This window comes from Hyla sarda, unplaced genomic scaffold (assembly GCF_029499605.1).
Source record: "Hyla sarda isolate aHylSar1 unplaced genomic scaffold, aHylSar1.hap1 scaffold_1202, whole genome shotgun sequence".
Lineage (NCBI taxonomy): Eukaryota > Metazoa > Chordata > Amphibia > Anura > Hylidae > Hyla > Hyla sarda.
The window spans coordinates 1-112,264 of NW_026607825.1; the positions used below are offsets into that span (position 1 = coordinate 1).

General features: G+C 47.0%; 2 protein-coding genes across 3 annotated transcripts; one reads left to right on the forward strand and one right to left on the reverse strand.

Moving 5' to 3' along the window:
* Positions 1–28,014: 28,014 nt before the first annotated feature.
* LOC130303245 (oocyte zinc finger protein XlCOF7.1-like) lies at positions 28,015–93,706 on the reverse strand (the record flags this gene model as incomplete). Its single annotated transcript, XM_056551768.1, has 7 exons — positions 28,015–28,875; positions 37,821–38,106; positions 38,273–38,337; positions 38,421–38,547; positions 47,294–47,395; positions 89,474–89,682; positions 92,548–93,706. Coding segments are annotated over 7 exons (2,760 nt in total), but the record flags the coding sequence as incomplete, so codon positions are not given.
* Positions 50,622–57,258, forward strand: LOC130303244 (oocyte zinc finger protein XlCOF22-like). Of its 2 annotated transcripts, XM_056551767.1 has the most exons (4): positions 50,622–50,780; positions 52,458–52,583; positions 52,667–53,224; positions 55,813–57,258. In XM_056551767.1, exons 2-4 carry the CDS (start codon positions 52,553–52,555, stop codon positions 56,967–56,969), a joined length of 1,746 nt encoding a protein of 581 aa, XP_056407742.1. In that variant the 5' UTR covers positions 50,622–50,780; positions 52,458–52,552; the 3' UTR covers positions 56,970–57,258. The 2 variants fall into 2 exon arrangements, with proteins under 2 accessions (XP_056407742.1, XP_056407741.1); XM_056551766.1 differs by lacking the exon at positions 50,622–50,780 and having other exon boundaries at positions 52,106–52,583.
* Positions 93,707–112,264: the final 18,558 nt, after the last annotated feature.

Sequence of the window (112,264 nt, forward strand, 5' to 3'; positions counted from 1 at the left end):
GTGCCCACTACTATTTCCTCTGCTCCCCAAGACCAATACCTGTATGATTGTCTAGCCTTATAGGTTATGCTACCTATCGTTACTCAGCTAGAAAGCTTAAGTTACTCAACATTTATCTTGTTTTAAATGTAATATTCTTTAGTATATGCATTAAACCATGTGTTTAAATTACTTTAAATTGACACTAAGGCTAAGCAGTTAGGCAACAAAACAAATGTAGCTTAAAGGGGTACTCCGGTGTAAAACTTTTTTTTACATCAACTGGTGGCAGAAGGTTAAACAGATTTGTAAATTACTTCTGTTAAAAAATCTTAATCCTTCCAGTACTTATTAGCTGCTGAATACTACAGAGGAAATTCTTTTTTTATTGGAACACAGAGCTCTCTGCTGACATCATGAGCACAGTGCTCTCTGCTGACACCTCTGTCCATTTTAGGAACTGTCCAGAGCAGCATATGTTTGCTATGGGAATTTTCTTCTACTCTGGACAGTTCTTAAAATGGACAGGGATGTCAGCAGAGCACTGTGCTCATGATGTCAGCAGAGAGCTCTGTGTTCCAAAAAGAAAATTATTTCCTCTAGTATTCAGCAGCTAATAAGTGCTAGAAGGATTAAGATTTTTTAATAGAAGTAAATTTGCAAATCTGTTTAACTTTCCGGGACCAGTTGATTTAAAAAAAGTTTTCCACTGGAGTACCCCTTTAATGAAGCTGTCTTGGTGCCTTGCTCATATACACTGTAGTATCCCTTTGATATAATTGCCTATGTCATTGCTGCTCATTTTACTAAGATTTAATCTAAGTATGGACTATGTGCCATTGAACATTGTTGTTCTTGTTACCTTATGACTGATATTTATTTAAAAAACACAAGTGGTCCAATTTGTTGTATTTGACCATATCACCATTGTTTTGCTGCAATCTGACTGGTATGTTTCTGTATTATTTATGTTTATTTACCTATGAAAAAAACTTTACAAAAAAAGTTAAACGTAAACAATAAACATGTTCATTTAACAGCAGATGTGTAGAATTTTTTTTTTTCCAAAAAAATTTAAATGCACGGAATATCGGTATAAGTTATCGGCTATCGGCCTGAAGGTTTACAGGTTATCGTTATCGGCCCAAAAAAAAAATCAATATCGGTCGATCCCTAATAGTCACATAAACAAGTGATTCCTGTCAATATACCTCTTCAGCATCAGCATATCAGCTTGGTGGGAGTCTCTTCGAGTAGTAGGCATAACAAGAAAAAAGGAAAAGGAGGAAAAAAGAAAGGGCATCAGCCGAACTAAGCCCTTCGTAACAACAGAATGTAAAATCACAGTTTAATGCACACACTCCTCCAGGGGTAAAAAAAAGAGAAGAAAAGTGAAGGAGGTAGAACAGAGGAAGAAGACAATAGAATAGACACCCTTATTGTTTAGTTTAACCCCTTAAGGACATAGGGCGTATCAATACGCCCCCGTTTCCAAGTCCTTAAGGACCGAGGGCGTATGGATACGCCCTGAGCATTTCCGGCCCCCGCCGCTAGCCGGAGGGGAGCCGGGGCCGGATGCCTGCTGAAATCGTTCAGCAGGCATCCCGGCATATCGCCCAGGGTGGTCATTATGTCCCCCCATGTCGGCGATTGCCGCAGATCGCTGGACAATTCAGTCCAGCAATCTGCGACGGATTCCAGGTCAATCGGGTCTCCAGTGACCCGATGACCCGGAATTACTGGCTAATCAGGGCCGTCAGAGACGGCCCCGAACAGCCAGAGGCAGCAGGGGTGAGGTGGCACTGGTGCCACCTCACGATCGCCCTGATTCGGCGGCCGGATTACCGGCCGACCAATCGGGGCGCCTGCTGCGGGTGTCACTCCCGCAACCCGCTCCGCCCCTCTTCCGGAGGACGTGAGCGGGTGCGGGACGTGCACCCCGGGTGCTGCAGACCCCGATCCCCGGCGTCCCTGTTGGGATCGGGGCCCCAGGAGCGACGGTGAGGGACTGACCTGTGCGGCGGCATCGTGGAGCAGCAGCAGGAGGTGAGTGACAGCCTCCTGCTGTTGCTTAGCAACAGCTCCCAGCATGCAAAAAGGGCATGCTTGGAGCTGTAGTTATGCAACAGCAGGAGGCAGACCACCACAACTCCCAGCATGCCCTTATGGGCATGCTGGGACTTGTAGTTTTGCAACAGCTGGAGGCACATTTTTCTATGGAAAAGTGTACCTTCAGCTGTTGTATAACTACAACTCCCAGCTTGCACAATCAGCTAAAGTGCATGCTGGGAGTTGTAGTGGTGCATCTGGTGGTTGGCTGTCGGTGACTGCTGAGAGTCGTAGTTTTGCAACAGCTGAAGGCACACTGAGTTAAGTAGCAAACCAGTGTGTCTCCAGCTGTTGCATAACTACAATCCCCAGCATCCCCAGCCAAAGTAGTATGCCTCCGGCTGTTGCATAACTACAAGACCCAGCATGCCCTTCCCCTGTCCGTACATGCTGGGGGTTGTAGCTTTTGCAACAGCTGAAGGCACACTGGTTGCAAAACACTGGGTTTGTTACCAAACTCGGTGTTTCACAACCTGTGTGTCTCCAGCTGTTGCAAAACTACAACTCCCAGCATGCACTGATAGACCGTACATGCTGGGAGTTGTAGTTTTGCAACAGCTGAATGTTTCTCCCCCCCTCCCCCCCAATGTGAACGTACAGGGTACACTCACATGGGCGGAGGATTACAGTAAGTATCCGGCTGCAAGTTTGAGCTGCGGCAAATTTTCTGCCGCAGCTCAAACTGCCAGCGAGAAACTAATGTGAACCCCCGCCCGTGCGACTGTACCCTAAAAACACTACACTACACTAACAAAAAATAAAATAAAAAACACTACATATATACATACCCCTACACAGCCCCCCTCCCCTCCCCAATAAAAATGAAAAACGTCTGGTACGTCACTGTTTCCAAAACGGAGCCTCCAGCGGTTGCAAAACTACAACTCCCAGCATGCACTGATAGACCGTACATGCTGGGAGTTGTAGTTTTGCAACAGCTGGATGTCCCCCCCCCCCAATGTGAACATACAGGGTACACTCACATGGGCGGAGGATTACAGTAAGTATCCGGCTGCAAGTTTGAGCTGCGGCAAATTTTCTGCCGCAGCTCAAGCTGCCAGCGAGAAACTACTGTGAACCCCCGCCCATGTGACTGTACCCTAAAAACACTACACTACACACAATATAATAAAAAGTAAAAAACACTACATATACACATACCCCTACACAGCCCCCCTCCCCTCCCCAATAAAAATGAAAAACGTTTGGTACGCCACTGTTTCCAGAACGGAGCCTCCAGCTGTTGCAAAACAACCACTCCCAGTATTGCCAGATAGCCACTGACTGTCTAGGCATGCTGGGAGTTTTACAACAGCTGGAGGCACCCTGTTTGGGAATCACTGGCGTAGAATACCCCTATGTCCACCCCTATGCAAGTCCCTAATTTAGGCCTCAAATGCGCATGGCACTCTCACTTTGGAGCCCTGTCGTATTTCAAGGCAACAGTTTAGGGCCACATATGGGGTATCGCCGTACTCGGAAGAAATTGTGTTACAAATTTTGGGGGGTATTTTCTGCTATTACCCTTTTTAAAAATGTAAAATTTTTGGGAAAACAAGCATTTTAGGTAAAAATTTTTTTATTTTTTTTACATATACAAAAGTCATGAAACACCTGTGGGGTATAACTGTTCACTTAACCCCTTGTTACATTCGCCGAGGGGTCTAGTTTCCAAAATCGTATGCCATGTGTTTTTTTTTTTTTTTTGCTGTCCTGGCACCATAGGGGCTTCCTAAATGCGGCATGCCCACAGAGCAAAATTTGCTTTCAAAAAGCCAAATGTGACTCCTTCTCTCCTGAGACCTGTAGTGCGCCAGCAGAACACTTTTCACCCCCATATGGGGTGTTTTCTGAATCGGGAGAAATTGGGCTTCAAATTTTGGGGGGTGTTTTCTGCTATTACCCTTTTCAAAAATGTAAAAATTTTGGGAAACCAAACATTTTAGGTAAATTTTTTTTTTTTTTCACATATGCCAAAGTCGTGAAACACCTGTAGGGTATTAAGGTTCACATTACCCCTTGTTACGTTCCCCGAGGGGTGTAGTTTCCAAAATGGTATGCCACGTGTTTTTTTTTTGCTGTCCTGGCACCATAGGGGCTTCCTAAAGGTGACATGCCCCCCAAAAACCATTTGTCGCTCCTTCCCTTCTGAGCCCTCTACTGCGCCCACTGAACAATTAACATAGACATATGAGGTATGTGCTTACTCGAGAGAAATTGGGTTTCAAATACAAGTAAAAATTTTCTCCTTTTCACCCCTTGCAAAAATTCAAAAATTGGGTCTACAAGAACATGCGAGTGTAAAAAATGAAGATTGTGAATTTTCTCCTTCACTTTGCTGCTATTCCTGTGAAACACCTAAAGGGTTAAAACACTGACTGTCATTTTGAATACGTTGGGGGGTGCAGTTTTTTTAATGGGGTCATTTATGGGGTATTTCTAATATGAAGGCCCTTTAAATCCACTTCAAACCTGAACTGGTCCCTAAAAAATAGTGAGTTTGAAAATTTTTAAAAAAATTGGAAAATTGCTGCTGAACTTTGAAGCCCTCTGGTGTCTTCCAAAAGTAAAAACTCATAAATTTTATGATGCAAACATAAAGTAGACATATTGTATATGTGAACCCAAAAAAAATTATTTTGAATATCCATTTTCCTTACAAGCAGAGAGCTTCAAAGTTAGAAAAATGCAAAATTTCCATTTTTTTCATCAAATTTGGGGATTTTTCACCAAGAAAGGATGCAAGTTACCACAAAAATTTTACCACTAAGTTAAAGTAGAATATGTCACGAAAAAACAATCTCAGAATCAGAATGATAACTAAAAGCATTCCAGAGTTATTAATGTTTAAAGTGACAGTGGTCCGATGTTCAAAAAATGCTCTGGCCCTTAAGGTGAAAAAGGACTCGGTCCTTAAGGGGTTAAGGGTTCATGGAGACATAGTGAGGGCTGTGTAACCAGAGATCCCAGTGTTTTAGGAAGCTAAGATCACGATGGTTTGCCAGTGCATGGACACGCTCGTATTCACATATGAGGTTTACATAAGACAGGATTTCAGATAAGGTTGGGGTTAATGGGGATTTCCATTTCCTAGTTATAAACAGTTTAGTGGACATGAAGATATGAGCAATTACTGTCCTGGACATGGGGGGCTAAAGGTCAAGATCTAACATCAGTAGTGCAGATGCTGGGCTTATTTGTGTCTCTATGCCTAATAATCTGGAAACAACGAGATTAATACCCGACCAAATGGCTTGGAGGGTCGGGCATTCCCAAAGTATGTGCAACAATGTACTGATCTGACCACTATTCCTCCAGAAGGTATTAGTACATGTGGGCTCTATCTTGTACTACCTATGTGGCGTGAAGTACCACCTATGAATGGTTTTGAGTATAGCTTCCTGATGATTGGCACATCTAAAAATGCTAGGTATGTTGTGAAAAGCCAACTGCCATTGTTCGGAGGTGATGGAGCATCGGAGGTCTCTTTCCCATCTGTCCATGTAGGGAAAGGCAGCTGTGCCTGTTTTGTCTTCCAGCAAATCATAGAAAAAGGTAATACCTCTAAATGTGTTTCCTGAGGTGTTAAATGTGCCTAGCAATCTCGCTGGCATACGAAAGTTAGACAGCCACCCAGTGTTTAGCAAACTTCTGATTTGTAGACTTTTATAGAATTCCATGTGTGGTAGTGGGAAGGTTTCCCGTTAAGACAGGAAGTGGATATTTCCCGTTCTATCTAGTATGTCCCCAATAGAGGTTATGCCTGCAGTCTTCCAGGGAGATAGGTCTAAGTCTTTGATATGGAGCGTCAAAACTCACACAGGGGAGAAGCCATTTTCATGTTCAGAATGTGGAAAATGTTATACTATGAAATCAAGTCTTGTTCATCATCAAAAAACTCACTCGGGAGAAGCGATTTTAATGTTCAGAATGTGGAAAATGTTTTACTCAGAAATCAGATTTTGTTAAACATGAAAGAACTCACAGGAGAGAGGCCATTTTCATGTTCTGAATGTGGGAAATGTTTTACTGAGAAAGCAACACTTAAAAGACATAATAATTCACACAGGAGAGAAGCCAATTTGACGCAGATATCACATCTATATATTAACCATGTACATAAGATATCTGACATTTATATATATATCATATACTGCAGGGGTCTCAAACTGGTGGCCCTCCAGATGTTGCAAAACTTCAACTCCCAGCATGCCTGTGAGGGGAGTCAGCTTGTTATAGGTTTTTATATAACGTTCTATAATAATCCTTTATATAATTATACGCCATTTTGTATATCATCAGCCATGTTGTCTATAGTCCACCATCTTGTCTATGTTCCTTCATTATGAACTGAGTGTGAACTTTACCAGAATTATAACCAGGAAACTTGTAAACAAGAACCACAACTGCTGAGTGTACAGAAAACTCCAAGGCTACTGAGTCTGAAGACGTTCACACTTCCCGTCCTTCCTACTTAGAGATAAGACGCCTGTTTGTAACCAGGTATCATTGGGCAGTTTGCCGTCCTTTCATCTTTGCCTATAAGAATTCTGCTGTATGTAGTAAACGTCAGAAGACACTGTATACAGATCCCAGTCTGTGTCATTTCTTCCAATCTATCAGGCCTGATTGATAAAACATTTACAATTTGGCCTCGAACAGCAAATGTACCTGAAGGAATTGGTTAAATTCCTTAACATGGCCGACAACGGTTATCTGCAGCCAACGGCTGTCCGGGCATGTCCTGGCATGCTGGGAGTTATACAACATCTGGAGGGCCACCAGTTTGAGACCCCTGATATACTGCATCTCCAAACTTGTTACCAATTGTTAATAAACATTTTCTTTCTTATATGATTTATTATTCTTATATTCATCTCCGCACACTGGACTTATAATAAATGTAATATTGTCCCTGACGTTGTATATAGGGAATGTAACGCGTCAGTGTTGTCCCCGCCCCCTTCTCATTATGATTATAGAGACTTTAATTCAAGGCATCAGACAGGATCCGCGCGTCTCCCTTGAAGATCGTCTCTTCTGAACATAAGACGCTGCAGATACTTTTATTTATCACAAACCCTAGACCAGCGTTTCCCGTCTTGACGTCTATTTTCGGTCTCAGATCATAAAATCCATTTTTCTATATGAGAAGTCGTCGATATCTCAGCGTCCCCTGGGTTCAGTAAACATCGGTGTAATTCTTTTCCTTTTCTTTGTCCTCCCCGGGGTATAAAATCCCTAGAGATCTGATCACATCTGGTACAAGATCTCTTTACTTCACACTTTGCGCCATTATTACACGGATTGAAGACCCAGTTACACGCTCGTAAATTCCCATATATGTCGTGGATTGGAAGGAAAAAGGTTCTTAAATCTTAAATTTGGGGACCAGACCGAGATGCCTCCTGAAATCATTCAGCAGGCATCCCATGACAATGTCCAGGGTGGTTCTGAGACCCCCACACCCGCCCATGTCGCGCAATTGCCGCAGATCGCCGGTGAATTCAAACCCGCATCTGTGGCGATTCTGGCCATATGGGTCACGTGTGACCTGATGACCCGGAATTAGAACGTGATTGGCGGTGTACTATACACCGCCAATCACCTCCTGTAGCTGGGGGGAGGTGGCGATCCGGTCACCTCCCCAGGAGCGCTGCTATTGGTCGGACGATCAATAGCAGCCGGCAGAGGAGGTGATAATGTCCCCTTCTCTCAGCTCTGCTCGCCCACCGAGCTCACCGAGCGGGCAGAGCTGAGAGAATAAGCCAGGGACCCCCCCCCCCCCCCTCTGTGAAGATCTGTGCCCCTCAGGGCTGAAGAATTGATTTTAGTGCAGGGTGAGTTTCAGTGCAGGGACAGGTAGGTTAATAAAAATAAAAAAAATGAAAAAAAATTCACCCCGACCCCTAATAGGTCCTCAAGGGTCTGCCACAGGGTTTCAGGGCGGTACATTTGGCCCCCTTTGTAAAAAAATTTTTGGCCCACAGCATTTAATTTTTTTCTTATAACGGTGTGCGATTTATAATCACACACCGTTATATATATAGGTTACACCAAACACATACACTACACACTTCCCAAACACACGCACACCCTCCCTTTGCACCTCCTCCCGCCTCCACAGAAAAAAGGTGATGCCCCGCCGGGCATATTGGGCGGAGGAGGCATACGCTTTACTTGCCTCCGACTCCGAATCTGCCAGTGAGGACGAAGAAGATCCTACTTTTCTGTGTTCTTCCTCGTCATCTAGTACTGATGATGAGCCCCCCAGAAGGAGGCGGAGATGCCGCCAGGCGAGGCCACACCCCCATGATAGTGACCCAGTGGCCAACACTAGTACGAGGGTCCATGCCGCTTGTAATAGGAATCCGACCCCCCCAGACAAGCATACTGGAGCCCCCTACTGGTGAACCTGTCTGGAAACCCCCAGAGGGATATCGGCCATGGATTCCTGAGTTTGTTGGCGACTCAGGCATTCGGATTGACACGGCCGGATACACTGAAATAGACTATTTTAGTTTTTATTTCAGTGACGACTTTCTCAATCTAATGGTAGAGCAAACAAACTTGTACACCCAACAGTTCATTGCCCACCACCCTGATTTGCTTTTGGCTAGGCCCAATGAATGGTACGCCATTAATGCACCCGAAATGAGGACATTTTGGGGCCTCATGCTGCATATGGGTCTTGTCAAAAAACATGGACGTCCTCTACCAGACCCCACTCTACGCTATGGCCATGGCACGAGGACGGTTTGAGGCCATTCGGAAATGCCTGCATTATGAAGATAATGCGGCATGTCCCCCCTGAGGTGATCCTGACTATGACCGGCTTTACAAAGTGAGGCTGGTCATAGATCACTTTTGGGCCAAATATTGGGAGGCCTACGTGCCCCTCAGGGAGCTCTCGGTAGATGAGTCTCTTGTCAGTTTTAAGGGGAGACTCATCTTCCGCCAGTATATTCCCTTGAAGCGGGCACAGTATGGCATGAAGCTCTACAAACTTTGTGAGAGTACCTCCGGGTACACTTACAAGTTTAGAGTATATAAGGGACAGGATTCCCGTATTGAACCCCCAGAATGTCCCCCCCCCCCCACTCTGGGTGTTAGCGAGAAGCTTGTGTGCGACCTTGTGCACCCATTGCTGGATAAGGGTTATCACGTGTACGTGGACAACTTTTATACCAGCATCCCTCGCCGCCAGATCCACGTCCGCTTGTGGGACTGTGCGGAAGAACCAGAGAGGCCTCCCTCTAAATTTTGTACAGACACCTATGCCCAAGGGTGAGTCCCGTGCCCTTACCCATGAAAACCTGTCACTGGTCACGTATAAGGATAAGAGGAATGTCCTTATGCTGACCACTATTCATGGTAATGGCAGCTCACCTGTCCCTTTGCGAGGTACCACAACACCGGTCCTCAAGCCTGATTGTATTCTGGACTACAATTGTGATAGATGTATATGTGTGTATATATAAATTTTATATACTGTATATGTAAAATGCCCATTTAGGATGAGGCCATGCTTCTGTTACTTGTCCACCTCTCCCCCATCTGCTCTCTCCCATCTTGCGCCCACCATCGTGTAGAGGAAGCTGCTGGCCACGAGGACAATGCTACTTCCACATCTGCTCTCTCCTACTCCCACATCTGCTCTCTCCTGTCTCACCCCTCCCATCGTGTGGAGAATCAGAAGAAATAAGCCCGCCAAACTGTTCAGGAAAGGCATAGTAGGGGGGTGGGAACTTATGTTAATTACAAAGGTAATATAAGCTTGAACGATTTGAAATAAAGCTCAGTGACGAGCACACAGAACACAGAAGCATTTGAAACTGACAATGGCTCCGTTTGATTTACTTTGGTATATAGATTCTGTATAGGGATTTGGCCGGGAGTAAGATAGCTACAAGAACACTGATAAAATCCATGTCACAATCAGTATATGGGGGGGAGTTGATCTCTCTGATCAAGTCCTCAAGCCATAGAACTCCATGCAGAAACACGTGTATGGTACAAGAAAGTTGCGTTCTACATGGTACAGGTTGCCATGTATAACTCTTTTGTACTGTCCCAGTACGCTGGCAGCACAGGGACATTCCTGCAGTTCCAAGAAGAAGTCAGGCGACCGGGAAAGAGCAGGCCGGAGTTCCTGATGAACTGGAAATATAGGTGCCAGGATGGTCCCCGGCCAGCACTTTCCAGGTGATGTACCCCACACTGGAAATAAGGGACGATCCCAGAAAAAATGCAGAGTGTGTCACAAGAGGGGGATACGGAAGGACAAGAGGGGGTATACAGAAGGACAAGAGGGGGATATGGAAGGACAAGAGGGGGATATGGAAGGACAAGAGGGGGATACGGAAGGACAAGAGGGGGATATGGAAGGACAAGATGGGTATACGGAAGGACAAGAGGGGGATACGGAAGGACAAGAGGGGGATACGGAAGGACAAGAGGGGGATATGGAAGGACAAGAGGGGGGGATACGAAATGACAAGAGGGGGATATGGAAGGACAAGAGGGGGGATACGGAAGGACAAGAGGGGGATATGGAAGGATAAGAGGGGGATACGGAAGGACAAGAGGGGGATATGGAAGGATACCACCACTCAATGTGACACTTGCCCCGATCATCCGGGCCTCTGCATTAAAGGACATCTGCAGTGCTGGGCAAAAAAACTTTTTTTTACCTCATTTAATAGGTCTTTGAAAGACCTTTCCAACGATGTCTCCCCCATCAAAATTGGCCCAGCCGTTCTCCCGCTATCAGCACATGAATTCCTGAGGACAAGTGAAAGAAAAACTACATCTCCCATCATGCCTTGTGCTTACTTCCTGTAAGCTGCTGCCCTCCCCCTGTTCTATCCCCCGAGCAAATTATTATATTGTAACGCCCACATCTCCCTCCCCTGTGCATACACCCTCCCCTTCTGCTCATCTCCCCCTCCCCATGCTGCTCCTGTCCAGTGATGAAGCAGCTGCCTCCGTGCTCACTGTAGACAGACAGTCTGCATAGCTAGAATCAGCAGTGTGGGCACTGGAGAGTGGATAGTGAAAGGAAAAATGGTAAAAAAAAACACATAATTGTTTGTCTATAAAACTGTCCTGATAGGGGTCCCTCCATCTTTTTCACAACTCCAACTCCAAGCATGCCCAGTTATTTAACCCCTTAAGGACACATGACGTTCTCATACGTCTCCATTTCCGAGTCCTTAAGGACACATGACGTCATGTGTTTTACCGGTCCCCCGCAACCATCTGGAGCGGAGCCGGTCCCCGATGCCTGCTGAAATCGTTCAGCAGGCATCGGGGCATATCGCCCAGGGGGGTCATTATGACCCCCCATGTCGGCGATGGCCGCAGATCGCTGGACAATTCAGTCCATCGATCTGCGGCGGATTCCGGGTCAATCGGGTCTCCAGTGACCCGGTGACCCGGAATTATTGGCTGATCGGGGCCGTCAGAGACGGCCCCGAACAGCCAGACCCAGCAGGGGTGAGGTGGCACTGGTGCCACCTCACGATCGCCCTGATTCGTCGGCCGGATTACCGGCCGACCAATCAGGGCGCCTGCTGCGGGTGTCACTCCCGCAACCCGCTCCGCCCCTCTTCGGGAGGACGTGAGCGGGTGCGGGAAGAAGACCCCGGGTGCTGGGGACCCCGATCCCCAGCGTCAATGTTCGGATCGGGGCCCCAGGAGCAGCGGCGGCGGCGACGACGAGGGACTGACCTGTGCGGCGAGGATCGTTGGAGGTGAGTGACAGCCTCCTGCTGTTGCTTAGCAACAGCTCCCAGCATGCAAAAAGGGCATGCTGGGAGCTGTAGTTATGCAACAGCAGGAGGCAGACCACCACAACTCCCAGCATTCCCTTATGGGCATGCTGGGACTTGTAGTTTTGCAACAGCTGGAGGCATTCTTTCTATGGAAAAGTGTACCTTCAGCTGTTGTATAACTACAACTCCCAGCTTGCACAATCAGCTAAAGTGCATGCTGGGAGTTGTAGTGGTGCATCTGGTGGTTGCATAACTACAACTCCCAGCATGCCCGTTGGCTGTCGGTGACTGCTGAGAGTTGTAGTTTTGCAACAGCTGAAGGCACACTGAGTTAAGTAGCAAACCAGTGTGTCTCCAGCTGTTGCATAACTACAATCCCCAGCATCCCCAGCCAAAGTAGTATGCCTCCAGCTGTTGCATAACTACAACACCCAGCATGCCCTTCCGCTGTCCGTACATGCTGGGGGTTGTAGCTTTTGCAACAGCTGAAGGCACACTGGTTGCAAAACACTGAGTTTGTTACCAAACTCGGTGTTTCACAACCAGTGTGCCTCCAGCTGTTGCAAAACTACAACTCCCAGCATGCACTGATAGACCGTACATGCTGGGAGTTGTAGTTTTGCAACAGCTGGATGTCCCCCCCCCCCCCAATGTGAATGTACAGGGTACACTCACATGGGCGGAGGATTACAGCAAGTATCCGGCTGCAAGTTTGAGGTGCGGCAAAATTTCTGCCGCAGCTCAAACTGCCAGCGAGAAACTACTGTGAACCCCCGCCCATGTGACTGTACCCTAAAAACACTACACTACACTAGCACACAATAAAATAAAAAGTAAAAAACACTACATATACACATACCCCTACACAGCCCCCCTCCCCTCCCCAATAAAAATGAAAAACGTCTGGTACGCCACTGTTTCCAAAACGGAGCCTCCAGCTGTTGCAAAACAACTACTCCCAGTATTGCCAGATAGCCGTTGACTGTCTAGGCATGCTGGGAGTTTTACAACAGCTGGAGGCACCCTGTTTGGGAATCACTGGCGTAGAATACCCCTATGAAAGTCCCTAATTTAGGCTTCAAATGCGCATGGCGCTCTCACTTTGGAGCCCTGTCGTATTTCAGGGCAACAGTTTAGGGTCACATATGGGGTATCGCCGTACTCGGGAGAAATTGCCTAACAAATTTTGGGGGGTATTTTCTGCTATTACCCTTTTAAAAAATGTTAAATTTTTGGGAAAACAAGCATTTTAGGTAAAAAAAATATATATTTTTTTACATATGCAAAAGTCGTGAAACACCTGTGGGGTATTAAGGTTCAAATTACCCCTTGTTACGTTGTGACCTGTAGTGCGCCAGCAGAGCACTTTTCACCCCCATATTGGGTGTTTTCTGAATCGGGAGAAATTGGGCTTCAAATTTTGGGGGGTATTTTCCGCTATTACCCTTTTTAAAAATGTAAACATTTTGGGAAAACAAGCATTTTAGGTAAAAAAATATTTTTTTTTTTACATATGCAAAAGTCGTGAAACACCTATAGGGCATTAAGGTTCACGTTACCCCTTGTTACGTTCCCCGAGGGGTCTAGTTTCCAAAATGGTATGCCATGTGTTTTTTTTTTTGCTGTTCTGGCACCATAGGGGCTTCCTAAATGCGGCATGCCCCCATAGCAAAATTTGCTTTCAAAAAGCCAAATGTGACTCCTTCTCTTGTGAGACCTGTAGTGCGCCAGCAGAGCACTTTTCACCCCCCTATGGGGTGTTTTCTGTATCGGGAGAAATTGGGCTTCAAATTTTGGGGGGTATTTTCTGCTATTACCCTTTTTAAAAATGTAAAATTTTTGGGAAACCGAGCATTTTAGGTAAAAAATATATATTTATTTTTTACATATGCAAAAGTCGTGAATCACCTGTAGGGTATTAAGGTTCACTTTACCCCTTGTTACGTTCCCTGAGGGGTCTAGTTTCCAAAATGGTATGCCATGTGTTTTTTTTTGCTGTCCTGGCACCATAGGGGCTTCCTAAATGCGGCATGCCCCCCAAAAACCATTTGACGCTCCTTCCCTTCTGAGCCCTCTACTGCACCCGCCGAACAATTAACATAGACATATGAGGTATGTGCTTACTCGAGAGAAATTAGGTTTCAAATACAAGTAAAAATTTTCTCCTTTTACCCCTTGCAAAAATTCAAAAATTGGGTCTACAAGAACATGCGAGTGTAAAAAATGAAGATTTTGAATTTTCGCCTTCACTTTGCTGCTATTCCTGTGAAACACCTAAAGGGTTAATACACTTACTGAATGTCATTTTGAATACTTTGGGGGGTGTAGTTTTTATAATGGGGTAATTTGTGGGGTATTTCTAATATGAAGGCCCTTCAAATCCACTTCAAACCTGAACTGGTCCCTGAAAAATAGTGAGTTTGAAAATTTTGTGAAAAATTTCAAAATTGCTGCTGAACTTTGAAGCCCTCTGGTGTCTTCCAAAAGTAAAAACTCATAAATTTTATGATGCGAACATAAAGTAGACATATTGTATATGTGAACCCAAAAAAAAATATTTTGAATATCCATTTTCCTTACAAGCAGAGAGCTTCAAAGTTAGAAAAATGCAAAATTTTCATATTTTTCATCAAATTTTGGGATTTTTCACCAAGAAAGGATGCAAGTTACCATAAAATTTTACCACTTAGTTAAAGTAGAATATGTCACGAAAAAACAATCTCGGAATCAGAATGATAACTAAAAGCATTCCAGAGTTATTAATGTTTAAAGTGACAGTGGTCAGATGTTCAAAAAACGCTCCGGTCCTTAAGGTATAAAATGGCCTGGTCCTTAAGGGGTTAATATGCTGTTCGGGCATGCTGGGAATTCCAGTGGTGCCTCCAGCTGTTGCAAGACTACAAATCCCAGCATGCCCTGTCAGCTTTCTGCTGTATGTGCATGCTTGGAGTTGCAGAGGTGACTCCAGCTGTTGTAAGACTATACATCCAAGCATGCCGTGACAGCTTTCTGCTGTTCGAGTGTATAAAGTAGAGCCGAATGTGTGATCATATGTATACAGCAGAGCCGAGTGTGTGAATGTGTGTATACAGCAGGGCCGAGAGTGTGATCGTGTGTATACAGCAGAGCTGAGTGTGTGATCGAGTGTATATAGGAGAGCCGAGTGTGATTGTGTCTATACAGCAGAGCCGAGTGTGTGATCAGGTGCATACAGCAGAGCTGAGTGTGTGATCGTGTGTATACAGCAGAGCTGAGTGTGTGATCGAGTGTATATAGGAGAGCCGAGTGTGATTGTGTCTATACAGCAGAGCCGAGTGTGGGATCCTGTGCATACAGCAGAGCCGAGTGTGTGATCGTGTGTATACAGCAGAGCTGAGTGTGTGATCGAGTGTATACAGCAGAGCAGAGGCTCTGCTGTATACACACAATCACACACTCAGCTCTGCTGTATACACACAATCACACTCGGCTCTCCTGTATACACTCAATCACACAAGTAGTCTCCTGGGAGTTGTAGTTCACCAACACCTCTATTGTATCTCAGTAGTCTCCTGGGAGTTGTAGTTCACCAACACCTCTATTTTATCTCTGTAGTCTCCTGGGGGTTGTAGTTCACCAACACCTCTATTGTATCTCTGTAGTCTCCTGGGAGTTGTAGTTCACCAACACCTCTATTGTATCTCTGTAGTCTCCTGGGAGTTGTAGTTCACCAACACCTCTATTTTATCTCTGTAGTTTCCTGGGAGTTGTAGTTCACCAACACCTATATTGTATCTCTGTAGTCTCCTGGGAGTTGTAGTTCACCAACACCTATATTGTATCTCTGTAGTCTCCTGGGAGTTGTAGTTCACCAACACCTCTATTGTATCTCTGTAGTCTCCTGGGAGTTGTAGTTCACCAACACCTATATTGTATCTCTGTAGTCTCCTGGGAGTTGTAGTTCACCAACACCTCTATTTTATCTCTGTAGTTTCCTGGGGGTTGTAGTTCACCAACACCTCTATTGTATCTCTGTAGTCTCCTGGGAGTTGTAGTTCACCAACATCTCTATTGTATCTCTGTAGTCTCCTGGGTGTTGTAGTTCACCAACACCTATATTGTATCTCTGTAGTCTCCTGGGAGTTGTAGTTCACCAACACCTATATTGTATCTCTGTAGTCTCCTGGGAGTTGTAGTTCACCAACACCTCTATTTTATCTCTGTAGTTTCCTGGGGGTTGTAGTTCACCAACACCTATATTGTATCTCTGTAGTCTCCTGGGAGTTGTAGTTCACCAACACCTCTATTGTATCAGGAGTTTCCTGGGGGTTGTAGTTCACCAACACCTCTATTGTATCTCTGTAGTCTCCTGGGAGTTGTAGTTCACCAACACCTCTATTGTATCTCTGTAGTCTCCTGGGAGTTGTAGTTCACCAACACCTCTATTTTATCTCTGTAGTTTCCTGGGAGTTGTAGTTCACCAACACCTATATTGTATCTCTGTAGTCTCCTGGGAGTTGTAGTTCACCAACACCTATATTGTATCTCTGTAGTCTCCTGGGAGTTGTAGTTCACCAACACCTCTATTGTATCTCTGTAGTCTCCTGGGAGTTGTAGTTCACCAACACCTATATTGTATCTCTGTAGTCTCCTGGGAGTTGTAGTTCACCAACACCTCTATTTTATCTCTGTAGTTTCCTGGGGGTTGTAGTTCACCAACACCTCTATTGTATCTCTGTAGTCTCCTGGGAGTTGTAGTTCACCAACATCTCTATTGTATCTCTGTAGTCTCCTGGGTGTTGTAGTTCACCAACACCTATATTGTATCTCTGTAGTCTCCTGGGAGTTGTAGTTCACCAACACCTATATTGTATCTCTGTAGTCTCCTGGGAGTTGTAGTTCACCAACACCTCTATTTTATCTCTGTAGTTTCCTGGGGGTTGTAGTTCACCAACACCTATATTGTATCTCTGTAGTCTCCTGGGAGTTGTAGTTCACCAACACCTCTATTGTATCAGGAGTTTCCTGGGGGTTGTAGTTCACCAACACCTCTATTGTATCTCTGTAGTCTCCTGGGAGTTGTAGTTCACCAACACCTGTATTGTATCTCTGTAGTCTCCTGGGAGTTGTAGTTCACCAACACCACTATTGTATCTCTGTAGTTTCCTGGGGGTTGTAGTTCACCAACACCTATATTGTATCTCTGTAGTCTCCTGGGGGTTGTAGTTCACCAACACCACTATTGTATCTCTGTAGTCTCCTGGGAGTTGTAGTTCATACACCAGTGTTTCCCAACCAGGGTGCCTCCAGATGTTGCAAAACTACTACTCCCAGCATTCCCTGGTTGGGAAACACTGGCATACACACACACATAACAGGGACTACAACTCCCAGCATGTGTCATTCAGTAGTCCCCCCCCTCTCACACACAGAATCAGTATGATATTTATTCCCTGTATACACCACCAGCCCGTGCAGTGTAATATGTCTCCTTCACACACACGTCCTCCCCTCCCTGCTCTGTGGTTTGCTCTGTGTTTCCCCCATGATAACTTGAATCCTCCCGGTGATAAGTGAGGTCCTATGTAGACAGAGCAGGGGAGGGGGGAGGAGCTGTGGACGTCCTCATTCTCCCCCTGCTTGAATCTTATAGATAGGGGCGTTTCTGAGGATGAGCCTATGGCTGCCTCACAAAGCACCCGCTCATGCATATGCATAAGAGGGAGGAGCTGACAGAGGCTAGGGGGGAGCACAATCACTGCTGGGAGGAAGAGATCTCCGTCCCCAAGATGGCGGCTGCAATGTAATGAATAGGGGACGGACGCAGGACTACTGGGCTATGCTGGCAACTCTAATATCTCAGAAACGGCTGCATATAGGTAAATAGGACTAATTGACTGAATTGTATAACTTTTGTTTGGGGAACATTTGGGCAGGGATTTTTGACCACTACAGTTTTCCTTTAAGGAATGCTTCAGGGAGTATCACACTTCCATGGAGCACTACATTTTCCCTTTTCATTTTAATTTTCCATAATTTGACCCAAATGTACCAAGTCCAGAGTACATTCCAAATTTTAACCCCATAAACCACTAAATTGCCCATCAAAAAAAATCTCATAAAAACTGAAAAGACCTCTGGGGTATTTTTTCCAAAAATGGGTCATGGGTCACCGAGTCACTATCATCGGGGTCTTTTTTTTTTTTTTCTTTTGTTGCCTCAAATGTGCAGCGCTCTCTCCACCTGAGCGGGGTGCACAGTTGAGGTAACAGAATAGGGACGGCCACATACCCAGAATGATGATTAGAGATGAGCGAACTTACAGTAAATTTGATTCGTCACGAACTTCTCGGCTCGGCAGTTGATGACTTTTCCTTCATAAATTAGTTCAGCTTTCAGGTGCTCCGGTGGCTGGAAAAGGTGGATACAGTCCTAGGAAAGAGTCTCCCAGGACTGTATCCACCTTTTCCAGCCCACGGGAGCACCAGAAAGCTGAACTAATTTATGCAGGAAAAGTCATCAACTGCCGAGCCGAGAAATTCGTGACGAATCGAATTTACTGTAAGTTCGCTCATCTCTAATGATGATTCAGAGCATAGGGTTTGGGGCGGACATCATTTTTACTTTCGGCTATACTCTGGTTCATCATTCTGGGAATATAATTGGCACATCAGTAATAAAATTGTAATTTTCATTCCCCCCATAGTACTCTTCATCCATTCCTGGAAAATAAATTTGGGGAACACCCGTCCAGTTCCCACCTATACACAGTGGCGTTGCTAGGGTTGGTGTCACCCGATGCGGTAGAAAATGGTGTCACCCCCATACCTCCCCCCTCCCCCCAGTAAGTTTTTGGCCAGTTGTGACAGACACCACTGTTGTAGCGCACTGTGAGAAATTCTAGTATAATAATCAGATATACCAGTTGCCACAGAATGGGAAAGTGTTAAAGAAGTTTTCACCATTTAAATATACAGCTCCCAGAATTACTTAAAGGGGTACTCCACTGGAAAACATTTACTTTTATATCAACTGGTGCCAGAAAGTTACACAGATTTTTAAATTATTTCTATTTAAAATCTTAATCCTTACAGTACTTATAAGCTGGTGTATGCTCCACGGGAAGTTGTGTAGTTCTTTCCAGTCTTACCACAGTGCTATTTGCTGACACCTCTGTCCATGTCAGGAACTGTCCAGAGCAGGAGAGGTTTGCAATGGGGATTTGCTCCTACTATGGACAGTTCTTGACATGGACAGAGGTGTCAGCACAGAGCACTGTGGTCAGACAGAAAAGAAATGAAAAAAGAAAAGAACTTCCTGTGAATCACTAATACAGCAGCTAATAAGTACTGGAAGGATTAATATTTTTAAATAGAAGTAATTTACAAATCTGTTTAACTTTGTAGCACCAGTTGATTAAAAAAAATGTTTTCCAGTAGAGTACCCCTTTGAGCAGTGGTGAGGTTATGCTGGGAGTTGTAGTTTCACTGACCATAACTGTAGAACTTACAAGTGACTACAGCTCTGATAGGACATAGAGAGGAGAATACACAATGACATCAGTGACTACAGGTGACATCTCTATAGTGAGGAGAATACACAATGATATCAGTGACTATAGGTGACGTCTTCTCTATAGTGAGGAGAATACACAATGATATCAGTGATTACAGTTGACGTCTTCTCTATAGTGAGGAGAATACACAATGATATCAGTGACTACAGGTGACGTCTTCTCTATAGTGAGGAGAATATACAAAGATATCAGTGATTACAGGTGACGTCTTCTCTATAGTGAGGATACACAATGATATCAGTGACTACAGGTTACGTCTTCTCTATAGTGAGGAGTATACACAATGATATCATTGACTACAGGTGACATCTTCTCTATAGTGAGGAGAATACACAATGATATCAGTGATTACAGGTGACGTCTTCTCTATAGTGAGGAGAATACACAATGATATCAGTGATTACAGGTGACGTCTTCTCTATAGTGAGGAGAATACACAATGATATCAGTGATTACAGGTGACATCTTCTCTATAGTGAGGAGTATACACAATGATATCATTGACTACAGGTGACATCTTCTCTATAGTGAGGAGAATACACAATGATATCAGTGACTACAGGAGACATCTTCTCTATAGTGAGGAGAATATACAATAATATCAGTGACTACAGGTGACGTCTTCTCTATAGTGAGGAGAATACACAATGATATCAGTGACTACAGGTGACGTCTTCTCTATAGTGAGGAGAATACACAATGATATTAGTGACTACAGGTGACGTCTTCTCTATAGTGAGGAGAATACACAATGATATCAGTGACTACAGGTGATGTCTTCTCTATAGTGAGGAGAATACACAATGATATCAGCGACTACAGGTGACGTCTTCTCTATAGTGAGGAGAATGCACAATGATATCAGTGACTACAGGTGACGTCTTCTCTATAGTGAGGAGAATACACAATGATATCAGTGATTATAGATGACCTCTTCTCTATAGTGAGGAGAATACACAATGATAACAGTGATTATAGATGACCTCTTCTCTATAGTGAGGAGAATACACAATGATATCAGTGACTACAGGTGACATCTTCTCTATAGTGAGGAGAATATACAATGATATCAGTGACTACAGGTGACGTCTTCTCTATAGTGAGGAGAATGTACAATGATATCAGTGACTACAGGTGATGTCTTCTCTATAGTGAGGAGAATACACAATGATATCAGTGATTACAGGTGACGTCTTCTCTATAGTGAGGAGAATACACAATGATATCAGTGACTACAGGTGACGTCTTCTCTATAGTGAGGTGAATACACAATGATATCAGTGACTACAGGTGACGTCTTCTCTATAGTCTTCCCTTATCTAATTCAGATGGTACATACCGCCTGGTCCAGCTAAAACTTGTCTGTAGAATGTGACGCCCAGACGTCTCCTCACTATGTCAGCGGATTCTCATCCTCTATATGAAAACAAGTATTATTATAAACCTGCCAGACACTGTATCCTCTAAATATAATACTACTATACACTGCACTCTTTGATTATAAATAGAGATGAGCGAACTTACAGTAAATTCGATTCGTCACGAATTTCTCGGCTCGGCAGTTGATGTCTTTTCCTGGATAAATTAGTTCAGCTTTCCGGTGCTCCGGTGGGCTGGAAAAGGTGGATACAGTCCTAGGAGACTCTTTCCTAGGAATGTATCCACCTTTTCCAGCCCACCGGAGCACCTGAAAGCTGAACTAATTTACGCAGGAAAAGTCATCAACTGCCGAGCCGAGAAGTTCGTGACTAATCGAATTTACTGTAAGTTCGCTCATCTCTAATTATAAACCTTCCATGCACCATACCCACTGAATATAATAATACAACACACTGTACATTCTGAATATAATAGCAACACATACTGTACACGCTGAATATAAATCTGCCAGATACTGTACCCTCTGAATATAAATCTGCCACATACTGTACATTCTGAAAATAAATCTGCCACATACTGTACCCCTGAATATAAATCTGCCACATACTGTACATTCTGAATATAATACTAACACATACTGTACCCTCTGAATATAAATCTGCCACATACTGTACCCTCTGAATATAAATCTGCCACATACTGTACCCTCTGAATATAAATCTGCCACATACTGCGCCCTCTGAATATAATACTACCACAAACTGCGCCCTCTGAATATAATACTACTATACTCTTTGATTATAAACCTTCCATACACCATACCCACTGCATATAATACTACCACACATCTGTACATTCTGAATATAATACCAACACATACTGTACCCTCTGAATATAAATCTGCCACATACTGTACCCCTGAATATAATACCGCCACACACTGTACCCTCGGAATATAATCCTACCACCCACTGCGCCCTCTGAATATAATACTACCACAAACTGCGCCCTCTGAATATAACGTTGCCATACAGTGCACCCTCTGAATATAATACCACAACCGCAGTAACACCCCTCAACATCCGTTAGCTGATGCTATTACCACAGGAGGGGGGTATTGGTGGTGTTGCTAGTGGATGATGGGGGTGCTACTACTGGGGGGGGGGGTGTTGCTGGAGGATGATGAGGGTGCTACTGGCCATCCCCCCTGGCAGTATCACCCCCATCATCCATCAGCAGGATCATCCTCCTGGCAGGAGCACCCCCATCATCCACCATCAGGATCTGCTGATGGAGGTGCTACTGCTGGGGGGGGGGATGTTGCTGGTGAATGATGAAGGTGCTACTGTCAGGGGGGGAGCATTAGGTAGGCAGCAGTTTCCCCACATTAGGTAGGTAGCAGTTTCCCCACATTAGGTAGCATAGATTCCCCACATTCGGTAGCACAGATTGCCCACATTAGGTAGCATAGACTCCCCACATTTGGTAGCACAGATTCCCCACATTAGGTAGCAGTTTCCCCACATTAGGTAGCATAGACTCCCCACATTAGGTAGTATAGACTCTGCACATTTGGTAGTAGTTTCCCCACATTAGGCCGCAGGTTCCCTTGCAGGTTCCCCACAATGGGTCAAAGTCTCCCCACATTAGATCGCTGGTTGAACCCAGCCCCCCCCCCCCCCCCCCCCCCAAAAACAAAAAAAAAAAACACATACAACACAGAGAGACACACACACACTCACAGACAGACACACACACAGAGTCACACAGTCACACACACACAGTCACACACACACACACAGAGTCACACACACAGTCACACACACACAGAGTCACACACACACAGAGTCACACAAACACACACACAGAGTCGCACAAACACACACGCACACAGAGTCACACAGTCACACACACAGAGAGTCACACAAACAGACACACAGAGTCACACACACAGAGTCACATATACACACACACAGAGTCACATACACACACAGACAATCACACACAGACAGAGACACACAGATAGAGACAGACAGAGAGACAGACACACACACTCACCCATCCAGCGCAGCGATCCTTCTTTCTGGGCGCCCTGCGAGTGGTGATGTCCTCCTGCTTGGCCATGCGGTGGGACGCCAGGCCAGCGCAACCGAAGACGTCTTGGTGTCACCCCATTAGGTTCGCGTCACCCGATGCGGGCCGCACTCCCCGCACCCGGGTCACAACGCCACTGCCTATACACCTTTCCCGGGGGGGGGGGGGGGTGTACTGTGTGTAATAGGGTCACATGTGGGTGTTTCCTTTTTGTTATTTTCCTCTGAATATATGTAACCGTCAGCTACTGATATGCCATAGGTCTCTAATACAAACCTAGCTCTATCACTTTTGAGCCTCTATGACACCCACATATGGGGTATTTCCATACTCGGAAGCAATGGGGGTTACAACATTTGGGGGCATTTTCTCCTATTACCCCTTGTGCAAATGAAAAATTTGGGGTAACACCAGCATTTTTGTGAAAAAAAAACCTATTTTGTCATTTTACGGCCCACTGTTCAAAACACCAGTGAAGTGTAAATACTCACTGTACCCCTTGTTACGTTCCCTGAGGGGTGAAGTTTCCAAAATGATGGCGCTTGAGCGGAGATCCCGCTCCTCTGGCTCCGTGGTAGCTCTGTAAACGCTTAAGGCCTCTGACAACATTCTCCCAAAGCCAAATGGCGCTCCTGCTGTTCTGAGACCTGGTGTGCACCCGCAGAGCAGTTTATGCCCAGATATGAGGTATTTCCTTACTCCAAAGAAATGTATTTACCAATTGTGGGGGACATTTTTTCCTATTACCACTTGTGAAAAATTTGGGGTAACCCCAGCATTTTAGTGTAAAAAATCTAATTTTTCCTTTTCAAATCCCATTTTAATGAACATTTATCAAACACCTGTGGGGTGTTAAGGCTCACCGGACCCCTTGTTACGTGCCTTGAGGGGTGTAGTTTCCAAAATAGTATGCCATGTGTTGTTTTTTTTGCTGTTCTGGCACCATAGGGGCTTCCTAAATGTGACATGCCCCCAAAAATCATTTCAGCAAAACTGGCTCTTCAAAATCCCCTTGTGGCTCCTTCCCTTCTGAGCCCTTTACTGCGCTCGTCGAACACTTGACATCCACATATGAGGTATTTCCTTACACATTACACATTTTAGGAAGATTTCTCTCCTTTTACCCCTTGTAAAAATTGAACAATTGGGTCTACAAGAACATTCCAGTGTAAAAAATGAAGATTTAGAATTTTCTCCTTCACTTTGCTGCTATTCCTGTGAAACACCTAAAGGGTTAACACACTTACTGAATGTCATCTTAAATACTTTGGGGGGTGCAGTTTTTATAATGGGATCATTTATGGGGTATTTCTAATATGAAGACCCTTCAAATCCACTTCAAACCTGAACTGGTGTCTGAAGAATTCAAATTTTGAAAATTTTGTGAAAATTTGCTGCTGAACTTTGAAGCCTCTGATGTCGTCCAAAAGTAAAAACATCTCAATTTTATGATGGAAATATAAACTATACATAGGGGGAGATTTATCAAGAAATGTCTGTGTTAGATCACATTTCCACCATTTTTTTGTCTATTCTTTGACTAGCGTTCCCCTTATTCATCAATAATGCGCAGTGTAATGATGGATAAGGCCTTTTCTAAAACAGAGTCAGACCAACAACCAGAGGCCTGGGTTCCCAACGTACATGTACCTATAGGGGTACGCCACGGGGTGAGCGTTGGTATGCGAAAGCGCAGACAAATACTGGCCATGGACTGGCAAGTACTTGTCAGCGCATAGCCGGGCAAACCTCCAGCTGTTGCAAAACTACAATTCTCAGCATGCAGTGACAGAAGGCATGCTGAGACTTGTAGTTATGCAACAGCTGGAGGCTCACTACTATAACTTTCAGCATGCCCTTTGGCTGTCCGTGCATGCTGGGGGTTGTAGTTATGAAACAGCTGGAGGCACACTGGTTGCAAAACACAGAGTTTGTAACATAACTCAACCCATGTGCCTCCAGCTGTTGCAAAACTGAAACTCCCAGTATGCATGGTCTGTCAGTGCATTCTGGGAGTTTTAGTTTTGCAACAGCTGGAGGCACATGGGTTGGGAGTTGGAAAACAGATAATGTTTCCCAGACAGTGTGCCTCCAGTTGTTGCAAAACTACAACTCCCAGGATGCCCAGACAGCCGAGGGGCATGCTGGGAGTTGTAGTTTTGCAACAACTGGAGGAGAACAGATTGGGGACCAGATTGGGGACATCTGCTGGGCCATGTTCTGGCTCCTGCGGCGTCCTGTGCGCTGCGCAATGACGAGTGATGTCCTCAACGCGACGTCACCGTCAGTGCGCACAGTGACAGCTCAGGACGCCGACGGAGCCAGAAGTAGCGCGGACCCCGGGAACAGGTAATTATAAAACCCGGGATGGGGGAGGCAATGGGGCAGCGGCGGTGGTTGGACTTGGGAGGACCCCAGGACAGGCAGGGGAGAGAAGCGGGCGGCGGCGGCGGTCTCTGGCCCCACTAAAGCCCCTGCAGTTCATTGATTTAAAGCGCCAGCTTTAACTCATTGATCTGCAGCGGCTTCTGAGGGGGGAGGGGGGAGAAATAGCCCAAAACTTATACCAGAATATCGGTATAAGTTATCGGCCATCGGGCTGGTAACAGCGGCACCTCTGTCAGTTAACCCGTGCGATGTCGCGCATCGCGGGGTTAACTGAATGCCGTCTATAGACAGCAGAATGCGTAAGGACCTGCGCAATTCGCCATCTATAAACGGGATTCTGTGGGAAGGGGTTAAAGGTTGAATTGTGGAAGGTAGAAATTATTCTCACACCTACTGGTAAGTGGTCTAGCTTTGCGCCTAAAAATGTTCCTTTACACACAAAATAGCGACTTTTGACATAAGTTGCAAATGATAAATACGTGACCACTGCAGGGTCAGAAAGAAATAGTTCTACGGGTCGGCAAAAAGAGTAAAACTGTCTATATCAAAAGGCGCAGAAAAGTCTCAAAATATGCTGCTTGCGCCTGAACTGCGCCAAAACAGACAAAAACATGCTCTAAAAGCCATGATAAATCTCCCCCTATGTCTCATCTCTAAACATGTCACTTTTCAGATCCAAGTCATTATATAGTCATTTTACCCCATGTTTATCTACTAAGGGAGTATGAAAAGCTTCTAATACCTTGTTACCTAATCCTGGACTCCCTGATTGCTGTAAGAAGTGGGAAGAGGATTTAGGGAAGACTTTTAGTGAGGAACAATGGATTCACGTCTTTACACTGAGCTAAAAAAATTTCACATAATGTCCCTGATTTATAAGAGTCTTGTGGAGGTTTCTTTGTGGGTTTTCCCTACAATTTTTTTCCACGGTATTTACTAAGATTTCTCTACATTTTGCACTTTTCCCTACATTTTGCTTTTTTTTTACACATGTTCTGATCTGTCCGCTTTTCCTCGGCTCAAATCCACCACATTTCCTGTGGAAACCTTAGTAAATATGTTGGGTTTTTGTGAAAATGTCAGAAACACGACCCTTTTCTGCTCTCAAAAATGTATCCAGAATCGCCGGCGCTGTGATACACGATCGGGCACTTTTCTTCATGTATGGTGGGAATGTGACTTCATTTCTGACTTCTGGCAGAAGATTCATTTGACTTTGAACCACATTATGGGGTTCACCTTTCCCTGGGGCCCAGAGGTGACATTATTACATTTGGGTCTGGGAGAAATCCCTTTTTCGGAAATAACTATCCCAATTCATATACTTGGAAAAGCGAAGAGATACCTGATCTTCAGCATATTATTAATACAGTTCAATGTAACGTTACCATGGAGCGATCCATTACATCTGTTACAGATCATTTAAAACTGTTCACTAGAGATTGGACCAAATGGCTGGAATTTAGGTTTAGGCAAAGTTACAATTTTAACCTATTTCTAAGTTATTGGGGTTTTATTTTTGTTTTTTTCTCTTCTTTCTTTCTTTTTCTCTCATTTCTTTTTTCTTTGCTCTCGACTCATCTTTACTTACTAGACAATAGGAGAATTTTCCTTAAACTGGACAAACTCTGAAATATTAAACATTTGATTAACCAGTTTCTCTTCTTTCAGTTAAAGGAGTACTCCGGCGCACACTTTTTTCCTTTTATCCCGTCCGGGCTGCAAAATAAAAGTAAACGCACTTTCTCTTACCTGCCAACGAGCCCCCGGAGCTCCGGTACACTCCGGTACAGGTGTTGGGTCCCCGGGCTGAATTCTTCTTACTTCCTGTTAGCCCGGCACGTCACACGGAGCTTCAGCCTATCACCAGCAGAGGAGGGACATCACTGCGGCCGGTGATAGGCTGAAGCTCCGTGTGACGTGCCGGGCTAACAGGAAGTAAGAAGAATACAGCCCGGGGACCGAACACCTGTACCGGAGTGTACCGGAGCTCCGGGGGCTCGTTGGCAGGTAAGATAAAGTGCGTTTCTTTTATTTTGCAGCCCGGACGGGATAAAAGGAAAAAAGTGCGCGCCGGAGTACTCCTTTAAATATGAGAAACATTGTTAGAATTTTGAGCAACTTCTTGAAGAGGTAAACTTTATTACTTTGTATTTGTTATGCAATTGTTTATGTAAAAGAATAAAGAACCTTTTTCCTTCCAATCCACGACATATATGGGAATTTACGAGCATGTAACTGGGTCTTCAATCCGTGTAATAATGGCGCAAAGTGTGAAGTAAAGAGATCTTGTACCAGATGTGATCAGATCTCTAGGGATTTTATACCCCGGGGAGGACAAAGAAAAGGAAAAGAATTACACCGATGTTTACTGAACCCGGGGGACGCTGACATATTGACGACTTCTCATATAGAAAAATGGATTTTATGATCTGAGACCGAAAATAGACGTCAAGACGGGAAACGCTGGTCTAGGGTTTGTGATAAATAAAAGTATCTGCAGCGTCTTATGTTCAGAAGAGACGATCTTCAAGGGAGACGCGCGGATCCTGTCTGATGCCTTGAATTAAAGTCTCTATAATCATAATGAGAAGGGGGCGGGGACAACACTGACGCGTTACATTCCCTATATACAACGTCAGGGACAATATTACATTTATTATAAGTCCAGTGTGCAGAGATGAATATAAGAATAATAAATCATATAATATAGAGAACTTCTTAAAAATTGGTAACAAGTTTGGAGATGCAGTATATGATATATGTATAAATGTCAGATATCCTATGTACATGGATAATTTATAGATGTGTTATCTGCATCAATTATTCCTCTGAATTGACTTCTCCCCTGTGTGAGTTCTTTTCTTTGATGCTGATGAAGACTTGATTTCTTAGTAAAACATTTCCCACATTTTGAACATGAAAATGGCTTCTCTCCTGTGTGAGTTATTTGATGTACAACAAGATGCGGTTTCTGAGTAAAACATTTCCCACATTTTGAACATGAAAATGGCTTCTCTCCTGTGTGAGTTCTTTGATGTTGAACAAGACTTGATTGAAAAGTAAAACATTTCCCACATTCTGAACATGAAAACGGCTTCTCTCCTGTGTGAGTTCTTTGATGTCTAACAAGACCTGATTGAAAAGCAAAACATTTCCCACATTCTGAACATGAAAATGGCTTCTCTCCTGTGTGAGTTCTTTTATGTACAACAAGAATTGATTTCTGATTAAAACATTTCCCACATTCTGAACATGAAAATGGCTTCTCTCCTGTGTGAGTTCTTTGATGTGTAACAAGACCTGATTTAAAACTAAAACATTTCCCACATTCTGAGCATGAATATGGTTTCTTTCCTGTATGAGCTTGTTGATGTCCAACACCCCTTCTGTGACCGTTTTTTTGCTGAACATCCTGTGATGACTGAGAAGACAGGACCTGTATATAAGGATGAGATGACAGATCTTGGCTGTGAAGGGCTGAGGGTGTATCTGGGATAATGGAATGTTCTTCATATGTATCTTGTGTGATATCATCATCTGCTTTATAATCTGAAGATATAAGATTCTCCTCTGATCTCCTGCTACAAGAATCTGCAGAGAATAACACAGATTTTATTATCAGTATTAAAGGGGTTCTCCACCATAAGGTGATTTTAGTACGTACCTGGCAGACAGTAATGGACATGCTTAGGAAGGATCTGCACTTGTCTTGGGGCTAAATGGCTATGTTGTGAGATTACCATAACACTGTGGCTAGCTTTTTGTGAATTGGTATTTCCTGTTTGAGTTTCCTTCTTTGCCTACAAATCCCATAATTCCATTTTACTCCCTCCCACACATCAGCCACCCCCATCCATTGAAACATAAATGAGCTGCACCCATTCAAAAGACCTGTGGTTTTCAATCAGGGTGCCTACAGCTGTTGCATTAGTTGTAGATTGATCTCTCTCCCACCAAGCGATCGCTCCACCCATTGAAGCAGACAGGCTACCTGTCATCAGGTGACTAGTGATGTCAGGTCTCAGCCACATTACAACCTGGGAAAAATCTGAGACAACAGTCATTTTGTATGCTGTTAAAAATAAATATTGGGGTGAAAATCACATAAGAATTGTAAGAAAACAGTCACACACAGGTACAGACACTATATTATGGACTACACTAACTTTAACTGGAATACCCCTTTAACCCCTTAACAACCCAGGAACACTGCATCTACGCTGCATTTGAGAGCTTGTTGTTTTGTGGGACGGATCTTACATTGTATTAACTGTGCATTAAAATATAGGTCAGGTCCATACGATCACAGGGATATCTAATTTGCATAGTTTTTGTTACGCTTTACTGCTTTCTAAAAACAATTAAAACAAAAATTGCTTTACATTTTTACAACAAAAAAGTTAAAATATTATTGGAGGGGGGGTTAACATTTTTTTTTTTAAATCTTAAAAAAAATTTTTTTTAACACTTTTTGGTCCCTCTATAGGACTTGTATGAGCAGTCATTGGATTGCTCATACAGATCAGTACAGTACCGTATTTATCGGCGTATAACACGTACTTTTTAGGCTAAAATTTTTAGCCTAAAGTCTATGTGCGTGTTATTCGCCGATACCGCCCCAGGAAAGGCAGGGGGAGAGAGGCCGTCGCTGCCCGCTTCTCTCCCCCTGCCTTTCCTGGGGTCTAGAACCCTGCTTCCGGCCCTTCTCACCCCCTGGCTATCGGTGCCGCTGCCTGTTCTGTCCCCCTGACTATCGGTACCGGCGCCGATAGCCAGGGGGAGAGAAGGGGCAGCGGCACCCATTGCCGGCGCCGCTGCCCCGTTGCCTCCCCCATCCCCGGTGGCATAATTACCTGGGTCGGGTCCGCGCTGCTGCAGGCCCCCGGCGTGCGCCCCTTCGTCGTTGCTATGCGCTGCACGGCGCGGCGCATGACGTCCGAGCGCCACGCTGTGCATAGCAACGACGCAGGGGACGCACGCCGGAGGCCTATAGCAGCACGGACCCGACCCAGGTAATTATGCCACCAGGGATGGAGGGAGGCAACGGTGCCGCTGCCCCTTCTCACCCCCTGGCTGTCGGCGCCGCTTCTCTCCCCCTGGCTAGGGGGTGAGAAGGGCCGGCATCAGGGCTCTAGACCCCCAGGAAAGGCAGGGGGAGAGAAGCGGGCAGCGACGGCCTCTCTCCCCCTGCCTTTCCTGGGGGTATATCGGGGTATACACGCGCACACACGCACCCTTATTTTACCATGGATATTTGGGTAAAAAACTTTTTTTACCCAAATATCCTTGGTAAAATGAGGGTGCGTGTTATAGGCCGGTGTGTGGTATACCCCGATAAATACGGTATTTACTGCATTGATCCATTAGAGCCGACCATAGACAGGCTGTATGAATAGCAGAGTCCCGGCAGTGACAGAGTCCTAGCAATCATGTTATGTGCAGTAAAATTGACTTGTTCTCCTCATAAATCAGGTTGGTACGATCGGTATGTATAACATAGCGTTATCTTTTACTCTGTTTTTTTAAATTTTTTATTTAAACTTATTTTAGTAAAAAGTGAGTAAAGAGACGTACAGTGTAAGCACAGACCATGGAAGTCTATGACAAAATCCCATTCAGCACAGCATGATGTATACAGAGTGAGGACAGCTGCATAACACAGTCACTGACTACAGACACAATACAACCTAAACCGGGAACCTTAACCCCTTAAGGACCGGGGGGTTTTCCGTTTTTGCATTTTTGTTTTTTGCTCCTTGCCTTTAAAAAATCGTAACTCTTTCAATTTTGCACCTAAAAATCCATATGATTGCTTTTTTTTTGCGCCACCAATTCTACTTTGTAATGACGTCAGTCATTTTGCCCAAAAATCTACGGTGAAACGGAAAAAAAATCATTGTGCGACAAAATTGAAAAAAAACCTGCTGTTTTGTAACTTTTGGGGGCTTCCGTTTCTACGTAGTACATTTTTTGGTAAAAATGACACCTTATCTTTATTCTGTAGGTCCATACGGTTATAATGATCCCCTACTTATATAGGTGATTTTGTCGGACTTCTGGAAAAAATCATAACTACATGCAGGAAAATTAATACGTTTAAAATTGTCATCTTCTGACCCCTATAACTTTTTTATTTTTCCGCGTATGGGGCAGTATGAGGACTCATTTTTTGCGCCGTGATCTGAAGTTTTTATCGGTTCCATTTTTGCATTGATAGTACTTATTGATCGCTTTTTATTCATTTTTAAATTATATAAAAAGTGACCAAAAATGCACTACTTTGGACTTTGGAATTTTTTTGCGTGCACACCATTGACCGAGCGGTTTAATTAATGATATATTTTTATAATTCGGACATTTACGCACGCCGTGATACCATATATGTTTATTTTTATTTACACTGTTTTTTTTTTTATTGGAAAAGGGGGGTGATTCAAACTTTTAATAGGGGAGGAGTTAAATGATCTTTATTCACTTTTTTTTCCCACTTTTTTTGTGCAGTGTTATAGGTCCCATAGGGACCTATAACACTGCACACACTGATCATTGTTATCCCATAGGGACCTATAACACTGCACACACTGATCATTGTTATCCCATAGGGACCCATTACACTGCACACACTGATCTCTTATACTGATCATTGTTATCCCATAGGGACCTATAACACTGCACACACTGATCTCTTATACTGATCATTGTTATCCCATAGGGACCTATAACACTGCAAACACTGATCTCTTATACTGATCATTATTATCCCATAGGGACCTATAACACTGCACACACTGATCTCTTATACTGATCATTGTTATCCCATAGGGACCTATAACGCTGCACACACTGATCATTGTTATCCCATAGGGACCTATAACACTGCACACACTGATCATTGTTATCCCATAGGGACCTATAACACTGCACACACTGATCTCTTATACTGATCATTGTTATCCCATAGGGACCTATAACACTGCACACACTGATCTCTTATACTGATCATTGTTATCCCATAGGGACCTATAACACTGCAAACACTGATCTCTTATACTGATCATTATTATCCCATAGGGACCTATAACACTGCACACACTGATCTCTTATACTGATCATTGTTATCCCATAGGGACCTATAACACTGCACACACTGATCTCTTATAATGATCATTGTTATCCCATAGGGACCTATAACACTGCACACACTGATCTTCATCATTGATCACTGGTTTCTCATAAGAAACCAGTGATCAACGATTCTGCCGCATGACTGCTCAGGTCTGGATCTCAGGCACTGAGCAGTCATTTGGCGATCGGACAGCGAGAAGGCAGGTAGGGGCCCTCCCGCTGTCCTGTCAGCTGTTCGGGATGCCGCGATTAGCCGCGGCTATCCCGAACAGCCCGACTGAGCTAGCCGTCAACTTTCACTTTCACTTTTAGCTGCGCGGCTCAGCTCTGAGCGCGTGGCTAAAGGGTTAATAGCGCGCGGCACCGCGATCGGCGCTGCGCACTATTGGAGGCGGGTCCCGGCTTCACTATGACGCCGGGCCCGCCATGATATGACGCGGGGTTACTGTGTAACCCCGCGTTATATCAGGAGAGCAGGACCAAGGACGTACTGGTACGTCCTTGGTCCTTAAGGGGTTAAAGGGGTACTCTGCCCACAGACATCTTATCCCCTATCCAAAGGATAAAATGTCTGATCATGGGGGAAGAAAGGAAGGAGAAAGACAGAAGAGGAAAGGGTTAAAAGGAGGAGCCAAGAGTGCGGAGGACAGAAGAGAGGTGAAAGCCGAGAGAGAACCACACCCCCCCCCCCCCCCATACCTTATGGAACTTATCAGGGCACTTTCTTATTCAAGGTGAGTGTTTTTTTTTTTAAATATTGCAAAACTTTACCTATATTCACAATTTAGTTGTTTTCTGTAGATTTGAAGTCTTCAGATTAGTTCACACGTTTCCATGGTTACATAGTTTTCCGCAATTTGTGCAACTATGGTAACAGCATAATTTTTATGCAGTTTTGAAAAATCCTGGCAAATATGCAATGTATGAACACAGCCTTAGGGGAGGTATATAACTACTATATATCCTGATCCCATAGAGATAGCAGCAGTATACAGATAGAGCTGGAGGGGAGGTGTATAACTACTATATATCCTGATCCCATAGAGATAGCAGCAGTATACAGATAGAGCTGGAGGGGAGATGTATAACTACTATATATCCTGATCCCATAGGGATAGCAGCAGTATACAGATAGAGCTGGAGGGGAGGTGTATAACTACTATATATCCTGATCCCATAGAGATAGCAGCAGTATACAGATAGAGCTGGAGGGGAGATGTATAACTACTATATATCCTGATCCCATAGGGATAGCAGCAGTATACAGATAGAGCTGGAGGGGAGGTGTATAACTACTATATATCCTGATCCCATAGAGATAGCAGCAGTATACAGATAGAGCTGGAGGGGAGGTGTATAACTAATATATATCCTGATCCCATAGAGATAGCAGCAGTATACAGATAGAGCTGGAGGGGAGATGTATAACTAATATATATCCTGATCCCATAGAGATAGCAGCAGTATACAGATAGAGCTGGAGGGGAGGTGTATAACTAATATATATCCTGATCCCATAGAGATAGCAGCAGTATACAGATAGAGCTGGAGGGAAGGTGTATAACTGCTATATATCCTGATCCCATAAAGACAGCAGCAGTATACAGATAGAGCTGGAGGGAAGGTGTATAACTGCTATATATCCTGATTCCATAAAGACAGCAGCAATATACAGATAGAGCTGGAGGGAAGGTGTATAACTGCTATATATCCTGATCCCATAAAGACAGCAGCAATATACAGATAGAGCTGGAGGGAAGGTGTATAACTGCTATATATCCTGATCCCATAAAGACAGCAGCAATATACAGATAGAGCTGGGAGAGGAGGTTTCTGGGAGCTGCCAGGATAATCTGATATGTGATGATGTCATCCTGTAGTTCATAGGGAGTCAGCTGACCTAAGACTGACCACTTCCCCTGACACATTAAACACTGATTTTTGTGGGTCAGACTTATCACATGACTCAGGGCGCTTTCACACCACGTTATCAGCCTGCGGCTGCCGGGGGAAACCGTGAGCTCCCGTACCCCAGCCGGACCAACGCTGGAATCCATTGACTTTAATGAGCCGACCAGAGTCACCGTTTGACTCCGGTCGCCTCATTTTCAACCCGCATCTGGTTTTCTGACCAGACCTAAAACTGTAGTATACTACTAGGTCCAGTCAGAAAACCGGATACAGGGCAGAAATGAGTCGACCAGAGTCAAAAACTGACAGAAAAAAAACCAAGTGGCCTTACAGTGATTAACATAAAAAGTTATAGAGGTCAGCTCAGGGCATATTTCAGCATATTCATTTTTTTTTTAAGAATCTGAAATTCCTTTTAAACTAGTAATTGGGTATCATTTAAAATCGTACTGACCTAAGAATCAAATTGGAAAAATTGCATTTTCTTTTCAGTTTCACCTCACAGATAATAATTTTTCAAATTTTACAGAATATTTTATGGAAAATGAAGAAATGAAGGATTTCATTAACAAGTACAGTGGATCCTGCAAAAAACATGTCTATGTCTATTACAAGACGAGGAGGATAAAATAAAAAATGTAAAAAAATGAAAATTTGCTGCATCATTAATAAAAATAAAAATAAATAAATAAATAAAAATAAGAAAATACAAAAATAAACTATAGTGGAAACCAGGTCAAACACACAGCCAGGGGTCAGGAACCAAAGCTGGTACTCCGGAATAGCCAAAGTCAGGACACCCAAAAGTCAGAACCAGGATTAGGACCAAGAGTGGATGTCAGCCAGACCAGGGTTATAAATGGAATCACAATCAGGAACAACAGTAACAAGCCGTTAAATAGCCAGGACCCAGCAGGGAGGTTTTGTTGTCTGAGAAACCAGAAGTGGAACAAAGGAAAGGCAAGAGCCCTCACAGTACCCACCTCTAAACAAACCCTCCACATAAGGGAGCAACAGATGTGTGAAGGAATTAAGCATGAAAGGCACGAAGAAGGGGAGGAGAACGTACATCTGTAGCTGGAACCCAGGACCGTTCCTCTGCTCCATAGCCTTTCCAGAGGATTAGATACTGGAGGCCGCCCCTGGACATATGGGAGTCAAGGATACTGCAGACCTCATAATCCGACCCCGTCAAGGTGTAGTGAGGTGTAGTGATTGCATCGGATCATTTAAATGTGCGGAATGTCCGTCCATGATTTCTGGGTGTTCATTCTGCACATTTTCAGCCATTTGAACCCGGCCTTAGTGTTCTTAGTGCCAAGAAGAAAGGAGACACATAATAAAATGGGGAGAAGAAGAAGAGAGCCCACCTAGCCTGTCCTAGAGATAAACATTTGGCCGCAGGGAGGTAAATGAAGTGTTTGTGATCCATAAGAATTAGAATAGGTCCGGTAGTACCCACAGACAAGTGCGGCCACTCCTTGAGGGACAAATGATGGCCACTGAGGAACGTTTCCTGGTAATAAAGCTATAAGGATAAAATGGTCTCTCTGGGGTAGGAAGGTGAGACACCTATTCTGTCTCAGACGCATCGTATGAACGGGAAAGCTGGGTTGTGGTGACCCAGGATGGGAGCTGTGGTGACGGCAGCTTTCAGGGTGGAAAACGTTTGTGACCTTCGTGGAATTCACATTTCTCCAGTTTGTAATACAGAACAATCTCTCACAACGTAGCAAAGCAGCTAAAGATTACAGCGCCGGAACTCTGCATATACTACACGGATGTGAGTAAGTGACCCCTCTTTGTAAAGCTGTTTACCTCACTATAACCCCGTATATTGGCTTTAGTGTGGAGAACAAGGGGTCAGATTCTCTATAAGTTACTTTGGATAAGACTGTAATGTGATTGAGGCCCCTGCGATTGATACAGGGCCTCAACTCATCAATCCCAGGGGCCTCAACTCACCAATCCCAGGGGCCTCAACTCACCAATCCCAGGGGCCTCAACTCACCAATCCCAGGGGCCTCAACTCACCAATCCCAGGGGCCTCAACTCACCAATCCCAGGGGCCCCAACTCACCAATCCCAGGGGCCTCAACTCACCAATCCCAGGGGCCTCAACTCACCAATCCCAGGGGCCTCAACTCACCAATCCCAGGGGCCTCAACTCACCAATCCCAGGGGCCCCAACTCACCAATCCCAGGGGCCCCAACTCACCAATACCAGGGGCCTCAACTCACCAATCCCAGGGGCCTCAACTCACCAATCCCAGGGGCCCCAACTCACCAATCCCAGGGGCCCCAACTCACCAATCCCAGGGGCCTCAACTCACCAATCCCAGGGGCCCCAACTCACCAGTCCCAGGGGCCTCAACTCACCAATCCCAGGGGCCTCAACTCACCAATCCCAGGGGCCCCAACTCACCAATCCCAGGGGCCTCAACTCACCAATCCCAGGGGCCTCAACTCACCAATCCCAGGGGCCTCAACTCACCAATCCCAGGGGCCTCAACTCACCAATCCCAGGGGCCTCAACTCACCAATCCCAGGGGCCTCAACTCACCAATCCCAGGGGCCTCAACTCACCAATCCAAGGGGCCTCAACTCACCAATCCCAGGGGCCTCAACTCACCAATCCCAGGGGCCTCAACTCACCAATCCCAGGGGCCTCAACTCACCAATCCCAGGGGCCCCAACTCACCAATCCCAGGGGCCTCAACTCACCAATCCCAGGGGCCTCAACTCACCAATCCCAGGGGCCTCAACTCACCAATCCCAGGGGCCTCAACTCACCAATCCCAGGGGCCTCAACTCACCAATCCCAGGGGCCTCAACTCACCAAACCCAGGGGCCTCAACTCACCAATCCCAGGGGCCTCAACTCACCAATCCCAGGGGCCTCAACTCACCAATCCCAGGGGCCTCAACTCACCAATCCCAGGGGCCTCAACTCACCAATCCCAGGGGCCTCAACTCACCAATCCCAGGGGCCTCAACTCACCAATCCCAGGGGCCTCAACTCACCAATCCCAGGGGCCTCAACTCACCAATCCCAGGGGCCTCAACTCACCAATCCCAGGGGCCTCAACTCACCAATCCCAGGGGCCTCAACTAGATTTGTGGATGAACCCCTGGGACAGTCCATCTGTAACATACTCCTCTACGGCTTGGTTCTCTGCCACAAACAGAGGGTAGAATCTATCGATCTCTCCTGCTCTGGACAGTTGTTGACATGGACAGAGGTGGCAGCGAAGAACAGTGTGGTCAAACTGGAAATTACTACACAACTTCCTCTGGAGCATTCAGCAGCTGATTAGTACTGGAAGGATAACTATTTATAAATAGAAGTAATTTACAATTCTAACTTATAACTTAGCACCAGTTGATAAAAAAATGTTTTTTCATCGGAGTACCCCTTTAAAAAATGCCATAAAAAATGTATTACATTCGGTGACTAAGTAGAATCTGTGACTGTTCTCTGCATTTGTGGTTACTATTCACCTGGGAGGTTACCTGTAGGAATGTCCTCCTTATACTGCTCATCACCGCTCATATCTGTCTCTTCTTCTTTCTTTATGTCTGTAGCATTAATATAGATCAGATCTTTTCCTGTAGGAATGTTCTCCTTATACTGCTCATCACCGCTCACATCTGTTTCTTCTTCTTCTTTCTTTATGTCTGTAGCATTAATATAGATCAGATCTTTCTCTGTAGGAATGTCCTCCTTATACTGCTCATTACCACTCACATCTGTCTCTGCAGCATTAATATTGTTCGGATCTTCTCCCTGATTCATAACATGTGGAATAAATATAGTAAAAGTCATCAGACAGTAGGAGAAGTCACATGGGATGTTATAGATGAGCAGGAGACGAGGAGTCATGGAGGGTGAGGGGACTGACCACAAGAGCTTCACAGCCCTTCTACAGATCATAGGGAATATCTCCATCTACCTGATCATCCTGTGGAAGAAGAGGACGGGGACACCTCTCTGGTGCTGTTCTCTTACTGGATCTGACTGTAGGGAACACATACAGACACTGAATTCATTCTTTACATACAAATAATGAGAGGACGTGTGTATATAGTCATGTCTATTACCTGGTGATGTGAGGGGCTGCTGATCCTCCATCATGACCTGATCCTTGTACTGATCCTTGTGTCCTTCTACATACTCCCACTCCTCCATGGAGAAATAGACCGCCACGTCCTGACACCTTATAGGAACCTGACACATAATGATACAGTCATCACCCCGACCCCTCCAGTGGTGTTACTGTATAATGTCCCAGCATTCCCAGCAGGGTCACCTCTCCAGTCATCACCAGACCCCTCCATTACTGTATAATGTCCCAGCATTCCCAGCAGTGTCACCTCTCCAGTCATCACCAGACCCCTCCATTACTGTATAATGTCCCAGCAGTGTCACCTCTCCAGTCATCACCAGACCCCTCCATTACTGTATAATGTCCCAGCAGTGTCACCTCTCCAGTCATCACCAGACCCCTCCATTACTGTATAATGTCCCAGCATTCCCAGCAGTGTCACCTCTCCAGTCATCACCAGACCCCTCCATTACTGTATAATGTCCCAGCAGTGTCACCTCTCCAGTCATCACCAGACCCCTCCAGTGGTGTTACTGTATAATGTATATAGAGGATGTGCATAAGTTACAAGATGACTTGGATAGACTAAGTGTCTGGGCATCCACTTGGCAAATGAGGTTCAATGTGGATAAATGTAAAGTTATGCATCTGGGTACTAATAACCTGCAGCATCGTATGTCTTAGGGGGGATTAAACTATCAGAGTCACTGGTAGAGAAGGATCTGGGTGACTTGTAGATCACAGACTACAGAATAGCACAATGTCAGGCTGCTGCTTCCAAAGCCGGCAGGATATTGTCATGTATAAAAAGAGGCATGGACTCAAGGGACAGGGACATAATACTCGCCCTTTATAAAGCATTGGTACGGCCTCACCTGGAATATGCTGTTCAGTTTTGGGCACCTGTTCATAAAAGGGACACTGCAGAGTTGGAAAGGGTTCAGAGACGTGCGACTAAACTAATATGGGGCATGGAACATCTTAGCTATGAGGAGCGATTAAAGGAGTTACAATTGTTTAGTCTTGAGAAGAGACGTTTAAGGGGGGATATGATAAACGTATATAAGTATATTAATGGCCCATACAAAAAATATGGAGAAAAACTGTTCCAGGTTAAACCCCCCCAAAGGACGAGGAGGCACTCCCTCCGTCTGGAGAAGAAAAGGTTTAGTCTCAAGGGGCGACTGTGAATTTATGGAACGGTCTACCTCAGGAACTGGTCACAGCAGGAACAATTAACAGCTTTAAAGCAGGATTAGATACATTCCTGGAACAAAATAACATTAATGCTTATGAAGAAATATAAAACTACATGCCTTCCCCTTATCCCCTTACATCCTTCCCTTCAATCCCCTGGTTGGACTTGATGGACGTATGTCTTTTTTCAACCATACTAACTATGTAACTATGTAACTATGTAATGTCCCAGCATTCCCAGCAGTGTCACCTCTCTATTCCTCACCAGACCCCGCCATTACTGTATAATGTCCCAGCATTCCCAGCAGTGTCACCTCTCCAGTCATCACCAGACTCCTCCATTACTGTATAATGTCCCAGCAGTGTCACCTCTCCAGTCATCACCAGACCCCTCCATTACTGTATAAGGTCCCAGCAGTGTCACCTCTCCAGTCATCACCAGACCCCTCCATTACTGTATAATGTCCCAGCAGTGTCACCTCTCCAGTCATCACAGACCCCTCCATTACTGTATAATGTCCCAGCAGTGTCACCTCTCCAGTCATTACCAGACCCCTCCATTACTGTATAATGTCCCAGCATTCCCAGCAGTGTCACCTCTCCAGTCATCACCAGACCCCTCCATTACTGTATAATGTCCCAGCAGTGTCACCTCTCCAGTCATCACCAGACCCCTCCATTACTGTATAAGGTCCCAGCAGTGTCACCTCTCCACTCATCACCAGACCCCTCCATTACTGTATAATGTCCCAGCAGGGTCACCTCTCCAGTCATCACCAGACCCCTCCATTACTGTATAATGTCCCAGCATTCCCAGCAGTGTCACCTCTCCAGTCATCACCAGACCCCTCCATTACTGTATAATGTCCCAGCAGTGTCACCTCTCCAGTCATCACCAGACCCCTTCATTACTGTATAATGTCCCAGCAGTGTCACCTCTCCAGTCATCACCAGACCCCTCCATTACTGTATAATGTCCCAGCAGTGTCACCTCTCCAGTCATCACCAGACCCCTCCATTACTGTATAATATCCCAGCAGGGTCACCTCTCCAATCATCACCAGACCCCTCCATTACTGTATAATGTCCCAGCAGTGTCACCTCTCCAGTCATCACCAGACCCGTCCATTACTGTATAATGTCCCAGCATTCCCAGCAGTGTCACCTCTCCAGTCATCACCAGACCCCTCCATTACTGTATAATGTCCCAGCAGTGTCACCTCTCCGGTCATCACCAGACCCCTCCATTACTGTATAATGTCCCAGCATTCCCAGCAGTGTCACCTCTCCAGTCATCACCAGACCCCTCCATTACTGTATAATGTCCCAGCAGTGTCACCTCTCCAGTCATCACCAGACCCCTCCATTACTGTATAATGTCCCAGCATTCCCAGCAGTGTCACCTCTCTAGTCATCACCAGACCCCTCCATTACTGTATAATGTCCCAGCAGTGTCACCTCTCCAGTCATCACCAGACCCCTCCATTACTGTATAATGTCCCAGCAGTGTCACCTCTCCAGTCATCACCAGACCCCCCCATTACTGTATAATGTCCTAGCATTCCCAGCAGTGTCACCTCTCCAGTCATCACCAGACCCCTCCATTACTGTATAATGTCCCAGCAGTGTCACCTCTCCATTCATCACCAGACCCCTCCATTACTGTATAAGGTCCCAGCAGTGTCACCTCTCCAGTCATCACCAGACCCCTCCATTACTGTATAATGTCCCAGCATTCCCAGCAGTGTCACCTCTCCAGTCATCACCAGACCCCTCCATTACTGTATAATGTCCCAGCAGTGTCACCTCTCCAGTCATCACCAGACCCCTCCATTACTGTATAATGTCCCAGCATTCCCAGCAGTGTCACCTCTCCAGTCATCACCAGACCCCTCCATTACTGTATAATGTCCCAGCAGTGTCACCTCTCCAGTCATCACCAGACCCCTCCATTACTGTATAATGTCCCAGCAGTGTCACCTCTCCAGTCATCACCAGACCCCTCCATTACTGTATAATGTCCCAGCAGTGTCACCTCTCCAGTCATCACCAGACCCCTCCATTACTGTATAATGTCCCAGCAGTGTCACCTCTCCAGTCATCACCAGACTCCTCCATTACTGTATAATGTCCCAGCAGTGTCACCTCTCCAGTCATCACCAGACCCCTCCATTACTGTATAATGTCCCAGCAGTGTCACCTCTCCAGTCATCACCAGACCCGTCCATTACTGTATAATGTCCCAGCATTCCCTGCAGTGTCACCTCTCCAGTCATCACCAGACCCCTCCATTACTGTATAATGTCCCAGCAGTGTCACCTCTCCAGTCATCACCAGACCCCCTCCATTACTGTATAATGTCCCCACAGTGTCACCTCTCCAGTCATCACCAGACCCCTCCATTACTGTATAATGTCCCAGCAGGGTCACCTCTCCAGTCATCACCAGACCCCTCCATTACTGTATAATGTCCCAGCATTCCCAGCAGTGTCACCTCTCCAGTCATCACCAGACGCCTCCATTACTGTATAATGTCCCAGCAGTGTCACCTCTCCAGTCATCACCAGACCCCTCCATTACTGTATAATGTCCCAGCAGTGTCACCTCTCCAGTCATCACCAGACCCCTCCATTACTGTATAATGTCCCAGCAGTGTCACCTCTCCAGTCATCACCAGACCCCTCCATTACTGTATAATGTCCCAGCAGTGTCACCTCTCCAGTCATCACCAGACCCCTCCATTACTGTATAATGTCCCAGCAGTGTCACCTCTCCAGTCATCACCAGACCCCTCCATTACTGTATAATGTCCCAGCAGTGTCACCTCTCCAGTCATCACCAGACCCCTCCATTACTGTATAATGTCCCAGCAGTGTCACCTCTCCAGTCATCACCAGACCCCTCCATTACTGTATAATGTCCCAGCAGTGTCACCTCTCCAGTCATCACCAGACCCCTCCATTACTGTATAATGTCCCAGCAGTGTCACCTCTCCAGTCATCACCAGACCCCTCCATTACTGTATAATGTCCCAGCAGTGTCACCTCTCCAGTCATCACCAGACCCCTCCATTACTGTATAATGTCCCAGCAGTGTCACCTCTCCAGTCATCACCAGACCCCTCCATTACTGTATAATGTCCCAGCAGTGTCACCTCTCCAGTCATCACCAGACCCCTCCATTACTGCATAATGTCCCAGCATTCCCAGCAGTGTCACCTCTCCAGTCATCACCAGACCCCTCCATTACTGTATAAGGTCCCAGCAGTGTCACCTCTCCACTCATCACCAGACCCCTCCATTACTGTATAATGTCCCAGCAGGGTCACCTCTCCAGTCATCACCAGACCCCTCCATTACTATATAATGTCCCAGCAGTGTCACCTCTCCAGTCATCACCAGACCCCTCCATTACTGTATAATGTCCCAGCAGTGTCACCTCTCCAGTCATCACCAGACCCCTCCATTACTGTATAATGTCCCAGCAGTGTCACCTCTCCAGTCATCACCAGACCCCTCCATTACTGTATAATGTCCCAGCAGTGTCACCTCTCCAGTCATCACCAGACCCCTCCATTACTGTATAACGTCCCAGCAGTGTCACCTCTCCAGTCATCACCAGACCCCTCCATTACTGTATAACGTCCCAGCAGTGTCACCTCTCCAGTCATCACCAGACCCCTCCATTACTGTATAATGTCCCAGCAGTGTCACCTCTCCAGTCATCACCAGACCCCTCCATTACTGTATAATGTCCCAGCATTCCCAGCAGTGTCACCTCTCCAGTCATCACCAGACCCCTCCATTACTGTATAATGTCCCAGCAGTGTCACCTCTCCGGTCATCACCAGACCCCTCCATTACTGTATAATGTCCCAGCATTCCCAGCAGTGTCACCTCTCCAGTCATCACCAGACCCCTCCATTACTGTATAATGTCCCAGCAGTGTCACCTCTCCAGTCATCACCAGACCCCTCCATTACTGTATAATGTCCCAGCATTCCCAGCAGTGTCACCTCTCTAGTCATCACCAGACCCCTCCATTACTGTATAATGTCCCAGCAGTGTCACCTCTCCAGTCATCACCAGACCCCTCCATTACTGTATAATGTCCCAGCAGTGTCACCTCTCCAGTCATCACCAGACCCCTCCATTACTGTATAATGTCCCAGCAGTGTCACCTCTCCAGTCATCACCAGACCCCTCCATTACTGTATAATGTCCCAGCAGGGTCACCTCTCCAGTCATCACCAGACCCCTCCATTACTGTATAATGTCCCAGCATTCCAAGCAGTGTCACCTCTCCAGTCATCACCAGACCCCTCCATTACTGTATAATGTCCCAGCAGTGTCACCTCTCCAGTCATCACCAGACCCCTCCATTACTGTATAATGTCCCAGCAGTGTCACCTCTCCAGTCATCACCAGACCCCTCCATTACTGTATAATGTCCCAGCAGTGTCACCTCTCCAGTCATCACCAGACCCCTCCATTACTGTATAATGTCCCAGCAGTGTGACCTCTCCAGTCATCACCAGACCCCTCCATTACTGTATAATGTCCCAGCAGTGTCACCTCTCCAGTCATCACCAGACCCCCCCATTACTGTATAATGTCCCAGCATTCCCAGCAGTGTCACCTCTCCATTCATCACCAGACCCCTCCATTACTGTATAAGGTCCCAGCAGTGTCACCTCTCCAGTCATCACCAGACCCCTCCATTACTGTATAATGTCCCAGCATTCCCAGCAGTGTCACCTCTCCAGTCATCACCAGACCCCTCCATTACTGTATAATGTCCCAGCAGTGTCACCTCTCCAGTCATCACCAGACCCCTCCATTACTGTATAATGTCCCAGCATTCCCAGCAGTGTCACCTCTCCAGTCATCACCAGACCCCTCCATTAATGTATAATGTCCCAGCAGTGTCACCTCTCCAGTCATCACCAGACCCCTCCATTACTGTATAATGTCCCAGCAGTGTCACCTCTCCAGTCATCACCAGACCCCTCCATTACTGTATAATGTCCCAGCAGTGTCACCTCTCCAGTCATCACCAGACCCCTCCATTACTGTATAATGTCCCAGCAGTGTCACCTCTCCAGTCATCACCAGACCCCTCCATTACTGTATAATGTCCCAGCAGTGTCACCTCTCCAGTCATCACCAGACCCCTCCATTACTGTATAATGTCCCAGCATTCCCTGCAGTGTCACCTCTCCAGTCATCACCAGACCCCTCCATTACTGTATAATGTCCCAGCAGTGTCACCTCTCCAGTCATCACCAGACCCCTCCATTACTGTATAATGTCCCAGCAGTGTCACCTCTCCAGTCATCACCAGACTCCTCCATTACTGTATAATGTCCCAGCAGTGTCACCTCTCCAGTCATCACCAGACCCCTCCATTACTGTATAATGTCCCAGCAGTGTCACCTCTCCAGTCATCACCAGACCCCTCCATTACTGTATAATGTCCCAGCATTCCCTGCAGTGTCACCTCTCCAGTCATCACCAGACCCCTCCATTACTGTATAATGTCCCAGCAGTGTCACCTCTCCAGTCATCACCAGACCCCCTCCATTACTGTATAATGTCCCAGCATTCCCAGCAGTGTCACCTCTCCAGTCATCACCAGACCCCTCCATTACTGTATAATGTCCCAGCAGTGTCACCTCTCCAGTCATCACCAGACCCCTCCATTACTGTATAATGTCCCAGCAGTGTCACCTCTCCAGTCATCACCAGACCCCTCCATTACTGTATAATGTCCCAGCAGTGTCACCTCTCCAGTCATCACCAGACCCCTCCATTACTGTATAAGGTCCCAGCAGTGTCACCTCTCCACTCATCACCAGACCCCTCCATTACTGTATAATGTCCCAGCAGGGTCACCTCTCCAGTCATCACCAGACCCCTCCATTACTGTATAATGTCCCAGCAGTGTCACCTCTCCAGTCATCACCAGACCCCTCCATTACTGTATAATGTCCCAGCAGTGTCACCTCTCCAGTCATCACCAGACCCCTCCATTACTGTATAATGTCCCAGCAGTGTCACCTCTCCAGTCATCACCAGACCCCTCCATTACTATATAATGTCCCAGCAGTGTCACCTCTCCAGTCATCACCAGACCCCTCCATTACTGTATAATGTCCCAGCAGTGTCACCTCTCCAGTCATCACCAGACCCCTCCATTACTGTATAATGTCCCAGCATTCCCAGCAGGGTCCCCTCTCCAGTCATCACCAGACCCCTCCATTACTGTATAATGTCCCAGCATTCCCAGCAGGGTCACCTCTCCAGTCATCACCAGACCCCTCCATTACTGTATAATGTCCCAGCATTCCCAGCAGTGTCACCTCCCCAGTCATCACCAGACTCCTCCATTACTGTATAATGTCCCAGCATTCCCAGCAGTGTCACCTCTCCAGTCATCACCAGACCCCTCCATTACTGTATAATGTCCCAGCAGTGTCACCTCTCCAGTCATCACTAGACCCCTCCATTACTGTATAATGTCCCAGCAGTGTCACCTCTCCAGTCATCACCAGACCCCTCCATTACTGTATAATGTCCCAGCAGTGTCACCTCTCCAGTCATCACCAGACCCCTCCATTACTGTATAATGTCCCAGCATTCCCAGCAGTGTCACCTCTCCAGTCATCACCAGACCCCTCCATTACTGTATAATGTCCCAGCAGTGTCACCTCTCCAGTCATCACCAGACCCCTCCATTACTGTATAATGTCCCAGCAGTGTCACCTCTCCAGTCATCACCAGACCCCTCCATTACTGTATAATGTCCCAGCAGTGTCACCTCTCCAGTCATCACCAGACCCCTCCATTACTGTATAACGTCCCAGCAGTGTCACCTCTCCAGTCATCACCAGACCCCTCCATTACTGTATAATGTCCCAGAAGTGTCACCTCTCCAGTCATCACCAGACCCCTCCATTACTGTATAATGTCCCAGCATTCTCAGCAGTGTCACCTCTCCAGTCATCACTAGACCCCTCCATTACTGTATAATGTCCCAGCAGGGACACCTCTCCAGTCATCACCAGACCCCTCCATTACTGTATAATGTCCCAGCAGTGTCACCTCTCCAGTCATCACCAGACCCCTCCATTACTGTATAATGTCCCAGCAGTGTCACCTCTCCAGTCATCACCAGATCCCTCCATTACTGTATAATGTCCCAGCAGTGTCACCTCTCCAGTCATCACCAGACCCCTCCATTACTGTATAATGTCCCAGCAGTGTCACCTCTCCAGTCATCACCAGACCCCTCCATTACTGTATAATGTCCCAGCATTCCCAGCAGTGTCACCTCTCCAGTCATCACCAGACCCCTCCTTTACTGTATAATGTCCCAGCATTCCCAGCAGTGTCACCTCTCCAGTCATCACCAGACCCCTCCATTACTGTATAACGTCCCAGCAGTGTCACCTCTCCAGTCATCACCAGACCCCTCCATTACTGTATAATGTCCCAGCAGTGTCACCTCTCCAGTCATCACCAGACCCCTCCATTACTGTATAATGTCCCAGCAGTGTCACCTCTCCAGTCATCACCAGACCCCTCCATTACTATATAATGTCCCAGCAGTGTCACCTCTTCAGTCATCACAAGACCCCTCCATTACTGTATAATGTCCCAGCAGGGTCACCTCTCCAGTCAGCAGCTCCATCATCTTGTTGATAAGTTCTAGGATCTTCTGTTCATCCATTTCCTCATGTATCAGGGAGTGAGGTGGGGGCCCCGGGATTGGGCTCAAGGTTCTTCCCCATCCTTCACACACAGGGGCCCCACAGCGCCCACTAGAGGACTTCTTCACTACTGTGTAATCCTGTGTATGGAGATACACATTAATATCACTACATATATTCCCAGAATCCCTCACCTCTCCAGTCATATCCATCTGTTATTACATAGATAAGAATGAGGTCATGTGACATCACTCCCAGAATCCCTCACCTCTCCAGTCATATCCATCTGTTATACATAGATAAGAATGAGGTCATGTGACATCACTCCCAGAATCCCTCACCTCTCCAGTCATATCCATCTGTTATTCCATAGATAAGAATGAGGTCATGTGACATCACTCCCAGAATCCCTCACCTCTCCAGTCATATCCATCTGTTATTACATAGATAAGAATGAGGTCATGTGACATCACTCCCAGAATCCCTCACCTCTCCAGTCATATCCATCTGTTATTCCATAGATAAGAATGAGGTCATGTGACATCACTCCCAGAATCCCTCACCTCTCCAGTCATATCCATCTGTTATTACATAGATAAGAATGAGGTCATGTGACATCACTCCCAGAATCCCTCACCTCTCCAGTCATATCCATCTGTTATTACATAGATAAGAATGAGGTCATGTGACATCACTCCCAGAATCCCTCACCTCTCCAGTCATATCCATCTGTTATTACATAGATAAGAATGAGGTCATGTGACATCACTCCCATAATCCCTCACCTCTCCAGTCATATCCATCTGTGATTACATAGATAAGAATGAGGTCATGTGACATCACTCCCAGAATCCCTCACCTCTCCATTCATATCCATCTGTTATTACATAGATAAGAATGAGGTCATGTGACATCACTCCCAGAATCCCTCACCTCTCCAGTCATATCCATCTGTTATTACATAGATAAGAGTGAGGTCATGTGACATCACTCCCAGAATCCCTCACCTCTCCAGTCATATCCATCTGTTATTATATAGATAAGAATGAGGTCATGTGACATCACTCCCAGAATCCCTCACCTCTCCAGTCATATCCATCTGTTATTATATAGATAAGAATGAGGTCATGTGACATCACTCCCAGAATCCCTCACCTCTTCAGTCTTATCCATCTGTTATTACATAGATAAGAATGAGGTCATGTGACATCACTCCCAGAATCCCTCACCTCTCCAGTCATATCCATCTGTTATTCCATAGATAAGAATGAGGTCGTGTGACATCACTCCCAGAATCCCTCACCTCTCCAGTCATATCCATCTGTTATTACATAGATAAGAATGAGGTCATGTGACATCACTCCCAGAATCCCTCACCTCTCCAGTCATATCCATCTGTTATTACATAGATAAGAATGAGGTCATGTGACATCACTCCCAGAATCCCTCACCTCTCCAGTCATATCATCTGTCATTACATAGATAAGAATGAGGTCATGTGACATCACTCCCAGAATCCCTCACCTCTCCAGTAAGCAGGAAGAGTATCTGTAGGGTGAGGTTTATGATCCTGTCGGCCATCTTGTTCCTGTCTCTCTCCATGGTTGATGGGTCATCCAGGAGAATTCTCTTATATAGAAGATATCAGCAGAGGATCCTGGATTGGAGAAACCTGAAGGGAAGAAGAGGAGACGATGATAAACCGCACCAGATTCTATGGAGAAATAAAATCCATTTCCTGGAGATAATCTGAGGAAACATCTGAGGAGACATTATAGGAGTTTTCAGATTCCTCTATAAAACAAAATCCATTGTCCGAGGGCTGTAAAATAAGAGACTAGAGCGCACTCCCCTCTCCCGTCCAGTGGTGGCGCTCTGGTCCTCCAGGTCTTCTGAGGTCGCTCTCCCTGCTCTGCTGAAGACGTTGTGAATCCATTTCTCCTAATCTCTGAGGCTGCGGTGTATTCAGAACGTCTTCATCAGAGCAGGGAGAAGAATAGAGGGATTCAATATGACATTGTCCAATGAAGAATAGTGAAATGTGTCCACTAGGGGGCACAATATACATCACAATTACATCAGGATTTTATGTGAATTGTGATATGTCCCCCCGGAAGAACCTGCTATTACCTGCAGCAGAGGCCAAGCATCATATACCGTTACACACGCAGGGTCTGGGCCACCACCGGAGTCAGTGTTTCCCAAGCAGGGTGCCTCCAGCTGTTACAGCATTTGGCTGTCAGGGCATGCTGGGAGTTGTAGTTTCACAACAGCTGGAGGCACGCTGGATTGGAAACACTGTCTATAGTAATAATAGGGGCGCAGGAGAAACTTAAAAAACCTGATGCTTACATAGTCCTGTATGGAAGAAGTGGCTGATACCCGGAGAAAAGAGACTGACCAGGTGACAGGATGGGCGGGTAAGTGACCTGATACCTTCACCATCCAGACATCCCCTGGGGGCAGTATAGGCAGGAAATCAGGAAACAACCGCTGGTCAGCACGGTGCTCCCTAGAGAAACAACCGCACAGCGCCATGTCTAAGCCACGCCCACCTACATTATTTTATTACAAAAATGGGATATAAACTTATTAGGGGAGGGGCTTCTATTACAAACCCTGAATAACGCTCTGCCATAGTGATCAGTGTTATCGGTGCTCGGCTTATACAGGCTGTGGAGGTGTCTGTATACTTAGAGCCCCGATCTGAGCACAGAGCACGGTAAGGGGCCCTCCGGCCGTCATCTCAGCTGATCTAGACTCCGCCCCCAACAACTGCATTTTACTCATTTTAGATCCTGCAATCGACTTTGATCATGGAATCTAAAGGGTTAATGGAGATGAGCGTCATTAGTGGTGAGTCCCGGCTGCTTATAGCTCCTGAGCTCACCTCAAAGTCCCATATGGGGCACAGAATGTAAATATACATCGTGTCCTTAAGGGTTAATAATAAACATCCCCAATAATCCTGATCTGATGGTGACCGCACACACATACCTGTATCTGTAGAGGAGCCGTGTGCTTACAGGACCTGCGATGATGTCACCGTCATGTGATCAGTCACATGGAGGAGGAGGAGTCACATGATCAGGGGCTGCTGCTCTGAGAGATCTCCACACACAACACAACTGCAGTGACTGCCCCACCAGGACCTGCTCTGTATCTGCTACATGCTGGAGGTGTAGGACCTGTGATGATGTCACAATCATGTGACCAGTACATTTTGGGGTAAAGCATAGCAGTAAAGATATCACTGTGGCTGAAGGACCTGTGGGGAGGATCATGTGACAGGAGTGGGCGGAGGTCAGCTGTGCAGGATAGACGGGATGGTGAGTTAAGGACCTGTGAGAATGGTCATGTGACAGCAGAGTCCCGATTGATCACATGACTGTGACATCATCGCAGGTCCTGTAAGTACACGGCTCCTGTACAGCTCTGCAGGTGGAGGTATGTGTGAGGTCACATGTTGCTGTTAGATGTTTTTTTGTACTATTAACCTCTTCAGAACCCAGCAGTTTTGCGTTTTAACCCCTTAAGGACACAGTGATTTCTCTTTTTAATGTTTTCCTCCTCGCCTTCTAATAGCCATAATGATTGTGATTTCCTCTTTACAAACCCATATGAGGCTTCTTGTTCTTGTTGTTGTTTTTTTTCACCACCGGTTTGTACTTTGTAATGACATCACTCATTTTACTGCAAAATCTACAACAAAAATTTTTATTTGTGGGGTGAAATCTGGGATCTTCTGTTTGGACGCAGTGCACATTACGGTAATAATTCTCTTTATTCTGTAGGTCCAAACGATTACAATGATAAATGATTTATATAGGTTTTATTTTAACACTATTAAAATATAAAACAATTCTGACTTTTTGTACAATAATGAGTCTGTATCAGATCGTCCTACCTTGGCCCCTATAATTCTCTTATTATTCCGTATACCGGGATGTATGAAAGTCATTTTTTGCGCCGTGATCTGTAATTTTTATCGGAAACACTTTAGTTTTGATGAGACTTTTTGATCACTTTTTAAGAATTTTTTTCTGGACCATGAAGTTGTATTTTTTTACGCGTACGCCATTGACCGTGCGGTTACACATATGTTTAGGTTTATTTTTGTTTACATTATTTCATTTAAGAGAAACAAATTGGTAAATGGGGAAGATTCAATTGTTTATTAGGGGAGGGGCTTATTCACATTAAGTTAATGTTCTTTTTACCTTATTCCCAGTTTTTTAGTCCCTGTATTAGACTATTACATGGAATCTATAGATTACATACACTGATCAATGCTGTGATGCTGAGGCTGCCTGCAGGATTGGAGCGTCGTTCAGACAGCGTGGAGCGAGGTTAGGGACCTCCACCCGTTCTCTCAGCTGACCGGGACCCCGCTATTTCACTGTGGGTGTCCTTATCAGCTGCTATCAGCATTGGTGATGTCCGGCATTAGCAATGAGTCCCAGATGCTGATAGCAGGTAGGACCTAGGGGCTATTGGCAGCGGCCTCCCTCCCATCCAAATCTTATCACTTTAATGACAGGAGTCCCTGCACTGAAAGGGGTTTCCTGCACAAGAGCAGAAGATATGCCAGATTTGATGCGTCTTCTGCTCCGGAGCTGGGCCCATGGCTATACATTATATACCTCCTGCCCAGTCAGCCATGAAGGAGTTAAATGGTGGTGATGCATTGCCACTTAACTTTTTTGGGGCCATACACTATACAGATAGCTGCTTATTGTCCCTTCTCCTCGCTGGGAAAAGAACAACCAGTCTAGCTAGGGTTAAGTGGCGCACAGCACTGCCAATTCTATCCTTAGGGGCCAGACAGTAAGCAGCCATCTATATAGTCCCGGGGGAGGGGAGCAGTGATACTATGAAATATCACTTAACTCCTTACACTCCATGGGACGGGCGCTTTGGGTATAATGACCTGAACTGACAGCTGGATCATCAGACTTGCGGTCAGTTGGGGACATGTGACCATAATATAGAGGATCTGCCCCGACAAGTATTCACCTCATCATCCGAGAGCAAGAAGATAAATCATGTGCAGGAATATCCCCTCAAATGTCTCCATATAACATCCTGGAATTGTATAGAATTAAATGTTTATTCACAATACAGGTTCCTATAAGGTGTCAGGACGTGGCGGTCTATTTCTCCATGGAGGAGTGGGAGTATGTAGAAGGACACAAGGATCAGTACAAGGATCAGGTCATATGGAGGATCAGCAGCCCCTCACATCACCAGGTAATAGACATGACTATATACACACGTCCTCTCATTATTTGTATGTAAAGAATGAATTCAGTCTCTGTATGTGTTCCCTACAGTCAGATCCAGTAATCGAACAGCACCAGAGAGGTGTCCCCGTCCTCTTGATGAACAGAATATGGAGGACATTACTACAGGGAAAAATCTCATCTATATTAATGCTACAGACATAAAGGAAGAAGAAGAGACGGATGTGAGCGGTGATGAGCAGTATAAGGAGGATATTCCTACAGAGAAAGATCTGATCTATATTAATGCTACAGACATAAAGGAAGAACAAGAGACATATGTAAGCAGTGATGAGCAGTATAAGGAGAACATTCCTACAGGGAAAGATCTTATCTATATTTATGCTACAGACATAAAGAAAGAAGAAGAAACAGATGTGAGCGGTGATGAGCAGTATAAGGAGGACATTCCTACAGGGAAACATCTGAGCTCTATTAATGCTACAGACCTAAAGGAAGAAGAAGAGACAGATGTAAGCAGTGATGAACAGTATAAGGAGGGCATTTCAACAGGGAGAGATCTGCTCTATATTAATGCGACAGACCTAAAGAAAGAAGAAGAGACAGATGTGAGCAGTGATGAGCAGTATCAGGAGGGCATTTCTACAGGTGAGTAGTAACCACTAAATACAGAGAAGAGTCACAGATTCTACTCAGTCACCGACTGCAGTAATTACAGAAAAAAATAATGTTCATATATGTTGCTCACTAGGTCTATTTGTCTTCTGTATTTGGCTCACAAATCCCTTTGTTCTGCTGTTCACCTTTTCTGGCATCCACTGTTCAGGAAAGGGAGTGTCTGAGGCAAGCACTGAGCCCGCCCTCACTCACCATTCATTCGACTTCCTCCCTGGGTCTGCTGTGCCGGATCTCTTTATCCAATCACTGCAGGCTATTCTGTAACCCCCTCCTCTCTGCTTTCATGCTGCAGTCTGATAGGACAGGAGTGAGCACAGGGGAGTACTAGTCCTGCCAGGTCTGTGCTTCAGCTGGGACAAAGATGATTCTACAACCGGACAGGATTATGTTTTATATGCAAAATGAACCCCACCTCGAGGATCCTGCCCTACTGGGTACACAATGAAAAATTATTGGAAATAGTTTATTTGAAAAAATGTGGAAATATTTATTAAAATACAATTATAAATGTAAAAGAAAGAAAAACCCCATATACATAAAACATAATGATCAGAGAAATACTCGTTATATGTTGTAATTCTCTGCCATTGGGCCCTAATGGTAAAAGATAGAGAGATATAGCAGTGCCAATTGTTTAGGAGTGCGGACATTTAAACATCTGGCACTGCTATATCTCTCTATCTTTTACCATTAGGGCCCAATGGCAGAGAATTACAACATATAACTAGTATTTCTCTGATCATTATGTTTTATGTATATGGGGTTTTTCTTTGTTTTAAATTTATAATTGTATTTTAATAAATATTTCCACATTTTTTCAAATAAACTATTTCCAATAATTTTTCATTGTGTACCCAGTAGGGCAGGATCCTCGAGGAGGGGTTAATTTTACATATATTTTTTATATTTTTGATCTGTGGGGATCAATCTTTTAGCCACATTAAACCTCGGACGCTTGGTTGTGAGCTGCACACATCCCTTTACTTGTGTAGGATTATGTTTTAGATCTGTGGTCTCAAAGTGTGGCCCTTACTGATACTGAGCATGTGTTTTGTCTTTAACCCCTCAAGGACCAGGCCAATTTTATTTTTGCGTTTTCGTTTTTTCCTCCTCGCCTTCAAAAATCCAGAACTCTTTTACATTTACATTCATAGACCCATATGAGGCTTGTTTTTTGCGGGACCAATTGTACTTTGTCATGAACCCTCATTTTACCATAAAATGTACGGCGAACCCAAATTATTATTTTTTTTGTGAGAAAATTTTAATGAAAACCACAATTTTGCTGATTTGGAGGGTTTTGTTTTCTCCCTGTACACTTTACGGTAAAAATGACATTTTTCTTTATTCTGTTGGTCAATTCGATTAAAATTACACCTACGATTACACACTTTTCTATTATTGTACTGCTTTTAAAAAATCTCAAACTTATATATTTTTTACTAAATCAGTCGCCCTATTTTGACCACCTATAACTTTTCCATTTTTCCGTATACGGGGCGGTATGAGGGCTCATTCTTTGCACCATGACCTGTAGGTTTTTTTTTGTTCCACTTTTGTGTATATGTGACTTTTAAGTCGCTTTTTTATAAAAAAAAAAATTGTGAATGTGATGTGACCAAAAAGCAGCAATTTTTTGTACTTTTTTTTTGTACTTTTTTCAGTTTACGCTGTTCACCCCACCGGATCATTAACTTTACATTTTGATAGATCGGACATTTATGCAGAGAGCAATACCAAATATGTTTCATAATTATTAACTTTTTATGCTTTTTTGAGTAAAATAAGGGAAAATAGTGATTACAATTTTTATTAGGGTGGATTTTTCAATTAGTTTTTTAACTTTTAACTTTTATTTTTAACTCCTTATGTCCCCATAGGGGACTATCTATAGCAATCATTAGATTGCCAATGCTGTTCAGTGCTATACATGATCAGTATTATCAGCGATCTTCTGCTCTGGTCTGCTGGAAGGCAGATCAGTGCATAAGACCCCGGGAGAGCGGTGGAGGCAGGTGAGGGGACCTCCGTGCTGGCGACAATCAGATCAGCGATTACAAGCGCCGCGCTGCCACAGGTGCCGTGATCTGTATTGATCAAGGTATCTGAGGGGTTAATGGTGGACGAAGTACTGCCGCACCAGGTCGTACATTAACGTCCATTGTCATTAAGGGGTTAAATTCCTTGTTTGCGCTGTTGTTTTTCTTGTCCCTGTTGTCTCCATCTTATATAGTCAGCAGGATTTCCATGTAGACGACTAGAGGAATAATTTGGGATATTTCCCAGCACTTCTGTATTGCTGGGGGCTCTGAACCGCCTCGGCTGTCGTCTGATTTGTGCCCTATGGATTGTTCATTGCTGCTGGATGGGAGTGTGATGGGGTCCAGGAGTGGGGTGTATGTGACCTGAAGACCCTATATTATGTCTACATTAACTATTTATTATCCGGAGGACGGGGAGAAGGTTCCATGATGTCACATGCTGCACTTATAATGTTCTACTAAAAAGACTATAAATATGGGCACAATTATTAATAAAATCTGTGTTATTCTCTGCAGATTCTTGTAGCAGGAGATCAGAGGAGAATCTTATATCTTCAGATTATAAAGCAGATGATGATATCACACAAGATACATATGAAGAACATTCCATTATCCCAGATACACCCTCAGCCCTTCACAGCCAAGATCTGTCATCTTATCCTTATATACAGGTCCTGTCTTCTCAGTCATCACAGAAAGGTCACAGAAGGGGTGTTGGACATCAACGAGCTCATACAGGAAAGAAACCATATTCATGCTCAGAATGTGGGAAATGTTTTACTAAGAAATCATATCTTGTTCAACATCAAAGAACTCACACAGGGGAGAAGCCATTTTCATGTTCAGAATGTGGGAAATGTTTTACTGACAAATCATATCTTGTTCAACATCAAAGAACTCACACAGGGGAGAAGCCATTTTCATGTCCAGAATGTGGGAAATGTTTTCCTTTTAAATCAGGTCTTGTTGTACATCAAAAAACTCACACAGGAGAGAAGCCATTTTCATGTCCAGAATGTGGGAAATGTTTTCCTTTTAAATCAAATCTAATGCAACATCAAAGAACTCACACAGGAGAGAAGCCATTTTCATGTGCAGAATGTGGGAAATGTTTTTCTGATCAATCAAGTCTTATTCAACATCAAAGAACTCACACAGGAGAGAAGCCATTTTCATGTGCAGAATGTGGGAAATGTTTTACTTATAAATCAAGTCTTGTTAATCATCAAAGAACTCACACAGGAGAGAAGAAGTTTTCATGTTCAGAATGTGGGAAACGTTTTGCTCAGAAATCAGATCTTATTAGACATCAAAGAACTCACACAGGGGAGAAGCCATTTTCATGTGCAGAATGTGGGAAATGTTTTACTGATAAATCAACTCTTATTCAACATGAAAGAACTCACACAGGGGAGAAGCCATTTTCATGTGCAGAATGTGGGAAATGTTTTACTGATAAATCAAGTCTTATTCAACATCAAAGAACTCACACAGGGGAGAAGCCATTTTCATGTGCAGAATGTGGGAAATGTTATACTGTGAAATCAAATCTTGTTCAACATCAAATAACTCACACAGGGGAGAAGCCATTTTCATGTTCTAAATGTGGGAAATGTTTTACTCAGCAATCAGATCTTGTTAAACATAAAAGAACTCACACATCTATATATTAACCATGTACTTAGGATAGTTGACACTAATACATACTCATATATATATATATATATATATATATATATACACAATATATGCTTCATCTCCAAACTTGTTATCAATTTTGAAGAAGTTCTCTATATTATATTATTTATTATCCTTTATATTCATCTCCGCACACTGGACTTATAATAAATGTAATATTGTCCCTGACGTTGTATATAGGGAATGTAACACGTCAGTGTTGTCCCCGCCCCCTTCTCATTATGATTATAGAGACTTTAATTCAAGGCATCAGACAGGATCCGCGCGTCTCCCTTGAAGATCGTCTGTTCTGAACATAAGACGCTGCAGATACTTTTATTTATCACAAACCCTAGACCAGCGTTTCCCGTCTTGACGTCTATTTTCGATCTCCGATCATAAAATCCATTTTTCTATATGAGAAGTCGTCAATATGTCAGCGTCCCCCGGGTTCAGTAAACATGGGTGTAATTCTTTTCCTTTTCTTTGTCCTCCCCGGGGTATAAAATCCCTAGAGATCTGATCACATCTGGTACAAGATCTCTTTACTTCACACTTTGCGCCATTATTACACGGATTGAAGACCCAGTTACACGCTCGTAAATTCCCATATATGTCGTGGATTGGAAGGAAAAAGGTTCTTAAATCTTATATTTACCAATAATATTTTATATTTTTACAGTCCGTCCCTATCATAGTACGGAATTGTTATTTTTCTTCTATCCGATGGTTATTTAGTAATTTTGTTATGATTCAGAAGAGACCACGTGTCCCGTATAGACGCTCACCCTGAAGACATTAGACGGCGGTTTTGTGTTTCCGGATTTACACACTTATTATAAAGCTTTTCCTTCGTCTGGATTATTAGAGCTCGTTCGCTCTTCTTTTTCTCCTCCTCCCCTTTATATTCCTCCTCATGTGGATATGGAATTCTCCTCAGTCCCTCCTTCTATAGGGCCCATTTTGTGGCCCCCGCACTCCTCCTTGGCCTCTCTAGTTCTTTCCTCTTTTATATATAACTTTGTCGGTATTACGAGACTGCTCTACGACTGATTCTGATTTCCCTTCTCCCCTAACCCCACTTTCTTTACTCCCTATGGTTATTACTAAACACATTTTCCCTCTTCCCCTTTGTGGGAACGTTTACATTCTTTTACGTTACGAGATTTATTTTCTTCTACTAAGACTTTGGCCATAGAGGAATCTCAGGCTTTCTGGGGTTTTATAAGTAAATTTATCTTTACTCTCCAATGTTTTAAGCGTTATACTAACATACGTCCCCGAAATTGGTTAGAGAGATTGTATTTATTTCCTAAATAATAATAATATCTAAGCTTTATTCTTATCTGATTTCTTCTGCTCCTAATAGTAACCAAAATGCATCTTATATGAGAAGAGGAGCTGAATATCCAACTCTCTGAAGAACAGTGCGGATTTATCTCTAGCGCTCACGTGGCTCCTCCCCCTGTATTCGTATACAGGAGAGTTCATATAAGTTATATTGTCGGGGGTTGGGACTCCTCCTCTCCTTTTGTCACATGGTATTCCAGAATCTTCTCAGTGCGATGTCACAGGGGGAGGGGGGATGGGGCGTGTCTGTGAAGTCATGATCACGGCCTCCAGTTCCAAGATTTCTGGACAAAATGTACAGAACACTGGAGTACCCCTTTAATCTCACACCTACTATTGGTGACTAGACGTCTTATTCCGATATACTAGAGATCTTCTACCCCCTCCAGTCATTTCCCAGCGGTGCAAAAAAAAGTTCCCAGTTATTCAAAATTGAGAAACCTGTTTCATGGCAAAATGTCTTGAACAATTCCTTGGAGACTTGTTCTCTTTAGATTACTTTTAGAACCTTTTCATTAACACCTTAAGGACCAAGGGTGTACCTGTGTACCTATGACCCCGTGTCATAGCCGGGTGGTCCTGTGGCTAATGCCGGACATAACCGACCGTGGTTATGCCCGGCATTAACCCCTTAGATGCGGCGATCAACTAAACCGTTCCTGGCAGCTCCTGAGAGGGATGGGAGAGGGTGCCTACCTGCCTCCATCTTTGTCCGATCAGCAAAGCATTGAACAGTATATGCAATCAGTAGATTGTATGTACAGTAATAGTCGCCTATGGGGACTAAATAATGGTGCAAAAATAGTTTAAAAAGATTACAAAGTTGATAAGTGATTTAACCCCTTAAGGACGCAGCCCTTTTTCACCTTAAGGTCTGAGCCCTTTTTTGCAATTCTGACCACCGTCACTTTACACATTAATAACTCTAAAACGCTTTTACCGAATATTGTGATTCTGAGAGAGTTTTTTCGTGACATATTCTACTTTATTTTGGTGGTAAATTTTCGTCGTTACTTGCATCCTTTTTTGGTGAAAAATCCCCAAATTTCATGAAAATTTAGCATTTTTCTAACTTTGAAACTCTCTGCTTGTAAGGAAAATGGATATTCCAAATAAATTTTATTTTTATTCACAAAGACAATATGTCTACTTTATGTTGGCATCATAAAATGGACATATTTTTACTTTTTGAAAAAATTAGAGGGCTTCAAAGTAGAGCAGCAATTTTCAAAAATGTCATGAAAATTGCAAAATCTGAAGGTACAGATGTTACAGAACTACAACTCCCAGCATGCCTAACAGTGGTCTCCAAACTGTGACCCTCCAGATGTTGCAAAACTACAACTCCCAGCATGCCCAGACAGCCTTTGGCTGTCTGGGCATGCTGGGAGTTGCAGTTTGGCACCCACTAGGAAGGGCAGCAGTAAATATCGCTTACAGCCCCCTTCCTTCCTAAACCCCCACACACACACGTTGTTTCCCTACCTGAGCCGTGATCTCCGCTGATGTCTCTGATGATCACATCTGGTCCTCAGGTAAAGGCCTCTATATTCTCCCCCAGTTCTGCCCGATATCCAGGGGTGGGCAGAATGAGGGGTTGCCATGGCAACCCACTGTCCTGCGCTGCCATTGGTCAGAATCAGTTCCGATCAGACCAGATCAGCCCGGAATAGCAGAAAATTGAATGTCTGAATTGACATGCGATTTTCTGCGATCGCCGACATGGGGGGGTCTCAGGACCCCCCTCGGCGATGTGCCGGGATGCCTGCTGAATGATTCTAGCAAGCATCCCGGTCCGGTCCCCAACCGGCTAGCGGCGGGGACCGTAATTCCCATGGGCGTATGCATACTCCCTACGTCCTTAAGGACTCGGGATGCAGGGCGTATGCATACGCCCCACGTCCTGAAGAGGTTAACCCCTTCCCTAATAAAAGTTGGAATCACCCCCCTTTTCCCATAAAAAAAAATCTAAACATAAATAAATATGTGGTATTGCTGCATGCGTAAATGTCTGAACTATAAAAAATATCATGTTAATTAAACCACGCGGTCAATGGTGTATAAAAAAAAAAAATCCAAAGTCCAGAATTGTGTATTTTTGGTCATTTTGTATACCCTAAAATGTATAAAACAGCGATCAAAAAGTCCCATCAAAAATGGTGGCACAAAAAACAAGCCCTCATATGAGTCTATAGGTGCAAAATTGAAAGCGTTATGATTTTTAGAAGGTAAGAAGTGCAAAAATGAAAAATGGCCTGGTCCTTAAGGGGTTAAATCATTTATTATTATAAATAAGTTTTATGCTAGATGTCGGGTTGATCTATTTCTATCTTTCTTTTTTTTCTAAAGATTTTTTGTTTGCAATTTATGTATTATTGGGGCAATATGAATATTATTGTGGTGAAACGATGATTTGATACTTTTTTTTATCTTTTGTTAACAATAAAAGAGACATTGGGGAAAAAAAATAAAGTTTTTCTTTTATAACGTAGTCACCGATCCAGCGATGTCATCTCTATAATTTTACATGGGAGGAAAAGAGTCTCATATATGGCTACAAGGTAACAGGACACGAGCAGATTAGACATATAAAATCACTTCTATCTTCTAGGACATTCTGATCCTATAGGTGTTAGATTAGTGGGGTCTCCTACTCTACACAGGGTCCTTCCTTAGGTTATAGAGGGAAGAACAAGTTGTATTCGGATGAAGTGCGGAGAAGAATTAACCAGGTGGCTCTATGGTTGGTTCCCAGATCTCTGAGGGGCTGAAGCCAGCTGTGCGCTCTCCGGTCAAGGAAAGGACTTGTTAGACGTCATTTAAAGGGGTACTCCGCCCCTAGACATCTTATCTTCTATCCAAAGGATCGGGGATAAGATGATTGATCGCGGGGATCCTGCAGCTGTGATCTCCGTGATTTCTGAGCAACACCTGACATTAGTTTTGAACACTGGGTGTGGGCGGCAGGGGTCGTGATGTCATGTATGGGAGGGAGGTGTGGCGGCCGTACTCCCATAGACTTGCATTGAGGGGTCATGAGGTGACTACACAACCCCCGCCACCCGCTCCAAGCAGTTGGAACAAAATCTTCTGAATGCTGGGGCAGCGGAGTACCTCTTTAAAGCTCATGGCGCCTGAACAACATGGCTGGATAAGACATATTCTCTCACATTTCCATCCATAGGTCATGTTCTCGATTAAAGGGGTACTCCGGTATCACAGTTTTATGGTTCTCTAGCATGCTTGTAGTGAGTTTAGCACTTTTGTAAATCACATGTTATACATCTGTCCACAGCACGTATGTTTTTTACTGACCTCTTTTCTATGACGGAGGTCAAATAGTTTTTATGGTTGCCTTTGACTGTCGTCCACACCTGCGGCCATGTTTATTCACTGTTGTGGACAAGACGTCAGCGCTGTAGGCGTTGCTGTTTTTTTTTCTCCTGCAATGGTTTTGCCCCTCTTCCACATCCCTGTAATGAATACTAATTGAATTGTTGCGGGAGGATGGATGTCTCCTCCCGCTGTCAGCCAGCCCTGCGCCCGGCTCACAATGTACTGAATACCCTGTACCAGCGCTGCGGCTGACATGTAACCCCTTCCCCGCCATGGGGACTGTGCGCCCGCGGGGGAATCAGGGGAATCGCTTATCATGATTCCTCCCGCAGACGCACTGTCCCCATGGCGGGGAAATTAGTAACATGTCAGCCGCAGCGCTATCAGGATTCCCCCCACAGGCGCACTGTCCCCATGGCGGGGAATTAGTAACATGTCAGCCGCAGCACTATCATGATCCGAAAAATTACTAAAGCCCGGGGCAAAGAAAGCCCAGGGCACAAGATCCCTATTGCAGGGAGACTTCCCTAAAACTTAACTTTTAATGGTGCTCTGATAAAATATTTGTGACCAAAACGTTAAAAACGTTCACCAGTGAAATTGGAGGTTCCAGCATCAATTTCTTGGACCTACAATGCGGAAATACGGCGCACGGAGTTGACAGGTAAGGCAGCAACCTAGTGATTGGACAATCCAGGACAGGCAAACCGGAATGGATTTTTGTGATTGGTTCCCTAACATCAAGCACTCAGGATAGGTTGATACACCTGTCGCTGAGTGATGACAGCACAAACAGACCATATATAAGGAAGTACTTGACACGTGGGAAGGTGTTTGCCCATTGTTCCTCCTGAGGACGGTGCAGTAGCGCCGAAACTAGTAGAGGGGGGCAAATGTTAGTGTTTTAAATCTGTCTCGGTTCACTTAGATAAAGGGAAACTGTAGTTCCCTATACAATTAACCCAGTGAACTCACTCACAGTTATTAGATTACAGTGGACCTTGACATGAGTTTTTAACGTTTTGGTCACAAATATTTTATCAGAGCACCATTAAAAGTTAAGTTTTAGGGAAGTCTCCCTGCAATAGGGATCTTGTGCCCTGGGCTTTCTTTGCCCCGGGCTTTAGTAATTTTTCGTAGAAAGTGATCCCTGACTTCCTTTAGGGACCAGTTGTGTATAACTATCATGATCCTCCCCTGCGGGCGCACTGTCAGCTTCTCACCCCGCAGTCCCCACATCAGGGAATGAATTGTCATCCGCAGTGCGCTGTCCCCACATTAGGGAACTAATCATATGTGACTGTCACGATGCCGGCTGGCAGGAGGTGGATCCTCTGTGCCAGAGAGGGATGGCGAGGACCGTGCTAGTGGACCGGTTCTAAGTCACTACTGGTTTTCACCAGAGCCCGCCGCAAAGCGGGATGGTCTTGCTGCGGCGGTAGTGACCAGGTCGTATCCACTAGCAACGGCTCACCTCTCTGGCTGCTGAAGATAGGCGCGGTACAAGGGAGTAGACAGAAGCAAGGTCGGACGTAGCAGAAGGTCGGGGCAGGCAGCAAGGATCGTAGTCAGGGGCAACGGCAGGAGGTCTGGAACACAGGCTAGGAACACACAAGGAAACGCTTTCACTGGCACGATGGCAACAAGATCCGGCAAGGAAGTGCAGGGGAAGTGAGGTGATATAGGGAAGTGCACAGGTGATCAGACTAATTGGAACCACTGCGCCAATCAGCGGCGCAGTGGCCCTTTAAATCGCAAAGACCCTTCGCGCGCGCGCCCTAAGGAGCGGGGCCGCGCGCGCCGGGACAGGACCGACGGGGAGCGAGTCAGGTACGGGAGCCGGGGTGCGCATCGCGAGCGGGCGCTACCCGCATCGCGAATCGCATCCCGGCTGGAGGCGGTATCGCAGCGCCCCGGGTCAGTGGATCTGACCGGAGCGCTGCAGTGAGGAGAGTGTAGCGAGCGCTCCGGGGAGGAGCGGGGACCCGGAGCGCTCGGCGTAACAGTACCCCCCCCCTTGGGTCTCCCCCTCTTCTTAGAGCCTGAGAACCTGAGGAGCAGACTTTTGTCTAGGATATTGTCCTCAGGTTCCCAGGATCTCTCTTCTGGACCACAACCCTCCCAATCCACTAAAAAAAAAGTTTTCCCTCTGACCTTTTTGGATGCCAGAATTTCTTTGACGGAGAAGATGTCCGAGGAGCCGGAAACAGGAGTGGGAGGAACAGATTTGGGAGAGAAACGGTTGATGATAAGTGGTTTAAGAAGAGAAACGTGAAAGGCATTAGGAATACGAAGAGAAGGAGGAAGAAGAAGTTTGTAAGAGACAGGATTAATCTGGCACAAAATTTTGAAAGGACCAAGATAGCGTGGTCCCAACTTGTAGCTAGGGACACGGAAGCGGACATATTTAGCGGAGAGCCATACCTTGTCTCCAGGGGAAAAAATGGGAGGAGCTCTTCTTTTTTGGACACAAAGAAAAATCCGGCTCCGGCAGGAGAGGAGGATTTACGGATAAAGCCCTTTTTTAAATTTTCCTGGACGTATTCAGACATGGCAAGAGTCTCTGGGGCGGATAGAGGATAAATTCTGCCCCGGGGTGGAGTAGTGCCCGGGAGGAGGTCGATAGGACAATCATAAGGCCTGTGAGGAGGTAGAGTCTCAGCTTGTTTTTTGCAAAAAACATCCGCAAAGTCCATATAGGCCTTAGGGAGGCCGGTCACAGGAGGAACTTCAGCGGGATCCATGGCCGGATCTACTGTCACGATGCCGGCTGGCAGGAGGTGGATCCTCTGTGCCAGAGAGGGATGGCGAGGACCGTGCTAGTGGACCGGTTCTAAGTCACTACTGGTTTTCACCAGAGCCCGCCGCAAAGCGGGATGGTCTTGCTGCGGCGGTAGTGACCAGGTCGTATCCACTAGCAACGGCTCACCTCTCTGGCTGCTGAAGATAGGCGCGGTACAAGGGAGTAGACAGAAGCAAGGTCGGACGTAGCAGAAGGTCGGGGCAGGCAGCAAGGATCGTAGTCAGGGGCAACGGCAGGAGGTCTGGAACACAGGCTAGGAACACACAAGGAAACGCTTTCACTGGCACGATGGCAACAAGATCCGGCAAGGAAGTGCAGGGGAAGTGAGGTGATATAGGGAAGTGCACAGGTGATCAGACTAATTGGAACCACTGCGCCAATCAGCGGCGCAGTGGCCCTTTAAATCGCAAAGACCCGGCGCGCGCGCGCCCTAAGGAGCGGGGCCGCGCGCGCCGGGACAGGACCGACGGGGAGCGAGTCAGGTACGGGAGCCGGGGTGCGCATCGCGAGCGGGCGCTACCCGCATCGCGAATCGCATCCCGGCTGGAGGCGGTATCGCAGCGCCCCGGGTCAGTGGATCTGACCGGAGCGCTGCAGTGAGGAGAGTGTAGCGAGCGCTCCGGGGAGGAGCGGGGACCCGGAGCGCTCGGCGTAACAGTGACGCTGCGCTGCTCTGCTTCCTGCCCCCATCTCCCCCCCCCCCCCCAAAGCGATGTCCCCGCGAGCGCTAACTGTGAGCCGCAGCAGTGCTGTACATTCTCCCCACGTCGGGAAATGAATGATTTCTGAGCGCGGGCGCAGGGCTTCTGATCGGAGAACAGAAGCTGATCAGAAGCCCTGCGCCCGCGCTCACAAATCATTCATTCCCCGACGTGGGGAGAATGTACAGCGCTGCTGCGTCTCACAGTTAAAGGACATCTGTACTGATGAATTTTACATATACCTGTACCCAGGCTGCAAAAATAAACAAAATAAAGTTTGACTCACCTTCCTACTTTCCCCGTTGCTACGGTAACAACCTCACGGTCCTCTGCTGCGATCCTCATGCTGCTTCCTGCCGGCCGGCTCCTTACATGACAGTGCGCTCAGCCTATGACCGGCCGAGGCGGGACATCGCTGCGGCCGGTGATACGCTGACGGCTCTGTGACATTCCCCTCCCCAGGAAGCAGTGTGAGGATCGCAGCAGGGGACTGTGAGGCCGTTACCGTAGCAACGAGGGAACGTAGGATGGTGATTCAAATTATGATTAGTTCACTGATGTGGGGACAGCGCACTGCGGATGACAATTCATTCCCTAACATGGGAAGAATGTGCAGGCTGCGGCTCACAGTTAACACTTTCCCTGATGCGGGGACATTGCTTTTTTTTTTTTGAGGGGGGGGGGTAGAAGCAGAGCAGCGCCCGCGGGTCACATATGATCAGTCCCCCCCCCCCCACTGACAATTCATTAATTCCCTGATGTGGGGACTGTGGGGTGAGAAGCTGAGGGTGGGATGAGTATACTAATGAACAGGGCAGGGAAAGGGCTAAAGGGAAAAAAAATAAAGCCGGCCACAAACAGGGCTTGGCGGCAACGCAAAACAAGTTGGGCGGGGCACTGAAAGAGGAGACCGGCTAGTTTCTAAAACAAAGGCAAAACGGAAATAGATGCTACACTACATGGACACACTTGTGCAAAGAAAAGAAAGACAAACAAAGAGCGAGACTGAGGCCAGAGATAAGAACAAAACTCACCTGCAAGGGTAAGTAGAAACTGAAAAAACACATTGGCCACCGGAGTACCCCTTTAACCTCTTAAGGATGGATATGCCCGTGGGAATTCCGGTCCCCGCTGCTAGCCAGGCGGGGACCGGTATGCCTGCTGAAATAATTCAGCAGGCATCCCGGCACATCACCGAGGGGGGTCCTGAGACCTCCCCATGTTGGCGATCGCAGGAAATCACATGTTAAGTCAGACATGCAATTTTATGCTATTCAGGGCTGATCGGGTCTCTGGTGACCCGATCGCCCAGAAAATAGGGATGATCGGAGCGGTCAGTGACAGCTCCGATCATCCTGAGGGATAGGAGCGAGGTTGCAGTGGTGCAACCTCCTCCTATCCCCTGCCATTAGTCAGAAATTAATTCTGACCAATGACAGCGCACAACAGGGGGTTGCCATGGAAACCCCCCGCTCTGCCCACCCCTCGATGTCGGGCAGAACGGGGGGAGAAGATGGCGGCCGGTACCTGGAGAGAAGATGCCGTGGGGACCGCAGATCATCGCTGGAGACATCGGAGATCAGCGGCGCAGGTAGGGAGGCGGCGGTGGGGGGGGGGGGGTAGGAAGGGGTCAGTAAAGCGATCTTTACTGATGCGCTTCTAGTGGTTGCCAAACTGCAACTCCCAGCATGCCCAGACAGCCAAAGGCTGTCTGGGCATGCTGGGTTTTGTAGTTTTGCAACATCTGGAGGGTCACAGTTTGGAGACCACTATTACAGTGGTGCCCAAATGGTAGCCCTCCAGATGTTTCCAAACTACAACTCTCAGCATGCCAAGACTACCCAGGCATGCTGGGAGTTGTAGTTCTGTAACATCTGTCACTTCAGATTTTGCAATTTTCATGAAAATTTAGAAAATTGTAGAATTTAGAATAATCGGTAAAAGCATCTTAGAGTTATTAATGCTTAAAGTGACAGTGGTCAGAATTACAAAAAAGGGCTCAGTCCTTAAGGTGAAAAAGGGCTCAGTCCTTAAGGGGTTAATGTTCTCACCTATCTAACTGGAGAAATTCAGTGTAAACGTTGTATGACTAAGGGCAGCGATGCCTGAAACGCGTCATGGTGTTCACCTTCTTGTGACTTTTCTCCAATAAACAGGACTCTGCATTGTCCATGATGGTTATTTTTCCTTCTCATATGGACTTTGGTGCCGCCATACACCTGCCCTGCTGTGGGGGGGACTTACCTGCGGGGAGCTGCCTATACACTTTACCTGTTTATAAATATACTATTCATTTTTGTATATACTTTTATAATATTTTTTGTATATATTTGTAACTGTATAAACAAGGCGCTCAACATCACGCTGTATTGTGAAAGCATTAATGCCTTCAATGGTATTGATCGTCCACCATGCGAGGCCATAAAACTTACCTTCTCCATTTGGATGTAAGACCGGCGTGTTCCTCCATTAGATGTCGCACTGTGACATTTTATACACATTTATGGCTCATAATGGGCCGTATAATATATGTATTTTATATTCTGTGACCATATTGTAAAACCCCTTATGTCTAGATTATAGTTTTATGTCCCCATTACCCTTTGTATATGAACGTGGGGTGCCTCCAGCTGTTTCCAGAGGCATCCGTCTCCATTTTTTGGCTATTTCTCATTTCTTGTAAATCCTTCTGACATAATGTAAAGGTTTTTGATATATATTGTTTATATTTGCATATTTAGGAGGATATCAATTCTATAGATTTTTATATACATTTCACCTCCGATCAGGTGACTCTAGTGACCCGGTAGGGATTCGTTCACCGCTTATAATAAGGTTGTAACTGTGAGTACTCCTATATCTATTTACCTGATGAAGAACCCGGTTCGGGTTAGAAACTTAAAGGGGTACTCCACCCCAAGACATCTTATCCTTTATCCAAAGAATGAGGGAATGAGATATCTGACCCCCGCAGCTGGGACCCCCGTGATCTCTGTGCAGCACCTGTCATTCGTTTAGAATGCTGAGTGCGGGCTGCAGGGGTTGTGATGTTATGGCCACGCCCCTTATGATGTCACACCATGCCCCCTCATAGACTTGCATTGAGGGGGCGTAGTGTGATGTCACGACCCCCGCACCCAGAGTTCAGAACAAAATGCTCTGAACGCTGGGGCAGTGGAGTACTCCTTTAATGTTACTTGTATGGAATAAACGACACCGTTCTGTTATTAGGATCTATGGTCAGATTCTTCCATAACTAGTCTTAGTACTAGCACCAGCGGGTATCCTCCATTTTACCACTGTGGATTGTGTGTGATCCTCTTCAAGTACATTCATCCCACCGAGGATCCTTCCAGTCCTGGAGAGGATGCCGCGGCTGCTGACGGCCATCTTGGATTCCAATTAGGAGTCTAGGTGCCAGTGCTGGTGTTGTGTCCTCAGCACAACATCTTCCGGTATGCCTTCTACCACCTACCTGCCAGGGTTTACCGGAACGTTACTACACCAGGAGCGCACCTTTTATTCTCGTCTAAGGAGATGATGGAGGCGCCGATGCTGCCAACCGAGGTGGAGAAGTAAAAGCCCAGACAGGGGCAGATGCTGAGCAGCAAGAGGATAGGATCTTACTGACAAAGCAGTTTAACCGCTTGAGGACTTTTTTTTTCCATTTTTGCACTTTCGTTTTTTTCCTCACCTTCTAAAAATCATAACGCTTTCAGTTTTCCACCTACAGGCCTATATGAGGCTTGTTTTATGCGCTAAATCACATTTATTAACTTATTTTTTTCACACTTTTTTTGTCTATTACATGCAATTATTGGATTGCATACGCTGTTCTGTGCCATAGCATAGCATTGATCAGTGTTATCGGTGCTCTGCTCCTCTAGTTTGGATCTCAGGCATGGAGCAGCAGAGCGACAATCGCTGTCCTCTCAGCTGTTCACGACACCACGATTTCACCACGGCGGTCCCGAACAGCTGACTGAGCTAACCGGCAACTGTTTCTCCTGTTTTAGAGGCCGCGATCAACTTTGATTGCGGCGTCTAAAGGGATAATACCGGATATCAGCCCGATCAGCAATGTCCGCGGGTCCTGGTTGTAGATAGCAACTGGGACCCACCGGGTATGAAGCGTGCTCAGCCCCTGAGCACGCTTCGCATAACAGGAGCCAGCACAGGACGTAAATATATAAGTCATCCGTCATTAAAGGGTTAAATTGGAAAAGGGGGGTGATTCAAACTTTTAGCATGGAAGGGGTTAATTCACATTTATTAACTTGTTTTCTTACACCCTTTTTTAGTCCCTGTCGGGGACTATAACATGCAATCCTCTGATTGTATACACTGTTCTGTGCCATAGCATAGCATTGATCAGTGTTATCTGCACTGAAGCTGACTGGAGCATCAAGGAAGAGATTGGACGGCAAGGAGGCATGTAAGGGCCCTCCCGCCATCCTCTCAGCTAATTGTTACACCGCGGTGGTCCGGATCAGCTCCACTGAGCCGCCAAGGAAGCTTTTCTTTTATTTTAGACGCCGCAATCAACTTTGATTGCGGCATCTAATGGGTTAATAACGGGAATCACCGCGATCAATGATGTCCGGCATTAGACATGGTTCCCAGCCAGCTTGTGACCCCGCGTAATAGCAGGGGAGCGGGCACAAAGCATACATGTACACCCTGCGTCCTTAAGGGGTTTAGAAGCTTTTAATATGCCGAGGGCTCAGGACAAGTCTGTTTCTCTATTACAGGTAACAAAAGCACAATGGACCTGATGTGGTTGACGCAACCATCTTAAAAAGGTCTCCAGAGGCAGCGAGGAGGGCAAGTGGATAAAGCAACGAGCTGTCCTGAATGATACCGGTCTGTATAAAAACAACAAGGATAAAATCTGTCTACCAAAGGTTCTGTGCCCAATGATGGCCCCGGAGACTCATGGAGTCACCCACGACTGGAAAATGACTATAATATCACTGGTGAGTGATCACTGGATAGCCCCAGGATTTACCACAGTGGTCACCAGGTAAACACCGGCCGGCATGACCTGTGCCAGACCTAATGTAGGAAAACGGGCAGGTGCCTCCTAAACGTGGCGGATTTACTCATTTTAGCAGCTGCAGATAGACTATACAGTTGTCTCAACATACAATAGTTTCATCATACAATGGTCTTTTCTGGACCATTGGAACTTGAAACCAGACACAACATACAATGTACAAACAGTCCAGATCTGTGACACGTGTCAATGGCTGCAAGAACCGACCAATCAGAATGGGCATTCACTGGTAAAACCCCTTTATTACTGAAGTGTATGCACTGAATTCCTGTCTGGTAGCACCCCCTACAGTACAGGGAGGTATTACATGTTCTGTACTACTCTTACCTGTGCCAGGGTTAGCTGCTCCAGGTGGGGGCAGCTCTATTTTACATTTTTTTGGGACACTGTGTGTACTGTACAGGACCCTGAAGAAGCTCCTGTCCTCTACATAGACAGTGATTTCAGCTCCCAGCAGGGTGTGTGCGGGTGTGTCTCCTGAGACTTCCAGCAGAGCAGAACCAAGCAGAGATTTCCAACAAGCCTTCCCCAGGTTTGTGGCAGATTCCTGGGGAAGAAGCTCCTGCAATGGAGCCTCGTGGCTCCACTCCCCGTTACAGGCTGGCGGGAAGTGGAGTGAAAACTTCGACAGCCATTGTTCCAGCCGGGAGAAGATCGGGCAGAGTCTGCAGCAATGCAGGCTCTGCTACCCAGGCTACGGATGCCAGCCAGAGATCCACTGGTGGAAGAAAGGCAAGGAAAAGCAGTGTGGAGATGTGGTCGGAGAGTGGGCCCGGCGAGTCCAGTTCCACGTACTGCTCCCGCATGGCCGCAAGGTTTGCGGAGTACGAGCAGCGCGGCAAGGAGCTGAGGATGGCCAGAGAGGATCTGCGTGCGACCCAGAGTCTGATGAGTACCGGATCCAGAAAGAGCAAGCCAGAACTGAAGAAGAGGATAACATCGCTGAAAGGCGAGATTGTGAGGCTGGAGGCGAGGAGAGCGAAGATACTGGAGGGGAGCGGTCTCTTCAAGGAGAAGCTGATCAACAGCAATCGGTTTGCCGCCACGAAATCCCCAGGTAAGGTGGAGGTGGATGATGGGGAGAGTAGTGGCGGCGAAGATAGTGAGGATGGTGGTGAAGAGGAGAAGATGGAGGAAAGTGTGGGAGTTGTAGCTACTCCAGGTGACACCCAGACCCAGGACAGCTACATTGAGGCTGGACAGGTGGCACTTCCGCCAAGCGAGAGTGAGGAGGATGACGTGGAGGGTGAGGCTGGGGGTCTGCTGAGGGCAATTGTGATGCAGGAGTCCCCAGCCCACCTCCAGAATTTCACCTTTGGGGACGAGGAGTGTGAAGATGTGGTGGTCAAGCAGAGGTCCAAGAAAAGGAAGACAAAGGAGACGGTACAATATGTATTTGTCCCCTTCCAGCAGTCTGGGCCAGCTGCAAAGCTGGTTCAGGCTGCGGGCTCCCCCAAACTGCCAGACCCCGTTCCTGAGGTGGAGCGGGGCCAGCACGGGGAGTACAGTAAGGCGTCAGGAAAGGCTAAGGGCGCAATAGTTGTGAAGCCGACCCATCCTGTCGGTAGGGAAGGGCAGGATGGGCTCATGCCGGGCAGCTCTGGCACTGCAGGACCGCCCCAGGGTGGCAGGGGGCGTGTCCAAGTGCCAGAGGAGAGTTACGCTGCCGTGTGCTCGGGGGGCGGTTCCCCGAGTACTGTGGGCACTACTGGCGCCGCGGGGCACTCCCCTGTGAGGGGGGGGAGTGTCCGGGCGCCAGAGAGCGTTGAGTCCGTGTGCTCGGGGGGCGGTCCCCCGAGTACAGTTTGTTCTGCGGGCACTGCGGGGAACTCCCCTGTGAGGGGGGGGAGTGTCCCGGTGCCTGGATCATTGCCCAGTCAGGAGGAACCATCATCAGCAGCAGCAGCAGCCAAGCCGGACAAAAAGAATGTAGTTAAGCCAGCAGTACTACAATTCCCAGCCAGCCCAGAATCAGTTAGGCAGGGTATGAGTGAGAATGCTGAGTGTAGTAGTGTTGTGGATGAGAGGAGTGTCAGTGGAGTGAATGTTGGTGGGAGTAGTGGTATGGATGGAAAAAAGGATGATGTGAGTGGTGGTGTGAGTGGTGGTGTGAATGATGGTTCTGGGTCTGGGTCTGGCCCGGCTGCCCCCCGGCAGTGACTGCTCCTAGGAGCTATGCTAATGTCGCTGCCGGGGGTCCAGGGGGGTCCCCGTCTCCGTCCGTCCCCGGGGGTTACTTGCAACAGCGCCTCCTGGAGGCTCTGCGTAGGGGAGACAGGTCGATCCAGGTAGAGGGAAGGGGTGAGGTCGACCTGTCTTTCTGGATAGAGAGGCACGGTTTGGGGGCTTTCCGAGAGCAGAATGGGGAGGTGGTCTGGTCCCTCCCGACAACCGGGCAGGACAATAACCGCAGGAATGTGGTCCGTCTGATTTGGAGGGGTGAGGATGCGTGCCCACCTCGCGCTAAAGTGGTTGAGCTCCTCCTCCAGATGGAATTCAGGGCGAGTGACATCTTTGCCCTGATCCACCCCTACGGTACGTCCGAGTTTGACGTCAGTTTCGTTCGGCCAGAGGGTCTCGAACTATTCTGGTCAAACTACGAGGTGGCGAAGAACGAGCCCGGCTGGCGGGATTTTGCCGTAAAGGCAATTTCCCGTCAGAACTCGGTCAAGAAGGTGACCGTTTTGACCCGTAACGAGTCACTTTCTTGTTACGACATCATGACCTGGCTCGGTCGGTATGGGGATGTGACGGACATGCCCAAGAAAAACATTGATGAGCACGGGATCTGGTCCGGGGCCTGGACGTTTTCCGTCAAACTCAGGCGTTCAGGGAGTACGGTTGCCCACATTCCGTCAGCCGCCTTCCTTGGACGTGACAGGATCCAGGTCTTCTACCAGGGGCAGCCTAAGGTCTGTCACAGGTGCGGTAGCCCCACCCATTTTAGCGCAGCCTGTACTGTACAGGTCTGTGCTTTGTGTGGTGGGGTGGGTCATCTGGCCGCATCCTGTAGGCAGATCCGCTGCCATCTGTGTGGTGTCCTCGGGCACCCTTTCAGCCGTTGTCCTAGCGCCTTCGCCCGTGCAGCGGCCGCTCCGGCTGGGGAGAGCTGTGAAGTTGCCTCGGCTGGAGAGGGTACGAGCAGGGATGGGGGCGCACCAGGGCTAGTGAGGAGGAAGGGCCCCGCCAAACTAAGGCGGGAGGAAAATCGGAGGAGGAGTAGGGAGCAGGAGAGTGCCAAAGTGACGGGGGTAGCTCCGGCCCCTGCTCCTGAAGCTGGCCCTGAAATGACTGAAGCCCTGGAGGAGGACGTGCTGGATGAGGAGGTCAGGAGACTGGGCGAAGAGGAAGGCAATATGGCCGACTCTTCCGATTCCTCCCACTATGAAAGTGTGGATGAGGAGAGTGTAGAGAACGCCAAAAAGAAAGACAAGGGCAAAAGGAAAGGGAGAAAGAAGAGGTCCAAGCCCTCTCTCCCTCGTACTGCGGGCCGGGTCCAAAGCGGAAGCCTGACTGCCCCCCCTCTGGTTGACCTGTCAAACCGGTACCTCGTCCTTGATAACATCTCCTCCCCCTCCTTGGAGGGGGAAGGTGAGGGCGAGGTGCCTAGGGAGAGAGAGCCTCTGGGGGGAACTGGGCCCTGTCCTGTTGAGGCACCTTCCTCGGAGGGCAAGGCTAGAACGGGGTCGGACGGAGACGGGGACCATATGGACCAGAGTGAGTCCAAAAAAAGGGGTAAAAGCGGTCCTGCCCTTTCTTCTTCTTCTGGGGATGAGGGCACGAAGAAGAAGGGGAAGAAGAAATAAAGGTGAGGCCATCTAACTTAATCACCCATGATGGCGGCACTCACCCCATTGACGCTGGCATCCATTAACTGTGCCAGCATAAAGTCTGATACGGCTAGATTCGCAGCCTTTGATTTTCTCGGCCGTGTTGAAGCCGACATTTTGTATCTGCAAGAGACCAGGTTGTCAGATCTAGCCTCCCTGGTAAAAGCCAGAAGAGAGTGGAGGCGCGGGCCCTCCCACTGGTCTCTTGCGGCTGAGCCGTATAGTGGGGTGGCGGTCCTTTTTAGCGCTCCGGTTGAATGCCGACGGGTTATTGAGTTAGAAATGGGGAGGTGCCTGATCTTAGATGTCCTCATGAAGGGGCAAGAGCTCCGGCTCATTAACATCTACGCCCCACAAACCAAGTGGGGCCGCAAAGATCTCTTTATGAGGATTAAGCCCTTCCTTTTTACTAGCCGGCAAGTGATTTTTGGAGGGGACTTCAATAATGTCACGAGGTCCCAAGATAGGAGAGGTTCCAATGGTCCGCTGGCTTACGATAGCGTGGCCCTCAATAATATAGTTAGGGAAGCTCGCCTAGAGGACGCCCACATCCGGAGCCCCTCAGGCCACGTGGGTTTCACCTATCATCGAGGTAGCTGCAGGTCTAGGATAGACAGGTTTTATTTAAAGGAGGAAGCCGTCTCTTCCGCAGTGTCCGTGGTTGAGGTGGAACTCTCCGATCACTGTATGATTTTGTTTTCCTTGAATGTTTCAGAGACCCCCCGGATGGGTAAAGGTTATTGGAAGCTGAATTCGTCCCTCCTGGAGGAAGCGGAGATAAGACAGTCCTTTGAGGATTTTCTTCAGAGTCAGGTACCTTTACTGGACTTTTGTAGTAGTAAGTCAGAGTGGTGGGAGATATTCAAGAAGCGGGTTGCGGGGTTCTTCCGCCAGCTCTCGAGCCTCAGGTCCCTGAATAGGTACCGCCTGTATCAGGGTCTGAGGAGGAAACTCAAGCTCCTTGTCTCGACTGGAGGTAGCCGGGAGGATATCTCCAGAGTGAAATCCTTGCTGATGGGGTGTCAGTACGATAGGCACGCATCTTTGGTTTTTGAGAGGGATTACGGGAGGTACCGCTCGCCCGACCCTTACAAGAACTGTAAGATGAGTAGTAAAGTGGTCTCAGGACTGATTGATAGTACGGGATCTCTGAATCGGTCCAGATCAGGGATCCTGAAGGTCGTCAGATCCTTCTACTCGCACCTCTTGGGAAGGAAGGATCTAGATCGAGACGGGATGTCGGCTTTCCTGGCTGAAACTATTCCTGAGCCAGGGGTAGACCCCTCTCTTGATGTTTTGGCAGAAGAAATCAGGGAAGAGGAAGTGAGACTGGCGATCGAGGGGCTCGCCCCCAAGAAGTCGCCAGGTCCGGATGGCTTAACATCCGAGTGGTACAGGACCTTTAAGGAGTCTTTAGCTCCCCTCTTGACTGAGGTATTCAATGAGTGTCTCTCCTCGGGCACTCTACCAAAGTCAATGAGGAGGTCAGCCCTGATTCTTCTGTCAAAGGGTAAAGATCCTAGCCGGATTGAGAATTGGAGGCCCATAGCTCTTCTCAATACGGACAGGAAGCTTCTGGCCAAGATACTGTTTAATCGGTTGGTGAAATTTGCACCCCGGCTCCTTTCGGGGGCCCAGCACTGCTCTGTTCCGGGCCGAAGCACCTTAAGTGCTGTCCTCAGTGTCAGGGAGGCAGTGGAGCGGAGTAGTGCGGGTCTCTGGAAGGGGTACATGCTGTCCTTGGATCAGGCCAAAGCATTTGATCGGGTGAACCACGAGTACCTCTGGTCCGTCCTCCTGAGATATGGCTTACCGAGTACTTTTGTGAATTGGCTTGTCACCTTATATGCAGGGGCAGAGAGTTTCCCGCTGGTGAACGGTTGGTCTGGCCGCTCTTTTGAGGTGGGGTCCGGAGTTCGTCAGGGTTGTCCTTTGAGCCCGCTGTTATACGTATTCGCAATCGATCCCTTCGTCCGGAGGGTAGATTGTGGGCCGTTGGCGGGAGTCGGGATGACTCTGGCGGAGCCGGATGTCGCCCAGAGAGTAGTGGCGTACGCTGATGATGTCACTATTTTCGTCTCCTCACGGGAGGAGGTCGATGTGGTGATGTCAGAGGTGGACCGCTACTCGGAGGCATCCGGGTCCAAGATCAACCGGGATAAGTGTGAAAGTCTCTGGCTGGGAGGGGGAGATCCCACGTTTGATCTCCCTGACACCCTTCCAGGGCTCCAAGAGTCAGCAAAAATTCTGGGCATCACATTCGGCCAGGATGATTATCCCACCAAAAACTGGGACGGTAAGCTCCAGGATGCCACTCAGAAGGTGGACCAGTGGAAGGGTTGGTCTATGACCCTCAGGGAAAGGGTACACCTGATCAAATCGTACCTGCTCCCCTTGTTTATCTATCTGGGCAGTGTATGTATCTTACCAGAGGCTTACTACACTAGGGTCTACAGCCTGTTTTTCCAACTGTTATGGGGGAACAGGTTGAACCTAGTCAAGAGGGAGGTTACGTACCGCACGAGGAGACTAGGGGGTTTATCTATGGTAAACCCCGTGGTGTTCTTAACGAACACCTTCTTGAAAGCCAACATTGCAAACCTCTGGAAAGAGAGGGCTCCTCCGTGGGTACTCTCCTGCAAGGAGTGGTTTCGGCCTTTCTTCCAGGAATGGGAGACAGGAGAAAAGTGAAGGACCTCCGTACGCCCCATGGATATCTTCCGGCTTACGCTACCCCGACTCTGAAGGCGATACGTCGGTGGGGTCTGGGAGTGTGTGTTACGCCAAGCGCTCCGGGTCCCCGCTCCTCCCTGGAGCACTCGCTACACTCTCCTCACTGCAGCGCTCCGGTCAGATCCACTGACCCGGGGCGCTGCGATACCGCCTCCAGCCGGGATGCGATTCGCGATGCGGGTAGCGCCCGCTCGCGATGCGCACCCCGGCTCCCGTACCTGACTCGCTCTCCGTCAGTCCTGTCCCGGCGCGCGCGGCCCCGCTCCCTAGGGCGCGCGCGCGCCGGGTCTTTGCGATTTAAAGGGCCACTGCGCCGCTGATTGGCGCAGTGGTTCCAATTAGTGTTATCACCTGTGCACTTCCCTATATCACCTCACTTCCCCTGCACTTCCTTGCCGGATCTTGTTGCCATCGTGCCAGTGAAAGCGTTTCCTTGTATGTTCCTAGCCTGTGTTCCAGACCTCCTGCCGTTGCCCCTGACTACGATCCTTGCTGCCTGCCCCGACCTTCTGCTACGTCCGACCTTGCTTCTGTCTACTCCCTTGTACCGCGCCTATCTTCAGCAGCCAGAGAGGTTGAGCCGTTGCTAGTGGATACGACCTGGTCACTACCGCCGCAGCAAGACCATCCCGCTTTGCGGCGGGCTCTGGTGAAAACCAGTAGTGACTTAGAACCGATCCACTAGCACGGTCCACGCCAATCCCTCTCTGGCACAGAGGATCCACTACCTGCCAGCCGGCATCGTGACAGTAGATCCGGCCATGGATCCCGCTGAAGTTCCTCTGCCAGTTGTCGCTGACCTCACCACGGTGGTCGCCCAGCAGTCGCAACAGATAGCGCAACAAGGCCAACAGCTGTCTCAACTGACCGTTATGCTTCAGCAGTTACTACCACAGCTTCAGCAATCATCTCCTCCGCCAGCTCCTGCATCTCCTCCGCAGCGAGTGGCCGCTTCTGGTCTACGACTATCCTTGCCGGATAAATTTGATGGGGACTCTAAGTTTTGCCGTGGCTTTCTTTCCCAATGTTCCCTGCACCTGGAGATGATGTCGGACCAGTTTCCCACTGAAAGGTCTAAGGTGGCTTTCGTAGTCAGCCTTCTGTCTGGAAAAGCCCTGTCTTGGGCCACACCGCTCTGGGACCGCAATGACCCCGTCACTGCCTCTGTACACTCCTTCTTCTCGGAAATTCGAAGTGTCTTTGAGGAACCTGCCCGAGCCTCTTCTGCTGAGACTGCCCTGTTGAACCTGGTCCAGGGTAATTCTTCCGTTGGCGAGTATGCCGTACAATTCCGTACTCTTGCTTCAGAATTATCCTGGAATAATGAGGCCCTCTGCGCGACCTTTAAAAAAGGCCTATCCAGCAACATTAAAGATGTTCTGGCCGCACGAGAAATCCCTGCTAATCTACATGAACTCATTCACCTAGCCACTCGCATTGACATGCGTTTTTCCGAAAGGCGTCAGGAGCTCCGCCAGGATATGGACTCTGTTCGCACGAGGCGTTTCTTCTCCCCGGCTCCTCTCTCCTCTGGTCCCCTGCAATCTGTTCCTGTGCCTCCCGCCGTGGAGGCTATGCAGGTCGACCGGTCTCGCCTGACACCTCAAGAGAGGACACGACGCCGCATGGAGAATCTCTGCCTGTACTGTGCTAGTACCGAACACTTCCTGAAGGATTGTCCTATCCGTCCTCCCCGCCTGGAAAGACGTACGCTGACTCCGCACAAAGGTGAGACAGTCCTTGATGTCTACTCTGCTTCTCCACGTCTTACTGTGCCTGTGCGGATGTCTGCATCTGCCTTCTCCTTCTCTGCTGTGGCCTTCTTGGACTCCGGATCTGCAGGAAATTTTATTTTGGCCTCTCTAGTCAACAGGTTCAACATCCCGGTGACCAGTCTCGCCAGACCCCTCTACATCAATTGTGTAAACAATGAAAGATTGGACTGTACCATACGTTTCCGCACGGAGCCCCTTCTAATGCACATCGGACCTCATCACGAGAGGATTGAACTTTTGGTCCTTCCCAATTGCACTTCTGAAATTCTCCTTGGACTTCCCTGGCTTCAACTTCACTCCCCAACCCTGGATTGGTCCACTGGGGAGATCAAGAGTTGGGGGCCCTCTTGTTCCAAGGACTGCCTAAAACCGGTTCCCAGTAACCCTTGCCGTGACTCTGTGGTTCCTCCCGTAACCGGTCTCCCTAAGGCCTATATGGACTTTGCGGATGTTTTTTGCAAAAAACAAGCTGAGACTCTACCTCCTCACAGGCCTTATGATTGTCCTATCGACCTCCTCCCGGGCACTACTCCACCCCGGGGCAGAATTTATCCTCTGTCCGCCCCAGAGACTCTTGCCATGTCTGAATACGTCCAGGAAAATTTAAAAAAGGGCTTTATCCGTAAATCCTCCTCTCCTGCCGGAGCCGGATTTTTCTTTGTGTCCAAAAAAGATGGCTCTCTACGCCCTTGCATTGACTACCGCGGTCTTAATAAAATCACGGTTAAGAACCGCTACCCCCTACCTCTCATCTCTGAACTCTTTGATCGCCTCCAAGGTGCCCACATCTTTACCAAACTGGACTTAAGAGGTGCTTATAATCTCATCCGCATCAGAGAGGGGGATGAATGGAAAACGGCATTTAACACCAGAGATGGACACTTTGAGTATCTGGTCATGCCCTTTGGCCTGTGCAACGCCCCTGCCGTCTTCCAAGACTTTGTTAATGAAATTTTTCGTGATCTTTTATACTCCTGTGTTGTTGTATATCTGGACGATATCCTGATTTTTTCTGCCAATCTAGAAGAACACCGCCAGCATGTCCGTATGGTTCTTCAGAGACTTTGTGACAATCAACTCTATGCCAAAATAGAGAAATGTCTGTTTGAATGCCAATCTCTTCCTTTCCTAGGATACTTGGTCTCTGGCCAGGGACTACAAATGGATCCAGACAAACTCTCTGCCGTCTTAGATTGGCCACGCCCCTCCGGACTCCGTGCTATCCAACGTTTTTTGGGGTTCGCCAATTATTACAGACAATTTATTCCACATTTTTCTACCGTTGTGGCTCCTATCGTGGCTTTAACCAAAAAAAATGCCGATCCCAAGTCTTGGCCTCCTCAAGCGGAAGACGCCTTTAAACGGCTCAAGTCTGCCTTTTCTTCGGCTCCCGTGCTCTCCAGACCTGACCCATCTAAACCCTTCCTATTGGAGGTTGATGCCTCCTCTGTGGGAGCTGGAGCTGTCCTTCTACAAAAAAATTCTTCCGGGCATGCTGTTACTTGTGGTTTTTTTTCTAGGACCTTCTCTCCGGCGGAGAGAAACTACTCCATCGGGGATCGAGAGCTTCTAGCCATTAAATTAGCACTTGAGGAATGGAGGCATCTGCTGGAGGGATCAAGATTTCCAGTTATTATTTACACCGATCACAAGAACCTCTCCTACCTCCAGTCTGCCCAACGGCTGAATCCTCGCCAGGCCAGGTGGTCTCTGTTCTTTGCCCGATTTAATTTTGAAATTCACTTTCGGCCTGCCGATAAGAACATTAGGGCCGATGCTCTCTCTCGTTCCTCGGATGCTTCTGAAGTTGAACTCTCTCCGCAACACATCATTCCTCCTGACTGCCTGATTTCCACTTCTCCAGCCTCCATCAGGCAAACTCCTCCAGGAAAGACCTTTGTTTCTCCACGCCAACGCCTCGGAATCCTCAAATGGGGCCACTCTTCCCATCTCGCAGGTCATGCGGGCATCAAGAAATCTGTGCAACTCATCTCTCGCTACTATTGGTGGCCGACTCTGGAGACGGATGTTGTGGACTTTGTGCGAGCCTGCACTATCTGTGCCCGGGATAAGACTCCTCGCCAGAAGCCCGCTGGTTTTCTTCATCCTCTGCCTGTCCCCGAACAGCCTTGGTCTCTGATTGGTATGGATTTTATTACTGACTTACCCCCATCCCATGGCAACACTGTTATTTGGGTGGTCGTTGATCGATTCTCCAAAATGGCACATTTCATCCCTCTTCCTGGTCTTCCTTCAGCGCCTCAGTTGGCTAAACAATTTTTTGTACACATTTTTCGTCTTCACGGGTTGCCCACGCAGATCGTCTCGGATAGAGGCGTCCAATTCGTGTCTAAATTCTGGAGGGCTCTCTGTAAACAACTCAAGATTAAATTAAATTTTTCTTCTGCATATCATCCTCAATCCAATGGACAAGTAGAAAGAATTAACCAGGTCTTGGGTGATTATTTACGACATTTTGTTTCCTCCCGCCAGGATGACTGGGCAGATCTTCTTCCATGGGCCGAATTCTCGTATAACTTCAGAGTCTCTGAATCTTCCTCCAAATCCCCATTTTTCGTGGTGTACGGCCGTCACCCTCTTCCCCCCCTCCCTACCCCCTTGCCCTCTGGTCTGCCCGCTGTGGATGAAATTTCTCGTGATCTTTCCATCATATGGAGAGAGACCCAAAATTCTCTCTTACAGGCTTCATCTCGCATGAAGAAGTTCGCGGATAAGAAAAGAAGAGCTCCTCCCATTTTTTCCCCTGGAGACAAGGTATGGCTCTCCGCTAAATATGTCCGCTTCCGTGTCCCTAGCTATAAGTTGGGACCACGCTATCTTGGTCCTTTCAAAATTTTGTGCCAGATTAATCCTGTCTCTTACAAACTTCTTCTTCCTCCTTCTCTTCGTATTCCTAATGCCTTTCACGTTTCTCTTCTTAAACCACTTATCATTAACCGTTTCTCTCCCAAATCTGTTCCTCCCACTCCTGTTTCCGGCTCCTCGGACATCTTCTCCGTCAAAGAGATTCTGGCATCTAAAAAGGTCAGAGGGAAAACCTTTTTTTTAGTGGATTGGGAGGGTTGTGGTCCAGAAGAGAGATCCTGGGAACCTGAGGACAACATCCTAGACAAAAGTCTGCTCCTCAGGTTCTCAGGCTCTAAGAAGAGGGGGAGACCCAAGGGGGGGGGTACTGTTACGCCAAGCGCTCCGGGTCCCCGCTCCTCCCCGGAGCGCTCGCTACACTCTCCTCACTGCAGCGCTCCGGTCAGATCCACTGACCCGGGGCGCTGCGATACCGCCTCCAGCCGGGATGCGATTCGCGATGCGGGTAGCGCCCGCTCGCGATGCGCACCCCGGCTCCCGTACCTGACTCGCTCTCCGTCAGTCCTGTCCCGGCGCGCGCGGCCCCGCTCCCTAGGGCGCGCGCGCGCCGGGTCTTTGCGATTTAAAGGGCCACTGCGCCGCTGATTGGCGCAGTGGTTCCAATTAGTGTTATCACCTGTGCACTTCCCTATATCACCTCACTTCCCCTGCACTTCCTTGCCGGATCTTGTTGCCATCGTGCCAGTGAAAGCGTTTCCTTGTATGTTCCTAGCCTGTGTTCCAGACCTCCTGCCGTTGCCCCTGACTACGATCCTTGCTGCCTGCCCCGACCTTCTGCTACGTCCGACCTTGCTTCTGTCTACTCCCTTGTACCGCGCCTATCTTCAGCAGCCAGAGAGGTTGAGCCGTTGCTAGTGGATACGACCTGGTCACTACCGCCGCAGCAAGACCATCCCGCTTTGCGGCGGGCTCTGGTGAAAACCAGTAGTGACTTAGAACCGATCCACTAGCACGGTCCACGCCAATCCCTCTCTGGCACAGAGGATCCACTACCTGCCAGCCGGCATCGTGACAGTGTGGGAGATCAGGACCCAGTCGAGGCAGTTCCTTGACAAACGGGTTCTGTTGACCCACTTCCAGAAGCCTCTGGCGCTCAGGGACTGCCCAGGTCGGGATCTGAGGGAGGGGTTGTATCTTTTAAACATGAAAAGGATCCCCCAGAAGTTTTGGGACTTGGCCTGGCGCTGCTTTCAGGGGAAGCTATGTGTAAAGGACAACCTGAAGTACAGGAACTCTGATGACCGTGGATGTCCCCGAGAAGAGTGCGGGGACACGCTGGAAAGCATGGACCACTTCCTGCTTCATTGTCCCTTTAACATAGGGGTCTACAACAGGGTGGGCGCTTCCATCGGCTGGAGTCAACTTGCCGGCCTTGCCTATCCGGAGTGGGCTTATGGGGCATTCAGGAACCTGGGTGGCCGAGATCGGGGCACTTTATTTTTAGTCAGTTTAGTGGTTAGGTACTATACGTGGAACGCACGGTGCTTAGTGTCGACCCAACAGAAAATCCTCTCCGAGGTGGAGGTCTGTAGGAACATCACCGGTGACCTCGGGAAGATCAGGTCTTTGGAGTATGGCAGTCTTGGTACCAGTAGGGCTTCTCTCCTGTGGAGAGGTTTCTCATTTCATGTGCCCTAGGTACTAAACCTTTTGGGTAGAGTACCTTTTATTTTTGGTTAGGGGCAGTGTTATAGGGGTAGAGATAGGGTGAGGGTAGGGTCAGATTTATTGTAGGGATAGAATTAGGGAGAATTGTAGGGGGAGTTAGGGAAAGAGTATAAAATGATTTATGTATCAGGTCTGCCATCCTTCTCCCTGGTGGTGGGCTGATGCATGTGCACATTAGCTTTTTGTTTTGTTTTCAATTTACATGGTATGAAGGGCTTACAGGCAACCAAACTTGGGCCTAAAGGGGGTGGTGGTTCAGAATGTATAAGTTTGTATATAAGTTGGTTGGGAGGAGTGTTAGGTGGGGAGGGTGTATTTGTGGGTGGTGGTTTTGTGGTGTTTTGGGGTCCTGACATGGGTCAGTTAAGGACTGGACTTTGAGAACTGTATGGACGGTATGGACTCTGACCCATGTACAGGAGGGGTGGTGTGGGTGAGGGGACAGTTTTAGTGTAGGTGTTTTCCGTTGTTTTCTGTAGTATATTTTTGTGTATTTTCAGTAAGTTTTGTATATATTGGGTTTTGTATTTATATTGTTTTATATTATATAGTGTATAGTGCAGTCGGGCCAGTAGTTAAGTAGTGTCATATGTGTTTATGTGTATATATATGTGTGCGTTTATGTGTATATACATGTGTATGTATATATGTATATGTATGTATATATGTATGTATATGTATGTGTATGTGTATGCTTGCGTATATGCATGTATACATGTTTGTGTATAAAATTTTATATTTTATTTTTTCCTCCTTGGGGGGGCTGCTCCCCTCCGGTGTCTCTGCTATCCTCGCCTCCGGCTTCGCGGTCTCGCTTTTCGGCGGTGTTGTCCTTTTCTTCGGTTGTGGCTTGCTCTTTTTGGGTCCGGCTCTCGCCGGTTTCTGGGCCGCGCGCGGATCCTCTCTGGCCGTCCTCGGCTCCTTGCAGTGCTGGGCGTGCTTCGCGGGCCTTGCGGCCGTGCGGGGGCGGTGTGTGGGGCTGGGCTCTTTGGGCCCTCTCTCCGGCCGCATCTCCGCGCTGCTTTTCCCTGCCCTTCTTTCACCGGTGGATCTCTGGCTGGGAGGCAGAGTGTTATTTATTAGCAAGTTGTGCTGAATTTTTTTTTTTTTTTTTATTTATTTATTTATTTTTTTTCTTTTCCCCTGGGTAAGGGTCATTTTTGAGTTACAGCCAAGTTGTGCTACCTTTATGTTCCTTTTCTTTTGTTTTATAGCCAAGTCGTGCTTATTTTATGTTTTATATATTGTCACGATTCGGCTTACGGGTTGTGGATCCGCTGTGTCAGCGAGGGATTGGCGTGGACCGTGCTAGTGGACCGGTTCTAAGAGGCTACTGGTTTTCACCAGAGCCCGCCGCAAAGCGGGATGGTCTTGCTGCGGCAGTAGCAACCAGGTCGTATCCACTAGCAACGGCTCAACCTCACTGACTGCTGAGAAGGCGTGGGACAGAAGGACAAGGCAGAGGCAAGGTCAGACGTAGCAGAAGGTCGGGGGCAGGCGGCAAGGTTCGTAGTCAGGATGGATAGCAGAAGTTCAGGTACACAGGCTTTGGACACACTAAACGCTTTCACTGGCACAAGGCAACAAGATCCGGCAAGGGAGTGCATGGGAGGAGATCAGATATAGCCAGGGAGCAGGTGGAAGCCAATTAAGCTAATTGGGCCAGGCACCAATCATTGGTGCACTGGCCCTTTAAGTCTCAGAGAGCTGGCGCGCGCGCGCCCTAGAGAGCGGAGCCGCGCGCGCCAGCACATGACAGCAGGGGACCGGGACGGGTAAGTGACCTGGGATGCGATTCGCGAGCGGGCGCGTCCCGCTGTGCGAATCGCATCCCCGACGGCCATGACAGTGCAGCGCTCCCGGTCAGCGGGACTGACCGGGGAGCTGCAGGGAGAAAGACGCCGTGAGCGCTCCGGGGAGGAGCGGGGACCCGGAGCGCTAGGCGTAACAGTACCCCCCCCCCTTAGGTCTCCCCTTTTTTTTGTCCGGTGACTGCCTCCCCTGGGATGAGGACAGCGGGAAAGAATGGATGGTTTCCTCAATGGCAGGCAGTACAGCAGGAGTAGGAATGGGGAGGGAGGGCAGAGGGTGAAGCTTGGCACGGGGCAGGGAGACACAAGGACGGGAACCATGAGGAGGCACAGAGGCTTGCCTGACGGGACTGGGAGGGGGGGAGAGGCACTTCCTGTGGCAGGCAGAGTCCCAGTACTTGATCTCCCCGGTGGTCCAATCAAGGGTGGGCGAATGAAGCCGGAGCCATGGCAGACCGAGGAGGACCTCAGAGGTACAGCCGGGGAGAACGAAGAGCTCAATCCTCTCGAGGTGGGGTCCAATAGACATGAGGAGGGGTTCTGTGCGGTAACGCACGGTGCAGTCCAATCTGGCTCCGTTGACCGCGGAAATGTAGAGCGGCTTGACGAGACGGGTCACCGGGATGCTGAATTTATTCACAAAGGACTCCAATATAAAATTTCCAGAGGCACCAGAGTCCAAGCAGGCCACGGCTGAGAGGGAGGAGTTGGCTGAAGAAGAGATCCGCACGGGCACCGTGAGACGTGGAGAAGCAGACTTAGAGCCAAGAGACGCCACACCCACGTGAGCTGGGTGCGTGCGTGCGTTTCCCAGGCGTGGAGGACGGATAGGGCAATCCACCAAGAAATGCTCGGTACTGGCACAGTACAGACAGAGATTTTCTTCTCTACGGCGATTCCTTTCTTCCTGGGTCAGGCGAGACCGATCCACTTGCATGGCCTCCTCGGCGGGAGGCCCAGGCGTAGACTGCAAAGGATGCTGTGGGAGAGGTGCCCAGAGATCTAAGTCTTTTTCCTGGCGGAGCTCTTGGTGTCGCTCAGAAAAACGCATGTCAATGCGGGTAGCCAAATGGATGAGTTCTTGGAGGTTGGGAGGAATCTCTCGTGCGGCCAGCACATCCTTGATGCGACTGGATAGGCCTTTTTTAAAGGTCGCGCAGAGAGCCTCGTTATTCCATGATAACTCGGAAGCAAGAGTACGAAATTGGATGGCGTACTCGCCCACTGAAGAATTACCCTGGACCAGGTTCAACAGGGCAGTCTCGGCAGAAGAAGCTCGGGCTGGCTCCTCGAAGACACTCCGGAGTTCAGCGAAGAAGGCCTGGACTGTGGCTGTGGCAGGATCATTGTGGTCCCAGAGCGGTGTGGCCCAAGACAAGGCCTTTCCTGAAAGAAGGCTTACTACGAACGCCACCTTAGACCGTTCTGAAGGAAACAAGTCCGACAACATCTCCATATGCAGGGAACACTGAGACAAAAATCCACGGCAGAGTTTAGAGTCCCCATCAAATTTGTCCGGCAGGGACAAGCGGAGGTTAGGAGCGGCCACTCGCTGCGGAGGAGGTGCAGGAGCTGGCGGAGGAGATGGTTGCTGCTGTAGTAGAGGCAGAAGTTGCTGTAACATGGCGGTCAACTGCGACAGCTGCTGTCCTTGTTGGGCAATCTGCTGCGATTGCTGAGCGACCACCGTGGGAAGATCAGCGAGACTTGGCAGCGGCACCTCAGCAGGATCCATGGCCGGATCTACTGTCACGATTCGGCTTACGGGTTGTGGATCCGCTGTGTCAGCGAGGGATTGGCGTGGACCGTGCTAGTGGACCGGTTCTAAGAGGCTACTGGTTTTCACCAGAGCCCGCCGCAAAGCGGGATGGTCTTGCTGCGGCAGTAGCAACCAGGTCGTATCCACTAGCAACGGCTCAACCTCACTGACTGCTGAGAAGGCGTGGGACAGAAGGACAAGGCAGAGGCAAGGTCAGACGTAGCAGAAGGTCGGGGGCAGGCGGCAAGGTTCGTAGTCAGGATGGATAGCAGAAGTTCAGGTACACAGGCTTTGGACACACTAAACGCTTTCACTGGCACAAGGCAACAAGATCCGGCAAGGGAGTGCATGGGAGGAGATCAGATATAGCCAGGGAGCAGGTGGAAGCCAATTAAGCTAATTGGGCCAGGCACCAATCATTGGTGCACTGGCCCTTTAAGTCTCAGAGAGCTGGCGCGCGCGCGCGCCCTAGAGAGCGGAGCCGCGCGCGCCAGCACATGACAGCAGGGGACCGGGACGGGTAAGTGACCTGGGATGCGATTCGCGAGCGGGCGCGTCCCGCTGTGCGAATCGCATCCCCGACGGCCATGACAGTGCAGCGCTCCCGGTCAGCGGGACTGACCGGGGAGCTGCAGGGAGAAAGACGCCGTGAGCGCTCCGGGGAGGAGCGGGGACCCGGAGAGCTAGGCGTAACATATATTTTTATAAGCCAAGTTGGGCTATTTTTATGTTCTTTTTGGAATGCGTGTTTGAGTGTGATATTTTGTTTTTTGGTATGTGAAAAAAGTAAAAGTATATTTTAGTAAATTTGGGCTGGCCGGTTAGGCAGATTTTGTTTTTGTAATTTTATTTATGTTATGTTTGTTATAGCTGGTTAAGCTTGTTTTTGTTTTATGTTTTGTATCAGATTTGTTTTTCATTTTTATAATAAAAAGAGTTACAGCTCCCAGCAGATCTCTATTACTTTTATATGGAAGGATTTGCTTTATCTATATTAGTATCTACTTATCTTTCTTTAATCTTCACTTTTTCCTATTTTTGCATGACATTTTTGGTGGCTTCAGAACCAATTACCAGGTTTCCATAGAGTTACGGTCCAAACATACAATGGTCGTCCTGGAACCAATTACTTTTGTAACTTGAGGGACCACTGTGTCCAACTCCCCTTGTGAGGAGGGTATGAATACATTTTGGTGTGTGTGGATCTCTTTTCAGGTTGGCTTAAAGGGGTAGTCCAGTGGTGAAAAACGTATCCCCTATCCTAAGGATAGGGGATAAGTTTGAGATCGCGGGGGGTCCGACCGCTGGGGCCCCCTGCGATCTCTCTGTACGGGGCCCCGGCTCTCCGCCCAGATAGCGGGTGTCGACCCCGGCACGAAGCGGCGGCCGACACGCCCCCTCAATACATCTCAATGGCAGAGCCGGAGATTGCCGAAGGCAGCGCTTCGGCTCTGCCATAGAGTTGTATTGAGGGGACGTGTCGGCCGCCGACTCGTGCGGAGGTCGACACGCCCCCTTCCCGTGGGCTGTCGGGGCTCCGTACAGGAGATCGCAGGGGGCCCCAGCGGTCGGACCCCCCCCAATCTGCAACTTGTCCCCTATCCTTAGGATAGGGGATAAGTTGCTCACCACTGAGTCACCACTGGACTACTCCTTTAAGGCCCATCTGGGTCGAAATTCTAATGCAAAGGTGACAGCATGGAAAAATTTGGTAATTAGGGCAAATTGGTTTTATTGAAAGATAAAAGACCATCGGCATTACAAGCTAGTAAGACCGGCAAAAATACAGGAACATACAAGGGCAGCAGTCAGGGTGAGGGAGACATCACATACAGTCAGGATCGAGCTGATAAAAGGAACAATAACACAGAACACGCACCCTGAGGTGCCAGAAAACAGAAAAGTAGTCCCAATTGCCCCCCCCCACCTCTTACGCCTGCACTGATTAAGCACTATTTAGAAATGAATTTAAAAGAAAAAGCAAGTAATAAAAAGGGAATGGGAATGCTGCCGCCGAACGAACTGCCTCATGTCAGCACAATCACATAAGACAGGAACATATCTAGGAACCAACATTCACCATATGTGGATCAGATAAACCACGCACTGACTCTGGGGATTCAGGGGGGAGGAACACCAGGCGCCCCACACTCCCTCAAATTTAGCATTTCCTGTTTTATACACCATCTTAGAGAATGGGATAATAGAATTTACCAGCTTCTTTCATTTGCCGAGCTTCCAAATGTGAAGCAAGTGTCCTATCCATCCATATACTGAAGGCATCGTTAGGCGGTGAGCTGACCCCAGATTGTTTCATAGATTTTCTATGTCTTTCTTTTGCAATATGTAAAAGAGTGTCCGACTCAATCCACATACAACAAAACCCCAGAAGGTGCCCGGATAACTCGGAATATATCAACAACTTTAGGGGAAAACCACTAAAGGGGTACCCTAAACTAAGAACCTTCCCTTTAAAATGTAACTTTTATTGGTCACTATTATAATATCAAAAGAAATCAAAAACCAAATGAAATGTTCACCACTAGGTGTCAGAACCACACCACTGTTATAATTACAGCTCCAGTTTAGCTCCGTATCAGTGTGCTGGAAATATGATAAACTCAGAAGGAATGTGCGCTTATTCTGTATGGCCGTTCAGGAGCTCTCAATATATTTAGTAATCAGAAGCTAAATGTAAGAGCTGCAATTAAAACTCCCATGTATCCAGTTCAATGATGTTTCGTCGGCTCCCCAGCTTTATCAAAGGACTGATAGCTAATGGCCTGACTCACTCCCAAACCTCCAACATTGAGAAGATTCTCTAATACCATGTGACAAAAGGAGAGGAGGAGTCCCATACCCTCGACAACATATCTTATATGAACTTTCCTGTATACGAATACAGGGGGAGCAGCCACGTGAGCGCTAGAGATAAATCCGCACTGTTCTTCAGAGAGTTGGATATTCAGCTCCTCTTCTCGTATAAGACGCATTTTGGTTACTATTAGGAGCAGAAGAAATCAGATAAGAATAAAACTTAGATAGTATTATTTAGGGAATAAATACAATCTCTCTAACCAATTTCAGGGACGTATGTTAGTATAACGCTTAAAACATTGGAGAGTAAAGATAAATTTACTTATAAAACCCCAGAAAGCCTGAGATTCCTCTATGGCCAAAGTCTTAGTAGAAGAATATAAATCTCGTAACGTAAAAGAATGTAAACGTTCCCACAAAGGGGAAGAGGGAAAATGTGTTTAGTAATAACCATAGGGAGTAAAGAAAGTGGGGTTAGGGGAGAAGGGAAATCAGAATCAGTCGTAGAGCAGTCTCGTAATACCGACAAAGTTATATATAAAAGAGGAAAGAACTAGAGAGGCCAAGGAGGAGTGCGGGGGCCACAAAATGGGCCCTATAGAAGGAGGGACTGAGGAGAATTCCATATCCACATGAGGAGGAATATAAAGGGGAGGATGAGAAAAAGAAGAGCGAACGAGCTCTAATAATCCAGAGGAAGGAAAAGCTTTATAATAAGTGTGTAAATCCGGAAACACAAAACCGCCGTCTAATGTCTTCAGGGTGAGCGTCTATACGGGACAGGTGGTCTCTTCTGAATCATAACAAAATTACTAAATAACCATCGGATAGAAGAGAAATAACAATTCCGTACTATGATAGGGACGGACTGTAAAAATATAAAATATTATTGGTAAATATAAGATTTAAGAACCTTTTCCCTTCCAATCCACGACATATATGGGAATTTACGAGCGTGTAACTGGGTCTTCAATCCGTGTAATAATGGCGCAAAGTGTGAAGTAAAGAGATCTTGTACCAGATGTGATCAGATCTCTAGGGATTTTATACCCCGGGGAGGACAAAGAAAAGGAAAAGAATTACACCGATGTTTACTGAACCCGGGGGACGCTGAGATATTGACGACTTCTCATATAGAAAAATGGATTTTATGATCTAAGACCGAAAATAGACGTCAAGACGGGAAACGCTGGTCTAGGGTTTGTGATAAATAAAAGTATCTGCAGCGTCTTATGTTCAGAAGAGACGATCTTCAAGGGAGACGCGCGGATCCTGTCTGATGCCTTGAATTAAAGTCTCTATAATCATAATGAGAAGGGGGCGGGGACAACACTGACGCGTTACATTCCCTATATACAACGTCAGGGACAATATTACATTTATTATAAGTCAAAAAAATAAAGGGAACACTTAAACAACACAATGTAACTCCTAGTCAATGACACTTCTGTGAAATCACACTGTCCACTCAGGAAGCAACACTGATTGACAATTAATTTCACATGCTGTTGTGCAAATGGAACAGACAACAGGTGGAAATTATAGGCAATTAGCACCCCCAATAAAGGAGTGGTTCTGCAGGTGGTGACCACAGACCACTTTTCAGTTCATATGCTTCCTGGCTGATGTTTTGGTCACTTTTGAATGCTGGCAGTGCTTTCTCTCTAGTGGTAGCATGAGACGGAGTCTACAACCCACACAAGTGGCTCAGGTATTGCAGCTCATCCAGGATGGCACATCATTGCGAACTGTAGCAAGAAGGTTTGCTGTGTCTGTCAGTGTAGTGTCCAGAGCATGGAGGCGCTACCAGGAGACAGGCCAGTACATCAGGAGATGTGGAGGAGGACGTAGGAGGGCAACAACCCAGAAGCATGGCCGCTACCTCCGCCTTTGTGCAAGGAGGAGCAGGAGGAGCACTGCCAGAGCCCTGCAAAAAGACCTCCAGCAGGCCACAAATGTGCATGTGTCCACTCAATCGGTCAGAAACAGATACATAAGGGTGGTATGAGGGCCTGACGTCCACAGGTGGGGGTTATGCTTACAGCCCAACACCGTGCAGGATGTTTGGCATTTGCCAGAGAACAACAAGATTGGCAAATTCACCACTGGTGCCCTGTGCTCTTCACAGATGAAAGCAGGTTCACACTGAGCACATGTGACAGACGTGGAGAATATTCTGCTGCCTGCAACATCCTCCAGCATGACCGGTTTGGCGGTGGGTCAGTAATGGTGTGGGGTGGCATTTCTTTGGTGGCCGCACAGCCCTCCATGTTCTTGCCAGAGGTAGCCTGACTGCCATTAGGTACCGAGATGAGATCCTCAGACCCCTTGTGAGACCATATGCTGGTGCGGTTGGCCCTGGTTTCCTCCTAATACAAAACAATGCTAGACCTCATGTGGCTGGAGTGTGTCAGCAGTATCTACAAGAGGAAGGCATTGATGCTATGGACTGGCCGCCCGTTCCCCTGAATCCGATTGAGCAGTTGTGGGACGTCTCGCTCCATCCACCACAGACTGTCCAGGAGTGGGTGGATGCTTTAGTCCAGGTCTGGGAGGACATCTCTCAGGAGACCATCCGCCACCTCATCAGGATCATGCCCAGGCGTTGTAGGGAGGTCACACAGGCACGTGGAGGCCACACACACTACTGAGCCTCATTGGGACTTGTATTAAGGACATTACATAAAGTTGGATCAGCCTGTAGTGCGGTTTTCCACTGTGATTTTGAGTGTGACTCCATATCCAGACCTCCATGGGTTGATACATTTGATTTCCATTGATATTTTTTGTGAGATTTTGTTGTCAGCGCATTCAACGATGTAAAGACGAAAGTATTTCATACAATAAGTTCATTCATTCAGATCTAGGATCTGTTATCTTAGTGTTCCCTTTATTTTTTTGAGCAGTATAATATAGAGAACTTCTTAAAAATTGATATCAAGTTTGGAGATGAAGCATATATTGTATAAATATATATAAGTATGTATTATTGTCAACTATCCTATGTACATGGTTAATATATAGATGTGTTATTTGCATTATTTTTTGCTCTGCTTCATGTTCTCCCCTGTGTTAGAACATGAAAATGGCTTCTCTCCTGTGTGAGTTTTTCGATGTACAACAAGGTCTGATTTGCGAGTAAAACATTTGCCACATTCTGAACATAAAAATGGCTTATCCCCTGTGTGAGTTATTAGATGTTTAACAAGAATTGATTTTTGAGCAAAACATTTCCCACATTCTGCGCAAGAAAATGGCTTCTCTCCTGAGTGAGTTTTTCTATGTACAACAAGGTCTGATTTCTGAGCAAAACATTTCCCACATTCTGAACATGAAAATGGCTTTTCTCCTGTGTGAGTTCTTTGATGTAAAACAAGGTCTGATTTCTGAGTAAAACATTTCACACATTCTGAACATGGAAATGGCTTCTCCCCTGTGTGAGTTCTTTGATGTTTAATAAGATCTGATTTCTGAGCAAAACATTTCCCACATTCTGAACATGAAAATGGCTTCTCTCCTGTGTGAGTTCTTTGATGTAAAACAAGGTCTGATTTCTGAGTAAAACATTTCACACATTCTGAACATGGAAATGGCTTCTCCCCTGTGTGAGTTCTTTGATGTTTAACAAGATCTGATTTCTGAGCAAAACATTTCCCACACTCTGAACATGAAAATGGCTTCTCTCCTGTGTGAGTTCTTTGATGTACAACAAGACCTGATTTATAATTAAAACATTTCCCACATTCTGAACATGAAAATGGCTTCTCTCCTGTGTGAGTTCTTTCATGTACAACAAGACATGATTTAAAAGCAAAACATTTTCCACATTCTGAACATGAAAATGGCTTCTCTCCTGTGTGATTTCTTTGATGTACAACAAGGTCTAATTTATAAGTAAAACATTTCCCACATTCTGAACATGAAAATGGCTTCTCTCCTGTGTGAGTTCTTTGATGTACAACAAGGTATGATTTCTGAGTAAAACATTTCCCACATTCTGAACATGGAAATGGCTTCTCTCCTGTGTGAGTTCTTTGATGGCGAACAAGACCTTGTTTCCCAGTAAAACATTTCTCACATTGTGGACATGAAAACGGCTTCTCTCCTTTGTAGCTTCTCTTGTGTCTCACAAGATTTGATTTCTTGGTAAAACACTTTCCACATTCTGAACATGAATATGGCCTTTCCTTTGCACAATCTTTCTGATGTCCAGCGCCCCTTCTGTGACCTTTATTTTGCTGAACATCCTGTGATGACTGAGAAGACAGGACCTGTATATAAGGATGAGATGACAGATCTTGGCTGTGAAGGGCTGAGGGTGTATCTGGGATAATGGAATGTTCTTCATATGTATCTTGTGTGATATCATCATCTGCTTTATAATCTGAAGATATAAGATTCTCCTCTGATCTCCTGGTACAAGAATCTGCAGAGAATATCACAGATTTTATTATCAGTATTAACCCTTTAACAACCCAGGACATTTTTGCATTTCTAAGCAATAGTACTTTGTAAAGATTTACTGCAAAACTGAAGAAAGATAGTTGCTATGATAGCGGAGCAGCCACACAACAGTGGTGTCAAACTGTGGCCCTACAGATGTTGCAAAACTTCAACTCCCAGCATGCCTGGACACCAAAGGTCTGTCTGCCTCCTCCAGAGGATGCACACTGTCCCCAAAGGTAAATCAAGGCTTCCCTCTGAAGTTTTGCAACATCTGGAGGGCCACAGGTTGACACCCCTGCCTTACACGGAGCAGGGACACCCGTCTTTGACAATCATGTGGACACAGCCTCAGGGAAAATCACTGCTATGGGGCCCGGTCAGGGACCAAATGACCGTGCCCCCCAATCCACCTGACCCGACAGGTTATAATGGAGCAGTCATCCAAACCGCCCCCTTTATAATCCTCATGTCAGCCAGAGAATTCAGGCAAAGGATAGGGGATACGTTATAGATCACGGGGGTCCGACCCTTGGGACTCCCTGCGATCTCCTGAATCGGGCCCTGACAGTCTGCTTGAAGGGGGCGGACCAACCCCTGCATGGAGCGCGGCGGCCGACACTCCCCCTTCATGTATCCCATAGAGATATATGGAGGGGGTGTGTCGGCCGCGGCATCCTGTGGGGGTGAGAACGGCCGCTTCCAGTAGACTGCCGGGGCCCCGTTCAGGAGATCACAAGGGTCCGATCTATAACCGATCCCCTATCCTGTCTAGGCAGACAGTATCACATTTTTGTCTTTTGTCTATTAATGCGAATAGAAAGATTTATGTCCTAATAAAGTTAGTGAAATTTTCCTGGAACCAAGTTAAAAGAGGAACCTTTATTTTTAATGATGTTCGCTTACGGCTCGCCAGCCGCACCTATACCTCCATTTGGACCCACACAGGTGACCCGAACCGGAACATGTATCAGAGGGAAAGAATGAAGGGATTTAAAGGGGTACTCTACTGCTAGACATCTTATCCCTTATCTAAAGTATGGGGGGATAAGATGTCTGATCGCGGGGGTCCGGCTGCTGGGACCCCCAGGATCTCCCGCAGCACAGGGCGTTCTAAAATAAACTCCAGTGACGTCACGACCACGCCCCATCGTGATGTCGCATCCCCTCCATTCATGTGTATCGGAGGGGGCGTGTAATCTGACACGCCCCCTCCAATAGACAGGAATAGAGGGGGCATGAAAATGACATCACAAGGGGCCGTGGCTGTGACATTATGATCACGGCCTCTGGCTCCGAGCGTTCTGAACAAAAAGTTAAAAACACTGAAGCACCGAAGTACCCCTTTAACCCCTTAATGACCAAGCCCATTTTCACCTCAAGGACCAGGCCAATTTTATTTTTGCGTGTTCGTTTTTTCCTCCTCGCCTTCTAAAATCCATAACTCCTTTATATTTCCATCTACAGACCCATATAAGGGCTTGTTTTATGCGTGACCAATTGCACTTTGTAATGAAACCTCTAATTTTACCATAAAATGTACGGCAAACCCCCGCAAAAAAAATTTTAGGGAGGAAATTTAAATGAAAACCAAAATTTGGCACATTTTGGAAGGTTTTGTTTTCACGCTGTACACTTTATGGTAAAAATTATAGGTGTTCTTTATTCTGTCGGTCAATACGATTAAAATGATACCCATGGGTAGATACTTATATTTTTGTACCGCTTAAAAAAAATCAAAAACTTTTTGTACAAAATCAGTAATCTAAAATCGCCATATTCTGACCACCTATAACTTTTTAATTTTTCCGTATGAAGGCTAATTTTTTGCGCTGTCATCTGTACTTTTTTTAGATACCACATTTGCATATATAAAACTTTTAGATCATTTTTTATAATTTTTTTTAATAAAATGTGACAAAAAAGCAGGATTTGTGGACTTTTAAAATTTTTTACGTTTACGCCATTCATCGTACGGGATCATTAACATTATATTTTGATAGTTCGAACATTTACACACACGGCGATACCAAATATGTTTATTAAAAAAAGTTTTATGCTTTTTGGGGGTAAAATAGGAAAAACGGACAATTTTCATTTTTATTGGGGTAGGCGATTTTTCCCTTTTTTTTTACTTTTTATTTTTACATTTTTCAACTTTTTTTTTTTTTTACACCTTTTATGTCCCCATAGGAGACTATCTATAGCAATCATTTGATTGCTAATACTGTGCAGTGCTATATATAGGACACAGCACTGATCAGTATTATCGGTGATCCTCTGCTCGATCGCAGACCAGAGCAGAAGACCACGGGAGACAGCCGGAGCTAGGTAAGGGGACCTCCGGCTGTCATGCTGGATGATCGGATCCCCGCGGCAGCGCTGCGGGCAATCCGATCATCCAATCAGTATTGATCACGGCATCTGAGGGGTTAATGGCGGACATCTGCGCGATCGCCTAGTCACAGAATCCTGTGGGGATAAATGTTTGATCACGCGGGGTCCCGTTTGTGTATCTCCGTCTCTCCCATAGAGATTCATGGAGAGACATGTCGGGCACATCTTGGTGCGGTGGTCGACAGTAATCCCTGCACGGAGCGGAGGTCACCTGTGCCTGGAGAGATCTGGGATGCTGGGCAGGAGATCACGGGAGTCTAGGCAGTCGGACCCCTCACGATCAAACACGTATCCCCTCTCCTCAGGATTCTTTGGAAGGTACCAGCGCCATCTTGTGTAGAGGTTCGGACATAAGTTTGCAGCTTCTTTGTCGCTGACTGACCCCTGGTAGGACCCATAGTTGGGGTAACTGAACTAAGGCTTTTCGGGGTCTTTGGGGCAGAAGAAAGTGTCCAGGACAATTAAAGACATGGGATCTATGCAGAGTTACTGCAACACGAGTCCGCTCAGCGTACAAAAGGGAAGAGAACGACTCCAGGAAGACGTCACCTGTCAGTCACTGCTGGTATCTACTGCTATATGGTCTCTATATGGAGGAATATTATTCTGTATATAATGTGTTTCATTAACAGTATGGCGGTATTATTCAGTCACTATGTAGTGGTGATGGTATCAAGTCAACTGCTATAGAGTCAATATAGCGGGGGAGGGGATAGTATTTGCCCTGAAGTCCCAAAGATTCTAGTTACACCAATACTTCCCGAAAATATTATTGCAGCCGGTGACTGAATAGAATCTATGACCCTTCTCTGTATTTAGTGGTTACTACTCACCTGGGCGGTTACCTGTAGGTATGTCCTCCTTATACTGCTCATCACTGCTCACATGTTTCTTCTTCTACTTTTACTATTATGTGTGTAGTATTAATATAGATTAGATCTTTCCCTGTAGGAATGTCCTCCTTATACTGCTAATCACTGCTCAAATCTGTCTCTTCTTCTTCCTCATTTATATCTGTAGTATTAATATAGATCAGATCTTACCCTGTAGGAATGTCCTCCTTATACTGTTCATCACTGCTCACATCTGGCTCAAAGTGAGAATGTTGAGTTCTTATTGTTTGGATAGAATTATTTCAAATTCAGTGGAAAAAAAATAGCAATTAGCTTTTTTTTCCATAAATTCTTTATTTGTGGGACATCATTTTGGTCGCTTTTGAAATGGAGGAAATGCGCCCCACATCATGCTGTTTGTCCCGGGCTGGGCAGTACCCCTACTTAGGCCATATCTGGTTGCCTGACAGCCTGGTAGGGCCAAGAAGGAGAGGAGCCCCCTTTGGCCATCAGGACATCAATACATGAATTATAGACCCCACTCCATGCCTGCAAAGGATCGGAGCTGTCAGAACAATACCGCACCCCCACAAGTGTATTGTCTGGACCAGGGAGCGCTCTGATTGGTCCTTGGTCTTCTAGCAGTGACGCGCGGCTGTCTGTGACAGTTATAGTTCCTGATGGATATATCCGCCATGTTGTGGGAATAATCATCCGCTCATGGTGAATATATCCATCACTGGGGGTTTGGGTGATCGTCCCCATTCATACAGCATTTCTGCAGTATCGGTGTCCGCTGTCATGTCAGAAAAGGGATCCAATGTATACTGGACCCGTCTCATTCAGAAATGACTGGAGCTGCTACAGTATACGTCAGCATCATTATTATTGACGTGATGCTGACGGATACCTGTAACCTAACGCTGAAACGCAGTATGAACGGTACGCAGTGTAGGGTCACATAGAGCGCAGAGTATTTCACACCGCGGATGCCCCCGGCAGTCACAAGGGCGAGATCACTGCTGCGGCTGGGTAGCTCAGTGTGTCCGCTCATGACTGCCGGTGGGAAATCCAACGCTATGAGTGGACACACAAAGATACCCAGCCGCAGCAGGGAGCTCACTATTGTGACTGCTGCCGGGCATCCGCAGCATGTAATATGGGATGTGCGCCATGTAATCCTACACATTATGCATTTTTATTTTTCATTTATTTAATAAATGTATTTTTTATTTTCTTTAATTTTTTTTTTACACGGTTCCGGCAATGCAGCAGGCCCCTGCCTGTCGGGGATTACACACAGCACCCCGCGGTCGTGCTGCGGGGTGCTGCAGGGAAGACAGAGGGAGCTCCCTCCATCAAAACACTTACAGCCCGCGATCACTTCTGATCGCGGCTGTAAGGGTTAAACTGCTGGGACCAAAGTTTACTTAGGTCCCGGCAATGCGGCAGGGTCCTGGCTGTGTGTTACAGCCGAGTCCCTGCCGTGATCTTGTGGGTACACTGGACAGTACCCACAAGAACCATGGACGTGTATATTCGTCCAGGTGCTGGAACGTGCATCCCCCTGGACATGTATACTCGTCCATGGTCGTTATGGTGTTAACGGAAAACTCTAGTACTTGAGTACTTATCCCCTAGTTACAGAATCCTGGGGGGATAAATGTCTGATTGTGAGGGGTCCGACCACTGAGACCCCCGTGATTTCCTGCCTGGCATCCCGTTTGTATTTCTCCGGCTCTCCCATAGAGATTTATAGAGAGGCATGTCGGGCACCTCTTCATGCAGTGGTTGACAGTAATCCCTGCACGGAGTAGAGGTCACTTGTGCCCAGAGGAGCTGGGAGGCCCCAGCCTGACATATGTTTTGGGGGAGGGGGATGGTATTCCAAAATTTGGCCTGTAGTCCCAGAGATTCTAGTTACACCAATACTTCCCCCAAAATATTATTGTAGCCAGTGACTGAATAGAATCTGTGACCCTTCTCTGTATTTAGTGATCACTACTTACCTGGGTGGTTACCTGTAGAAATGTCCTTAAACTGCTCATCACCGCTCACATCTGTCTCTTCTGCTTTTACTATTATGTCTGGAGCATTATTATAGATCAGATCTTTTTCTGTAGAAATGTCCTCCTTATACTGCTCATCAATGCTCACATCTGTCTCTTCTTCCTTTATGTCTGTAGCATTATTATTGATCAGATCTTTCCCTGTAGGAATGTCCACCTTATACTGCTCATTACCGCTCACATCTTTCCCTGTAGGAATGTCCTCCTTATACTGCTCATCACCGCTCACATCTGTCTCTTGTTCTTCCTTTATGTCTGTAGTATTAATATAGATCAGATCTTTTCCTGTAGAAATGACCTCCTTATACTGGTCATCACCGCTCACATCTGTCTCTTCTTCTACTTCCTTTATGTCTGTAGCATTAATATAAAAGAGATCTTTCCCTGTAGGAATGTCCTCCTTATACTGCTCATCACCGCTCACATCTGTCTCTTCTTCCTTTATGTCTGTAGCATTAATATAGATGAGATCTTTCCCTGTAGTAATGTCCTTCATATTCTGTTCATCAAGAGGACGGGGACACCTCTCTGGTGCTGTTCTCTTACTGGATCTGACTGTAGGGAACACATACAGAGACTGAATTCATTCTTTACATACAAATAATGAGAGGACGTGTGTATATAGTCATGTCTATTACCTGGTGATGTGAGGGGCTGCTGATCCTCCATCATGACCTGATCCTTGTACTGATTCTTGTGTCCTTCTACATACTCCCACTCCTCCATGGAGAAATAGACCGCCACGTCCTGACACCTTATAGGAACCTGTATTGTGAATAAACATTTAATTCTATACAATTCCAGGATGTTATATGGAGACATTTGAGGGGATATTCCTGCACATGATTTATCTTCTTGCTCTCGGATGATGAGGTGAATGCTTGTCGGGGCAGATCCTCTATATTATGGTCACATGTCCCGAACTGACCGCAAGTCTGATGATCCAGCTGTCAGTTCAGGTCATTATACCCAAAGCGCCCGTCCCATGGAGTGTAAGGAGTTAAGTGATATTTCATAGTATCACTGCTCCCCTCCCCCGGGATTATATAGATGGCTGCTTACTGTCTGGCCCCTAAGGATAGAATTGGCAGTGCTGTGCGCCACTTAACCCTAGCTAGACTGGTTGTTCTTATCCCAGCAAGTAGAAGGGACAATAAGCAGCTATCTGTATAGTGTGTGGCCCCAAAAAAGGTAAGTGGCAATGCATCACCATCATTTAACTCCTTCATGGCTGACTGGGCAGGAGGTATATAATGTATAGCCATGGGCCCAGCTCCAAAGCAGGAGATGCATCAAATCTGGCATATCTTCTGCTCTTGTGCAGGAAACCCCTTTCAGAGCAGGGACTCCTGTCATTAAAGTGATAAGATTTGGAGGGGAGGGAGGCCGCTGCCAGTCTATGACGCACAGTCAGGAGTTCAGCACGATTCATAGCCCCTAGGTCCTACCTGCTATCAGCATCTGGGACTCATAGCTAATGCCGGACATCACCAATGCCAAAAATCTATTTCCGGTAGCTCAGTGGAGCTGATAAGGACACCCACAGTGAAATAGCGGGGTCCCGGTCAGCTGAGAGAACGGGTGGAGGTCCCTAACCTCGCTCCATGCTGTCTGAACGACGCTCCAATCCTGCAGGCAGCCTCAGCATCTCAGCATTGATCAGTGTATGTAATCTATAGATTCCATGTAATAGTCTACTACAGGGACTAAAAAACTGGGAATAAGGTAAAAAGAACATTAACTTAATGTGAATAAGCCCCTCCCCTAATAAACGATTGAATCTTCCCCATTTACCAATTTTTTTAAATAAAATTATGTAAACAAAAAATAAATCTAAACATATGTGTAACCGCACGGTCAATGGCGTAAACGTAAAAAAATACAACTTCATGGTCCAGAAAAAAAGTCTTAAAAAGCGATTAAAAAGTCTCATCAAAATTAGTTGAAATTACAGATCACGGTGCAAAAACTGACTTTCATACATCCCCGTATACGGAATAATAAGAGAGTTATAGGGGACAAGGTAGGACAATCTGATACAGACTCTTTATTGTACAAAAAGTTTGAATTTTTTTATATTTTAAAAGTATTAAAATAAAATCTATATAAATCATTTATCATTGTAATCGTTTGGACCTAAAGAATAAAGGGAATTATTACCGTAATGTGCACTGCGTCCAAACAGAAGAACCCAGATTTCACCCCACAAATAAAAATTTTTGACCCTTGTTGTAGATTTTGCAGTAAAATGAGTGACGTCATTACAAGGTACAAGTCGGTGGTGGAAAAAAAACAACAACAAGAACAAGAAGCCTCATATGGGTTTGTAAAGAGGAAATCACAATCATTATGGCGATTAGAAGGAGAGGAGAAAAACATTAAAAAGAGAAATCACTGTGTCCTTAAGGGGTTAAAACGCAAAACTGCTGGGTTCTGAAGGGGTTAATAGTACAAAAAAAACATCTAACAGCAACATGTGACCACACACATACCTCCACCTGCAGAGCTGTACAGGAGCCGTGTACTTACAGGACCAGCGATGATGTCACAGTCATGTGATCAATCGGGATTCTGCTGTCACATGACCATTCTCACAGGTCCTTAACTCACCATCCCGTCTATCCTGCACTGCTGACCTCCGCCCACTCCTGTCACATGATCCTCCCCACAGGTCCTTCAGCCACAGTCTCATCTATACTGCTAAACTTTGCCCCCAAATGTACTGGTCACATGATTGTGACATCATCACAGGTCCTACACCTCCAGCATGTAACAGATACAGAGCAGGTCCTGGTGGGGCAGTCACTACTGTTGTGTGTGGAGATCTCTCAGAGCAGCAGCCCCTGATCATGTGATTCCTCCTCCTCCTCCATGTGACTGATCACATGACGGTGACATCATCACAGGTCCTGTTAGCACACGGCTCCTCTACAGATACAGGTATGTGTGTGCGGTCACCATAAGATCAGGATTATTAGGGATGTTTAATATTAACCCTTAAGGAGAGGATGTATATTTACATTCTGTGCCCCATATGGGACTTTGAGGTGAGCTCAGGAGCTATAAGCAGCCAGGACTCACCACTAATGACACTCATCGCCATTAACCCTTTAGATTCCATGATCAAAGTCGATTGCAGGATCTAATAGTAAAATACAGTTGTTGGGGGCGGAGTCTAGATCAGCTGAGATGATGGCCGAGGGTAGGGTTGCCACCTTTCCCTCAGAAAAATACCGGTCATGGGTGTGGCTATGTGGGGGTGGAGCTACAAAAGGGGAGGGGCCAGGTTGCACAGGGGCTGAGGGATCAGGGGTTTAAGAAATGGCACGGGGGATGGGAGGGGGTTTAAGAAATGGCACGGGGGATGGGAGGGGGGTTTAAGAAATGGCACGGGGGATGGGAGGGGGGTTTAAGAAATGGCATAGGGGATTGGAGGGATACAATATATATGCGGGGGGAATTTTCCTATATCGCACAAAAAAATTTACATTTAGAGAATACCTACCAAAACCCTATTTATGCCAGCGGCGGCGGTAGTGGTGGTGCGCGACAGCAACGCTGGCTCTCTCTGATGACGAGTGACGTCCCCCTGCGCAACGTCAGATAAACAGGCTAATCAGACAGTATCACACATGACAGGATTAGATATACAGGCTAATCAGACAGTATCACACATGACAGGATTAGATGCACAGGCTCAGCAGATAGTATCACACATGACAGATTTAGATGCACAGGCTCAGCAGACAGTATCACACATGACAGGATTAGATACACAGGCTCAGCATACAGTATCGCACATGACAGGATTAGATACACAGGCTCATCAAGCAGTATCACACATGACAGGATTAGATACACAGGCTCATATCCCACATGACAGATTTGGATATACAGGCTCAGCAGACAGTATCACACATGACAGGATTAGATGCACAGGCTCAGCAGATAGTATCCCACATGACAGATTTGGATATACAGGCTCAGCAGACAGTATCACACATGACAGGATTAGATACACAGGCTCAGCTCACAGTATCACACATGACAGGATTAGATACACAGGCTCAGCAGACAGTATCGCACATGACAGGATTAGATACACAGGCTCATATCCCACATGACAGATTTGGATATACAGGCTCAGCAGACAGTATCACACATGACAGGATTAGATACAGAGCGCAGCAGATAGTTTCACACATTAAAACATTAAATCAGTGTTTCCCAACCAAGGTGCCTCCAGCTATTGCAAAACTACAACTCCCAGCATGCCCGGACAGCCAAAGGCTGTCTGGGCATGCTGGGGGTAATAGTTTTGCAACCGCTGGAGGCACCCTGGTTGGGAAACACTGCATTAAATACACAATTTTGCAGAGAGGTCTCACCAGTCTCTTGTCTTCACTTTCTCCATTCCCCGGGCGGCTCCAGGTTAGGAATGTCCGGGGTTGAGGAGGAATGGGGGGGGGGGGGGGCAATTATTTATCCCATGGGGCCACATGAGAAACTAAAAATATTGTGGAGGGCCGGGTAGTTTTTCCCCAGATTAGGCAGCATAGTTGTCCCCCAGATCAGGCAGCATAGTTGTCCCCCAGATCAGGCAGCATAGTTGTCCCCCAGATTAGGAGCATAGTTGTCCCCCAGATTAGGCAGCATAGTTGTCCCCCAGATCAGGCAGCATAGTTGTCCCCCAGATCAGGCAGCATAGTTGTCCCCCAGATTAGGAGCATAGTTGTCCCCCAGATTAGGCAGCTTAGTTGTCCCCCAGATTAGGACCATAGTTGTCCCCCAGATTAGGACCATAGTTGTCCCCCAGATTAGGAGCATAGTTGTCCCCCAGATTAGGAGCATAGTTGTCCCCCAGATTAGGCAGCATAGTTGTCCCCCAGATTAGGCAGCATAGTTGTCCCCCAGATTAGGCAGCATAGTTGTCCCCCAGATTAGGAGCATAGTTGTCACCCAGATTAGGAGCATAGTTGTCCCCCAGATTAGGCAGCATAGTTGTCCCCCAGATTAGGCAGCATAGTTGTCCCCCAGATTAGGAGCATAGTTGTCCCCCAGATTAGGCAGCATAGTTGTCCCCCAGATTAGGCAGCATAGTTGTCCCCCAGATTAGGCAGCATAGTTGTCCCCCAGATTAGGCAGCATAGTTGTCCCCCAGATTAGGAGCATAGTTGTCCCCCAGATTAGGAGCATAGTTGTCCTCCAGATTAGGAGCATAGTTGTCCCCCAGATTAGGCAGCATAGTTGTCCCCCAGATTAGGAGCATAGTTGTCCCCCAGATTAGGAGCATAGTTGTCCCCCAGATTAGGAGCATAGTTGTCCCCCAGATTAGGAGCATAGTTGTCCCCCAGATTAGGCAGCATAGTTGTCCCCTAGATTAGGCAGCATAGTTGTCCCCCAGATTAGGCAGCATAGTTGTCCCCCAGATTAGGAGCATAGTTGTCCCCCAGATTAGGCAGCATAGTTGTCCCCCAGATTAGGCAGCATAGTTGTCCCCCAGATTAGGAGCATAGTTGTCCCCCAGATTAGGCAGCATAGTTGTCCCCCAGATTAGGCAGCATAGTTGTCCCCCAGATTAGGCAGCATAGTTGTCCCCCAGATTAGGCAGCATAGTTGTCCCCCAGATTAGGAGCATAGTTGTCCCCCAGATTAGGAGCATAGTTGTCCCCCAGATTAGGAGCATAGTTGTCCCCCAGATTAGGCAGCATAGTTGTCCCCCAGATTAGGAGCATAGTTGTCCCCCAGATTAGGAGCATAGTTGTCCCCCAGATTAGGCAGCATAGTTGTCCCCCAGATTAGGCAGCATAGTTGTCCCCCAGATTAGGCAGCATAGTTGTCCCCCAGATTAGGCAGCATAGTTGTCCCCCAGATTAGGCAGCATAGTTGTCCCCCAGATTAGGCAGCATAGTTGTCCCCCAGATTAGGCAGCATAGTTGTCCCCCAGATTAGGCAGCATAGTTGTCCCCCAGATTAGGCAGCATAGTTGTCCCCCAGATTAGGCAGCATAGTTGTCCCCCAGATTAGGCAGCATAGTTGTCCCCCAGATTAGGCAGCATAGTTGTCCCCCAGATTAGGCAGCATAGTTGTCCCCCAGATTAGGAGCATAGTTGTCCCCCAGATTAGGCAGTTTACCCCCCCCCCCCCCACACACATATACACACATACAGAGACACATACACAGACACATATATACAGACACACATATACACAGACACATATATATATACAGACACACATATACACAGACACATATATACACAGACACATATATACACAGACACTCACCCGCCCTGCGCTGCAGAGGGAGACAGGATACACGGCCTCTTCTCCTCTCCCCTCCCTGCTCTGCCTATGGAGGGTTGTAAAACTGCACGGCAGAGAGAAGGCGGGGGAGGGGGAGAGAGGAGACAGGAGGTCACGCCCCCTCCCCAGCACTGTACAGTCTCTTCCTGTCATCGCACGGAGCTCTACCTGTCACAGGCTGGTGGTGTCAGACCTGGGCATTGTACGGCCGGTCATGAAAGCAGTGTTCTTCTGGGGATGCTGCTCCGTCCGCCCCTGTCAGTGAATGAAAAGTACCGGCCATTGCATGGCCGGTATTTTTCATCCAAACTTACCGGCACAGCCCGGAATGTAGATGAAAATACCGGCTGTGCCGGCAAAATACCGGCAGGGTGGCAACCCTACCGGAGGGCCCCTTACCGTGCTCTGTGCTCAGATCGGTGCTCTAAGTATACAGACACCTCCACAGCCTGTATAAGCCGAGCACCGATAACACTGATCACTATGGCAGAGCGTTATTCAGGGTTTGTAATAGAAGCCCCTCCCCTAATAAGTTTATATCCTATTTTTGTAATAAAATAATGTAGGTGGGCGTGGCTTAGACATGGCGCTGTGCGGTTGTTTCTCTAGGGAGCGCCGTGCCGACCAGCGGTTGTTTCCTGATTTCCTGCCTATACTGCCCCCAGGGGATGTCTGGATGGTGAAGGTATCAGGTCACTTACCCGCCCATCCTGTCACCTGGTCAGTCTCTTTTCTCCGGGTATCAGCCACTTCTTCCATACAGGTCTATGTAAGCATCAGGTTTTTTAAGTTTCTCCCGCGCCCCTATTATTACTATAGACAGTGTTTCCAAACCAGCGTGCCTCCAGCTGTTGTAAAACTACAACTCCCAGCATGCCCTGACAGCCAATTGCTGTAACAGCTGGAGGCACCCTGCTTGGGAAACACTGACTCCGGTGGTGGCCCAGACCCTGCGTGTGTAACGGTATATGATGCTCGGCCTCTGCTGCAGGTAATAGCAGGTTCTTCCGGGGGGACATATCACAATTCACATAAAATCCTGATGTAATTGTGATGTATATTGTGCCCCCTAGTGGACACATTTCAGTATTCTTCATTGGACAATGTCATATTGAATCCCTCTATTCTTCTCCCTGCTCTGATGAAGACGTTCTGAATACACCGCAGCCTCAGAGATTAGGAGAAATGGATTCACAATGTCTTCAGCAGAGCAGGGAGAGCGACCTCAGAAGACCTGGAGGACCAGAGCGCCACCACTGGACAGGAGAGGGGAGTGCGCTCTAGTCTCTTATTTTACAGCCCTCGCACAATGGATTTTGTTTTATAGAGAAATCTGAAAACTCCTATAATGTCTCCTCAGATGTTTCCCCAGATTATCTCCAGGAAATGGATTTTATTCCTCCATAGAATCTGGTGCGGTTTATCATCGTCTCCTCTTCTTCCCTTCAGGTTTCTCCAATCCAGGATCCTCTGCTGATATCTTCTATATAAGAGAATTCTCCTGGATGACCCATCAACCATGGAGGGAGACAGGAACAAGAGATGGCCGACAGGATCATAAACCTCACCCTACAGATACTCTTCCGGCTTACTGGAGAGGTGAGGGATTCTGGGAGTGATGTCACATGACCTCATTCTTATCTATATAATAACAGATGGATATGACTGGAGAGGTGAGGGATTCTGGGAGTGATGTCACATGACCTCATTCTTATCTATATAATAACAGATGGATATGACTGGACAGGTGAGGGGATTCTGGGAGTGATGTCACATGACCTCATTCTTATCTATATAATAACAGATGGATATGACTGGAGAGGTGAGGGATTCTGGGAGTGATGTCACATGACCTCATTGTTATCTATGTAATAACAGATGGATATGACTGGAGAGGTGAGGGATTCTGGGAGTGATGTCACATGACCTCATTCTTATCTATGTAATAACTAGATGGATATGACTGGAGAGGTGAGGGATTCTGGGAGTGATGTCACATGACCTCATTCTTAATCTATGTAATAACAGATGGATATGACTGGAGAGGGTGAGGGATTCTGGGAGTGATGTCACATGACCTCATTCTTATCTATATAATAACAGATGGATATGACTGGACAGGTGAGGGATTCTGGGAGTGATGTCACATGACCTCATTCTTATCTATATAATAACAGATGGATATGACTGGAGAGGTGAGGGATTCTGGGAGTGATGTCAAATGACCTTATTCTTATCTATGTAATAACAGATGGATATGACTGGAGAGGTGAGTGATTCTGGGAGTGATGTCACATGACCTCATTCTTATCTATGTAATAACAGATGGATATGACTGGAGAGGTGAGGGATTCTGGGAGTTATGTCACATGACCTCATTCTTATCTATGTAATAACAGAGGGATATGACTGGAGAGGTGAGGGATTCTGGGAGTGATGTCACATGACCTCATTCTTATCTATGTAATAACAGATGGATATGACTGGAGAGGTGAGGGATTCTGGGAGTGATGTCACATGACCTCATTCTTATCTATGTAATAACAGATGGATATGACTGGAGAGGTGAGGGATTCTGGGAGTTATGTCACATGACCTCATTCTTATCTATGTAATAACAGAGGGATATGACTGGAGAGGTGAGGGATTCTGGGAATGTATGTAGTGATATTAATGTGTCTCTCCATACACAGGATTACACAGTAGTGAAGAAGTCCTCTAGTGGGCGCTGTTGGGCCCCTGTGTGTGAAGGATGGGGAAGAACCCTGAGCCCAATCCGGGGCCCCCACCTCACTCCCTGATACATGAGGAAATGGATGAACAGAAGATCCTAGAACTCATCACAACAAGATGATGGAGCTGCTGGCTGGAGAGGTGACCCTGCTGGGACATTATACAGTAATGGAGGGGTCTGGTGATGACTGGAGAGGTGACCCTGCTGGGACATTATACAGTTATGGAGGGGTCTGGTGATGACTGGAGAGGTGACCCTGCTGGGACATTATACAGTAATGGAGGGGTCTGGTGATGACTGGAGAGGTGACCCTGCTGGGACATTATACAGTAATGGAGGGGGTCTGGTGATGACTGGAGAGGTGACCCTGCTGGGACATTATACAGTAATGGAGGGGTCTGGTGATGACTGGAGAGGTGACACTGCTGGGACATTATACAGTAATGGAGGGGTCTAGTGATGACTGGAGAGGTGACACTGCTGGGACATTATACAGTAATGGATGGGTCTGGTGATGACTGGAGAGGTGACACTGCTGGAATGCTGGGACATTATACAGTAATGGAGGGGTCTGTTGATGACTGGAGAGGTGACACTGCTGGGACATTATACAGTAATGGAGGGGTCTGGTGATGACTGGAGAGGTGACACTGCTGGGACATTATACAGTAATGGAGGGGTCTGGTGATGACTGGAGAGGTGACACTGCTGGGAATGCTGGGACATTATACAGTAATGGAGGGGTCTGGTGATGACTGGAGAGGTGACACCTTGCTGGGACATTATACAGTAATGGAGGGGTCTGGTGATGACTGGAGAGGTGACCCTGCTGGGACATTATACAGTAATGGAGGGGTCTGGTGATGACTGGAGAGGTGACACTGCTGGGAACATTATACAGTAATGGAGGGGTCTGGTGATGACTGGAGAGGTGACACTGCTGGAATGCTGGGACATTATACAGTAATGGAGGGGTCTGGTGATGACTGGAGAGGTGACACTGCTGGGACATTATACAGTAATGGAGGGGTCCTGGTGATGACTGGAGAGGTGACACTGCTGGGATATTATACAGTAATGGAGGGGTCTGGTGATGACTGGAGAGGTGACACTGCTGGGACATATACAGTAATGGAGGAGTCTGGTGATGACTGGAGAGGTGACACTGCTGGGACATTATACAGTAATGGAGGGGTCTGTTGATGACTGGAGAGGTGACTGCTGGGACATTATACAGTAATGGAGGGGTCTGGTGATGACTGGAGAGGTGACCCTGCTGGGACATTATACAGTAATGGAGGGGTCTGGTGATGACTGAAGAGGTGACACTGCTGGGACATTATACAGTAATGGAGGGGGTCTGGTGATGACTTGGAGAGGTGACACTGCTGGGACATTATACAGTAATGGAGGGGTCTGGTGATGACTGGAGGGGTGACACCTGCTGGGAATGCTGGGACATTATACAGTTAATGGAGGGGTCTGGTGATGACTGGAGAGGTGACAATGCTGGGACATTATACAGTAATGGAGGGGTCTGGTGATGACTGGAGAGGTGACCACTGCTGGGACATTATACAGTAATGGAGGGGTCTGGTGATGACTGGAGAGGTGACACTGCTGGGAATGCTGGGACATTATACAGTAATGGGAGGGGTCTGGTGATGTCTGGAGAGGTGACACTGCTGGGACATTATACAGTAATGGAGGGGTCTGGTGATGACTGGAGAGGTGACCCTGCTGGGACAATTATACAGTAATGGAGGGGTCTGGTGATGACTGAAGAGGTGACACTGCTGGGACATTATACAGTAATGGAGGGGTCTGGTGATGACTGGAGGGGTGACAATGCTGGGACATTATACAGTAATGGAGGGGTCTGGTGATGACTGGAGAGGTAACACTGCTGGGACATTATACAGTAATGGAGGGGTCTGGTGATGACTGGAGAGGTGACACTGCTGGGACATTATACAGTAATGGAGGGGTCTGGTGATGACTGGAGAGGTGACACTGCTGGGACATTATACAGTAATGGAGGAGGTCTGGTGATGACTGGAGAGGTAACACTGCTGGGACATTATACAGTAAGGAGGGGGTCTGGTGATGACTGGAGAGGTGACACTGCTGGGAATGCTGGGACATTATACAGTAATGGAGGGATCTGGTGATGACTGGAGAGGTGACACTGCTGGGAATGCTGGGACATTATACAGTAATGGAGGGGTCTGGTGATGACTGGAGAGGTGACACTGCTGGGAATGCTCGGACATTATACAGTAATGGAGGGGTCTGGTGATGACTGGAGAGGTGACACTGCTGGGACATTATACAGTAATGGAGGGGTCTGGTGATGACTGGAGAGGTGACACTGCTGGGACATTATACAGTAATGGGGTCTGGTGATGACTGGAGAGGTGACACTGCTGGGACATTATACAGTAATGGAGGGGTCTGGTGATGACTGGAGAGGTGACACTGCTGGGACATTATACAGTAGTGGAGGGGTCTGGTGATGACTGGAGAGGTGACACTGCTGGGAATGCTGGGACATTATACAGTAATGGAGGGGTCTGGTGATGACTGGAGAGGTGACACTGCTGGGACATTATATAGTAATGGAGGGGTCTGGTGATGACTGGAGAGGTGACACTGCTGGGACATTATACAGTAATGGGGTCTGGTGATGACTGGAGAGGTGACACTGCTGGGACATTTATACAGTAATGGAGGGGTCTGGTGATGACTGGAGAGGTGACACTGCTGGGACATTATACAGTAGTGGAGGGGGTCTGGTGATGACTGGAGAGGTGACACTGCTGGGAATGCTGGGACATTATACAGTAATGGAGGGGTCTGGTGATGACTGGAGAGGTGACACTGCTGGGAATGCTGGGACATTATACAGTAATGGAGGGGTCTGGTGATGACTGGAGAGGTGACACTGCTGGGAATGCTGGGACATTATACAGTAACACCACTGGAGGGGTCGGGGTGATGACTGTATCATTATGTGTCAGGTTCCTATAAGGTGCCAGGACGTGGCGGTCTATTTCTCCATGGAGGAGTGGGAGTATGTAGAAGGACACAAGGATCAGTACAAGGATCAGGTCATGATGGAGGATCAGCAGCCCCTCACATCACCAGGTAATAGACATGACTATATACACACGTCCTCTCATTATTTGTATGTAAAGAATGAATTCAGTCTCTGTATTTGTTCCCTACAGTCAGATCCAGTAAGAGAACAGCACCAGAGCGGAATTTCCGTCTTTTTAATGAGCAGAATATGGAGGATAACACTACAGGGAAAGATCTTATCTATATTAATGCTACAGACCTAAAGGAAGAAGAAAAGAGACGGATGTGAGCGGTGATGAGCAGTATAAGCAGGACAAGGACATTCTACAGGGAAAGATCTGACCTATACTAATGCTACAGAAATAATGGAAGAAGATGAAGAGACAGATGTGAGCGGTGATGTGCAGTATAAGGAGCACATTCCTACAGGTAACCGGCCAGGTACCACTAAATACAGAGAAGGGTCACAAATTCTATTCAGTTACTGGCTGCAATAATATTTTCGGGAAGTAACAAGAATCTTTGGGGACTCCAGGGGTAAATACTATCCCCCTCCCCCCTATATTGACTCTATAGCAGTTGACTTGATCCCATCACCACTACATAGTGACTGAATAATACCGCCATACTGTTTATGAATCATACACATTATATACAGACTAATATTACTCCATATAGCAGTAGATACCAGCTCCTGAGGAGAGGAGATAAGTGTCTGATGGTGGGGGGTCCGACTGCTGGGGACCCCCCGTGATCTCCTGCCCAGCACCCCAGATCTCTCCAGGCACAGGTGACCTCCGCTCCGTGCAGGAATTACTGTCGATCACCGCACCAAGAGGTGCCCGACATGTCTGTCCGTGAATCTCTATGGGAGACGGAGATATACAAATGTGATCCCAGGCA

Bases quoted from the DNA above. Each gene is read 5' to 3' on its own strand.
- LOC130303244 (XM_056551766.1), top strand. From the start codon at position 52,439: ATGTTTATTCACAATACAGGTTCCTATAAGGTGTCAGGACGTGGCGGT. The intron at 52,584-52,666 runs GTAATAGACATG...TGTTCCCTACAG, and splicing joins GCAGCCCCTCACATCACCAG to TCAGATCCAGTAATCGAACA. The intron at 53,225-55,812 runs GTGAGTAGTAAC...TATTCTCTGCAG, and splicing joins TCAGGAGGGCATTTCTACAG to ATTCTTGTAGCAGGAGATCA.